The sequence below is a fragment of the Bufo bufo genome, chromosome 2 (assembly GCF_905171765.1).
Source record: "Bufo bufo chromosome 2, aBufBuf1.1, whole genome shotgun sequence".
NCBI classification, from domain to species: domain Eukaryota; kingdom Metazoa; phylum Chordata; class Amphibia; order Anura; family Bufonidae; genus Bufo; species Bufo bufo.
Window position 1 is genome coordinate 4,916,761 of NC_053390.1, and position 144,179 is coordinate 5,060,939.

The window sequence follows — 144,179 nt, forward strand, 5'->3', positions numbered from 1 at the left end:
CGGACTCCCCGGGGGCTTATTATAGGGGTGTTCTGATAACTGTTAGATGGGAGGCAGGCGCACCTTCCCTATACGTTATCCCTCCGGACTCCCCGGGGGCTTATTATAGGGGGGTTCTGATAACTGTTAGATGGGAGGCAGGCGCACCTTCCCTATACGTTATCCCTCCGGACTCCCCGGGGGCTTATTATAGGGGTGTTCTGATAACTGTTAGATGGGAGCAGGCACACCTTCCCTATACGTTATCCCTCCGGACTCCCCGGGGGCTTATTATAGGGGGGTTCTGATAACTGTTAGATGGGAGGCAGGCGCACCTTCACTATACGTTATCCCTCCGGACTCCCCGGGGGCTTATTATAGGGGGGTTCTGATAACTGTTAGATGGGAGGCAGGCGCACCTTCCCTATACGTTATCCCTCCGGACTCCCCGGGGGCTTATTATAGGGGGGTTCTGATAACTGTTAGATGGGAGGCAGGCGCACCTTCCCTATACGTTATCCCTCCGGACTCCCCGGGGGCTTATTATAGGGGGGTTCTGATAACTGTTAGATGGGAGGCAGGCGCACCTTCACTATACGTTATCCCTCCGGACTCCCCGGGGGCTTATTATAGGGGGGTTCTGATAACTGTTAGATGGGAGGCAGGCGCACCTTCCCTATACGTTATCCCTCTGGACTCCCCGGGGGCTTATTATAGGGGGGTTCTGATAACTGTTAGATGGGAGGCAGGCGCACCTTCACTATACGTTATCCCTCCGGACTCCCCGGGGGCTTATTATAGGGGGGTTCTGATAACTGTTAGATGGGAGCAGGCGCACCTTCCCTATACGTTATCCCTCCGGACTCCCCGGGGGCTTATTATAGGGGGGTTCTGATAACTGTTAGATGGGAGCAGGCGCACCTTCCCTATACGTTATCCCTCCGGACTCCCCGGGGGCTTATTATAGGGGGTGTTCTGATAACTGTTAGATGGGAGGCAGGCGCACCTTCACTATACGTTATCCCTCCGGACTCCCCGGGGGCTTATTATAGGGGGGTTCTGATAACTGTTAGATGGGAGCAGGCGCACCTTCCCTATACGTTATCCCTCCGGACTCCCCGGGGGCTTATTATAGGGGGTGTTCTGATAACTGTTAGATGGGAGGCAGGCGCACCTTCCCTATACGTTATCCCTCCGGACTCCCCGGGGGCTTATTATAGGGGGGTTCTGATAACTGTTAGATGGGAGGCAGGCGCACCTTCCCTATACGTTATCCCTATGGACTCCCCGGGGGCTTATTATAGGGGGGTTCTGATAACTGTTAGATGGGAGGCAGGCGCACCTTCACTATACGTTATCCCTCCGGACTCCCCGGGGGCTTATTATAGGGGGTGTTCTGATAACTGTTAGATGGGAGGCAGGCGCACCTTCACTATACGTTATCCCTCCGGACTCCCCGGGGGCTTATTATAGGGGGGTTCTGATAACTGTTAGATGGGAGGCAGGCGCACCTTCCCTATACGTTATCCCTCCGGACTCCCCGGGGGCTTATTATAGGGGGGTTCTGATAACTGTTAGATGGGAGGCAGGCGCACCTTCACTATACGTTATCCCTCCGGACTCCCCGGGGGCTTATTATAGGGGGTGTTCTGATAACTGTTAGATGGGAGCAGGCGCACCTTCCCTATACGTTATCCCTCCGGACTCCCCGGGGGCTTATTATAGGGGGGTTCTGATAACTGTTAGATGGGAGGCAGGCGCACCTTCCCTATACGTTATCCCTCCGGACTCCCCGGGGGCTTATTATAGGGGGTGTTCTGATAACTGTTAGATGGGAGGCAGGCGCACCTTCCCTATACGTTATCCCTCCGGACTCCCCGGGGGCTTATTATAGGGGGTGTTCTGATAACTGTTAGATGGGAGCAGGCGCACCTTCCCTATACGTTATCCCTCCGGACTCCCCGGGGGCTTATTATAGGGGGGTTCTGATAACTGTTAGATGGGAGGCAGGCGCACCTTCCCTATACATTATCCCTCCGGACTCCCCGGGGGCTTATTATAGGGGGGTTCTGATAACTGTTAGATGGGAGGCAGGCGCACCTTCCCTATACGTTATCCCTCTGGACTCCCCGGGGGCTTATTATAGGGGGTGTTCTGATAACTGTTAGATGGGAGGCAGGCGCACCTTCCCTATACGTTATCCCTCCGGACTCCCCGGGGGCTTATTATAGGGGGGTTCTGATAACTGTTAGATGGGAGCAGGCGCACCTTCCCTATACGTTATCCCTCCGGACTCCCCGGGGGCTTATTATAGGGGGGTTCTGATAACTGTTAGATGGGAGGCAGGCGCACCTTCCCTATACGTTATCCCTCCGGACTCCCCGGGGGCTTATTATAGGGGGTGTTCTGATAACTGTTAGATGGGAGCAGGCGCACCTTCCCTATACGTTATCCCTCCGGACTCCCCGGGGGCTTATTATAGGGGGGTTCTGATAACTGTTAGATGGGAGCAGGCGCACCTTCACTATACGTTATCCCTCCGGACTCCCCGGGGGCTTATTATAGGGGGGTTCTGATAACTGTTAGATGGGAGGCAGGCGCACCTTCCCTATACGTTATCCCTCCGGACTCCCCGGGGGCTTATTATAGGGGTGTTCTGATAACTGTTAGATGGGAGCAGGCACACCTTCCCTATACGTTATCACTCTGGACTCCCCGGGGGCTTATTATAGGGGGGTTCTGATAACTGTTAGATGGGAGGCAGGCGCACCTTCCCTATACGTTATCCCTCCGGACTCCCCGGGGGCTTATTATAGGGGGGTTCTGATAACTGTTAGATGGGAGGCAGGCGCACCTTCCCTATACGTTATCCCTCCGGACTCCCCGGGGGCTTATTATAGGGGGGTTCTGATAACTGTTAGATGGGAGGCAGGCGCACCTTCACTATACGTTATCCCTCCGGACTCCCCGGGGGCTTATTATAGGGGGGTTCTGATAACTGTTAGATGGGAGCAGGCGCACCTTCACTATACGTTATCCCTCCGGACTCCCCGGGGGCTTATTATAGGGGGGTTCTGATAACTGTTAGATGGGAGCAGGCGCACCTTCACTATACGTTATCCCTCCGGACTCCCCGGGGGCTTATTATAGGGGGGTTCTGATAACTGTTAGATGGGAGCAGGCGCACCTTCCCTATACGTTATCTCTACGGACTCCCTGGGGGCTTATTATAGGGGGGTTCTGATAACTGTTAGATGGGAGCAGGCGCACCTTCCCTATACGTTATCCCTCCGGACTCCCCGGGGGCTTATTATAGGGGGGTTCTGATAACTGTTAGATGGGAGGCAGGCGCACCTTCCCTATACGTTATCCCTCCGGACTCCCCGGGGGCTTATTATAGGGGGGTTCTGATAACTGTTAGATGGGAGCAGGCGCACCTTCCCTATACGTTATCTCTCCGGACTCCCCGGGGGCTTATTATAGGGGGGTTCTGATAACTGTTAGATGGGAGGCAGGCGCACCTTCCCTATACGTTATCCCTCCGGACTCCCCGGGGGCTTATTATAGGGGGGTTCTGATAACTGTTAGATGGGAGCAGGCGCACCTTCACTATACGTTATCCCTCCGGACTCCCCGGGGGCTTATTATAGGGGGGTTCTGATAACTGTTAGATGGGAGCAGGCGCACCTTCCCTATACGTTATCCCTCCGGACTCCCCGGGGGCTTATTATAGGGGGTGTTCTGATAACTGTTAGATGGGAGCAGGCGCACCTTCCCTATACGTTATCCCTCCGGACTCCCCGGGGGCTTATTATAGGGGGGTTCTGATAACTGTTAGATGGGAGGCAGGCGCACCTTCCCTATACGTTATCCCTCCGGACTCCCCGGGGGCTTATTATAGGGGGGTTCTGATAACTGTTAGATGGGAGGCAGGCGCACCTTCACTATACGTTATCCCTCCGGACTCCCCGGGGGCTTATTATAGGGGGGTTCTGATAACTGTTAGATGGGAGCAGGCGCACCTTCCCTATACGTTATCCCTCCGGACTCCCCGGGGGCTTATTATAGGGGGGTTCTGATAACTGTTAGATGGGAGCAGGCGCACCTTCCCTATACGTTATCCCTCCGGACTCCCCGGGGGCTTATTATAGGGGGGTTCTGATAACTGTTAGATGGGAGGCAGGCGCACCTTCCCTATACGTTATCACTCCGGACTCCCCGGGGGCTTATTATAGGGGGGTTCTGATAACTGTTAGATGGGAGCAGGCGCACCTTCCCTATACGCTATCCCTCCGGACTCCCCGGGGGCTTATTATAGGGGGGTTCTGATAACTGTTAGATGGGAGCAGGCGCACCTTCCCTATACGTTATCCCTCCGGACTCCCCGGGGGCTTATTATAGGGGGTGTTCTGATAACTGTTAGATGGGAGGCAGGCGCACCTTCACTATACGTTATCCCTCCGGACTCCCTGGGGGCTTATTATAGGGGGGTTCTGATAACTGTTAGATGGGAGGCAGGCGCACCTTCCCTATACGTTATCCCTCCGGACTCCCCGGGGGCTTATTATAGGGGTGTTCTGATAACTGTTAGATGGGAGCAGGCGCACCTTCCCTATACGTTATCCCTCCGGACTCCCCGGGGGCTTATTATAGGGGGTGTTCTGATAACTGTTAGATGGGAGCAGGCGCACCTTCACTATACGTTATCCCTCCGGACTCCCCGGGGGCTTATTATAGGGGTGTTCTGATAACTGTTAGATGGGAGCAGGCGCACCTTCACTATACGTTATCCCTCCGGACTCCCCGGGGGCTTATTATAGGGGGGTTCTGATAACTGTTAGATGGGAGGCAGGCGCACCTTCACTATACGTTATCTCTCCGGACTCCCCGGGGGCTTATTATAGGGGGGTTCTGATAACTGTTAGATGGGAGGCAGGCGCACCTTCCCTATACGTTATCCCTCCGGACTCCCCGGGGGCTTATTATAGGGGGGTTCTGATAACTGTTAGATGGGAGGCAGGCGCACCTTCCCTATACGTTATCCCTCCGGACTCCCCGGGGGCTTATTATAGGGGTGTTCTGATAACTGTTAGATGGGAGCAGGCGCACCTTCCCTATACGTTATCCCTCCGGACTCCCCGGGGGCTTATTATAGGGGGGTTCTGATAACTGTTAGATGGGAGGCAGGCGCACCTTCACTATACGTTATCCCTCCGGACTCCCCGGGGGCTTATTATAGGGGGGTTCTGATAACTGTTAGATGGGAGGCAGGCGCACCTTCACTATACGTTATCCCTCCGGACTCCCCGGGGGCTTATTATAGGGGGGTTCTGATAACTGTTAGATGGGAGGCAGGCGCACCTTCACTATACGTTATCCCTCCGGACTCCCCGGGGGCTTATTATAGGGGGGTTCTGATAACTGTTAGATGGGAGCAGGCGCACCTTCCCTATACGTTATCACTCTGGACTCCCCGGGGGCTTATTATAGGGGTGTTCTGATAACTGTTAGATGGGAGGCAGGCGCACCTTCCCTATACGTTATCCCTCCGGACTCCCCGGGGGCTTATTATAGGGGGGTTCTGATAACTGTTAGATGGGAGCAGGCGCACCTTCACTATACGTTATCCCTCCGGACTCCCCGGGGGCTTATTATAGGGGTGTTCTGATAACTGTTAGATGGGAGGCAGGCGCACCTTCACTATACGTTATCTCTCCGGACTCCCCGGGGGCTTATTATAGGGGGGTTCTGATAACTGTTAGATGGGAGGCAGGCGCACCTTCCCTATACGTTATCCCTCCGGACTCCCCGGGGGCTTATTATAGGGGGTGTTCTGATAACTGTTAGATGGGAGGCAGGCGCACCTTCCCTATACGTTATCCCTCCGGACTCCCCGGGGGCTTATTATAGGGGGGTTCTGATAACTGTTAGATGGGAGGCAGGCACACCTTCCCTATACGTTATCACTCTGGACTCCCCGGGGGCTTATTATAGGGGGGTTCTGATAACTGTTAGATGGGAGGCAGGCGCACCTTCCCTATACGTTATCCCTCCGGACTCCCCGGGGGCTTATTATAGGGGTGTTCTGATAACTGTTAGATGGGAGCAGGCACACCTTCCCTATACGTTATCCCTCCGGACTCCCCGGGGGCTTATTATAGGGGGGTTCTGATAACTGTTAGATGGGAGCAGGCGCACCTTCACTATACGTTATCCCTCCGGACTCCCCGGGGGCTTATTATAGGGGGGTTCTGATAACTGTTAGATGGGAGCAGGCGCACCTTCCCTATACGTTATCCCTCCGGACTCCCCGGGGGCTTATTATAGGGGGGGTTCTGATAACTGTTAGATGGGAGCAGGCGCACCTTCCCTATACGTTATCCCTCCGGACTCCCCGGGGGCTTATTATAGGGGTGTTCTGATAACTGTTAGATGGGAGCAGGCGCACCTTCCCTATACGTTATCCCTCCGGACTCCCTGGGGGCTTATTATAGGGGGGGTTCTGATAACTGTTAGATGGGAGGCAGGCGCACCTTCCCTATACGTTATCCCTCCGGACTCCCCGGGGGCTTATTATAGGGGTGTTCTGATAACTGTTAGATGGGAGCAGGCGCACCTTCACTATACGTTATCCCTCCGGACTCCCCGGGGGCTTATTATAGGGGGGTTCTGATAACTGTTAGATGGGAGGCAGGCGCACCTTCCCTATACGTTATCCCTCCGGACTCCCCGGGGGCTTATTATAGGGGGGTTCTGATAACTGTTAGATGGGAGGCAGGCGCACCTTCACTATACGTTATCCCTCCGGACTCCCCGGGGGCTTATTATAGGGGGGTTCTGATAACTGTTAGATGGGAGCAGGCGCACCTTCACTATACGTTATCCCTCTGGACTCCCCGGGGGCTTATTATAGGGGGGTTCTGATAACTGTTAGATGGGAGGCAGGCGCACCTTCCCTATACGTTATCCCTCCGGACTCCCCGGGGGCTTATTATAGGGGGGTTCTGATAACTGTTAGATGGGAGGCAGGCGCACCTTCACTATACGTTATCCCTCCGGACTCCCCGGGGGCTTATTATAGGGGGTGTTCTGATAACTGTTAGATGGGAGGCAGGCGCACCTTCCCTATACGTTATCACTCTGGACTCCCCGGGGGCTTATTATAGGGGTGTTCTGATAACTGTTAGATGGGAGGCAGGCGCACCTTCCCTATACGTTATCCCTCCGGACTCCCCGGGGGCTTATTATAGGGGGGTTCTGATAACTGTTAGATGGGAGGCAGGCGCACCTTCCCTATACGTTATCCCTCCGGACTCCCCGGGGGCTTATTATAGGGGTGTTCTGATAACTGTTAGATGGGAGGCAGGCGCACCTTCCCTATACGTTATCCCTCCGGACTCCCCGGGGGCTTATTATAGGGGGGTTCTGATAACTGTTAGATGGGAGGCAGGCGCACCTTCCCTATACGTTATCCCTCCGGACTCCCCGGGGGCTTATTATAGGGGGGTTCTGATAACTGTTAGATGGGAGGCAGGCGCACCTTCACTATACGTTATCACTCTGGACTCCCCGGGGGCTTATTATAGGGGTGTTCTGATAACTGTTAGATGGGAGGCAGGCGCACCTTCCCTATACGTTATCCCTCCGGACTCCCCGGGGGCTTATTATAGGGGGGTTCTGATAACTGTTAGATGGGAGCAGGCGCACCTTCACTATACGTTATCCCTCCGGACTCCCCGGGGGCTTATTATAGGGGGGTTCTGATAACTGTTAGATGGGAGCAGGCGCACCTTCCCTATACGTTATCTCTCCGGACTCCCCGGGGGCTTATTATAGGGGGTGTTCTGATAACTGTTAGATGGGAGCAGGCGCACCTTCCCTATACGTTATCCCTCCGGACTCCCCGGGGGCTTATTATAGGGGGGTTCTGATAACTGTTAGATGGGAGCAGGCGCACCTTCACTATACGTTATCCCTCCGGACTCCCTGGGGGCTTATTATAGGGGGGTTCTGATAACTGTTAGATGGGAGGCAGGCGCACCTTCCCTATACGTTATCACTCTGGACTCCCCGGGGGCTTATTATAGGGGGTGTTCTGATAACTGTTAGATGGGAGGCAGGCGCACCTTCACTATACGTTATCCCTCTGGACTCCCCAGGGGCTTATTATAGGGGGGTTCTGATAACTGTTAGATGGGAGGCAGGCGCACCTTCCCTATACGTTATCCCTCCGGACTCCCCAGGGGCTTATTATAGGGGGGTTCTGATAACTGTTAGATGGGAGGCAGGCGCACCTTCCCTATACGTTATCTCTCCGGACTCCCCGGGGGCTTATTATAGGGGGGTTCTGATAACTGTTAGATGGGAGGCAGGCGCACCTTCCCTATACGTTATCCCTCTGGACTCCCCGGGGGCTTATTATAGGGGGGTTCTGATAACTGTTAGATGGGAGCAGGCGCACCTTCCCTATACATTATCCCTCCGGACTCCCCGGGGGCTTATTATAGGGGGGTTCTGATAACTGTTAGATGGGAGCAGGCGCACCTTCCCTATACATTATCCCTCCGGACTCCCCGGGGGCTTATTATAGGGGGGTTCTGATAACTGTTAGATGGGAGCAGGCGCACCTTCCCTATACGTTATCCCTCCGGACTCCCCAGGGGCTTATTATAGGGGGGTTCTGATAACTGTTAGATGGGAGGCAGGCGCACCTTCCCTATACGTTATCCCTCCGGACTCCCCGGGGGCTTATTATAGGGGGGTTCTGATAACTGTTAGATGGGAGGCAGGCGCACCTTCCCTATACGTTATCTCTCCGGACTCCCCGGGGGCTTATTATAGGGGGTGTTCTGATAACTGTTAGATGGGAGCAGGCGCACCTTCCCTATACGTTATCCCTCCGGACTCCCCGGGGGCTTATTATAGGGGGTGTTCTGATAACTGTTAGATGGGAGCAGGCGCACCTTCACTATACGTTATCCCTCCGGACTCCCCGGGGGCTTATTATAGGGGGTGTTCTGATAACTGTTAGATGGGAGCAGGCGCACCTTCACTATACGTTATCACTTGCCTATAATAACATGTCTGCCTTCCCTCCGGACTCCCCGGGGGCTTATTATAGGGGTGTTCTGATAACTGTTAGATGGGAGGCAGGCGCACCTTCCCTATACGTTATCACTCTGGACTCCCCGGGGGCTTATTATAGGGGTGTTCTGATAACTGTTAGATGGGAGCAGGCGCACCTTCCCTATACGTTATCACTCTGGACTCCCCGGGGGCTTATTATAGGGGTGTTCTGATAACTGTTAGATGGGAGCAGGCGCACCTTCACTATACGTTATCCCTCCGGACTCCCCGGGGGCTTATTATAGGGGGGTTCTGATAACTGTTAGATGGGAGGCAGGCGCACCTTCCCTATACGTTATCCCTCCGGACTCCCCGGGGGCTTATTATAGGGGGGGTTCTGATAACTGTTAGATGGGAGGCAGGCGCACCTTCACTATACGTTATCCCTCCGGACTCCCCGGGGGCTTATTATAGGGGGGTTCTGATAACTGTTAGATGGGAGCAGGCGCACCTTCACTATACGTTATCCCTCCGGACTCCCCGGGGGCTTATTATAGGGGGTGTTCTGATAACTGTTAGATGGGAGCAGGCGCACCTTCCCTATACGTTATCCCTCCGGACTCCCCGGGGGCTTATTATAGGGGGGTTCTGATAACTGTTAGATGGGAGCAGGCGCACCTTCACTATACGTTATCCCTCCGGACTCCCCGGGGGCTTATTATAGGGGGTGTTCTGATAACTGTTAGATGGGAGCAGGCGCACCTTCCCTATACGTTATCCCTCCGGACTCCCCGGGGGCTTATTATAGGGGGGTTCTGATAACTGTTAGATGGGAGCAGGCGCACCTTCACTATACGTTATCACTCTGGACTCCCCGGGGGCTTATTATAGGGGTGTTCTGATAACTGTTAGATGGGAGCAGGCGCACCTTCCCTATACGTTATCCCTCCGGACTCCCCGGGGGCTTATTATAGGGGGGTTCTGATAACTGTTAGATGGGAGCAGGCGCACCTTCACTATACGTTATCCCTCCGGACTCCCCGGGGGCTTATTATAGGGGGGTTCTGATAACTGTTAGATGGGAGCAGGCGCACCTTCCCTATACGTTATCCCTCCGGACTCCCCGGGGGCTTATTATAGGGGTGTTCTGATAACTGTTAGATGGGAGCAGGCGCACCTTCACTATACGTTATCCCTCCGGACTCCCCGGGGGCTTATTATAGGGGGGTTCTGATAACTGTTAGATGGGAGCAGGCGCACCTTCCCTATACGTTATCCCTCCGGACTCCCCGGGGGCTTATTATAGGGGTGTTCTGATAACTGTTAGATGGGAGCAGGCGCACCTTCCCTATACGTTATCCCTCCGGACTCCCCGGGGGCTTATTATAGGGGGTGTTCTGATAACTGTTAGATGGGAGCAGGCGCACCTTCCCTATACGTTATCACTCCGGACTCCCCGGGGGCTTATTATAGGGGGGTTCTGATAACTGTTAGATGGGAGGCAGGCACACCTTCCCTATACGTTATCCCTCCGGACTCCCCGGGGGCTTATTATAGGGGGGTTCTGATAACTGTTAGATGGGAGCAGGCGCACCTTCCCTATACGTTATCCCTCCGGACTCCCCGGGGGCTTATTATAGGGGTGTTCTGATAACTGTTAGATGGGAGCAGGCGCACCTTCCCTATACGTTATCCCTCCGGACTCCCCGGGGGCTTATTATAGGGGGTGTTCTGATAACTGTTAGATGGGAGCAGGCGCACCTTCCCTATACGTTATCCCTCCGGACTCCCCGGGGGCTTATTATAGGGGGTGTTCTGATAACTGTTAGATGGGAGGCAGGCGCACCTTCCCTATACGTTATCCCTCCGGACTCCCCGGGGGCTTATTATAGGGGGGTTCTGATAACTGTTAGATGGGAGCAGGCGCACCTTCACTATACGTTATCCCTCCGGACTCCCCGGGGGCTTATTATAGGGGGGTTCTGATAACTGTTAGATGGGAGCAGGCGCACCTTCACTATACGTTATCCCTCCGGACTCCCCGGGGGCTTATTATAGGGGGGTTCTGATAACTGTTAGATGGGAGCAGGCGCACCTTCCCTATACGTTATCCCTCTGGACTCCCCGGGGGCTTATTATAGGGGTGTTCTGATAACTGTTAGATGGGAGGCAGGCGCACCTTCACTATACGTTATCCCTCCGGACTCCCCGGGGGCTTATTATAGGGGGGTTCTGATAACTGTTAGATGGGAGCAGGCGCACCTTCCCTATACGTTATCCCTCCGGACTCCCCGGGGGCTTATTATAGGGGGGTTCTGATAACTGTTAGATGGGAGCAGGCGCACCTTCCCTATACGTTATCACTCTGGACTCCCCGGGGGCTTATTATAGGGGTGTTCTGATAACTGTTAGATGGGAGCAGGCGCACCTTCCCTATACGTTATCCCTCCGGACTCCCCGGGGGCTTATTATAGGGGTGTTCTGATAACTGTTAGATGGGAGGCAGGCGCACCTTCCCTATACGTTATCCCTCCGGACTCCCCGGGGGCTTATTATAGGGGGGTTCTGATAACTGTTAGATGGGAGGCAGGCGCACCTTCCCTATACGTTATCCCTCCGGACTCCCCGGGGGCTTATTATAGGGGTGTTCTGATAACTGTTAGATGGGAGGCAGGCGCACCTTCCCTATACGTTATCACTCTGGACTCCCCGGGGGCTTATTATAGGGGGTGTTCTGATAACTGTTAGATGGGAGGCAGGCGCACCTTCCCTATACGTTATCCCTCCGGACTCCCCGGGGGCTTATTATAGGGGGGTTCTGATAACTGTTAGATGGGAGGCAGGCGCACCTTCCCTATACGTTATCCCTCCGGACTCCCCGGGGGCTTATTATAGGGGTGTTCTGATAACTGTTAGATGGGAGGCAGGCGCACCTTCCCTATACGTTATCCCTCCGGACTCCCCGGGGGCTTATTATAGGGGGGTTCTGATAACTGTTAGATGGGAGCAGGCGCACCTTCACTATACGTTATCCCTCCGGACTCCCCGGGGGCTTATTATAGGGGGGTTCTGATAACTGTTAGATGGGAGGCAGGCGCACCTTCCCTATACGTTATCTCTCCGGACTCCCCGGGGGCTTATTATAGGGGGTGTTCTGATAACTGTTAGATGGGAGCAGGCGCACCTTCCCTATACGTTATCCCTCCGGACTCCCCGGGGGCTTATTATAGGGGGGTTCTGATAACTGTTAGATGGGAGGCAGGCGCACCTTCACTATACGTTATCCCTCCGGACTCCCCGGGGGCTTATTATAGGGGTGTTCTGATAACTGTTAGATGGGAGCAGGCACACCTTCACTATACGTTATCCCTCCGGACTCCCCGGGGGCTTATTATAGGGGGGTTCTGATAACTGTTAGATGTGAGCAGGCGCACCTTCCCTATACGTTATCCCTCCGGACTCCCCGGGGGCTTATTATAGGGGGTGTTCTGATAAATGTTAGATGGGAGCAGGCGCACCTTCCCTATACGTTATCCCTCCGGACACCCCGGGGGCTTATTATAGGGGGTGTTCTGATAACTGTTAGATGGGAGGCAGGCGCACCTTCCCTATACGTTATCCCTCCGGACTCCCCGGGGGCTTATTATAGGGGGGTTCTGATAACTGTTAGATGGGAGGCAGGCGCACCTTCCCTATACGTTATCCCTCCGGACTCCCCGGGGGCTTATTATAGGGGGGTTCTGATAACTGTTAGATGGGAGGCAGGCGCACCTTCACTATACGTTATCCCTCCGGACTCCCCGGGGGCTTATTATAGGGGTGTTCTGATAACTGTTAGATGGGAGGCAGGCGCACCTTCACTATACGTTATCCCTCCGGACTCCCCGGGGGCTTATTATAGGGGGGTTCTGATAACTGTTAGATGGGAGGCAGGCGCACCTTCCCTATACATTATCCCTCCGGACTCCCCGGGGGCTTATTATAGGGGTGTTCTGATAACTGTTAGATGGGAGCAGGCGCACCTTCACTATACGTTATCCCTCCGGACTCCCCGGGGGCTTATTATAGGGGGGTTCTGATAACTGTTAGATGGGAGCAGGCGCACCTTCCCTATACGTTATCCCTCCGGACTCCCCGGGGGCTTATTATAGGGGGGTTCTGATAACTGTTAGATGGGAGCAGGCGCACCTTCCCTATACGTTATCCCTCCGGACTCCCCGGGGGCTTATTATAGGGGGGTTCTGATAACTGTTAGATGGGAGGCAGGCGCACCTTCCCTATACGTTATCCCTCCGGACTCCCCGGGGGCTTATTATAGGGGGGTTCTGATAACTGTTAGATGGGAGGCAGGCGCACCTTCCCTATACGTTATCCCTCCGGACTCCCCGGGGGCTTATTATAGGGGGGTTCTGATAACTGTTAGATGGGAGGCAGGCGCACCTTCCCTATACGTTATCTCTCCGGACTCCCCGGGGGCTTATTATAGGGGGTGTTCTGATAACTGTTAGATGGGAGGCAGGCGCACCTTCCCTATACGTTATCCCTCCGGACTCCCCGGGGGCTTATTATAGGGGGGTTCTGATAACTGTTAGATGGGAGGCAGGCGCACCTTCACTATACGTTATCCCTCCGGACTCCCCGGGGGCTTATTATAGGGGGGTTCTGATAACTGTTAGATGGGAGGCAGGCGCACCTTCCCTATACGTTATCTCTCCGGACTCCCCGGGGGCTTATTATAGGGGGTGTTCTGATAACTGTTAGATGGGAGGCAGGCGCACCTTCCCTATACGTTATCCCTCCGGACTCCCCGGGGGCTTATTATAGGGGGGTTCTGATAACTGTTAGATGGGAGCAGGCGCACCTTCCCTATACGTTATCACTCTGGACTCCCCGGGGGCTTATTATAGGGGGTGTTCTGATAACTGTTAGATGGGAGCAGGCGCACCTTCACTATACGTTATCCCTCCGGACTCCCTGGGGGCTTATTATAGGGGGTGTTCTGATAACTGTTAGATGGGAGGCAGGCGCACCTTCCCTATACGTTATCCCTCCGGACTCCCCGGGGGCTTATTATAGGGGGGTTCTGATAACTGTTAGATGGGAGCAGGCGCACCTTCCCTATACGTTATCCCTCCGGACTCCCCGGGGGCTTATTATAGGGGGGTTCTGATAACTGTTAGATGGGAGCAGGCACACCTTCCCTATACGTTATCCCTCCGGACTCCCCGGGGGCTTATTATAGGGGTGTTCTGATAACTGTTAGATGGGAGCAGGCGCACCTTCCCTATACGTTATCCCTCCGGACTCCCCGGGGGCTTATTATAGGGGGTGTTCTGATAACTGTTAGATGGGAGGCAGGCGCACCTTCCCTATACGTTATCCCTCCGGACTCCCCGGGGGCTTATTATAGGGGTGTTCTGATAACTGTTAGATGGGAGCAGGCGCACCTTCCCTATACGTTATCCCTCCGGACTCCCCGGGGGCTTATTATAGGGGGTGTTCTGATAACTGTTAGATGGGAGCAGGCGCACCTTCCCTATACGTTATCTCTCCGGACTCCCCGGGGGCTTATTATAGGGGTGTTCTGATAACTGTTAGATGGGAGGCAGGCGCACCTTCCCTATACGTTATCCCTCCGGACTCCCCGGGGGCTTATTATAGGGGGGTTCTGATAACTGTTAGATGGGAGGCAGGCGCACCTTCCCTATACGTTATCCCTCCGGACTCCCCGGGGGCTTATTATAGGGGTGTTCTGATAACTGTTAGATGGGAGCAGGCGCACCTTCACTATACGTTATCCCTCCGGACTCCCCGGGGGCTTATTATAGGGGGGTTCTGATAACTGTTAGATGGGAGCAGGCGCACCTTCCCTATACGTTATCCCTCCGGACTCCCCGGGGGCTTATTATAGGGGGGTTCTGATAACTGTTAGATGGGAGGCAGGCGCACCTTCCCTATACGTTATCCCTCCGGACTCCCCGGGGGCTTATTATAGGGGGGTTCTGATAACTGTTAGATGGGAGGCAGGCACACCTTCCCTATACGTTATCACTCTGGACTCCCCGGGGGCTTATTATAGGGGGGTTCTGATAACTGTTAGATGGGAGGCAGGCGCACCTTCACTATACGTTATCACTCTGGACTCCCCGGGGGCTTATTATAGGGGGGTTCTGATAACTGTTAGATGGGAGGCAGGCGCACCTTCCCTATACGTTATCTCTCCGGACTCCCCGGGGGCTTATTATAGGGGTGTTCTGATAACTGTTAGATGGGAGCAGGCGCACCTTCCCTATACGTTATCCCTCCGGACTCCCCGGGGGCTTATTATAGGGGGGTTCTGATAACTGTTAGATGGGAGGCAGGCACACTTCACTATACGTTATCCCTCCGGACTCCCCGGGGGCTTATTATAGGGGGGTTCTGATAACTGTTAGATGGGAGGCAGGCGCACCTTCCCTATACGTTATCCCTCCGGACTCCCCGGGGGCTTATTATAGGGGGGTTCTGATAACTGTTAGATGGGAGGCAGGCGCACCTTCCCTATACGTTATCCCTCCGGACTCCCCGGGGGCTTATTATAGGGGTGTTCTGATAACTGTTAGATGGGAGGCAGGCGCACCTTCCCTATACGTTATCCCTCCGGACTCCCCGGGGGCTTATTATAGGGGGGTTCTGATAACTGTTAGATGGGAGGCAGGCGCACCTTCCCTATACGTTATCCCTCCGGACTCCCCGGGGGCTTATTATAGGGGGGTTCTGATAACTGTTAGATGGGAGCAGGCGCACCTTCACTATACGTTATCCCTCCGGACTCCCCGGGGGCTTATTATAGGGGGGTTCTGATAACTGTTAGATGGGAGGCAGGCGCACCTTCACTATACGTTATCCCTCCGGACTCCCCGGGGGCTTATTATAGGGGGTGTTCTGATAACTGTTAGATGGGAGGCAGGCGCACCTTCCCTATACGTTATCCCTCCGGACTCCCCGGGGGCTTATTATAGGGGGTGTTCTGATAACTGTTAGATGGGAGCAGGCGCACCTTCCCTATACGTTATCCCTCCGGACTCCCCGGGGGCTTATTATAGGGGTGTTCTGATAACTGTTAGATGGGAGGCAGGCGCACCTTCCCTATACGTTATCCCTCCGGACTCCCCGGGGGCTTATTATAGGGGGGTTCTGATAACTGTTAGATGGGAGGCAGGCGCACCTTCACTATACGTTATCCCTCCGGACTCCCCGGGGGCTTATTATAGGGGGGTTCTGATAACTGTTAGATGGGAGCAGGCGCACCTTCCCTATACGTTATCCCTCCGGACTCCCCGGGGGCTTATTATAGGGGGGTTCTGATAACTGTTAGATGGGAGGCAGGCGCACCTTCACTATACGTTATCCCTCCGGACTCCCCGGGGGCTTATTATAGGGGGTGTTCTGATAACTGTTAGATGGGAGGCAGGCGCACCTTCCCTATACGTTATCCCTCTGGACTCCCCGGGGGCTTATTATAGGGGTGTTCTGATAACTGTTAGATGGGAGGCAGGCGCACCTTCACTATACGTTATCCCTCCGGACTCCCCGGGGGCTTATTATAGGGGGGTTCTGATAACTGTTAGATGGGAGGCAGGCGCACCTTCACTATACGTTATCCCTCCGGACTCCCCGGGGGCTTATTATAGGGGTGTTCTGATAACTGTTAGATGGGAGGCAGGCGCACCTTCACTATACGTTATCCCTCCGGACTCCCCGGGGGCTTATTATAGGGGGGTTCTGATAACTGTTAGATGGGAGCAGGCGCACCTTCCCTATACGTTATCCCTCCGGACTCCCCGGGGGCTTATTATAGGGGGGTTCTGATAACTGTTAGATGGGAGGCAGGCGCACCTTCCCTATACGTTATCCCTCTGGACTCCCCGGGGGCTTATTATAGGGGGGTTCTGATAACTGTTAGATGGGAGGCAGGCGCACCTTCCCTATACGTTATCCCTCCGGACTCCCCGGGGGCTTATTATAGGGGGTGTTCTGATAACTGTTAGATGGGAGGCAGGCGCACCTTCACTATACGTTATCCCTCCGGACTCCCCGGGGGCTTATTATAGGGGGTGTTCTGATAACTGTTAGATGGGAGGCAGGCGCACCTTCCCTATACGTTATCCCTCCGGACTCCCCGGGGGCTTATTATAGGGGGGTTCTGATAACTGTTAGATGGGAGCAGGCGCAGCTTCCCTATACGTTATCCCTCCGGACTCCCCGGGGGCTTATTATAGGGGGGTTCTGATAACTGTTAGATGGGAGCAGGCGCACCTTCCCTATACGTTATCACTTGCCTATAATAACATGTCTGCCTTCCCTCCGGACTCCCCGGGGGCTTATTATAGGGGGTGTTCTGATAACTGTTAGATGGGAGCAGGCGCACCTTCACTATACGTTATCACTTGCCTATAATAACATGTCTGCCTTCCCTCCGGACTCCCCGGGGGCTTATTATAGGGGGGTTCTGATAACTGTTAGATGGGAGCAGGCGCACCTTCCCTATACGTTATCCCTCCGGACTCCCCGGGGGCTTATTATAGGGGGTGTTCTGATAACTGTTAGATGGGAGGCAGGCGCACCTTCCCTATACGTTATCCCTCCGGACTCCCCGGGGGCTTATTATAGGGGGGTTCTGATAACTGTTAGATGGGAGGCAGGCGCACCTTCCCTATACGTTATCCCTCCGGACTCCCCGGGGGCTTATTATAGGGGGTGTTCTGATAACTGTTAGATGGGAGCAGGCACACCTTCCCTATACGTTATCTCTCCGGACTCCCCGGGGGCTTATTATAGGGGGTGTTCTGATAACTGTTAGATGGGAGCAGGCACACCTTCCCTATACGTTATCTCTCCGGACTCCCCGGGGGCTTATTATAGGGGGTGTTCTGATAACTGTTAGATGGGAGCAGGCGCACCTTCCCTATACGTTATCCCTCCGGACTCCCCGGGGGCTTATTATAGGGGGGTTCTGATAACTGTTAGATGGGAGGCAGGCGCACCTTCACTATACGTTATCACTCTGGACTCCCCGGGGGCTTATTATAGGGGTGTTCTGATAACTGTTAGATGGGAGCAGGCGCACCTTCCCTATACGTTATCACTCTGGACTCCCCGGGGGCTTATTATAGGGGGGTTCTGATAACTGTTAGATGGGAGCAGGCGCACCTTCCCTATACGTTATCACTCTGGACTCCCCGGGGGCTTATTATAGGGGTGTTCTGATAACTGTTAGATGGGAGCAGGCGCACCTTCCCTATACGTTATCCCTCCGGACTCCCCGGGGGCTTATTATAGGGGGGTTCTGATAACTGTTAGATGGGAGCAGGCGCACCTTCACTATACGTTATCACTTGCCTATAATAACATGTCTGCCTTCCCTCCGGACTCCCCGGGGGCTTATTATAGGGGGTGTTCTGATAACTGTTAGATGGGAGCAGGCGCACCTTCCCTATACGTTATCCCTCCGGACTCCCTGGGGGCTTATTATAGGGGGGTTCTGATAACTGTTAGATGGGAGGCAGGCGCACCTTCACTATACGTTATCACTTGCCTATAATAACATGTCTGCCTTCCCTCCAGACTCCCCGGGGGCTTATTATAGGGGGTGTTCTGATAACTGTTAGATGGGAGCAGGCGCACCTTCCCTATACGTTATCCCTCCGGACTCCCCGGGGGCTTATTATAGGGGGGTTCTGATAACTGTTAGATGGGAGGCAGGCGCACCTTCCCTATACGTTATCTCTCCGGACTCCCCGGGGGCTTATTATAGGGGGGTTCTGATAACTGTTAGATGGGAGCAGGCGCACCTTCCCTATACGTTATCCCTCCGGACTCCCCGGGGGCTTATTATAGGGGGTGTTCTGATAACTGTTAGATGGGAGCAGGCGCACCTTCCCTATACGTTATCCCTCCGGACTCCCCGGGGGCTTATTATAGGGGGTGTTCTGATAACTGTTATTTGGGAGCAGGCACACCTTCCCTATACGTTATCTCTCCGGACTCCCCGGGGGCTTATTATAGGGGGGTTCTGATAACTGTTAGATGGGAGCAGGCGCACCTTCCCTATACATTATCACTCTGGACTCCCCGGGGGCTTATTATAGGGGGGTTCTGATAACTGTTAGATGGGAGCAGGCGCACCTTCACTATACGTTATCCCTCCGGACTCCCCGGGGGCTTATTATAGGGGTGTTCTGATAACTGTTAGATGGGAGCAGGCGCACCTTCACTATACGTTATCACTTGCCTATAATAACATGTCTGCCTTCCCTCCGGACTCCCCGGGGGCTTATTATAGGGGGGTTCTGATAACTGTTAGATGGGAGCAGGCGCACCTTCAGTAAAGCTCTCAATAGTAATGGGCTGAGCCATTCGGACTGTGGGTTATAGAAATCAGCAGGGGTCTCAGAGCTTTCTGCCCACCGGGCACCCACGCCCATGTACATCGCCCAGCTAGGCTGTTTACCCAGCCAAGCGTCACCATCTGAAGATCATGTGTGCTGTTGCAAAAGCCTCCATCTCCATATCATCAAAGGAGGCCATGGCGTGCATGGGGAAGGGTATAGGCAAGGGAAATTGCAGATCCGATGTCGGCCAAAAATACATTGATGTGTATGAGCCCTACGCCTACAAGGTGCTCCATACAGCACCTCCGTTCTAGCTGGTGACTACTGAAATGACTAGAATGGAGTTGCTGCAGGGAAGTTCGTGAATTCTATGCAGGTGCCAGTTGCTACAAGTAGGTCCTCCATACAGCAAATCCATTCTAGCTGGTACAGTAGTGAAATGACTAGAACGAAGTTGGTGTGGGGAGGTTTATAATTTCTGGCCATGTGGTAATTGCTACAGGGAGGTCCATCATTTCTGGGCACATGGTAGTTGTTATAGGGAGGTCTTCCTTACAGCACCTCCGTTCTAGCTGGTGACTACTGAACTGACTAGAATGGAGTTGCTGTAGGGAGGTTCTATATTGAGGTGCCATAACAAGTCCCTTCCATACAATTCCTTTGTTAACCATCCACTGAGCAGTTGGGCCACAACTTACTGTAACGGCCACGTCCACACACACAGACAGGGGGGAGGATAGTGACCACTGCGCTCCACCCTCACCCCTGGCCCTGCCTACTTACCTCACGAGTCCTGATGACAGGGGACAACTGGACGGCAGTCCCTAACTTAGGATATGTGCAGGGAAGACAGACAAGACAAAATAACAGATAGTGAACGGACCGGGTCAGAACCAAGAGAGCTACGCAGTACAAAGTGTTAAGCAAAGAATGGTCAGGAGAAGCCGGGGTCATAAATACCAGGAGAGTAGCGAAGTACAAGAGGAGTCCTAAGAGAGTAGTCAGGTGGGAGCCGAGGTCACAATACCAGGAGAGTAGCGAAGTACAAGAGGAGTCCTAAGAGAGTAGTCAGGTGGGAGCCGAGGTCACAATACCAGGAGAGCAGAGAAGTACAAGAGGAGTCCTAAGAGAGTAGTCAGGTGGGAGCCGAGGTCACAATACCAGGAGAGCAGAGAAGTACAAGAGGAGTCCTAAGAGAGTAGTCAGGTGGGAGCCGAGGTCACAATACCAGGAGAGTAGCGAAGTACAAGAGGAGTCCTAAGAGAGTAGTCAGGTGGGAGCCGAGGTCACAATACCAGGAGAGTAGCGAAGTACAAGAGGAGTCCTAAGAGAGTAGTCAGGTGGGAGCCGAGGTCACAATACCAGGAGAGCAGAGAAGTACAAGAGGAGTCCTAAGAGAGTAGTCAGGTGGGAGCCGAGGTCACAATACCAGGAGGGATGCGCAGTACAGGAGGAGCAGGCAGAGGATCGTCAGGGAACGGAATCAGGTGAGTATTCAGTAGTCCAACAAATAGCCAGGAACCTAGAATTAACAGCAGGCTGCCTGTATTTATAGTGGGGAGTGAGGGTCATGTGACGTGGCCAGCGTCACATGACAGACAGACAAGTCGAGCACCGAGTGATCAGCTCGGCGCTCAAGGCAGACCTAGGAGCAGGGAGCCTCCCAGCTAGTAAAGCCGCCCTGGGAACGAGGCCAAACACAGATCCTCGCTCCCGAAGCTAAGCAGCAGGTCTGCGGCTGATGGGAGACCGAGTGCCTTCAGCGCCCCGTGACACTTACCAGGCAGTTATAATCTATTACTTTGTCTTATTTTTAGAAGAGGAGTTTTGTGGGGTGTCCATTGCTTTGCCCATAGCCAGATAATTGCAGTGTAATGTTTTTTGACTTCTATGAATGGCATCTTCGCTCCCGCAGTCTGGTAGGAATTAAACTCTGTCACATACGAGATATCAGTGGGGTAATGCCCCGGGTCTGATGTGTTACCAACAGTAAATATTATTGTCACCCCATTTAATAAATGTTTTCCATATTCATCGGGTTCCCCTCAGCCACATTATAACGTGCCACAATAGTGGTTTTGAAAGAGTTTGTTTGCGTTATCCACAGCACAGGGGATAAATGACTAATCGGTGGAGGTTTGAGTGCTGGGACTCCACTAATCATGAGAAAGGGGACCCCGTTATCCCAATCCACTAGGGATAACTAGCTAATTGGTGGAAGTCTGACTGCTGGGACCACCACTGATTCTAAGAACGGAGGTCCCCTTCTCCCGATCCGATGGGGCAGCAGGTCAACCATTTGCCCTGCCGCTCCGTTCATTCTTCATGGAACCGCCTGAAATTGCCAAGTGTTAAACTCAACTATCTCCGGCTGTCTCATAGAAAATGAATGGATTCATGCCTGACCTGCTGCTCCATCACTCATCTGTCACAAGTGCATGGAAACAGTGTCGTGCCCGGGGAAGCCGGGGGTGGGGGGTCCGCCCAAGGTGCCGGCTCTCACGGGGGTGCCAGCAGGCCCAGAAGCAATGAGCGCTTCCATCAATACAGATGGAAGCGCTCATTGCTAAAGCGTTGACACCCCACATACTGCAGCGGGGCAGGGAGTGGAGCATATAGTTCTCTGCCCTGGCACCGATCACCACCGTAAGCTTCAGGCCTAACTAGGCCTGAAACCTATGCGGTAGTGAAATCCTGGCGCAGGTGCGCGTGATGACGTCATCGCGCTTGCCTGTGCTGGGACTCAGCAGTACAGTGCCAGGACTCTGCGAGCAAGCACAGGTAAGTATTTAGCTTTTAGATGTTTTTTTTAAATATATTTTTAAATTTTTTATTTTATGTGCCAACTTTGGGGGACATGAGGGGTCGGGGTGCACACAGGACAGAGGACGGGGGGGGGAAATATGGTGGGACACTGTGTGGGGGCAAATTTTTATATTTTATGTGCCAACTTTGGGGGACATGAGGGGGTGCACACAGGAGGACATGGGGAGGGGGATATGGTGGGATACTGTGTGGCACAGTGGGGGCAAATTATTATGGGAGGGATTACTATGTGGGGGGAACATTCTTATATGGGCAATGTGGGGGGACACTACTGTGTGGGGGAAGCGTGGGGGACACTACTGTGTGGGGGAAGCGTGGGGGGCACTACTGTGTAGGGGGCAGTGTGAGGGACACTACTGTGTGGGGGCAGTGTGGGGGACACTACTGTGTGGGGGACACTACTGTATGGGGGCAGTGTGGGGGGCACTACTGTGTGGGGGCAGCGTGGGGGAAACTACAATGTGGGGGCAGTGTGGGGGACACTACTATGTGGGGGCAGTGTGGGAGAAAATACTGTGTGGGGGCAGTGTGGGGGGCACTACTGTGTGGGGGCAGCGTGGAGGGCACTACTGTGTGGGGGCAGCGTGGAGGGCAGCGTGGGGGAAACTACTGTGTGGGGGCAGTGTGGGGGACACTACTGTGTGAGGGAAGCGTGGGGGGCACTACTGTGTGGGGGAAGCGTGGGGGACACTACTGTGTGGAGGAAGTGTGGGGGACACTACTGTGTGGGGGAAGCGTGGGGGGAACTACTGTGTGGGGCAGCGTGGGGGACACTACTGTGTGGGGGAAGTGTGGGGGACACTACTGTGTGGGGGCAGTGTGAGGGACACTACTGTGTGGGGGACACTACTGTATGGGGGCAGTGTGGGGGGCACTACTGTGTGGGGGCAGCGTGGGGGACACTACTGTGTGGGGGAAGTGTGGGGGACACTACTGTGTGGGGGACACTACTGTGTGGAGGAAGTGTGGGGGACACTACTGTGTGGGGGGCAGTGTGGGGGACACTACTGTTTGGGGGGCAGTGTGGGGGGCACTACTGTGTGGGGGCAGTGTAGGGGGCACTACTGTGTGGGGGAAGCGTGGAGGACACTACTGTGTGGGGGAAGCGTGGGGGACACTACTGTATGGGGGCAGTGTGGGGGGCATTAATGTGTGAGAGCAGCGTGGGGGAAACTTATGTGTGGGGGGCAGTGTGGGGGACACTACTGTGTGGGGGAAGCGTGGGGGGTACTACTGTGTGGGGGCAGTGTGGGGGAAACTACTGTGTGGGGGAAGCGTGGGGGGAACTACTGTGTGGGGAAGCGTGGGGGACACTACTGTGTGGGGAAAGTGTGGGGGACACTACTGTGTGGGGGACACTACTGTGTGGAGGAAGTGTGGGGGACACTACTGTGTGGGGGGCAGTGTGGGGGACACTACTGTTTGGGGGCAGTGTGGGGGGCACTACTGTGTGGGGGAAGCGTGGGGGACACTACTGTGTGGGGGAAGCGTGGGGGACAATACTGTGTGGGGGACACTACTGTATGGGGGCAGTGTGGGGGGCATTACTGTGTGGGGGCAGCGTGGAGGGCAGCGTGGGGGAAACTTATGTGTGGGGGCAGTGTGGGGGACACTACTGTGTGGGGGAAGCATGGGGGGCACTACTGTGTGGAGGGCATTGTGGGGGAAACTACTGTGTGGGGGACACTACTGTATGGGGGCAGTGTGGGAGACACTACTGTATGGGGGCAGCGTGGGGGGCACTACTGTGTGGGGGCAGCGTGGGGGACACTACTTTGTGGGGGAAGCGTGGGGGACACTACTGTGTGGGGGACACTACTGTATGGGGGCAGTGTGGGGGGCATTACTGTGTGGGGGCAGCGTGGGGGAAACTTATGTGTGGGGGCAGTGTGGGGGACACTACTGTGTGGGGGAAGCATGGGGGGCACTACTGTGTGGGGGGCAGTGTGGGGGAAACTACTGTGTGGGGGAAGCGTGGGGGACACTACTGTGTGGGGGCAGTGTGAGGGACACTACTCTGTGGGGGAAGTGTGGGGGACACTACTGTGTGGGGGACACTACTGTGTGGAGGAAGTGTGGGGGACACTACTGTGTGGGGGGCAGTGTGGGGGACACTACTGTGTGGGGGCAGTGTGGGGGCAGTGTAGGGGGCACTACTGCGTGGGGGAAGCGTGGAGAACAATACTGTGTGGGGGAAGCGTGGGGGACACTACAGTATGGGGGCAGTGTGGGGGGCATTAATGTGTGAGGGCAGCGTGGGGGAAACTTATGTGTGGGGGACAGTGTGGGGGACACTACTGTGTGGGGGAAGCGTGGGGGGTACTACTGTGTGGGGGCAGTGTGGGGGAAACTACTGTGTGGGGGAAGCGTGGGGGGCACTACTGTGTGGGGGGCAGTGTGGGGGACTACTGTGTGGGGGAAGCGTGGGGGGCACTACTGTGTGAGGGACACTACTGTGTGAGGGACACTACTGTGTGGGGGACACTACTGTGTGGGGGCAGCATGGAGGGCAGCGTGGGGGAAACTACTGTGTGGGGGAAGCGTGGGGGACACTACTGTGTGGGGGTAGTGTGAGGGACACTACTGTGTGAGGGACACTACTGTGTGAGGGACACTACTGTGTGGGGGACACTACTGTGTGAGGGACACTACTGTGTGGGGGACACTACTGTATGGGGCAGTGTGGGGGGCACTACTGTGTGGGGGAAGCGTGGGGGACACTACTGTGTGAGGGACACTACTGTGTGAGGGACACTACTGTGTGGGGGACACTACTGTGTGAGGGACACTACTGTGTGGGGGACACTACTGTATGGGGCAGTGTGGGGGGCACTACTGTGTGGGTGAAGCGTGGGGGACACTACTGTGTGGGGGCAGTGTGAGGGACACTACTGTGTGAGGGACACTACTGTGTGGGGGACACTACTGTATGGGGCAGTGTGGGGGGCACTACTGTGTGGGTGAAGCGTGGGGGACACTACTGTGTGGGGGCAGTGTGAGGGACACTACTGTGTGAGGGACACTACTGTGTGGGGGACACTACTGTATGGTGCAGTGTGGGGGGCACTACTGTGTGGGGGCAGCATGGAGGGCAGCGTGCGGGAAACTACTGTGTGGGGGCAGTGTGGAGAACACTACTGTGTAGGGGGAAGCGTGGGGGACACTACTGTGTGGGGGCAGTGTGAGGGACACTACTGTGTGGGGGACACTACTGTATGGTGCAGTGTGGGGGGCACTACTGTGTGGGGGCAGCATGGAGGGCAGCGTGGGGGAAACTGCTGTGTGGGGGCAGTGTGGAGAACACTACTGTGTGGGGGGAAGTGTGGGGGGAATTACTGTGAGGGGGCAGCATGGGGGCCTTGCTATTGGGGAGGCACTGTAGGGGCCATTCTATTATTTCTAGGGACACTATACAGGGATCATTACCTGGAGCACAATATAGGGTGTTATTATTATTACTGGGGGTCTCTAGGGGACATTATAGCTGTGTGGACACTATAGGGACATTTGGGGTAATTTATCAGACTGGTGTACAGTAGAACTGGCTTAGTCGCCCATAGCAGCCAATCAGATTCCACCTTTCATATTTGACAGCTCTTTTGGAAATCCAGTTCTACTTTACACCAGTTTGATAAATGACCCCAATTATGTTTATTAGGGTCACTATTTTTTCAGCAGTATAATACCTGGGGCATTGGGGGGCACAACGGGCACAGTATTGGGGGTGGCAGCAGGATGACACTGTGGGGACACCAGAATGGGGAGTTTGATGGAAAAATTAAGAAATCTAACGTGTCTGTGTTACAAACTGTAGAGACGAGATGCGGCTGAAAGAATTTCTCATGGCGGTCTAACGGAGGAGAAGAGGAAAGAGAAGGTCTACATGACAGGAGATGTCCCTGGATGTAAGAGGTATGTGGTCAAGTATGGGGGGGGGGAAGGGATATGCCAAAGAAATGACCTGCCCCGGGCATATTCCGCAACATATGCCGGTGACCTACACATTTCAAACTACAGGGGGTCCTTAGTGACAGAATGGAAGTACATAATCAACTAAATATATTTAAAGGGGTTGTCTGGTTTCAAGAGGAAGCCAGTTAACTCAGAAGATTGACCTCTGATAAAGACTAGTGGGGTCATTTGTCAAACGGGTGTAAAGTAGAACTGGCTTACGTGCACACAGCAACCAATCAGATTCCACCTTTTATTTTCAAAAGGAGCTGTCAAAAATGAAAGGTGGAATCTGACTGGTTGCTTTGGACAACTAAGTCAGTTCTACTTTACACCCGTTTGATAAATGACCCCATCAAACATTACTAAGGCTACTTTCACACTGGCGTTCGGTGCGGATCCGTCTTGTATCTGCACAGACGGATCCGCACCAATAATGCAAACGCTTGTATCTGTTCATAACGGATCCGTCTTGACTTACATTGAAAGTCAATGGGGGACGGATCAGTTTTCAATTCCACCAGATTGTGTCAGTGAAAACGGATCCGTCCCCATTGACTTACATTGTAAGTCAGGACGGATCGGTCTCGCTCCGCATCATCAGGCGGACATCATAACGCTACAAGCTGCTTTTTAGTGTCCGCCTCAAAAGCGCAACGGAGACCAAACGCAGCCAAATTGATGCATTCTGAACGGATCCTTATTCACTCAGAATGCATTGGGGCCGAACTGATCCGTTTTGGACCGCTTGTGAGAGCCCTGAAACGGATCTCACAAGCAGACCCAGAAACGGCAGTGTGAAAGTAGCCTTACCTGCCAGATCCCTCTCCAGTTTATTAATTATAGTTAATGGGGTTGGCGGGTATTCCGATAGCATCTGGCAGGAAAGAATCAAGAGAACTCCGGCAGGCAGGAAAAGAAACACAAAACATCTAAGAATTGTTGATCTTGATGGCCTCCTCCTCACACCATGAAATGCATCTCTTGATCTTTCGGTGGTGTCAATGGCCGAAGCTCAGCTGCCGACATTCCATCGAGAACACAAGAAAAGAACCAGTATCCAAGAAACATGCATGCTTTTAAAAACGCTTTATTATTCCCTGGTTTCATGAAAAAACTACATAAATAGTGTTGGCCCGGAGCGGGGCCCATTGGGAGGTTCAGCGGCAGGGTGGCGGGAAGTGAACGCTTCCATTGTAGAAGCGCTCATATCCATATTCATCTGTATCACTGTCCTCAGGACATTGCATCGCTGAAAGCGGCATGGAAGTAAGTACTACTGGAAGGAAGTACTAGTGTTTACTCTTCTCATTATTTTTAGAATAGTATGGCGAAGAAGGGGGGAGGGGGGATGAATACTGGCACATAATATGGTGGGGCACTATGGAGAAGTGGGGGGCACTATGGGGGCATCTACTGGAGGCCCTATATACTGGCACATATTATGGGGGGGCACTATGGAGAAGTAAGGGAGGGGGGAAGCACTGTGGGGGCATCTACTGGGGGGAGGGGGCATTACATACTCGCACACATTATGGGGGTACCAAGGAGAAATGGGGGGGTTACTGGCACGCATTATGGGGGGCACTATAGAGAGGGGAGGCATTTTGGGGGCGCCTACCCGGAGGCATTATACAGGGGCATTTAATACTGGCACACATTCTGGGGCCACTATGGGGAAGGGGGGAGAGGAGCATTATAGGGGCATCTAGGTATGGCACTCTATACGGGCGTTTTATACTGGCATATTATGGTGTGCAATATGGTGAATGGGGAGGAACACTATGGGGGCATCTCTTAGGGGCACTATATAGGAGTATTTTATACTGGCACAAATCATAGTGGAGCTATGGGCACATGAGCTCAACTGGGGGCACTAAGTGTGTTTTTTTATTTTATTTTTTATATAGTGGCACACAGTAGAGGTCATTGGCACACATGAGGGCACTCTGGGGACATTGGCTCTACTGGGGGCAATAAAAGGAGGTGTTTTTTTTTTTTTTACTGTCACACAACAGGATATTTTGTTGTACTTGGTGAAAAGAAACAGAAAAAAGTCTGGTACCGTGTTAGCCAATAGAAAACTAGTTCAGTGCTCTCATTAAGAGAAACTAAATTAGAGTATTGCAGGACTGGGATCGACCTGAGAATAAGAAAGCGCTGATGCTGTTTTTGGGGTTTACTAATTACTAAAGAAAATGAATCCTGAATTATTCTACTGTTGTCAAGTCAAGCCTTTGACCGATATGACCAAGAAAGGTGTGGATTTCTCAGTCTGGTCTGAAGAGGCATTACATGCTTTTTCTGCAGTAAAGATATGTTTTGCTTCTGCTCCCATTCTGGTGAAACCCGATGTGTCTCAGCCTTTCATTGTGGAGGTTGACGCGTCAGAAGTGGGAGTCGGAGCAGTTTTGTCACAGGGTCCTTCTCCTGGCAAATGGCGCCCTTGTTTTCAAAAAAACTCTCCTCTGCCGAAAGAAATTATGATGTTGGTAATAGAGAGTTGCTGGCCATTAAAGGGTTAACAAAGTTTGTAAAATCAGTTTTGAATACCTTGAGGGGTGTAGTTTCCAAAATGGGGTCATTTTCTGGAGTTTATACTCTAGGGGTGCATCGGGGGGGCTTCAAATGGGACATGGTGTCAAAAAACCAGTCCAGCAAAAACTGCCTTCCAAAAACCATATGGCATTCCTTTCCTTCTGCGCCCTGCCGTGTGGCCATACAGCAGTTTACGACCACATATGGGGCATTTCTATAAACTAAAGAATCAGGGCAATAAATATTGAGTTTTGTTTGGCTGTTAACCCTTGCTTTGTTATGGGAAAAAATGAATTAAAATGGAAAATTTGCCAAAAAAATAGCTGTTTTTGCACTGTTTTTCTTTTTTATTATTTACAACGTTCATCTGACAGGTTAGATCATGTGCTATTTTTATAGAGCAGGTTCTTACGGACGTGACGATACCTAATATGTATACTTTTTTTATTTATTTAGGTTTTACACAATAATATCGATTTTGACACAAAAAAAAACATGTTTTAGTGTCTCCATAGTCTGAGAGCCATAGTTTTTTCAGTTTTTTGGCGATTGTCTCAGGTTGGGTATCATTTTTGCGGGATGAGATGACGGTTAGATTGGTACTATTTTGGGGTGCACATGACTTTTTGATCGCTTGCTATTACACTTTTTGTGATGTAAGGTAACAAAAAAATAGCTTTTTTGACACCGTTTTTATTTAATTTTTTTTACAGTGTTCACCTGAGGGGTTAGGTCATGTGGTATTTTTATAGATCAGGTTCTTACGGACATGGCAATATCTAATATGTCTACCTTTTTATAATTTATCAGGGTTTTACACAATAATATTTTTGAAACAAAAAAAAATCATGTTTTAGTATCTCCATAGTCTGAGACCCATAGTTTTTTTATTTTTTGGGCCATTGTCTCATGTAAGGGCTCATTTTTTGCGGGATGAGGTGACGGTTTGATTGGTACTTTTTTGGCGTACATGCAACTTTTTTGATCACTTTTATTACCTTTTTTGGGAAGTAAGGTGGGCAAAATTTCAATTTCCTCATAGTTTTTATTTTTTTATTTTTATGGCGTTCACCGTGCGGGGAAAGTAACATGACCATTTTATAGATCAGGTCGTTACGGACGCGGCGATACCTAATATGTGTAGTGTATTTTTATTTATTTTTTTTATTCAGTGATAAATGTGTTTTTTTGAAACTTTACTTTTTCACTTTTTTTAACTTTTTTTTTGACCCAGACCCACTTGGTTCTTGAAGATCCAGTGGGTCTGATGTCTGTATAATACAGTACAGAACAATATATATTGTTCTGTACTGTATTTTACACTTGTCTGAACAGATCTATGCCTTTTAGCACAGATCTGTTCAGCACCATGGACAGCAGGATTCCTGAGAGGCGTCCTGTTGCCATGGGAACCTTCCCCGTCTGCTCAGAACTGGTCAGAACTGCGCAGACGGGGAAGGGTAAGCACAGGGCTGAGGGGGGCTCTCTGGGGGCTCTCTCCCTCTCCCATCGGGGGGCTGCAAAGGCACAGCAGCCCCCCGATGGGAGAGGGAGCTCCCTGCGCTGTTAACCTTTTCCATACAGCGGTCCGTACGGACCGCTGTATGGAAAGGGTTAAACGGCTGACATCGCATCGCAGATGTCAGCTGTTTATACCAGGGTGCCAGCAATGTGCTGGCACCCTGGTATACCCACTGTACACCAACGATCATTAAAGGGGAGGCGGGCGGGGGATCGCGATCCCGCACCTTACCGCACCTCCGCACCGCCTGCGACACCCCCCCTGCACCACCCGCCCACATAACATCATTCATTGATGGTGAAACATCTTTATTTTGGGCATACTAAAGTTTCTGATCCCTGCGGTCAGGGACCTCGGGGATCAGAAACCGCAGAAAGCGCTACAAACCGCAGGTCTGAATTGACCTGCGGTTTGCAGCGATCGCCAACATGGGGGGGTCACAGGACCCCCCTCGGCATTGACCCAAGGTGCCCGGCTGTGTGTGACAGCCGGGATCTCAGCGCTGTCACATGGTGACAGTTTATGCCATGACGTGTATACTCATCATGGCGCGCTAAGTAGCAGTGCGCCATGACGAGTATACTCATCATAGGTCGGGAATATTTTCACACTATCTCCTTCTCTGATCGCTTCCCTGACAGGAATTGGGGCGATCAGAGAAGGAGAAGCACATAGTCCCTCCCTAACCCCCCCTTACCTGCCCCGATGCGCTGCGATTGGTCCCTCTGCAGTAATGGACCAATCACAGCGATCGTGGGCGGGTCAGAGCTCCAATACAGCTCCTGCCGGCTTCTCTGGTTGCCTAGCAACCCCAGCATGCCGGCTTCACTGAAGCTTCAGCGCTTCGCTCCCTGCGCTGACAGTGAAAGCCGATCACATACATGCACGTGGGGATGCGGTGAGGCACCACATTCCCCCACGTACATGTACGTGATGTTGCGTGAAGGGGTTAAATTGGCCTTCGAAGAATGGTGTCATTGGTTAGAAGGAGTGATTCATCCCATTACGGTAATTACTGAATTACTGATCATAAGAATCTGGCTTACCTGCAATCGGCGAAACGTCTGAACCCAAGGCAGGCCAGATGGTCATTGTTTTTTACCAGATTTAATTTTGTGGTCACTTATCGCCCTGGGGTCAAAAACTTCAAGGCTGAAGCTTTGTCGCGTAGCTTTCCGGGGCGGGGGGAGATTCGGAGGATCCTGCTCCAATTTTGTTTGATGGTGTGGTTGTATCCGCCCTTTATACTGAACTTGAGGCGGAGGTGTTGGAAGCTCAAGGAGAGGCACCTGATTCCTGTCCTCCAGGGAGGTTGTTTGTTCCTCCTGAACTTCGGCACAAGGTGTTGAAGGAACATCATGATACTGTCCTTTCGGGACATCCTGGGAGCAGATCCACTGTGGATCCCGGAGATTCTGGTGGCCAGGTTTATGTAAAGGTGTGGAGGGCTATGTGGCAGCCTGTGAGACCTGTGCACTTGCCAAGGTGACTCATACTCGGCCTTCAGGATCTCTTCTTCCTTTGTCCATCCCATCCCATCCCATCCCTAGACGCATTGGTCCATGGACTTTATCACTGATTTGCCTAGTTCCTCTGGGAAGACAGTGATTTTGGTGGTTTTGGACTGCTTCAGTACGATGGCGTACTTTATACCATTATCAGGTTTGCCCAATGCCAAAACTCTCGCTCAAGTGTTTGTTGATAACATTGTGAAATTACACAGCATTCCCTCTGATGTGGTGTCTGATAGGGGGGCACAATTTGTTTCCAGGTTCTGGAGGGCGTTCTGTACTCGTCTGGGAGTTCAGTTGTCCTTCTCTCTGGCTTTCAACCCTCAGTCGAACGGACAAACTGAGCGCACTAACCAGAATCTGGAAACTTATTTAAGGTGTTTTGTCTCTGAGAATCAGGAAGAGTGGTCTTCATTTTTGTCTTTGGCTGAGTTTGCCTTGAATAACCGTAGACAGGAGTCCAATGATAAGTCACCATTTTTTGTGCATATGGGTTTCACCCTCAGTTTGGTAACTTTTCTGGGACCGAGTCCTCTGGTATACCTAAAGAGGAAAGATTCTCTTCTTCATTGTCATCTATCTGGTGGAAGATTCAAATCAATTTGGAAAAAATGGGCGAAAGATACAAACGTATTCCTGACAAGAAACATATGACTGGTCCAGGCCTGTGTGTGGGTAATTTGGTGAGGGTTTTCCACTAAGAACATTAAGTTGAAGGTACTATCTTGGAAGTTGGGCCCAAGATTTATTGGTCCTTACAAGATCTCTGCCATTATTAATCCGGTTGCGTTTCGTCTCGAACTTCCGCAGGCTTGGAAGATCCATAATCTGTTTCACAGGTCTTTGTAGAAAAACTATGTGGAACCTGCTGAAATATCTACCTTGCCACCTCCTCCTGTCATGGTAGATGGTAATCTTGAGTTTCAGATCTCCAGAATAATTAACTCGTGTATTTTTCATGGTTCCCTTCAGTACCTCGTACACTGGAAGGGTTACGGTCTAGAAGAAAGAATGTGGGTTCCGGCAACTGATGTCAGTGCTAGTCGCCTTTTGAAGGCCTTTCACAGGGTACATTGTGATAAGGTCGGTCCTGGGTGCCCGGAGGTCACCCGTAGAAGGGGGGGGGGTACTGTGACTGCCTCCCCTGTGAGATATCTGAGAAGATCGGATAGACTTGCGGCACGTGAGTCTATCTGACAGGTCTTTCTGTGTTTCCTTTCTGTTTGTTGTTGCTGGCAGGATCTCACCTCTCCACAGGTTCTGCTCATTATCTGTGAAGAGGCTCTATTTAAGTCCGCCTCTTACTGCTGACTTTGCGGTTGATATTTTCCTTCTGGACTTCTATGCTGGTTGTTTGTGGATCATCTGCTTCTTTCTCGTCTCAAGCTAAGTTCTCCTGTTTCTCCTTGGTGTGTGTGTTGTTTCTAGGTTTTAGAGAGACGCTGGTCCCTTCACGGTGGAAGGTACTGGCTGTCTCATTCCCCGCTCCCAAAGTTATTTATTTTATTTTTTTCAATTTTACCCCAAAAATGATATATTTTTTTTTTTTTACAAGACATGGTAAATTTAATTGTGGCATTAAAAAAACGCATCTTGTCCCACAAAAAATAAGCCCTCATATGGCTATATGAACGGAACAATAAAAAAGTTATGGCTATTGGAATATGGGGAGGAAAAAATGAAAATGAAAATGAAAAAATGAAAACAGGCCCGGTTTATTTTTGATGATTTTTCACCAAGCAATGTTTGATATTGGTGTGTGTTGATGGGCAGACTTTGGGTTGTTCTGTTGCTGCTCCCTGCTGTGACCACCAGGTGGTGTAGTAGTACACTTTCCTCCTGAGACTGTGCGCATGTCCTTCTAGCGGCTCATCTTTCTCTTCCAGCTACTTGTCTCTCTTTCTTCCAGGGGCTCCTCTCTCTCTTCCGGCAGCTCGTCTCTCTCTCTTCCGGTGTCTCATCTCTCTCTTCCAGTGGCTCGTCTCTGTCTTCCAGCGGCTCGTCTCTGTCTTCCAGTGGCTCGTCTCTGTCTTCCAGCTGATCATCTCTGTCTTCCAGCTGATCATCTCTCTCTTCCAGCAGCTCGTCTCTGTCTTCCGGTGGCTCGTCTCTGTCTTCCAGCGGCTCGTCTCTGTCTTCCGGTGGCTCGTCTCTGTCTTCCGGCGACTCGTCACTGTCTTCCGGCGAATCCTCTCTCTCTCTCTTCTGGCGGCTCATCTCTCTCTCTTCCAGCTGCTCGTCTCTCTCTTCCAGCTGCTCATCTCTCTCTCTTCCAGCTGCTCGTCTCTCTCTTCCAGCTGCTCGTCTCTCTCTTTTCCGGCGGCTCGTCTCTCTCTCTTCCGGCGGCTCGTCCGATTGGGTCATGTGACTTGTTTCTGGACACGGCGGCCTCTACCTGCTCCCATGTGACATATGATGGAAACAGATTGTTGTGATGGGATCCGGGGGGTTGTGTCTAAACTCCATGCACCGTAGGGACCTTGTTATGTCATTCAAAGCCTCAATTTCAGTGGTGACCCTGCGCCTCGCCCTAAACACCGTGATCACGGTATTATTATTTTATATTAGTAATGATTTTTACCACAGCACCTGGGATGTAGATATTACACTTATCTCCTGCCAGGGTTGCTGTGATGTTGTGATAGATCACTGTGACCTTTAGCCTCTTTCTCCTGATGCATGATGGGGGAGGAGGAGCTGTACCAGGAAGTCAGACGGTGTGTAAGGGGAACTGGAAGCAGACACATGAGGCTGAGAAGGGATTACATCTGATAAGGACAGAAGCTGTTTGGAATAAGACTCCTCCATGTAAGAATGCCATAATGTTCTGAGTAATAAACCTTGCTCTGGTTAAGTAGTACATCGTGTGTGTAACTTGCTGAGCAGATACTGGCAGCATTGCCAGCAGTACCTGAGAGACACAGAGTGTCCAGGGGACATAACAGTGGCGACGAGGATTGTGGATTTTAGCACACATGGCCTTCATAGGGTTTATTCAACCATTTGATCCTGCAGCTGAGTCATGGATCTCCTGGGCGGAGAGGCTGGAACAGTATATGGAAGCAAATAATGTGACTGTTGAAAAGAAAGTTGCAGTTTTTCTCACTGCATTGGGTCAAGCTGCATATGGAACCCTCAGAGACCTTGTTTCTCCAGACAAGCCAGCCTCTAAGTCCCTGCCTGAGTTAATTCAGACGCTACATACACACTACAACCCGAAGCCGTTAGAAATCGCAGAGCGGTTTAAATTCTACAGTAGAAGGCAGCAGGCCGGGGAGGATATAAAGACATATATCATTGCTTTACGTAAACTAGCTGCCACTTGTCAGTTTGGAGACTACCTACAGACGGCTCTCCGTGACATGTTCGTCATGGGACTCTGCGACCCAGCCATACAGAAACGTTTACTCACAGAACCCGACTTGACTCTGACGAAAGCCACTGACCTTGCTACGGTCATGGAGTTGGCAACACGGGACGCCACCCTACTGAAGGCACCACTTACAACTCCTGCAAGCCAGGGTGAGGAAATATTCCACACTGCTATCACTCAACGCTCGAGACGCCCGTCCCCTGCCACTCAGCTTAAACCTCGCCACCCTAATTCTTCTGTCTCTGGGACCCCGACTTGCTACCGTTGTGGTAACACTACTCACAGTGCGCCTGCTTGCAAGTTCAAGGATGTCGTTTGTTTTCGCTGTGGAAAGACTGGTCATATTGGGCGCGTTTGCCGCAGCTCTCGCTCCCCGAACGCTACCACAAAAGATAGACGTAAACAGACATTCCGTGTGGATATGGACAATAACGGTTTTAGCTCTGATGAGGAGACATGTGTCCAGCATGTTGGACTGTTTCGAGTAACTGGGAGTACTCCTGCGATTAAAGTGGATGTCACACTCAATGGCTGTCCTGTCTCCATGGATGTTGATACAGGGGCAGCTGTGTCTGTCATTTCATGGACTGATTTAAAAGCATCGGGTCTGTCCCTGCCGCTAAAACATACAAAGCTCACACTACAAACCTACAGCAAGGAACTACTACAGCCCTTGGGTTATGTAAAACCCCTTGTTACATTAGGCAACCGCAGTCAAAGTCTACGCCTTTATGTTGTAAGGAATGGAGGTCCTCCGCTGTATGGAAGGGACTGGATCAAAGCCCTGGGCATGCCTCCTTTTACCATTGCCCAATGTACATTGCTTTCTAAGGTAGACCATTGGGTGGAATCCCTGAAGTCACGTTTTAAAGAGGTTTTTGAGGACTCTTTGGGCACCGTAAAAGGAAAGCTGGCCCACCTCCTCTTGAAGCCTGGTGCTACACCTCGTTTTTGTAAGGCAAGATCAGTACCTTTTGCCTTGCGAAAAAAAGTGGAAGCAGAGCTGGACCACCTATTGGCTGAAAAGATCATAACGAAAGTGGATAGAAGTGAATGGGCATCACCAATTGTGCCTGTCAAGAAAAAGAATGGAGACATTAGGATTTGTGGTGATTTCAGGGTAGCTCTGAACAACCAACTTCTTGTGGATCAATACCCATTGCCTCGACTTGAAGATTTATTTGGCTCACTGGCTGGGGGGCAAAAGTTTACAAAAATAGACTTAAAGCAAGCTTACCTGCAACTGCAAGTACACCCAGATTCACGCCATCTGTTGACCATTAACACTCATAAAGGATTATTCCAGTATAACCGCATGGTTTTTGGCATAGCCCCAGCTCCAGCCATCTGGCAGCGGATCATGGATGAGGTACTGGCAGGAATACCTTTCACCCAATGTCTACTGGATGACATGCTCATCACTGGTCCCACTGATGAAGAACACAGAAAGAATGTTGAAGCTGTGCTAGAGAGACTCCAAAAGTATGGTTTACGTGTCAATCTTTCAAAATACGAATTTCTCAAGTCTCAGCTGGAGTTTTGTGCCCACACGGTGGACCGACATGGGTTACACACTACTGAAGAAAAGGTTAAAGCCCTTACCCATGCCCCTACCCCCCGGAATGTCACCCAGCTCAGGTCTTACCTTGGCCTCCTAAATTACTACCACCGTTTCTTGCCGAACCTAGCACACCAGCTCTACCCATTACATCGCTTACTGGATGCAAGAGCTAAATGGATATGGACAGACAAATGTGAAGAAGCTTTTCGGCTTTCTAAAGAACTCATTCTATCTTCTCGAGTTCTGGTCCACTATGATTTAAAGAAACCCGTCATCCTGGCTTGTGATGCCTCGCCTTATGGACTGGGTGCCGTGCTTTCCCATGTCATGCCGGATGGCACGGAGCGCCCCATTTCTTTTGCCTCCAGGTCTTTAACCTCAGCGGAACAAAACTACTCCCAGATTGACAAGGAAGCTTTGGCCATTGTATGGGCCACAAAAAAATTTCACGCGTACATCTATGGTCGGGAGTTCACACTTATCACTGACGACAAACCTCTGTTGTCAATACTGAACCCTCAGAAAGGAATTTCTACAACAACTGCATCTCGCTTACAAAGGTACGCTTTATTTTTAGGAGCTTATGCTTATTCTATCAGATACCGCTCCCATGATACCCATGGCAATGCAGATGCTTTTTCCAGATTGCCACTAAGAGATGACCACCCACTAAGAGAGGTACGTGTAGTGGAAGTACACAGGCCACAATCTTGCATGTCCACCTCCCTGATTGCCAGACATACAGCCACAGATCCTTTCCTGTCTCAGATATTCTCTTATGTTCAGACTGGATGGCCAGAGAGAGTTTCAGGTGAATTTCGTCCGTACTTTGCCAGAAAATGTGAGCTTGTGACTAATGCTGGTTGCCTACAATGGGGCAATAGAGTGATTGTACCCCAGTACTTGCAATCAACCATGCTAAGGATACTGCATGAAGGCCATCCTGGTGTGGTGCGCATGAAGCAGCGAGCCCGGAGCTATGTTTGGTGGCCACAAATGGATACAGCAATTGAAGATTATGTTGCTCAATGTCCTGGGTGCTGTCAAGCCCAGCGACCCCAAAAGAGAGGAACCCTGCAACCTTGGCCATGGCCAACAGAACCGTGGTCCAGACTCCATCTTGATTTTGCTGGCCCCATCCAGGGTAAAATGTATTTGATCGTGGTAGATGCGCATTCAAAATGGCCGGAGGTTTTTCTAATGCCTTCTATTACCTCAGCTGCTACCATTCTAGTCTTAAGGAAGCTCTTTGCTCAATATGGCTTGCCAACAGCCATAGTCTCCGACAATGGAACTCAATTTACATCGCATGAGTTTCAATCCTTCCTTAGTGGCTTGGGCGTCCAACACTACAAAACAGCTCCTTATCATCCAGCTTCAAATGGGCTGGCAGAACGATTTGTGCAGACATTTAAGAAGCACTTACTGTCCACTCTGGACCAGGTTGGACTGTCAGAAGAGAAGCTGCTGGAATTCTTGATCATGTACCGTAACACGAAACACGCTACTACTGGGCTGTCACCGGCTTTTCTTATGTTTGGCAGGCATCTCCGCACCAAACTTGATTTAGTTCGTCCGCAGGAACAGTCACCAACACCTCCTCCCCCGGGCCGTCTGGGATTCCGTGCCGGTGATCTTGTATGGTCTCGGAATTACAGAGCTTTGCCTCCTTGGCTTCCGGGCGTTATTGATGGAACTCTTGGCAGAAGAATGTACCTTGTCCGCCTGGAGGAAGGCATTTGTGTTCGGCGACACCTTTCACAATTGAGGAAACGCATTTGCCGGCCACTAGTGACAAAACCGACCCCTCTTTCTAACCACCCACCAGAGTCTACTCTGAACTCTGCTGGTGACATATGGCATGGTGTCTGGCATGATCCCACAAGTTTACAACCAAACCCTGAACTGGTTGGTGACCATATTCCTGAGGAGCCCGGACATGTGCCTGGAGTTACAGAGCCTGATTTGTCTGTGGGACGCCCACTGACATCTCCAGAACCCTTGACTGACTCTATCCCTCCCGGTGCTGTGCCTCTGCGTAAGTCTACCCGTCAAAGACGTCAAACGCCTCGCTGGCAAAGTGCTGAAATCTTACGGGACACATTGGAGGTCAGGGAACAGAGACAAAGGGCTCATGAAGTGCTGCGGAAATCACAGAACTGAGTTGGAGATACTACTTGCTGAACTGATCTCGCTTGCCTTGTTATGTTATGTGTTCAACATTTTGTTCTCTTGTTATGTTTTTTTTTTTTTTTTTTTGGGAAGGAAAGGAGGTGTGATGTTGTGATAGATCACTGTGACCTTTAGCCTCTTTCTCCTGATGCATGATGGGGGAGGAGGAACTGTACCAGGAAGTCAGACGGTGTGTGAGGGGAACTGGAAGCAGACACATGAGGCTGAGAAGGGATTACATCTGATAAGGACAGAAGCTGTCGGAATAAGACTCCTCCATGTAAGAATGCCATAATGTTCTGAGTAATAAACCTTGCTCTGGTTAAGTAGTACATCGGCCTGTGTGTGTAACTTGCTGAGCAGATACTGGCAGCATTGCCAGCAGTACCTGAGAGACACAGAGTGTCCAGGGGACATAACAGTTGCCAACCGTCCAGTCCGTAAAAATCTGTGACTTTTTTTCTGATGTGTCTGTGATATTTTTGACGCTGGCGGTTTTTGACTAGATTCTTCTGGGAGTAATTATCATCATTTTACAGCTCTCAGTAAATGTTGTTGAGCTCGGATCAGTACATTAAGCTATAGACATGTGTTAATTATACTGTCACGGCCATGGCCATGACTCCTTTACCGCATGCGGTTGCCTGCGGTCTGGTTTAGTTGTTCAACCACAGGTGAGGGCCGCTAGTGTGTAGCCTCACTTGTGGTTGCCGCGGGCAACAAGTAGTTGGGTATTGTCGCAGTAGAGCAGCCTGAGCTGGTGCTAGGCAGCTTGCGGCAATGTTCATGCGGTTGCACCTAGCAACCTCTCTGTTAGGTGTGTGTGTGTATGTTAGGCACTTTGTATGTCTGGTGTGCACTAGGTTTATGTAGGTGTGCACTGTGACACTTCCCTTCACTGTGGCTGCCCGTGGCAACGTTTGGTATGTGTACATGTGGTGGCGGTGTCTCGGCCTTCTGGCTGACTCCCAGGACATGGTTGCCACCCATGTCGTTGCCTGCGGTAACAGCTACAGTGTGATGTGCATTTGGACACTTCCCCTTTAAGTGGTTTCACTCCCTGTTAGTGTTGGAAGGGTTAATTCCCTCTCCTGTGTGTGTCTGTGTGGTTGTGGTCACTTTGGGCTATAAAGCCTCTTTGGAGATCTGAAGCTGAGGGGTTCTTCAGCCATGCTTTGCTGGAGACACCCTCCTGGTATTTCCATCTGCCAGTGGGGGCCACCCTTGTGGTCATAAACAAATTGTTATGTATTGTTTATACATGATGTTATGAGGATGTGTTTGTGTGTCATGTCTATTCTTTGCAGCGTATGGTCTCCTGGTGTCCTGCGTGGTGTGTGTGCTCTGTCGTTTGTGTTTGTGGACAGCAGCACTGATACTTGGGTCCCAGGCCCTGTGTCTGTGGCAGGTAGGTGTTAGTACTAGTTGCACTTACCTGCCATTGCCATATGCCTGTTTCCGTTTCCCCTGTCTTTATAGTTTGGCCATCTTTAGACTCCTATTTCTCCATGTCCAGGAGGAACAGGTAGTCTACCCAGCTCCTAGCGTAGGGACCGGCGGAGGGCTAGTAGGGACCCGAGGTTCCAGAGCATGAGTCCTCCTACCTTCAAGGTCGGCTCATGTCGCTAGGAGTTAGGGTCAGATTAGGGAGGCAATAGGAGGTGACCTGCTCCCTAGTTCTGTGGTTCTGGCCAAGACGTGACTACCATCCTCTGTCATCGCACGGCTGAGGGTTTTCCCCATCCTCAGCCGTGACATATACATACAAACGCAAAAACACAAATGCAATAGCACTCTGCAACCAGCATTCTGCCCTGCCTCTATGCTGGATGTTGAATGAGGCAATGGTGTACATTTTGGCCAAAGCGTAATAAGCCACTCACCACGTCAAGGTCACCTCTATGGAGTGGTCCCTAAAACTAGTTCCTACCTGTTCATGGGCCATGATAGCCACACAAATTCCAGGGAGCGCAGGTACAGCATGCAAGCCAAGCACACTCTGCTTTTAACCCCGTCCGGTGCCATGACAGCTTTCATCGGATCCAGGGATGCAAGTACCGACATGCATGCTGAGCCCACTATATACTTCTCCTGGAGCCAAATGGATACTGGTAGGTGCTATATAAGCAGACTCAGTTTTATACTGACTTTAAAACCAGCCTCCAGGTCAGACTAACTGGTCAGGTGTGCATGACTGCATGGAGATCGCCAGGCCTCCAATGTATACTACAAAGAAAAAATGTGGGGGATTCAGTCAGCACAACCCTGTATGCAGGTGCACATCGCTATGACGAAATACATATACAAACGAAAAATACAAATGCAATAGCACTCTGCAACCAGCACTCTGCCCTGCCTCTATGCTGGATGTTGAATGAGGCATTGGTGTATATTTTGGCCAAAGCGTAATAAGAGCAGTCTGCCCTGGAGGCTGGTTTTAAAGTCATTATAAAACTGAGTCTACTTTTACAGCGCCTACCAGTAGCCATTTGGCTCCCGGAGAAGTATTTAGTGGGCTCAGCATGCATGTTGGTACTTGCATCCCTGGATCCGATGAAAGCTGTCACGGCACCGGACGGGGTTAAAAGCAGAGTGTGCCTGGCGTGCATGCTGTACCTGCATTCCCTGGACTTTGTGTGGCTGTCATGGCCCATAACAGGTAGGTACTAGTGTTAGGGACCACTCATAGAGGCGACCTTGACGTGGTGAGTGGCTTGTTACGCTTTGGCCAAAATGTACACCAATGCCTCATCCAGCATAGAGGCAGGGCAGAGTGCTGGTTGCAGAGTGCTATTGCATTTGTGTTTTTGTGTTTGTATGTGTATTTCGCCATAGTGATGTCCACCTGCACACAGGGTTGTGCTGACTGAATCCCCCACATGTGTTACTTATAATCTGTATCATTCATTATCGTTTTCCAATTTGTCCGTAAAAAATGTTGGCTGTAAGTGATTTTGGTATAAATTGTCCAGAATTAAGAAAAATTCTGGTTGGCAACCCTTCCTCCTGTGGCTGCTTCAAAGACCTTATGGTGCATGGAGTTTAGACACAACCGGTCCAGGGGAGATGCTCTGATTTGTTTCAGGTGAAGAAATCTGCACCAGCGTCCAGACACAGACTCGCCAGTATGGCGCCAACCCTTGTGAAGAAGGTGGCACCACCCCAGAGTGAAGGGGCTACATGGGTGAGATCTGTGGACACCTTTTCATGCATTGAGCTGATGTTGTAGGTTCATGTGCGGGATTTATGGTTAGTCGCGGTCCTTTTTATTTTTCCAGCAATTAGCAGAACATTAATTATTATTATAAGAAAAGAGAATAACAACGCCAACATGGGGCACGGTGGTCCGCCACCCCCACAACTGACTCATTACTGCATTACAGAATGATACTGTGAACCTTCAGTAATGCAGGATCCATCAACAGCAGTCAGGATAATCCGTGCAGGTTCATTCTTTGTATCACTTGGCGGGTAATCCCACTAGACTATATTGTCCATCTGCCGGCTGCTGAGCTGCTGCCTTCTGGTCCTGGAATGGAAATCCAAGAGTGGAGTACGATGAACCGGGTCCAGATGCCTAAAATGAAATAGTTCACCTTCAGTAGGAAACATCTTCATATCCACAGCTATCTACGTATAACATGTGGCTGTGGCTTCAGTGTAAAGTGACGAGATGTCCTCACGATGCAGGAGAAATGATGGAGATCCAGACCCACAAGGTTCCCCATGGGTATGCATGCGCTGCTGCCCCGTGTCTTATGTACTCACGACCTTCACTTGAAAACTGCCCACATGGAAAAGGTCAGTAAGTGCCCACCGTGTTCACCCACCCTGACAGAGATCTTACCCCCATGTGGACATCAGAAATCTCCTGGTAGACGTGTCCAGATAGTGGACGCTGCCCGGGGTGTCCACTGTCTAGCGGGTGACTGGCTGTGGCGTAGATGGTGATGACGTCACTCCCAGGCTTCATCTTCCAAAAGCAACACAAAAAATAAGAGTGAGATTATGAGAAACAAGGAACTGTAGGAAAGTGCAAGCGGCCATCATTGACAGAAGATATGTGTCACGAGGTTCCACCCAGCCAGCAGTCTCAGGTGGTGTGGATAATCTTCCATCTGACAGTGGAGCTTTGCCAGTCTATGTGTTGGGGCCTAAGGCCTCTTTCACACGGGCGAGATTTCCGCGCGGGTGCAATGCGTGAGGTGAACGCATTGCACCCGCACTGAATCCGGACCCATTCATTTCTATGGGGCTGTTCACATGAGCGGTGATTTTCATGCATCACTTGTGCGTTGCGTGAAAATCGCAGCATGCTCCTCTTTGTGGGTTTTTCACGTAACGCAGGCCCCATAGAAATGAATGGGGTTGCGTGAAAATCGCAAGCATCCGCAATCAAGTGAGGATGCGGTGCGATTTTCACCCACGATTGCTAGGTGACGATCGGGGTGGAGACCAGATCATTATTATTTTCCCTTATAACATGGTTATAAGGGAAAATAATAGCATTCTGAATACAGAATGCATAGTACAATAGCGCTGGAGGGGTTAAAAATAAATAAATAATAATTTAACTCACCTTAATCCACTTGTTGGCGCAGCCGGCATCTCTTCTGTCTTCTTTTGTGAGGAATAGGACCTTTGACGTCACTACGTTCATCACATGGTCCGTCACATGATCCATCACCATGGTAAAAGATCATGTGACGGACCATGTGATGAGCGCTGTGACGTCATCAAAGGTCCTATTCCTCACAAAAGAAGACAGAAGAGAAGCCGGGCTGCGCGAACAAGTGGATTAAGGTGAGTTAAATTATAATTTATTTATTTTTAACCCCTCCAGCCCTATTGTACTAAGCGTTCTGTATTCAGAATGCTATTATTTTCCCTTATAACCATGTTATAAGGGAAAATAATACAGTTTACACAACACCTAACCCAAACCTGAACTTCTGTGAAGAAGTTCGGGTCTGGGTACCACATTCAGGTTTTTATCACGCGCGTGCAAAACGTATTGCACCCGCGCGATAAAAACTGAACAACTGAACGCAATCGCAGTCAAAACTGACAGCAATTGCGTACCTACTCACGCGGGTTTGCCGCAATGCACCGGGACGCATCCGGACACGCTCGTCTGCAAGGGGCCTGAGAGGTTGGGCCGGCATTAAGGCCTGCTATCTTGCTTGGATGAAAGCACGTGGACTTCTGTTTCACCCAAGGACTTATGTGCTGCCTGGTGTGAACAAACACCAGACTCAAGGTGCCTGTTTTTTCATTGAAACTGACTTTTTGTTGTCACTTTCCTTATGTGTGAATAAAACACTGCACTGTTTAAGTTAAAGATGTTGTAGTTGCCTCTGTACTGCCAGAGCAAATCCTCACAGAACACAGAACGAGACTCTGAGGGCAAAGTTATTTCTGCAGGTAAATCCATGGCAAGATCTGCAATAAATCATGAGCCATCATTACATAGATTTCTAGAGGATTTGCCATGGATTTCACCCTACATTTTGCATATGGCCACATTAACATACTGTGGTTTTAAAATGACAATGGGGGGGGGGGGGGGGGGTTACTATCCACTGCAGATTGGTAAAATCTCATCCACTTTGCTGGAACTGTAATGTACTGGAGATTTTCTGCCCACAATTCCACAGCAGGAACCCTACGGGGCCTAGATGGGAAGACCAGAACACAAGGTGGTGGAGGAACACTCCGAGTCAACTGCTGGGCTCCTGTTGCTTCTGTTTACCACTGGACCAGTCAACATTCATGTCACTACTTCAGGCTAATCAATGGCTTCAGTGGTGCAGGAATGGCATGTGACCACAGCTGCACAGGTCACCACTGAGGCCACTAAGTGACCAGCAGTGGTGACATCCATGTTGATGCCACATTAATCCTCCACTCCAGCAGGGACCAGAAGTGGTGATGATCAGATCATAGCGGGGGACCCGAAGCGCTATTAGTTACCTATGAGCCCAAGTGGCATTAACAACCAGTTGAGGTATTTAAAGGGGTTGACTATTCTTATACAGGGAGAGCCCCACTACCCTTTCAGTCATTTCAGAGACACCATGTAATATTACATTTCCTAGCAACTACATGATCTCCCTCCAGGTTCTTGACCTAAGGACGAAGGAACTGATTCTATGCAGCTGGTACATTTTAGTGACCTCCATGTGTATGGTTCTGAGGAACCATATGATAGAGATGCAAGGTGCCTTTTAGATACTTACCTTCACTGTATTCCCATCTTTCCATCTGAATCTCCTCAGACCTGGAATAAGAATGTGAAATATTAGACGTGAAAAGTTATTAAGTTTCTGGTCACATATACACAAAGGAACATGTCTTACATTGGGACCTGTCAGAATATCTCCAGAGAAAAACAGCAACGAGAAGAACCAGGAGCAACAGGAAGATGGATAGCGGAACAAAGATGGCCACCCTGAGGGAGAAGAAGATATGTGATAGTACAATCTCAAATCTACATGTGCCGAACTCTGCTCCACAAAATGTAAAGAATTCATAGAAAGTCTAATTACATACTGTGGAAGCTATTGCAGGTTGTCCTATTAGGACATATAGATGTCACGGTGGTGGTTTACTTGTTAGATGAGGCATAGATGACCCTGCACCTGAATGGCCTCAGTGTAATACTACATTTCCAGAATGCTTTCTAAGGCAAAATAAGCTCTTTGTCAAGGTAGCTCTCACTGGCAGCAGCAGTTTCCACTTCTTATCTCCCCAGCACAGGTTCCCACCCCACACCTCCCTCACTGGCAGCAGAGCAGTGTGTTGGACATATGTGTACTTAAGTACTGATTGCTTCTTCCCTTCTGATTATTAGATTACCTTCTATATTCCTTGTAATATTGTGAGTTAGGGATGGGTAGGTAACATACACAAACCCCCTATTGTGCTGTGAAGGCCACATTCAAGAGTTGTTAAGTCGTGGGACATGCAAACTCCACACTTGACATGTTTAGGAGGAGGGGCTGAGAGGTATAAACCTTTGTGCACAAAGACAAAGAATAGAGCTCTGCTAAGAACATCATCCAGGTAGGATGTTGTAGATCACTGTCTCTCTCTTGTATTACTGTATGGCGTCTGCCATGTGCTACGTGGGTAGCGTGGTGACAGGAGCTCCTCCCATTGTATTGCAGGCCAGGTGATCGACTATTCCGTATGTAATTTTACTGTTTAACCTGATTACAACAAGCAGCAGTTTCCACTTTTTTTCCCTATTAACATCAGAAAGTTTGAAGGGGGTATGTAATACCCCAGAACTGCGGTACTACTATGGTATCTGCAATTATTGTGTTTTATATGCAATGTGAATGTAATGGTATGTAATACACCTTGTTCACCAGATGGCAATGTTTAGTAACAGGATTGGATCTTACCATTTCATTCCTCCTCTCTTGGTATGACTAGGGTGGTCCCACTTCCCACCAAGGGTTGGACTGACCTAAAAAGTCAGTCTTGGAATCTAGAGAGGAGATTGATGAGTGAGGGAGAATGTGATCCATTTCCCACTCCTCGATGCCAGGTGGACCACAATGGAGGTGCCCCTAGGAGGACGTACAGTCAGGTCCATAAATATTGGGACATGGACACAATTCTAAAATTTTTGGCTCTATACACCACCACAATGGATTTGAAATGAAACGAACAAGATGTGCTTTACCTGCAGACTGTCAGCTTTTATTTAAGGGTATTTACACCCAAATCAGGTGAACGGTGTAGGAATTACAGCAGTTTGCATATGTGTCTCCCACTTGTTAAGGGGCCAAAAGTAATGGGACAGAATAATAATCATAAATCAAACTTTCACTTTTTAATACTTGGTTGCAAATCCTTTGCAGTCAATTACAGCCTGAAGTCTGGAACGCATAGACATCACCAGACGCTGGGTTTCATCCCTGGTGATGCTCTGCCAGGCCTCTACTGCAACTGTCTTCAGTTCCTGCTTGTTCGTGGCGCATTTTCCCTTCAGTTTTGTCTTCAGCAAGTGAAATGCATGCTCAATCGGATTCAGGTCCGGTGAGTTAAAAAACTCTTTGGTTTCTTTTGCAGTATGCTTTGGGCCATTGTCCATCTGCACTGTGAAGCGCCATCCAATGAGTTCGGAAGAATTTGGCTGAATATAAGCAGATAACATTGCCCGAAACACTTCAGAATTCATCCTGCTGCTTTTGTCAGCAGTCACATCATCAATAACTACAAGAGAAGCAGTTCCATTGGCAGCCATACATGCCCACGCCATGACACTACCACCACCATGCTTCACTGATGAGGTGGCATGCTTAGGATCATGAGCAGTTCCTTTCCTTCTCCATACTCTTCTCTTCACATCACTCTGGTACAAGTTGATCTTGGTCTCATCTGTCCATAGGATGTTGTTCCAGAACTGTGAAGGCTTTTTTAGATGTCGTTTGGCAAACTCTAATCTGGCCTTCCTGTTTTTGAGGCTCACCAATGGTTTCCATCTTGTGGTGAACCCTCTGTATTCACTCTGGTGAAGTCTTCTCCTGATTGTTGACTTTGACACACATACACCTACCTCCTGGAGAGTGTTCTTGATCTGGCCAACTGTTGTGAAGGGTGTTTTCTTCACCAGGGAAAGAATTCTTCGCTCATCCACCACAGTTGTTTTTCGTGGTCTCCTAGTCTTTTGGTGTTGCTGAGCTCACCGGTGCGTTCCTTCTTTTTAAGAATGTTCCAAACAGTTGTTTTGGCCAGGCCTAATGTTTTTGCTATCTCTCTGATGGGTTTGTTGTGTTTTTCAGCCTAATGATGGCTTCACTGATAGTGACAGCTCTTTGGATCTCATCTTGAGAGTTGACAGCAACAGATTCCAAATGCAAATAGCAGACTGGAAATGACCTCTGACCTTTTATCTGCTCATTGTAATTGGGATAATGAGGGGATAACACACACCTGGCCATGGAACAGCCGAGAAGACAATTGTCCCATTACTTTTGGTCCCTTAACAAGTGGGAGGCACATATGGAAACTGCTGTAATTCCTGCACCGTTCACCTGATTTGGATGTAAATGCCCTCAAATTAAAGCTGACAGTCTGCAGGTAAAGCACATCTTTGTTTCATTTCAAATCCATTGTGGTGGTGTATAGAGCCAAAAATGTTAGAATTGTGTCCATGTCCCAATATTTATGGACCTGACTGTAGTTTCCCCAGGTAGCCCACAGAGGCAGCTCACCTAGGAGGACATAATTGCCCCAAGGAGATTGCAGGGTCCCAGGCCATAGAGGAACTGCAGGCTATGGTGTGTTATGTGACAACTATCATAGCCTTGCTGCTTACCTAGAAACTTTGTCTTTCTGGGTTATATTTTACCTTTGAGGGACATATGATTCATAATGTTGTGACTGGTATTAATATTAGCTTTGTTTCCTCGGTTAGCCCTAGAAGTTCTATTGTGTCGTTATTAGTGACATATACGGCAGTACCTATACTATTAATTGACAATAATATAGTCCCTGATGACCTCAGGAGTTGAATATTTCTGGTGGAGATGCGTTGGGTTGTGCTTCCCATGTACATTCCCTGCATAGTTTGTGTTTCATATCAGTAGCAGGTACAAGCTGTTGTGTGGGAGTTGTCTTGGAATATACTGTATATGGAGCATTCTAGTCATCTGTAATATTATCGGCATTGTATATCGCAGGTAGCGGTAGGTTTTACTCAGTCCTAGGTTAGTAAGCCCCAATGATCCGTTTCCTGGCCTCCCTAGGTAGGTTAGGGTATTCAGGGCCAGATCCAAAGACAGTGGGGTGGCTCTTATCAGGGCGCCTGTTCCGCTTGGGGTAAGGACAGAATGGGGCTAGATCCCCTGTCTATTGGACTGAGTGAACCAGTGGATTGATATACCACCATAGGCCCCAGGAATGTCCTTTACTTTTTACCTTTGATGTGGTTTGTTTTGGGTTTGATCTAATAAAGGTTATGTTTTTAGGGGAGGTTATTTTTGCTGTGATTTTTTATTGATTACCTATCCTACATGTATCTGGCCTAGCTGGTGGCGGACTAACCAGTTCCGATCAAACGACCAAGCTATCAAAGCTCTGCTGCAAAGTGGTGGGTAACACGTTCAGACACGTTCAGAGAGTTCAGGTCAGGCATAGCTAGAAGCCTGAGTCATTCAGTGGACACCTACAGTCACAGGTGCCAAAGTAAAGCCGTAGGGAAGGGAATCAGGACAGAGATATCATCAGCGAGCAAGTTTATGAGTGTCACCTTTGCCGCATTGCCAGCCACCATACCCTATCATCCGGGGGGGGGGGGGAGGGGAGAAAATGCACTTTGTACAAACTGCTGATGAATGTGCTGATATCCGTTTTTGCACTCAGTAAAGGAAGACATTATTTATCTACTATCTCTGCCTGGTTCCTTTCATCATCACCTTTTTCAGTGCATTAAACCCCAGGGAGGATTTGCCTGAGGCAGGACACGTGGCACAACATCTCACCAGGGCCACTACCACTCCTGTCCTCTACACTGGCTCCCACAGGGGCTCGCTGCAGCACTCAGCTCAGCTCTGAAGCGTCTTCCTCGGCCTGTGACATCACGTCCATTGGTCACATGGCCTATGTGCATCTTAGTTTTATTCAGGTGAACATGACAGAACTGCAATACCACTGAGAGCCACTGTACAATGTACGGCGCTGTGGTTGGCATTCGTCCGAGTGCCACAGCTTCTTCAAACAACTGATTGGCAGGGGTGCCAGAGTTGGACCACCAATCAGATATTGATGAGCTGTGGAGCTTATAGCTCGCAGGAGCTGATGTTAACCCCCAGTGATGTAACATAGCATATGTGACTTTTACACACCAGGCGTTTCAGAACTCGGTGGCCTGTCTTGGTCCATCACGTCATGGGTGAGCTGCTGCTGCTACTAGATGCTTCCACCTCATATTTATAGCACTTACAGGATACAGGGGCAGGTCGATCAGACAATTCTTGAGCTGACTAGTGGCACAGGTGGCGTCCTACGAAAGTTGTACATCAACAAAAACCGATTTAAGGGTAATAATGAGCAGAATCGGCTGCACACCTCTATTTCCTCTGAAGTATCTGGAACTCTGGCCACCACCGGCCAGCACTCAGTAAAGTTATTCAGATCTCAACCAGGAAATACTGACATAGGAGTAACCCTTTACATCTCACAGAACTGTATCTCAGACATCATATCCCTCGCCCCCCAGATGACAGGTAATACATAACCACATACATGTTAATTCCACCTGGGTTTCCTGTTGGAGAACTACTTGGGGTTCTTGTTGGGTTTCCTGTTGAGGTACTGCTTGGGGCTCCTGTTGGAGTACTGCTTGGGGTTCTTGTTGGTGCTCCTGTTGAGGTACTGCTTGGGGCTCCTGTTGAGGTTACTGTTGGAGAACTGCTTGGGGTTCTTGTTGGTGCTCCTGTTGAGGTACTTCTTGGGGTTCTTGTTGAGGTTGACATTTTACTACAGAGGAAAAAATAGGCAGGCTGCACTCATCATGTACTAAGCCTCTCGTCAGTATGTTCCGCTGCCTCATCTTCCCAGCTGTCAATCATATAGAGCGCAACCTGTGTCAGTAACAATCATGTCTATATGTCTGGGTACCGGAGGTCGTCCTGAGCAGCACAGATGACCAACCTCTCATCTAGACAAGAAGAAGCACGATGGCGCCTGTCGTCAGCTACAGACAAATAATTTTAAAAGTAATCTGCAGGTAGTTGACATAACTGTATGAATCTGAGGCACCTATAGTCACTGTGTAACTTATCACTGTGTCATGTATTAGAGGGAATCCACTATAGCATTACATGAATCTGTGGTCAAGAGCTGAGTAGGGTATACGTATGTACAGTACAGACCAAAAGTTTGGACACACCTTCTCATTCAAAGAGTTTTCTTTATTTTCATGACTATGACAATTGTAGATTCACACTGAAGGCATCAAAACTGGAATTATATACATAACAAACAAGTGTAAAACAACTGAAAATATGTCATATTCTAGGTTTTTCAAAGTAGCCACCTTTTGCTTTGATTACTGCTTTGCACACTCTTGGCATTCTCTTGATGAGCTTCAAGAGGTAGTCCCCTGAAATGGTCTTCACTTCACAGGTGTTCCCTGTCAGGTTTAATAAGTGGGATTTCTTGCCTTATAAATGGGGTTGGGACCATCAGTGGCGTTGAGGAGAAGTCAGGTGGATACACAGCTGATAGTCCTACTGAATAGACTGTTAGAATTTGTATTATGGCAAGAAAAAAGCAGCTAAGTAAAGAAAAACGAGTGGCCATCATTACTTTAAGAAATGAAGGTCAGTCAGTCAGCCGAAAAATTGGGAAAACTTTGAAAGTAAGGGCTATTTGACCATGAAGGAGAGTGATGGGGTGCTGCGCCAGATGACCTGGCCTCCACAGTCACCGGACCTGAACCCAATCGAGATGGTTTGGGGTGAGCTGGACCGCAGAGTGAAGGCAAAAGGGCCAACAAGTGCTAAGCATCTCTGGGAACTCCTTCAAGACTGTTGGAAGACCATTTCAGGGGACTACCTCTTGAAGCTCATCAAGAGAATGCCAAGAGTGTGCAAAGCAGTAATCAAAGCAAAAGGTGGCTACTTTGAAGAACCTAGAATATGACATATTTTCAGTTGTTTCACACTTGTTTGTTATGTATATAATTCCACATGTGTTAATTCATAGTTTTGATGCCTTCAGTGTGAATCTACAATTTTCATAGTCATGAAAATAAAGAAAACTCTTTGAATGAGAAGTTGTGTCCAAACTTTTGGTCTGTACTGTATGTCAAGAGCCTGTGTGACATATAGCAGTGTATGAGCCAGTGTCACATATTACAAATAATTAGTTTATGTCACATATAGAGGTGTATGAACCGGTGTCACATATAGCAGTGTATGAGCCGGTGTCACATATAGCAGTGTATGAGCCGGTGTCACATATAGCAGTGTATGAGCCGGTGTCACATATAGCAGTGTATGAGCCGGTGTCACATATTGCAGAGAATGAGCCGGTGTCACATATAGCAGTGTATGAGCCGGTGTCACATATAGAGGTGTATGAGCCGGTGTCACATATAGCAGTGTATGAGCCGGTGTCACATATAGCAGTGTATGAGCCGGTGTCACATATAGCAGTGTATGAGCCGGTGTCACATATAGCAGTGTATGAGCCGGTGTCACATATAGCGGTGTATGAGCCGGTGTCACATATAGCGGTGTATGAGCCGGTGTCACATATAGCGGTGTATGAGCCGGTGTCACATATAGCGGTGTATGAGCCGGTGTCACATATAGCAGTGTATGAGCCGGTGTCACATATAGCAGTGTATGAGCCGGTGTCACATATAGCAGTGTATGAGCCGGTGTCACATATAGAGGTGTATGAGCCTGTGTCACATATAGCAGAGTATGAGCCGATGTCACATATAGAAGTGTATGAGCCGGTGTCACATATAGAAGTGTATGAGCCGGTGTCACATATAGCAGTGTATGAGCCGGTGTCACATATAGCAGTGTATGAGCCGGTGTCACATATAGAAGTGTATGAGCCGGTGTCACATATAGAAGTGTATGAGCCGGTGTCACATATAGCAGTGTATGAGCCGGTGTCACATATAGCAGTGTATGAGCCGGTGTCACATATAGCAGTGTATGAGCCGGTGTCACATATAGCAGTGTATGAGCCGGTGTCACATATAGCAGTGTATGAGCCGGTGTCAAATATAGCAGTGTATGAGCCGGTGTCACATATAGCAGAGTATGAGCCGGTGTCACATATAGAGGTGTATGAGCCGGTGTCACATATAGCAGTGTATGAGCCGGTGTCACATATAGCAGTGTATGAGCCGGTGTCACATATAGCAGAGTATGAGCCGGTGTCACATATAGCAGTGTATGAGCCGGTGTCACATATAGCAGAGTATGAGCCGGTGTCACATATAGAGGTGTATGAGCCGGTATCACATATAGCAGTGTATGAGCCGGTGTCACATATAGCAGTGTATGAGCCGGTGTCACATATAGCAGTGTATGAGCCGGTGTCACATATAGCAGTGTATGAGCCGGTGTCACATATAGCAGTGTATGAGCCGGTGTCACATATAGCAGTGTATGAGCCGGTGTCACATGTAGCGGTGTATGAGCCGGTGTCACATGTAGCGGTGTATGAGCCGATGTCACATATAGAGGTGTATGAGCCGGTGTCACATATAGAGGTGTATGAGCCGGTGTCACATATAGAGGTGTATGAGCCGGTGTCACATATAGAGGTGTATGAGCCGGTGTCACATATAGCAGAGTATGAGCCGGTGTCACATATAGCAGTGTATGAGCCGGTGTCACATATAGCGGTGTATGGGCCGGTGTCACATATAGCAGTGTATGAGCCGGTGTCACATATAGCAGTGTATGAGCCGGTGTCACATATAGCAGTGTATGAGCCGGTGTCACATATAGCAGTGTATGAGCCGGTGTCACATATAGCAGTGTATGAGCCGGTGTCACATATAGAGGTGTATGAGCCGGTGTCACATATAGCAGTGTATGAGCCGGTATCACATATAGCAGTGTATGAGCCGGTGTCACATATAGCAGTGTATGAGCCGGTGTCACATATAGCAGTGTATGAGCCGGTGTCACATATAGAGGTGTATGAGCCGGTGTCACATATAGCGGTGTATGAGCCGGTGTCACATATAGCAGTGTATGAGCCGGTGTCACATATAGCAGTGTATGAGCCGGTGTCACATATAGAAGTGTATGAGCCGGTGTCACATATAGCAGTGTATGAGCCGGTGTCACATACAGCAGTGTATGAGCCGGTGTCACACATAGCAGTGTATGAGCCGGTGTCACACATAGCAGTGTATGAGCCGGTGTCACATATAGCAGTGTATGAGCCGGTGTCACATATAGCAGTGTATGAGCCGGTGTCACATATAGCAGTGTATGAGCCGGTGTCACATACAGCAGTGTATGAGCCGGTGTCACATATAGCAGTGTATGAGCCGGTGTCACATATAGAGGTGTATGAGCCGGTGTCACATATAGCAGTGTATGAGCCGGTGTCACATATAGCAGTGTATGAGCCGGTGTCACATATAGCAGTGTATGAGCCGGTGTCACATATAGCAGTGTATGAGCCGGTGTCACATATAGCAGTGTATGAGCCGGTGTCACATATAGCGGTGTATGAGCCGGTGTCACATATAGCGGTGTATGAGCCGGTGTCACATATAGCTGTGTATGAGCCGGTGTCACATATAGCAGTGTATGAGCCGGTGTCACATATAGCAGTGTATGAGCCGGTGTCACATATAGCAGTGTATGAGCCGGTGTCACATATAGCAGTGTATGAGCCGGTGTCACATATAGCAGTGTATGAGCCGGTGTCACATATAGCAGTGTATGAGCCGGTGTCACATATAGAGGTGTATGAGCAGGTGTCACATATAGCAGTGTATGAGCAGGTGTCACATATAGCGGTGTATGAGCCGGTGTCACATATAGCGGTGTATGAGCCGGTATCACATATAGCAGTGTATGAGCCGGTGTCACATATAGCAGTGTATGAGCCGGTGTCACATATAGCAGTGTATGAGCCGGTGTCACATATAGCAGTGTATGAGCCGGTGTCACATATAGCAGTGTATGAGCCGGTGTCACATATAGCAGTGTATGAGCCGGTGTCACATATAGCAGTGTATGAGCCGGTGTCACATACAGCAGTGTATGAGCCGGTGTCACATATAGAAGTGTATGAGCCGGTGTCACATATAGCAGTGTATGAGCCGGTGTCACATATAGCAGTGTATGAGCCGGTGTCACATATAGCAGTGTATGAGCCGGTGTCACATATAGCAGTGTATGAGCCGGTGTCACATATAGCAGTGTATGAGCCGGTGTCACATATAGCGGTGTATGAGCCGGTGTCACATATAGCGGTGTATGAGCCGGTGTCACATATAGCTGTGTATGAGCCGGTGTCACATATAGCAGTGTATGAGCCGGTGTCACATATAGCAGTGTATGAGCCGGTGTCACATATAGCAGTGTATGAGCCGGTGTCACATATAGCAGTGTATGAGCCGGTGTCACATATAGCAGTGTATGAGCCGGTGTCACATATAGCAGTGTATGAGCCGGTGTCACATATAGAGGTGTATGAGCAGGTGTCACATATAGCAGTGTATGAGCAGGTGTCACATATAGCGGTGTATGAGCCGGTGTCACATATAGCGGTGTATGAGCCGGTATCACATATAGCAGTGTATGAGCCGGTGTCACATATAGCAGTGTATGAGCCGGTGTCACATATAGCAGTGTATGAGCCGGTGTCACATATAGCAGTGTATGAGCCGGTGTCACATATAGCAGTGTATGAGCCGGTGTCACATATAGCAGTGTATGAGCCGGTGTCACATATAGCAGTGTATGAGCCGGTGTCACATACAGCAGTGTATGAGCCGGTGTCACATATAGCAGTGTATGAGCCGGTGTCACATACAGAAGGGGGAGCTCGTTAGTGGAGGACCCGCCTATATTTTCCTTGCTGACAGAAGGATATTTTTGGGTTCATGTCTCTGATTGGCTGTAATAATTCTCATTATATAGATAGCGGGGGAGATTGTGAGCTGCGGATTACTGGACTGGTTCCAGTGTAGAGGAAGGTTCTGCTCCTCGTCCACCACGTCCAAAGCTGTGTTGGTTGAATGAACTTATCCCCCCCCATTCATGTCATACGTCCGGGATCGAGGCGCAGCATGAGGAACAGGAAAGCTTCCAGGAAGCAGTGGACCTACCTTGTGTCGGGCGGCTCCTTACCACCGTTTCTCTCTTCTCCAATATCACAATGTTTGTTGTTTTTTTTATTCTTTTTGGGTTTTTCGTTGGGCTTCTCTTTCTCTTTTTTACATTTTTTTCCTGTTTGTTTGTTTTCTGTGCAATATTTGTCACAATCAGATCCCAGGTCGAGAGTGGAAAAAGAAACACACAGAACACGGGTATGAGACATGAAAAAGCCTGGCTACAAAAACAGCCCTACAAAAATAATCCTACAAGAACAGCCCTACAAAAATAACCCTACAAGAACAGGCCGACAAAAATATTCCTACAAGAACAGCCCTACAAAAATATTCCTATAAAAAACAGGCCGACAAAAATATCCCTACAAGAACAGGCCGACAAAAATAATCTTACAAGAACAGCCCTACAAAAATAATCCTACAAGAACAGGCCGACAAAAATAACCCTACAAGAACAGCCCTACAAAAATAACCCTACAAGAACAGGCCGACAAAAATAACCCTACAAGAACAGCCCTACAAAAATATTCCTACAAGAACAGCCCTACAAAAATAACCCTACAAGAACAGGCCGACAAAAATAACCCTACAAGAACAGCCCTACAAAAATATTCCTACAAGAACAGGCCGACAAAAATAACCCTACAAGAACAGGCCAACAAAAATAACCCTACAAGAACAGACCGACAAAAATAACCCTACAAGAACAGCCCTACAAAAATATTCCTACAAGAACAGGCCGACAAAAATAACCCTACAAGAACAGCCCTACAAAAATATTCCTACAAGAACAGTCCGACAAAAATAATCCTACAAGAACAGGCCGACAAAAATAACCCTACAAGAACAGCCCTACAAAAATATTCCTACAAGAACAGGCTGACAAAAATAACCCTACAAGAACAGGCCGACAAAAATATTCCTACAAGAACAGCCCTACAAAAATAACCCTACAAGAACAGCCCTACAAAAATAATCCTACAAGAACAGGCCGACAAAAATATTCCTACAAGAACAGGCTGACAAAAATAGACCTACAAGAACAGGCCGACAAAAATATTCCTACAAGAACAGCCCTACAAAAATATTTCTACAAGAACAGGCTGACAAAAATAACCCTACAAGAACAGCCCTACAAAAATATTTCTACAAGAACAGGCTGACAAAAATAACCCTACAAGAACAGCCCTACAAAAATATTTCTACAAGAACAGGCTGACAAAAATAACCCTACAAGAACAGCCCTACAAAAATAATCCTACAAGAACAGGCCGACAAAAATAACCCTACAAGAACAGCCCTACAAAAATATTTCTACAAGAACAGGCTGACAAAAATAACCCTACAAGAACAGCCCTACAAAAATAACCCTACAAGAATATTCCTACAAGAACAGACCGACAAAAATAACCCTACAAGAACAGCCCTACAAAAATAGTCCTACAAGAACAGGCTGACAAAAATAACCCTACAAGAACAGCACTACAAAAATAATCCTACAAGAACGGGCCGACAAAAATATTCCCAACAAGAACAGCCCTACAAAAATATTCCTACAAGAACAGGCCGACAAAAATAACCCTACAAGAACAGCCCTACAAAAATGACAGTGCTGCTGACCATATTCCTACAAGAACAGCCCTACAAAATTATTCCTACAAGAACAGCCCTACAAAAATATCCCTACAAGAACAGCCCTACAAAAATAATCCTACAAGAACAGCCCTACAAAAATAACCCTACAAGAACAGGCCGACAAAGAATCGCTACAAACACATCTCTACAGCAGCGCGGGGCCTCGGCCTTCAGAAAGTACTTGTGTGTCTAGTGAAATCCTGCAACTTGCTTCAGAGAAATCTCATCCAGTGTGAAGCCTCAGTCACACGTCAGTGTTCGGTCAGTGATTTCCATCAGTGATTTTGAGCCATAACCAGGTGCGGCTCTAAGCACAGAACAGGAGCAGATCTCTCCCTATGGGTCCATTCACACGTCCGTAAGCGTTTTGCGGATCACGGACACCGGCAATGTGCATTCCGCAATTTGCGGACTGCACGTCGCCTTCACCATAATAAAAAATGCCTAATCTTGTCCGGACAACGGAAGCATGGATGCGGAAGTGCGGATCCGCAAATGCGGATGCAGACAGCACATTCCGGCCCCATTGAAAACGAATGGGTCTGCACCCGTTCCGCAAAATTGCGGGACGATGCAGACCCATTTTGCGGATGTGTGAATGGACCCTTATACCTGAACTCTGTGGAGGCTCCAATCCTGGTTTTGGCTCAAAATCACTGATGGAAATCACTGACCAAAACACTGATGTGTGACTGAGGCTTTACTCAGTGAGAAGGGTTTGTCATCATCATCTTTGTTCTGTGTTACCCTCATCACCATGATCATCATTATCATCATCATCATCATCATCACTACTGTTACCATCATTACCATGATCATCATCATCATCACTACTATTACCATCATTACCATGATCATCATCATCATCACTACTATTACCATCATCAGCATGATCAGCATCATCACTACTATTACCATCATCACCATGATCAGCATCATCATCATCATCATCACTACTATTACCATCATCAACACAATCATCATTATCACTAATACTATCATCATCACCACGATCACCATCATCATCATCACTACTATTACCATGATCACCATCATCATTATCGTCATCACCACTATTATCACCATCGTTATTATCATCATCACCACTACTATCACCATCATTACCACTATAACCATAATTATTTTTATCATCACTACTACTATCATTATTATCATAACCATCACAACTACTATTATCATCGTCATTGTAATCACCTGTGTTTTCATTACCAGTGTCCTCGTCGTCACCGTTGGGGTCCTCTTCCTCTTCCTCATCATCACTGTCAGGCTGTTCATCTTCTCTGCTGGAGCCCAGTGTGCAGGTCCCTGCAGGTAAGTGACTGGGTGTAAGTGCTCATCCACAGACCGCTTCTCCCTGTCACCAGAGATCTCTACGTACATAACATTATAGTGTTAGATCCCTCCAGGCTCGCTGGATCGGGGTCTGGGCGGTATTGAGCCAGTCACAGCTTATGAGCGGCCTTACACCGGACCTTTCTGGGTTTCTTTCAGTGTTTCCTCCTCACACATCTCGTCTATGGTATAAATTGTGGAGGACAATGGAAGAGTCTGCGCTGAGGTCTCCTTGGCCCGCTCATGGTTCCCACCTCATGCCCTGACTGTGACTACCAACCACTACTAACACCACCAACACAACTGTGCATTTCATATATCATCCCCTCCATAACTGTCCAACACTGAGGGTTCTCATATAACTTCTCACACGCTCTTGAATATCTTCATTAACAGCCGGGTTCTGTCTCGTAGAAGAAAAAAGGCTGCCCACTAGGCGCGTCTTGTGAAGACACAGAAAAGGGTTACTTTTATTAGGACACCGGGAGGAGGTACCACTCGGAGCAAACCCGAGTTCGGAACCAAAGTTTTTTTACAGTAATAATTATTTTCCAAAGTTATTACACGAAGTCTCGCGCAACTTCGGCTCATCGGAGCCAATACATTCTAATACTGTACGGAGAGGGATCTCCTTAAAGTATTAGATTTAAGTTTTTAGTGAATCGACTTCAGAGGTACCATTCGAAGTCGATTCGCTCATTCCTAATAATAATCAATTTCTGGTGGCAAAGGACACCTGCAGCCTACTACTACTGGCCAGACAGTGCTGCTGACCATGCTGCTGCTGACCATGCTGCTGACAGTACTGCTGCTGACAATTCTGCTGACAGTGCTGCTGCTGACCATGCTGCTGCTGACCATGTTGCTGACAGTGCTGCTGCTGACCATGCTGCTGACAGTGCTGCTGCTGACCATGCTGCTGACAGTGCTGCTGCTGACCATGCTGCTGACAGTGCTGCTGCTGACCATGCTGCTGACAGTACTGCTGCTGACCATGCTGCTGACAGTGCTGCTGCTGACAATTCTGCTGACAGTGCTGCTGCTGACAATTCTGCTGACAGTGCTGCTGCTGACAATTCTGCTGACAGTGCTGCTGCTGACAATTCTGCTGACAATTCTGCTGACCATGCTGCTGCTGATCAGGCTGCTGAGACCATGCTGCTGACTAGTGGTGAGCGGGAGGTGCCATATTCTATTTCGCGATATTTCGCGAATATTCGATTGAATATTCGTGTTATATTCGTTGAAATCGAATATTCGTAATTATTCCATTTATCGCGAATAATATGCGATTTAATTTATCGCGTATTGCGATTTTTCTTTTGACAGTATAAGGCAACGTTCCTATGACTAATTGATTATGGCTAGGCTAATATGTGTATTTTACGAATATTCGTAATATTGCTCTAACTTCGTCTTTTAGAATATTCGTAATATTCTAAAAGACGAAGTTAGAGCAATATTACGAATATTCTAAAAGACGAAGTTAGAGCAATAATATTCCACTTTGGCATACTGCTCCCCGACAAGCGTCCCCGTCACCATGGGAACGCCTGTGGGTCAGAATATACCATCGGATCTGAGGTTTTACGATCTCAGGGAAAACTCAGATCCGATAGTATTTTCTAACCCACAGGCGTTCCCATGGTGACGGGGACGCTTGTCGGGGTGTTGTATGCTGAAGTTGATTAAATAACGATTTTGTCATGCGCTCGGGCACACGTATTAAACCATTACGATTTTTCTGTTGTAATATTCGTGAACTCGAATATTATAACCGAGATTATTGGTTTCGATTAGAATAGGACGAATATTCTAAAATTGAATATACAGCAATATTCTTTATTTCGAATATTCCGGTCCTTCTGAAAACGTGATTCCTTCCAGCTTCAATTCAGTTGCTTGTGGGCCAATGGCTCATTGACCCACAAGCAAGAAGCAGGGAGGAATCATATATTTTCAGATGAAAAAAAAAACAAAAAAAAACACGAATATTCGATTTCGCGAATATATGGAACTATATTCGAAATATTCGCGAAATCTCGAAGTTGCGATATTCGAATATTCGCGCTCAACACTACTGCTGACAATGCTGCTGGTGCTGCTGATCAGGCTGCTGCTGCTGACAGTGCTGTCGCTTCTGCTGACCATGCTGCTAACAGTGCTGCTAACAGTGCTGCTGACCATACTGCTGACAGTGCTGCTGACCATACTGCTGACAGTGCTGCTGACCATACTGCTGACAGTGCTGCTGACCATACTGCTGACAGTGCTGCTGACCATACTGCTGACAGTGCTGCTGACCATACTGCTGACAGTGCTGCTGACCATACTGCTGACAGTGCTGCTGACCATACTGCTGACAGTGCTGCTGACCATACTGCTGACAGTGCTGCTGACCATGCTGCTGACAGTGCTGCTGACCATGCTGCTGACAGTGCTGCTGACCATACTGCTGACAGTGCTGCTGACCATACTGCTGACAGTGCTGCTGACCATACTGCTAACAGTGCTGCTGACCATACTGCTAACAGTGCTGCTGACCATACTGCTGACAGTGCTGCTGACCATACTGCTGACAGTGCTGCTGACCATACTGCTGACCATACTGCTGACAGTGCTGCTGACCATACTGCTAACAGTGCTGCTGACCATACTGCTGACAGTGCTGCTGACCATACTGCTGACAGTGCTGCTGACCATACTGCTGACAGTGCTGCTGACCATACTGCTGACAGTGCTGCTGACCATACTGCTGACAGTGCTGCTGACCATACTGCTGACAGTGCTGCTGACCATACTGCTGACAGTGCTGCTGACCATGCTGCTGACCATACTGCTAACAGTGCTGCTAACAGTGCTGCTGACCATGCTGCTGACCATACTGCTGACAGTGCTGCTAACAGTGCTGCTGACCATACTGCTAACAGTGCTGCTGACCATACTGCTAACAGTGCTGCTGACCATACTGCTGACAGTGCTGCTGACCATACTGCTGACAGTGCTGCTGACAGTGCTGCTGACCATACTGCTGACAGTGCTGCTGACCATGCTGCTGACACTGACAGTGCTGCTGACCATACTGCTGACAGTGCTGCTGACCATACTGCTGACAGTGCTGCTGACCATACTGCTGACAGTGCTGCTGACCATGCTGCTGACCATACTGCTAACAGTGCTGCTAACAGTGCTGCTGACCATGCTGCTGACCATACTGCTGACAGTGCTGCTAACAGTGCTGCTGACCATACTGCTAACAGTGCTGCTGACCATACTGCTAACAGTGCTGCTGACCATACTGCTGACAGTGCTGCTGACCATACTGCTGACAGTGCTGCTGACAGTGCTGCTGACCATACTGCTGACAGTGCTGCTGACCATACTGCTGACAGTGCTGCTGACCATACTGCTAACAGTGCTGCTGACCATACTGCTGACAGTGCTGCTGACCATACTGCTGACAGTGCTGCTGACCATACTGCTGACAGTGCTGCTGACCATACTGCTGACAGTGCTGCTGACCATACTGCTGACAGTGCTGCTGACCATACTGCTGACAGTGCTGCTGACCATACTGCTGACAGTGCTGCTGACCATACTGCTGACAGTGCTGCTGACCATACTGCTGACAGTGCTGCTGACCATACTGCTGACAGTGCTGCTGACCATATTCCTACAAGAACAGCCCTACAAAATTATTCCTACAAGAACAGGCCGACAAAGAATCGCTACAAACACATCTCTACAGCATACTGCTGACAGTGCTGCTGACCATACTGCTGACAGTGCTGCTGACCATACTGCTGACAGTGCTGCTGACCATACTGCTGACAGTGCTGCTGACCATACTGCTGACAGTGCTGCTGACCATGCTGCTGACAGTGCTGCTGACCATGCTGCTGACAGTGCTGCTGACCATACTGCTGACAGTGCTGCTGACCATACTGCTGACAGTGCTGCTGACCATGCTGCTGACAGTGCTGCTGACCATGCTGCTGACAGTGCTGCTTCTGATCGCACTACAGCTGATGGCAGGAAACAGAAGTTTCATCTTACTTTGACCCCTGTCTATTGCAATTCTTTCTTATACCAGACATTTTTTTTTCAAGCCTATTTAGGCCAAAAAAACAGAAGTCACACAGCCTATCCCCTACAAGTGCAGCGTATTGTATGATTGCTGTATAACTGACACAGGACAATATGTCTCTGAACAGCAGAATTACATAGGTACATCTGATTAGTGTGGCTTCCTGGGGGAACAGCCTGAATGAGTTACAAAATATGACACACTGACTTCCGGTTCCGGCGCACGCATGAGAGGGTGAAAGCAGACGGAGCTTCGGCACCCAGAGCCCGCAAATAGGGACAAACTCACTGTAAGAGACGCCATTCCCTGTCTCATGTTTCCCTAAATACTAAGAGGGAAGCTAGATGGATACGTTTCTGCTCAAAGACAGCGCTTCCAGTACAGCAGCGCGACAAGTGCAGAGTGACGAGCGCCAACCACTAGGCAAGATGGCGACGGCAGAAAAATCTCAGAGACTTACGAGGTCGGCAACGCAGCCTTCTGCAAAACAACAGGAAGCGGCGAACATGGAAATGGAGGTAAATTTAGCTCCTGACCAAGACCTCACTATATCATGCCACACTATGGCCATTGAAGTGGCTAAGCTTTAAGCACCGGACATAAAATCTACTCTGGAGGCGACAGTATCTGCAGCGCTTCAGCAGATTCAGAAAGATGTCTCTCAACACTCCATCCAGCTTGTAGAATTGGAGCAAAGAGTAAATATGGTAGAAGAGGAGTTGGAGAAGACACACACACAGATAAGAGAAGTCCTCAGTACCAACCGGACTCTCAAAGATAAACTAGAGGATCTGGAGAACCGCTCCATTCGGAGTGACCTGCGTATAGTGGGGTTACCAGAGAACATTTCTCCGAAACAGTTCATGCAAATATGTGCAGTGGGAATTCCACAAGTCCCGGGATTACAGGGAACATTTACGGTTGAAAGGGCGCACAGGCTGGGACCAGCTAGAACTCCTGATTCAGATATGGGTCAGCCCAGACCGAGACCAGCAATAGCAAAATATCTCAATTACGCGGCTAAGGAAGCAATATTAAGCAAATATAAAAGATTTCAGCATCCACTAGTGATACGGGACTCCAAAGTGCTAATATTCGGTGACTACTCGGTAGAAGTCACCAAACGCAGGAGATCTTTCTCGCAGATATGTTCCACACTGGTCAAAAGAAAGATAAAATTCGCCCTATTGTATCCAACGACGTTGAGGGTGTTTCGCTCTAATGGCTGTATAGACACTTACATCACACCAAAAGAAGCTTTGGAGGCTCTGGACACGGAGCTTGATTTTCCCTCAATTCATGAGGAAGGAAGGATCAGAATATCGACGCAGGAACGAGAAAACTCCGGGGAGAAGGCATTCCCAGAGATCACCGAATGTCATCGAAGCCACAGATAATTCACAAGATTAAACATGGTGACTGATATAAGTAGAATATCCGCTGGTATTGACTGAGTGTCATGTGAGCTATGTGGAGTATTACTTTAAATGCCTGTTATAAGCTTACATCTACCCTGGGTAGGGACTTTTAGTTATGACAGTTGATAATTTGATGCTAGTATGGCATGATTATCATGAGGGGATTTGGGGTTCACAAATGTAGGGGACTGTTACGGTGTAGTGTCAATCGAGGCTCACCTGAGTCTGAGGACACCCGAGCTGGAAGTATGGAGTCCAGTGGCAGAGGCCCACAGCAGGAGGAGGCAGGTAGCGCGGTCGATCAGTCCGGGTCGGCAGCAGAGATGGCAGCGAGGTAACAGCAGGAGTAGACGGAGGCGTGGTCGGTGGTAAGCAGTAAGTCAATGCAGGCGGCAATTCAGCGAGGTCAAAAACGGTCCGGGTTGGCAACGATGGTAAATCAGCAATAGCGGTGGAGGAGCAGAGAGGAAGCTTGCTACAGGCTTGGAGGCACAATAACCAGCAAAGGGCTGTGTTCAAGGGCTGGGTTTTATAGGGAAGTAGCAGGTGCAAGAGATTGGAATAATCAGCAGGTCAAGGCAAGGACAAGAGAGGTAGTTAGAAGTTAGCTAGAGAACAGTCCAGGGAGAGACGGTAGCCTAGTGGGTAGAGCTACCGCCTGGGACATGACTGGCCACAGGTTCGAGTCCTGACAGTACTCCCCCCCTTCCAAGGTGACCTCCGGGCACCGCAGGGGAAGGCTTATCTGGGTGACTTAGATAAAACTCACTGACAAGTCTGGGGGCATGAATGTTCTCCTCCGGTTCCCAGGAGTTGTCCTCTGGAGGATAACCTTTCCAGGAAATCAAGTATTGGATTTTTCCCCGGTGGAGTCTGGAGTCAAGGATCTTTGAGACAATGTACTCCTCTTCGCCTTGTACCCTTACTGGTGGTGGGGGGGGAGGATGGCGGCCAGGGAAGGTGTTCTCTACAAACGGCTTGAGAAGGGAGCAATGGAAGACTGGGTGCACCCTGATGGAATGTGGGAGGTCTAGCCGGAAGGTGACTTCATTAATCCGGCCAGAGATCCGGAAAGGCCCCAAGTATTTTTGGCCCAATTTCTGAGCAGGTACCTTCAGTCTTAGGTTTCTTGTGGAGAGCCACACTTGATCTCCTATCTGAAAGTCCGGAGCGGGTCTACGACGTTTGTCTGTCGCCCGCTTAAAGCGTCTCTGAGCCTCAAGGAGATTATTGGAAATGTTCTCTTGTGCCTCTTGTAAATTTGCCAGGCGTTCGGCCACAGCTGGAAGCGTGGAGGTGATGGGCAGGCGTGGGATGAAAGCTGGATGCAGGCCAGTGTTGGCGTAGAAAGGACTGTAATGGGTGGAACTGTGTTCCGCATTATTGTAGGAAAACTCGGCCGTAGGAAGGTGGTCCAACCAGTCATCCTGCAAATGAGTGATGAAACAACGTAGATACTGCTCGAGGGTCTGGTTTGTTCTCTCTGTCTGCCCATTAGACTGGGGATGGAAAGCGGAGGACAGGTTTACCGTGATCCCAAGGGCCAGGCAGAAGTCTTTCCAGAATTTAGAGGTGAATTGCACTCCTCGGTCAGAGACCACATCATCTGGAACCCCGTGTAACCTAAAGATTTCACGGAATACTAGGTCAGGCGTCTGTTTGGCGGTGGGTAGGCCCTTGCAGGGGATGAAATGGGCCATCTTGGTAAGGCGGTCCACGACGACCAGGATGGTGTTCATCCCTTTTGAAGGGGGTAGGTCAACCACAAAGTCCATAGAAATTGAACCCCAAGGGCGGGAGGGGATGGGGAGTGGTCGCAGCAGCCCCACGGGTGAAGAGCGGGGAGTCTTGTTGCGGGCACAGACCGTGCATGAGGAGACAAACCTTTTAGTATCTTTCTTATATGTCGGCCACCAGAAGGAGCGGGACAGGAGTTCCTGGGTCTTTCTTGTACCTGGATGGCCAGCCAACTTGGTATCGTGGTTATATTTTAGTACATCGAGCCGTGCCATTTCTGGTACGTACAGTTGTCGACCCAGGTATACCCAGAAGCCACCCTTGAGGGTGAGGTTGACGTCTTCTGCTGGGTGGGTGAGGAAGGGGTCCTTTTCATAAGCCTTCTTGATTGACCCCAGGAGTTCCTTTGGGTAAGTAGCTCCTAAGACATTTTTCTCGGGTAGAATGCTGGCTTGGCCCTTGTTGTCCTGTGAAGGTTCAGAGAACATCCTGGAAAGGGCATCTGCTTTGCCATTCTTCGACCCAGGGCGATATGTGATAATGAAATTGAATCGAGAAAAAAAAAAACTCCATCTGGCTTGTCTGGCGGAAAGCCTCTTGGCAGAACGGATGAATTCGAGGTTTCAGTGGTCAGTGAACACAGTTATGGGATTGATGGCCCCCTCCAATAGATGTCTCCACTCCGAGAAGGCATCTTTGATTGCCAGTAACTCCTTATTCCCGATGTCATAGTTCCTCTCTGCGGGGGACATTTGGCGAGAGAAGAAGGCGCAAGGGTGTAAAAGCATCTTTTCTCCCGTACGTTGTGATAGGACAGCGCCTACTGCGGTGTCGGAAGCGTCCACTTCGATTGTGAATGGCAGTTCGGGATTAGGATGGATCAGAATTGGAGCAGACGTGAAGAGGGATTTAAGCTTGGTGAAGGCTTCCTGTGCTTCGGGTGTCCAGGAAAAGGGCACAGTCTTTTTGGTTAAGTGGGTAATTGGAGAAATGATTTTTGAGAAGTTCCGAATGAATTTTCGGTAAAAGTTGGCGAAGCCGACAAACCTCTGTATTTCTTTTTCGTTCTTAGGGGGAGGCCAATCTATTACAGCCTGAATTTTCCGAGGATCCATACTAAGCCCTTCCGGGGAGATGATGTAACCGAGAAACTGGGTGGTGGTCTGTTCGAACTCGCATTTCTCGAGCTTGATGTAAAGGGACTGCTCGCGAAGTCTTTGTAACACCCTGCGGACATGTTCGCGATGTTGATCGAGATTTTCCGAGAAAATTAAAATATCGTCCAGGTATACCACTACGAACAGATCCAGCATGTCCCTAAGGACGTCATTAATGAAATGTTGGAAAGTGGCTGGGGCATTGCAAAGTCCGAAGGGCATAACTAAATATTCAAAATGTCCATATCGTGTGCGAAAGGCGGTCTTCCATTCATCTCCGGGGCGAATGCGAACCAGATTATAGGCCCCTCGAAGATCGAGTTTCGTAAAGACTTTCGCCGCCCGGAGTCTCTCGAGAAGTTCCGAAATCAAGGGGAGAGGGTAACGGTTTTTTACCGTAACATCATTCAGCTTGCGATAGTCAATGCAAGGGCGTAGAGAGGAGTCTTTTTTCTCCACGAAGAAGAAGGGTGCTCCCGCGGGGGAGGTGGAGGGTCGAATGAAGCCCTTCTTTAGGTCCTCGTCCAAGTAGTCCTTCAGGGCCTTGAGTTCAGGCTCAGAGAGGGAGTAGATGCTGCCGAAGGGTATTTCAGCCCCAGGTAATAATTCAATTGGGCAGTCGTATGGTCGATGCGGGGGCAGCTTGTCTGCGTTCTTTTTTTCACAGACATCCTGAAACTCACTATATTGTGGAGGCAACAGCTCCTTGACCGTTGGTTCCGAGATGATAGATACTTTGGGTGTTGGGGAAGCAGGTTCATGCAGACAGTTCGAAGAGCAGAACTCGGATGTGAACCGTAGACAGCGGGTTTCCCAGTCCACCGAAGGGTTGTGAGTGGCTAACCACGGGATGCCCAAGATCACCGGAAACTTGGGGGAGGAAATCAAAGAGAAGTGGATCGTCTCGTGGTGGTCGGTTTTAATGTGGAGCTGTAAATCTGTGGTCTGATGTGTAACGGGTCCCGAGGAGAGTGGGGACCCATCCACTGTTTCCAGATCGATGGGGGCTGTCTTGGTTACAAGCGGAATGTTGTTCTCGTGAGCAAAAGTTTGATCCATAAAATTGTCGCCAGCCCCGGAGTCGAGCATTGCAGAACAGAGAAGTTGTCGATCCCCGATGGTAATGACAATTGGAATGGTGAAGTGGGACCCGGTGGCTGCTAACTCAGTTGTCTCTGCCGTCACCGGTGGGATTGCGGCCTGCCGCTGCTCTCGCAGTTTAGTGACGGCAATGGTTCTGCGGGATTTGTTGGGGCATTTGATGGCAATGTGCCCTGGCTCCCCACAGTAGAGGCAGAGGCCTTCGGCCAGTCGTCGTTCTTTTTCTGCTACGGACAGAGTTTTGCGCACTGCGTCAACCATCATCGGCTCGATGGGAGGTTGGGCGACCTGCTGGGTAGTAGAGTAAGTGGGTCTGTCGCCTTGGAACCAGAGCCTTTCTTTCCTTCTCTCGGTGAGCCTCTGATCAATACGGACACACACCTGAATGAAGTCGTCCAAATCGTCCGGGGCTTCAAGTCTGGCAAGTTTATCTTTGATCGCCTCCGATAGACCTCGCCGAAATTGGCTCCTTTGAGCAGCTGGGTTCCAGTTGGTGTCTGAGACCCAGCGGCGGAACTCGGCGGCGTACTCGGTGACAGAGCGTCTTCCCTGTCGAAGACTGTGTAGTCTTGCCTCAGCTGTCGCACAGCGATTGGGGTCATCAAAGACCTGGCTCATAGCTGTGATGAAAACATCCAGATCGTGCAGCAGACGGCTATTGGTTTCCACGTATGGAGACGCCCATGCCAGGGCCTCATCCGTCAGGAGGTTAACAATGAACAATACTTTCTTCTCGTCAGTGGAAAAGGGGGCCGGATGCATCCGGAAGTAGATACGGCACTGATTGAGAAAGCCCCGGTACTGGCGACGATCTCCATTGAATTTCGAGGGTAGTGGCATGCGGGTGTCTGCAGCCGCGCCGCGTATGTCCAGGAGTTGCCGTTGGAGCTCAATGATCTCCCCCTGTTGACTCTGTACCAGGCCTTGGATTTGCGAAAATTTCTCCTGGTAGGTGGTGCCGAACTCTTGCAGCTCAGACACCTGCTTGCGCAGGGTGGCGACTGCGGACTCCATTTTTTTTGGGCTGGTTATTCTGTTACGGTGTAGTGTCAATCGAGGCTCACCTGAGTCTGAGGACACCCGAGCTGGAAGTATGGAGGCCCACAGCAGGAGGAGGCAGGTAGCGCGGTCGATCAGTCCGGGTCGGCAGCAGAGATGGCAGCGAGGTAACAGCAGGAGTAGACGGAGGCGTGGTCGGTGGTAAGCAGTAAGTCAATGCAGGCGGCAATTCAGCGAGGTCAAAAACGGTCCGGGTTGGCAACGATGGTAAATCAGCAATAGCGGTGGAGGAGCAGAGAGGAAGCTTGCTACAGGCTTGGAGGCACAATAACCAGCAAAGGGCTGTGTTCAAGGGCTGGGTTTTATAGGGAAGTAGCAGGTGCAAGAGATTGGAATAATCAGCAGGTCAAGGCAAGGACAAGAGAGGTAGTTAGAAGTTAGCTAGAGAACAGTCCAGGGAGAGACGGTAGCCTAGTGGGTAGAGCTACCGCCTGGGACATGACTGGCCACAGGTTCGAGTCCTGACAGGGACAAATGAAAGCCTAAAAACAAAAACAAAATACAAAATAATAATAATAATAATAAGAGGAATGGTTGTTGAGGGGTGAGGCCTGGTGAATATATTCTCGCATAGGGCTATGGGAGAAAGGAGATCATTTTATGAGAAAGGATCGTAAGATATACTAAGAGGGCAAGGAGTTACGATAGCTCCGGAAAAGGCGTGAAAGAAGAGAAGTCAAAACTAGGGTTGACCGAACCCGAACTGTAAAGTTCGGGTTCGTACCGAACTTTAGGATTTTTGGACCCCAGATCCGAACCCGAACATTTCCGGAAAAATTTGGGTTCGGGTTCAGTGTTCGGCGTTTTTTGAAAGGCTGCACAGCAGCCAATCAACAAGCGCCATACTACTTGCCCCAAGAGGCCATCACAGCCATGCCTACTAATGGCATGGCTGTGATTGGCCAGTGCAGCATGTGACCCAGCCTCTATATAAGCTGTAGTCACGTAGCGCTGCACGTCACTCTGCTGATACAAGTGTAGGGAGAGGTTGCAGCTGGACTGGTGATTTCAGGGAGAGAATAGGAGAGAATCTAACTCAGCAATCTACCTAGAAACAGTTGTGTGGGTGCAGGGCACAATCGTTCCACTATGCCCTGAGCTCATTGACCAAAAAAAAAATTTCTTTTATAATTCTGTTAGTTAGGCGGGTGGCGGCGGCGGCGATTTTATGCATGCTCAGTGCACCAGCACTGCATCTAAACTTTTGGGACATTCCAATTACCATTTTTTTGGGGCAAACTACAACATCTGGATTAGTCAGTGTGCAATTTAAGCTAGAAATACACCCATCATTTTCTGGGGTTTGAAAAACACACTTTTTTTTCAAAAAACAGTATTTTCCAGATCAGCAAGTGTTAAATTCAAGTTTAATATATACAGCTTTCTTATTCTAGAAACATAGAATGTGTCGGCAGATAAGAACCATTTGGCCCATCTAGTCTGCCCAATATACTGAATACTATGAATAGCACTTGGCCCTATCTTATATGAAGGATAGCCTTATGCCTATCCCATGCATGCTTAAACTCCTTCACTGTATTTGCAGCTACCACTTCTGCAGGAAGGCTATTCCATGCATCCACTACTCTCTCAGTAAAGTAATACTTCCTTATATTACTTTTAAACCTTTGCCCCTCTAATTTAAAACTGTGTCCTCTTGTGGTAGTTTTTCTTCTTATAAATATGCTCTCCTCCTTTACCGAGCTGATTCCCTTTATGTATTTAAAAGTTTCTATCATATCCCCTCTGTCTCGTCTTTCTTCCAAGCTCTACATGTTAAGGTCCTTTAACCTTTCCTGGTAAGTTTTATCCTGCAATCCATGTACTAGTTTAGTAGCTCTTCTCTGAACTCTCTCTAGAGTATCTATATCCTTCTGGAGATATGGCCTCCAGTACTGCGCACAATACTCCAAGTGAGGTCTCACCAGTGTTCTGTACAGCGGCATAAGCACTTCACTCTTTCTACTGCTTATACCTCTCCCTATACATCCAAGCATTCTGCTGGCATTTCGTGCTGCTCTATTACATTGTCTTCCCACCTTTAAGTCTTCTGAAATAATTACTCCTAAATCCCTTTCCTCAGATACTGAGGTCAGGACTGTGTCAAATATTCTATATTCTGCCCTTGGGTTTTTACGCCCCAGGTGCATTATCTTGCACTTATCCACATTAAATTTCAGTTGCCAGAGTTCTGACCATTCTTCTAGTTTTCCTAAATCCTTTTCCATTTGGTGTTTCCCTCCAGGAACATCAACCCTGCTACCTATCTTTGTGTCATCAGCAAAAAGACAAACCTTACCATCGAGGCCTTTTGCAATATCACTAATGAAGATATTAAACAAAATTGGTCCCAGTACAGATCCCTGTGGAACCCCACTGGTAACATGACCTTGTTTTGAATGTTCTCCATTGACTACCACCCTCTGTTGTCTGTCACTCAGCCACTGCCTAATCCACTCAACAATATGGGAGTCCATGCTCAATGACTGCAGTTTATTGATAAGTCTTCTATGTGGGACAGTGTCAAAAGCCTTACTAAAATCTAGATATGCGATGTCTACTGCACCTCCACCGTCTATTATTTTAGTCACCCAGTCAAAAAAATCTATAAGATTTGTTTGACATGATCTCCCTGAAGTAAACCCATGTTGTTTTTCATCTTGCAATCCATGGGATTTTAGATGTTCCACAATCCTATCCTTTAATAGGGTTTCCATTAATTTGCCTACTATTGATGTCAGACTCACTGGTCTATAGTTGCTCGATTCCTCCCTACTACCTTTCTTGTGAATGGGCACGACATTTGCCAATTTCCAATCTTCCGGGACCACTCCTGTTACTAATGATTGGTTAAATAAATCTGTTAGCGGTTTTGCCAGCTCACCACTAAGCTCTTTTAATAATTTTGGGTGTATCTCATCAGGCCCCTGTGACTTATTTGTCTTCACCTTAGACAGCAAACTTAGAACATCTTCCTCTGTAAAGATACATGCATCAAACGATTTATTAGTCATCCTTTCTAGTGGAGGTCCTTCTCCTTTTTCTTTTGTAAAAACTGAACAGAAGTATTCATTAAGGCAGTCGGCTAGCCCTTTATTCTCTTCTACATACCTTCCGTCCTTTGTTTTTAATTTAGTTATTCCTTGTTTTAATTTCCTTTTTTCATTTATATATCTGAAGAATGTCTTATCCCCTTTTTTCATAGACTGAGCTAGTTTTTCTTCTGCCTGCGCTTTAGAAGTTCTTATAACTTGCTTGGCCTCTCTCTGCCTAATCTTGTAGATTTCCTTATCTTCATTGCTCTGGGGTTTTTTATAATTACAAAATGCTAGCTTTTTATTTTTAATGATTTGGGCCACTTCTGCTGAGTACCACAGTGGTCTCTTCCTTTTTTTGCTTTTACTGACAAGTCTAATGCAATTTTCTGTTGCCTTCAATAATGCACCTTTTAAGTAGTCCCATTTCTCCTGGACTCCATGTAATCCGTTCCAGTCTGATAAGGACTCATTTATGTCTAATTTCATTTTTGAAAAGTCTGTTTTTCTAAAATCTAAAACTTTTGTTTTTGTGTGGTGGGACTCTTTCACAGTTCTTATATTAAACCACACTGACTGGTGATCACTAGATCCCAAGGTTTCGCCTACAATGACATCATATACCGAATCCCCATTTGTGAATACCAAATCCAAAATGGCCTCCCTCCGAGTTGGCTCCTCAACCACTTGTTGTAGAGATAACCCCAGTAGGGAATTTAGAATATCTGTACTCCTGGTAGAACTTGCTATTTTGGTTTTCCAGTTTATATCTGGAAGATTGAAATCTCCCATAATGATAACTTCTCCTTTCATTGTCATTTTAGCTATTTCTTCAACTAGTAGATCATCTAGTTCTTTAACTTGACCAGGTGGTCTATATATCACACCTACACGAGTTACTGCATGGTTAGCAAACTGCAACGTTACAAAAAAAAAACACTTTTTTGGCAATCTACAACATTTGGATTAGTCAGTGTGCAATTTAAGCTAGAAATGCACCCATCATTTTCTGGGGTTTGAAAAACACACTTTTTTGACAAAAAAAACACTCTTTTCAGGCCTTGCAGCATCAGCACGTGTGAAATTACAGGCTTATATACTGCTGTCAAATTCAGTTGTTAAACAAACACTTGTTTGTGCACAAAAATTTTAGTTGGCAGCCTTTGATGCAGATGTCATTGTAAGATACACTTGGGTTACATTCAGAGATTTTAAATACCGCCATTTGGTGCACCAATATTGAATTCAGGCCTACAGAGGTTCAGGCCCTGTGAGATACCCCCTCTACATACAGGGGTTTGATTCAGGCATTTAAAATACAGCCATTTTGGGCAAAGAAATATTGAATTCAGGCCTACACTGGTTCAGACCGTGTGAGATACCCCCCTACATACAGGGGTTTGATTCAGGCATTTGAAATACAGCCATTTTGTGCAAAGATATATTTACTTCAGGCCTACACAGGTTCAGGCCGTGTGAGAAACCCCCCTACATACAGGGGTTTGATTCAGGGATTTCAAATACAGCCATTTTGGTCAAAGAAATATTGAATTCAGGCCTACACTGGTTCAGGCCGTGTGAGATTGTCACGACCATGGTTATGGTCGTGACTTCTGGATCCACATGCAGTTGCCTGCGGTTTGGTTTTATTGTCAACCACATGGTGAGGCCTGCTGTTATGTTGCCTCACATGTGGTTGCCGCTGGCAATATGTTTGTACTTGGCAGTATAGCAGCCTGAGCTGTTGCTAGGCAGCTTGCTGTCAAGTGCATGCGGTTACACCTGGTTCGGTGTGTGTGTGTGTATGTCTGCACTTTCCATGTTTGGTGTGCACAGGGTTGTTTGTGTGTTCACTTCCCCTTTAAGTTGCTGTCTTCCCTTCCCTGGTGTGAGAAGGGTTAATTCCCTTCCTAGACTGTGAGCACTGGGTGTGTCTGTGTCGGTGTGGCTACTTGGGCCTTTATAGCCTCTGCTGAGAGCAGTAGTCAGAGGGGTACTTCCGCCATGGTCTGCTGGAGTCACCCTCCTACCTTATACCATCTGCCAGTGAGGGCCACCCTTGTGGTCATAGCAAATGTTTATATGTGATGTTAAGTTGATGTGGCTTTCCTTTCATGTTTAATGCAGCTATGGATCTGGGTTCCTGTGTGTGTATGTGTGTTTGCTGTGTCCGTTTATGTATGGTCTGGACATCAGCTGTGAGCACGGGATCCAGTCAGCAAGGCTGTGGCAGGTAGGTTTGAACTAGAGTTGTTCTCCTGCCATATCCATAGGTCTGTTTATGTACCCCATCTCCTTGCAGCTTGGCCACTTTAGACTCCTGTTTCTCCGCGTCCAGGAGGAACAGGTGGTCTACCCAGCTCCTAGCTCAGGGATCTGCGGAGGGTTAGTGGGGATCCGAGGTTCCGGAGCATGAGCCCTCCTACCATCAAGGTCGGCTCATGCAGCTAGGAGTCAGGGTCAGAATAGGGATGCGATTGGAGGTGACCTGCTCCCTAATTCTGTGCTCCTGGCTAAGTAGCGACCTATCATCTCCTGGCATCGCACGGCTGAGGGTTTCCCCCATCCTCAGCCGTGGAAGAGATACTCCCTTTACATACAGGGGTTTGATTCAGGGATTTTAAATACAGCCATTTTGGGCAAATATATATTTACTTCAGGCCTACACTGGTTCAGGCCCTGTGAGATATTCCCTCTACATACAGGGGTTTGATTCAGGGATTTGAAATTGTCACGGATGGTGTACAGGAAACAAGACAATACCATATAACAATGTCTCTCTGGATCCACAACTAAGGAACAAAGGGAGACCCCTGCAATAGACCTGCCGCTCTCCCTCACTGCTCAGCCTATGCGAACACCCCAAAGGTGGATGGCCGCATATCCACGTTCCTCGGCTATCTATTACCTGAAGACCCTACAATAGTGAGGGGACACGACCACCGGCTCCCTACACTGACACGGAGGGAGTCAGGGTCACCTGGATCCAGAAAAGAGAAAATCATAAATACATAAACAGCACTTAATTTGCAGACGACTGGGAACTGGGAACTGGGAACTGGGAACTGGGAACAGCATGCATGCACACACACACTCCAGGAAGTTGTATCAGCCGCACACTACTGCATTATGGGGAGGAATTTAAAGGGAAGCAATCAGTCCGACTGCATGACAGCTGAGATAGACTAACGAGATGAGAAACTAAACCAAAACAAAGAAATTCAAGGAGGAGGATCTGAAAAGCTCCTGTGAGCGCTTCTCAACTGTCTGGCTGTGACAGAAATACAGTCATTTTAAATACAGCCATTTTGGGCAAAGATATATTTACTGCAGGCCTACCCTGTGAGATAATACCTTTACATACAGGGGTTTGAATTAGGCATTTGAAATACAGCCATTTTCTGCAAAGATATATTTACTTCAGGCCTACACTGGTTCAGGCCCTCTGAGATACACCCTCTACATACAGGGGTTTGATTCAGGCATTTGAAATACAGCCATTTTGTGCAAATAAATATTTAATTTAGGCCTACACTGGTTCAGACCGTGTTAGATACTACCTCTACATACAGAGATTGACTCAGGCATTTAAAATACAGCCATTTAAAATACAGCCATTTTGGGCAAAGAAATATTTACTTCAGGCCTACACTGGTTCAGGCCCTGTGAGATACTCCCTCTACATACAGGGGTTTGATTCAGGGATTTGAAATACAGCCATTTTAAATACAGCCAAATTGTGCAAAGAAATATTTACTTCAGGCCTACACTGGTTCAGACCGTGTAAGATACCCCCTCTACATACAGGGGTTTGAATCAGGGATTTGAAATAGATCCATTTGAAATACAGCCATTTTGTGCAAAGATATATTTACTTCAGGCCTACACTGGTTCAGACAGTGTGAGATACTCCCTCTACATACAGGGGTTTGATTCAGGCATTTAAAATACAGCCATTTTGTGCAAAGAAATATTTAATTTAAGCCTACACTGGTTCAGGCCCTCTGAGATACACCCTCTACATACAGGGGTTTGATTCAGGCATTTGAAATACAGCCATTTTGTGCAAAGAAATATTTAATTTAAGCCTACACTGGTTCAGGCCCTGTGAGATACCCCCTCTACATACAGGGGTTTGATTCAGGCATTTAAAATACAGCCATTTAAAATACAGCCATTTTGGGCAAATAATTATTTACTTCAGGCCTACACTGGCTCAGACCATGTGAGATACTCCCTCTACATACAGGGGTTTGATTCAGGGATTTGAAATACAGCCATTTTAAATACAGCCATTTTGGGCAAAGAAATATTTAATTTAGGCCTACACTGGTTCAGGCCCTGTGAGATACACCCTTTACATACTGTCGTTTTATTCTACTATTAATTTAACACCCATTTAAGGTAAGATCCTAAATTTGAAAAATATGAGGAAATCGTCAAATATGATCGTGCTGCTGCTGGTGGAGCTCCTGTTGCAGGGAGAGGACGTGGTCGATCTGTGCCAGCTACACGCACAAGTGAAATCCCTTCCTCAGGTGCGAGTAGGCGACAGAACCTGCAGCGGTATTTGGTCGGGCCTAATGCGGCTCTACGAATGGTGAGGCCTGAACAAGTACAGGCGATAGTAGATTGGGTAGCTGACAGTGGATCCAGTTCCTTCACATTGTCTCCCACCCAGTCTCCTGCTGAAAGACCACAGTTGGCACCTGCAGCCGATGTCCATCAGTCTTTCACCTCACCCCCTTGCAAATCAGCCAAGCAGTCTGAGCCCCAAGTCATGCAGCAGTCTCTTCTGCTTTTTGATGACTCTGTTAGCAGGGTTTCCCAGGGCCATCCACCTAGCCCTGCCCCAGAAGTGGAAGAGATTGAGTGCACCGATGCCCAACCACTTATTTTTTTAAGATGAGTACATGGGAGGACCATCGCATCACATCTCGGATGATGACGAAACACAGGTGCCAACTGCTGGGGCTTTCGAAAGTGTGCAGACCGACAAGGAGGGCAGGGGTGAAGACTGGGTAGAAGATGATGTGGAGGACAATGAGGTCCTCGACCCCACATGGAATCAAGGTCATGCGAGTGACCTATCTAGTTCGGAGGAAGAGGCGGTGGTCGCACAGAGCCACCAGCACAGCAGAAGAGGGAGCAGGGTGCAAAAGTGGAGCGGCCGTCCTCTAGACAGTACGCCTGCTACTGCCCACCGCAGCAAGGGACCGAGCACACCAAAGCCAGCTCCAAGGAGTTCCCTGGCGTGGCAGTTCTTCAGACAATGTGCTGACGACAAGACACGAGTGGTTTGCACGCTGTGCAATCAGAGCCTGAACGAGGCATAAACGTTCTCAACCTGAGCACAACCTGCATGACCAGGCATTTAAGTGCAAAGCACGAGCTGCAGTGGAGAAGACCCCTCAAAAACCAAGAAAGGTCTCTGCCTCCTCCTGCTTCCTCTTCTGCTGCAGTCGTGGCCTCTTCATCCAACTCTGGAGTGACAGTGCCACCTGGCACCCCACAAACAGAGGATCTGCCAGCAACACCAACACCTGGGTCACCAAGCATCTTCACAATGTCCCACGCAAGCGTTTAGCTCTCCATATCCCAAACACTGGAGAGGAAGAGGAAGTACCCCCCTACCCACCCGCCATCCCTGGCCCTGAATGCCAGCATTTCTAAATTACTGGCCTTTGAAATGCTTTCATTCCGTCTGGTGGAGACGGATAGTTTTAAAGGCCTTATGGCGGTGGCTGTCCCACAGTACGTCGTGCCCAGCCGCCACTACTTTTCCAGGAGAGCCATCCCTTCCCTGCACAACCAAGTGGGGGACAAAATCAGGTGCGCACTGCGCAACGCCATCTGTGGCAAGGTGCACCTGACTACGGATACGTGGACCAGTAAGCACGGTCAGGGCCGCTATATATCTCCATAACAGCACACTGGGTAAATGCAGTGGCGGCTGGGCCTGAGGCGGATAGCAGTTTGGCGCATGTCCTTCCACCACCGAGGATTGCAGGGCGCTTCAGTTTGCCTCCTGTTGCTTCCTCCTCCTACTCTGCTTCCTCATCCTCTACTGGCTCCTCATCCGGTCAGCGTAACACCTTCACCACCAACTTCAGCACAGCCAGGGGGAAACGACAGCAGGCAGTGTTATAACGTATCTGTTTGGGGGACAAACCCCACACCGCGCAGGAGCTGTGCACGGGCCTTGAACAACAGACCGATGAGTGGTTGGTGCCAGTCAGCCTCAAGCCCGGCCTGGTGGTGTGAGATAATGGGCGAAATCTCGTAGCAGCTCTGGGACTAGCCGGTTTGACGCACATCCCTTGCCTGGCGCATGTGCTGAATTTGGTGGTGCAGAGGTTCCTTAAAAATTACCCCGATATGTCAGAGCTGCTGCATAAAGTGCGAGCCGTCTGTGCGCGCTATCGGCGTTCTCACCCTGCTGCTGCTCGCCTGTCAGCGCTGCAGCGTAACTTCGGCCTTCCCGCTCACCGCCTCATATGCGACGTGCCCACCAGGTGGAACTCCACCTTGCACATGCTGGACAGACTGTGCGAGCAGCAGCAGGCCATAGTGGAGTTTCATCTGCAGCACGCACGGGTGAGTCGCTCTGCGGAACAGCTCCACTTCACCACCAATGACTGGGCCTCCATGCGAGACCTGTGTGCCCTGTTGTGCTGTTTAGAGTACTCCACCAACATGGCCAGTGCCGATAACGCCGTTCTCAGCTTTACTATCCCACTTCTATGCCTCCTGGCAAACTGCTGTAATTCCTGCAGCGTTCACCTGATCTGGATGTAAATACCCTCAAATTACAGCTGACAGTCTGCAGGTAAAGCACATCTTGTTCGTTTCATTTCAAATCCATTGTGGTGGTGTATAGAGCCAGAAATGTTATAATTGTGTCGATGTCCCAATATTTATGGACCTGACTGTATTACCCTGCTTCACTCTGATGTTACCTGCCCTCCACAGATTACCCTGTTCCTGACTCTGATGTCACCAACCCTGCCCAGATTACCCTGCTTCTCCACTCTGATGTCACCAGCCCTTGCCAAATCACCCTTCTTCCTCATTCTGATGTCACCAGCCCTGCCCAGATTACCCTGCTCCTTCACTCTGATGTCACAAGCCCTGCACATATTACCCTGCTCCTGTCTCTGATGTCACCAGCCCTGCACATATTACCCTGCTCCTGTCTCTGATATCACCAGCCCTGCACATATTACCCTGCTCCTGTCTCTGATATCACCAGCTCTGCCTAGATTACCCTGCTCCTGTCTCTGATATCACCAGTTCTGCCTAGATTACCCTGCTCCTTCACTCTGATGTCACCAGCCCTGCACGTATTACCCTCCTTCTTCACTTCGGCTCAGTTTGCTATCACTGTACTGTGCTACCCAGCCTCTAGTGTACTGTCAGAGATGGTACCAGCCCTCCCCAGATTACCCTGCTTCCTCACTCTGATGTCACTAGCCCTCCCCAGATTACCCTGCTTCCTCACTATGATGTCACTAGCGCTCCCCAGATTACCCTGCTTCCTCACTATGATGTCACCAGCCCTGCCCAGATTACCCTACTTCTTCATTCTGATGTCAACTGCCCTGCCAAGATTACCCCGCTCCTGACTCTGATGTCACCTGCCCTCCCCAGATTACCCTGCTTCCTCACTCTGATGTCACTAGCTCTTGCCAAGATTACCCTGTTTCTTCACTCTGATGTCACCTGCCCTGTCCAGATGACCCTTCTTTTTCACTCTGATGTCACCAGCCCTGCCCAGATTACCCTGCTTCTTCATTCTGATGTCAACTGCCCTGCCAAGATTACCCTGCTCCTGACTCTGATGTCACCTGCCCTCCCTAGATTACCCTGCTTCCTCACTCTGATGTCACTAGCCCTTGCCTAGATTACCCTGTTTCTTCACTCTAATGTCACCTGCCCTGTCCAGATGACCCTTCTTTTTCACTCTGACGTCACCAGCCCTGCCCAGATTATCCTGCTTCTTCCCTGCATCAGAGTGAATAAGCAGGGTAATGTGGGCAGGGCAGGTGACATCAGAGTCAGGAGCAGGGTAATCTGGGCAGGGCTAGTGACATCAGAGTGAGGAACCAGGGTAATCTGTGGAGGGCTGGAGGTGAGGTGTGCGCGTCTGCGTCACACCATCCCGGGCCGTACCAGCAGCTAGTTTAGATTATTACTGGGGGCACTCTAGGTGGCATTTAAAATTGCTGTAGACACTATAGGGACATTATTTCTACTGGGGTCACTATTTTCTTAGCAGTATAGCACCTGGGGCATTGGGGAGCACCACGGGCACAGTATTGGGGGTGGAAGCAGGATGACATTGCTGGGACACCAGGATGGGGGGTTGATGGAAATATAAAAAAATCTAACGTGTCTGTAACAAACTCTGTAGAGATGAGATGCGGCTTAAAGAATTTGTCATGGAGGTCTTGGTCAAATGGAGAAGAGGAAAGAGAAGGTCTACATGACAGAAGATGTCAGTGGATGTAATAGGTATGTGGTGCTGTATTCTCCTATATGTAGTGCTGGCTCATTACTGTGACCTGCGTCTCATCTTCTCCAATAGTGTTGATTGAGCAACAAAGTGCTCGTGTGCTCGCATAGAACACGAGGGTGTCTCACACGAGGGGAGGGTGTCCGGACTCTAGTTCGGCTTAGGAGTCCCTGCTCTGACTTCATATATAGCTATGTCCATATATGAGGTCAGTGCTTTGGGACACCCAGTGTATTTAAATCAAATTTAGCCTCTATTTCTGAAAAGTTTCTGGCGGGATTTGAACTCACAAGCTTCTACATTACAGCCAAGAAGCTTAACCACCACATATAGAGCTGCACAGCCAGTTACTTTAAAAAAATAAAAATATGAGACTTCTGCTGTATAGTAAGTATTCCTGTACAGCGGAAGTCTCATTTTTATTTATTTTTTAGTAACTGGCCATGCAGCTCTATAGTGTAGTGGTTAAATGGGTATTCCCATCACAATCATCATAGTTTAATTTGTTACTGATGTGCCCGTGATAATTTTTGCAAATATGATGTATTAGCAAATTCCCACCTTTCTTGTTAAAATTACATCCATCCTACCCCAACGTTACACTTTGGTTCCCCCTAGTTATGGCCACCGCTTCTCGGGCGATTCCATGGGCCGCGCTTGCACAATCAGATCTCTGATTGGTTGGGCAACATCACACTGCAGGCTGATGACTCATACTACGGTAACTACATGAACGAGCAGGAATGGGGGTGATGTCATAAGGAGGCGTCACAGCCCATCAATCAAACTGCCTAAGCCTGCCCAGCCTCAGAAGCAGATAACCAGGAAGTGAACAGAAGATCAGGCTGCAGGAGAGGATGAATCTGCAAGATGGTAAAACCCCTTGGCTGTAATGTAGAAGGTTGTGAGTTCAAATTCCACCAGAAACTTTTCAGAAATAGAGGCTAAATTAGATTTAGATACACTGACTTGAGCACACGCGATGTGCCGAGCATAGCGATGCTCGAGCCAAATGTTCGGCCGAGCATGCTCGCTCAACACTATTCTCGGAGTCTTTAGTTTTTTTAATTATAATTATATATATTTTCAATTTGGCGATTAAAATTTTTATTTGGCTCCTAAATGTTTCAGTTTAGGAGACAATGGCTCCTGATTATTTCTTTTAGTCTGGAGCACTGTGTATACAGAGTGTCCTGGTAATACAACAATTTTGCCTACCTTTCAATATGAAACATTCTGCCATTTTGCTTTGTCTAAATGCATGGCTATCCAGTAACCATCACTTTGCTTGATGCTAATGATTTTCCTATCAGAATGTAAGCAACCAAGTGGGCAGCTTGCCATGCTCACTAGTGTGATTGAGGACTCTGTGGACTTTCAGGTTCCTCCCCCCATTGCGATGGTTGGTCATGGCCACTGTCGTCATTGTCATCAGCATGTCTGTCATAACAAATGCCAGCCTCTTCCCCTAACTGTACCGGGAAAAGTCCATATTCCTTGCACCACCAACTGCTCCCCAAGTTGTAGCTCCTCATCTTTATCGCCCTTCACTTCCTCCTCCGTGAGTCTTCATTCCTGTGGGTCCCCAACAACTATAAGGCAACGTGCCAGATGTGGAAGCTGTTCAAGTTCAATTTTTCCACCAATCTTGTGATGCCACTTCATATACTGCGACACAGCTCTGGTACCTTTGTTATTTTCATCCTGCAGATCTTGCACATGGCTGTGTTTTTTGTCTGCAGGTACTGTGAAGGAAAAGTGGCATATGGGACATACCCTAAAAGAGCTACAAGTAGCCAAGCTGTATTTGGATGGATGTATTTCTCTGCAAGTTCTCTAGAAACCTGTTTCCAGTGCAGCATTGTCTCCTGCACTTAGGCTTCTAGTATGCGGTGAGCTGACCAACAAGGTTTCTTTTGGATTTGATCCAAGCTGGCCCTGCCATTTATTTGGATGTTTTTGCCATACTCTGGCTCTGCTCTTTATTGCCTTCATAATAATCTGGCAGCTACTAGAAGTGAGGGAGAACTGTGGCCTGCTACTACTACTTGCCAGACAGCTGGTGCCAACTGTGCTACCACATTCTCACTTGTGGATGACGTGGCACTGGTCTTTCATTTTACTCTGTCTGTTGCCACTCTTGTCCTTTACTATTAATGTTTTTTATAAAGCCTATTTAAACAATGAGGAAGTCACAGGTTTGGTACAATGATTAATAAATGAGGAAGCTTTGCAAAAGGTTTATGAAAAAAAAGCCACAATTGCACAACCCCCTGCAACATGACTGTTAAAGGGTTTCTATCACTTCATATGACATAATTAGCTGGCAGACACTAGCGATCTGCTAGTGTCTGCTCTGGCCAACCATCCTACTATAATCACTTGTGGGGCAGCGGTTTTGCTAAAAAACTAACTTTTATAAATATGCTAATGAGCCTCTAGGTGCTATGTGGGCGTCATTAGCACCTAGAGGCTCCGTCTACCTTCATACACAGCGGCCGCCCAGCACGTCCCTCCAGCTCGCCCATGTCCTTCTCCGTGTGACGCAGCGGCCGAATTCTCGCGCATGCGCCGTGCGCGGCTGTATTCGGCGCATTAGAGATGTCTGAGCTCGGAGCGGTCAGACATTCAATGCGCATGCGCGGCTGTATTCGGCGCATTAGAGATGTCTGAGCTCGGAGCGGTCAGACATTCAATGCGCATGCGCGGCTGTATTCGGCGCATGCGCATTGAATGTCTGACCGCTCCGAGCTCAGACATCTCTAATGCGCCGAATACAGCCGCGCACGGCGCATGCGCGAGAATTCGGCCGCTGCGTCACACGGAGAAGGACATGGGCGGGCTGGAGGGACGTGCTGGGCGGCCGCTGTGTATGAAGGTAGACGGAGCCTCTAGGTGCTAATGACGCCCACATAGCACCTAGAGGCTCATTAGCATATTTATAAAAGTTAGTTTTTTAGCAAAACCGCTGCCCCACAAGTGATTATAGTAGGATGCTTGGCCAGAGCAGACACTAGCAGATCGCTAGTGTCTGCCAGCTAATTATGTCATATGAAGTGATAGAAACCCTTTAACTCATCACAAAAATGCACACTTATAAACCGTAGAAGACAAGGTGCACTGTCTGCAGCACAAATACACTGTATGTCTGTATACATGTGAACAGCTCCCACTCTGCGTGTAACTGTGAGATGGGGAAACAGCTCTCATTGTCTGAACACTGTTTGTATTGATTTAATTAAATATTCAGGACTGACATTCTGCTGTTTGGCCACAAGATGCCGCTGTTTCCAAAACACAGCTAACAGACTGCATATATTTTTATATTCATGAGAGGTGGGATTTCAGAGCCTGGAGAAGAAAAGGGAGCAGCCATCTTAGAGGAAGCTGAGACTGAGGAACTGTGAGAGCAGAGAATCCGATGGCATCCAGGTGTGGGAGCATCCCTCAGTGACCAGAGCTGCAGCTAAGTGAAGCTGATCGTGTTCAAGGCCCTGATCCTGTCCAAAGGAATGCGGATTTCTTCCAAGAACGCTGATGAGAGCTGAGGAGCAAAGCTACAGTACCGCATGCTTGTTGGAGAGGCATCTGTTCTGTTCAGAGTTACCAGCGGATGCAGAGCAGACCCGGCTCGGTAAGATTGTGCATGCACCTCATTACAGTGTTGGCGCCTAGAGACTGAGACCAGGCCTGTAGTTAGTTAGTTAGGGTCTCTGTTTGTGTCAGGCCACAAGTGTTACTACTGTTCATTGCAAGGACTCCATAACTTAAAAGTGACATTTCACATTGGAGAGCTGATAAAATTCCCACAAACTCAAGCCAGGCTGGTGTTTTACTCAGAAGGAATACTCAGGCACGTACTACAGGACCAGTTATGGGAGGGGGAATACTGTAGAGCTTTGTAAGATTGTAAGCTGTTATGCTGCACCGCAGGCTAGCCCGAACCACACACTCATACAGTGGTTCTTGTTTTGTTTTAGGGTAATAACAGGTAAGGTGTGGCAGTTTAGTTGTGCCCACCAGTAGGTCAATTACTGCACTTTTCTCCTGCATCCATCGGATGGCGTCGTGCTGTGCAGCACATGGGTCTCATCCTTCGGGCTGGGTGTATTTAAATTTATTGTATGTGCCCAGCATTTGTGGTTGTTTATTGCCACATTTAAGTAAAATTCTGTTTTGGCAAAAGCTGATGTTGGGATTGCTTTCCTCGTTCGTGACTTCACTGTATCCTGGGGAGCCCACCCCGGTACATGGCTTACATTTTGGCATAGTCAGCAGGATACAGCGACCGTTATGGGCGGGAACGCGGCAGGCAAATTGCACCGGTCCAGGACCCAGCTCAGGGTGCTCTAGTGCAAGGCCAACTTGCCCCAACACCACTGATACACCATGCCCCCGCCATGCCCGCACCAGTAGGGTACATCCCCATGGGGGCACTGTTGCATCATGTGCCAAAATTTGACATTAAAACATGACGTTGCATGACTGGACTGAAAGGGTGCGAAGTGCGGTTAGAATGTGACCCCTGACCCCCAAGTTGCGGGCAGAGGTTTCATTGGGAGCTCTAGAGGGTGACATTAGACGGACAGTGATGGTAAGGCCCGAATCCTAGAGAAAATATTCTCCCTGCTGGAGAAAGCCCGGGGGGCATGCTAAAGTAGCGCAGTTGTGGAGCCACTTCTTTAACCGACCACAGCGAGAGGGTGAGACCCTAACCCTCATGCAGTACTCCAATGCCCTACAGGGGACGCTAAATGAAATACAGCAGCGAGACCCAGAGGTCATGGGAGCCTTCCAGGAGGTGGGCCGGCTACTACGAGACCAGAGGGGCTCTCTAACAAGTTCTTACAGGACAAATTGCAAGAGATGACCCAGATGACATCCGACATGACATTCTACAGCATCTACCTAGCCGCCATGGAGAGAGAGGAAGAGCACATGCCTATGGCGGCAAGAGTAGTGAGTAGCACCCATGCTACAGGGACCAGTCGGGGTCTGAAGACTCAGAGTCCGAAAAGGATGTGGTCCATGCCTTGCGGAGAGAATTAAGAGAACTTGAGAGTCCGAGTCGACGTTAAACTTCCGACCGCCGCAGTAGCTGGGTGTCCTGCGGCGGTACACCTGAAGCTAAGCCCTATGCGTGAGGAACACAACCTGTATGCCAGCAGCCCCATTATGGAAGCCGAATTGGAAGGCCAGAAGGTACGCTGCCTAGTTGATATAGGGTAGGAGTTCACCATTATGCCTCTGGAGTTCTTCGAAAGATACTTTGGACATATGATGGAGCCAGAAGACGGGAGCGTCATCAGGCTGACAGCTGCCATTAACAGAGACATGGACATCCAAGGCATAGTCTGGATGCGGGTCTGACTGTTTGGGCAAGACATCGTCAAGAAGGGGGTCGTGCTGGTGGACCATTCGTCCTGGAGAGGAATGGATGTGACACTAGATATGAATGTACTGAGAGACCTAGACCATCAACTCTGTGCCAAAGAAGGGCCGAAGTATTGGTAACGGGCCACCACACACTGGGCAACCCATAAGGTTCTATAGCAGATGGTGAGGAGCTGTAGTCTGCGAAAGAGCAACATGTCTGGTCGGCCCATTGGACACGTGAAGGTGCTGCGGAGGACCTCGGTGAAGATCCCACCTCGACAAGAACAAATATTGATGCTGCTGGTGGGGGCTGGATGACAGCTGAATGCACTGGAGGTCCTGATCGAGCCCACTTACCAAGAAGAAACGCAGACTTGCCGACTGGTAGCCCGGGCCCTCGCTATTGTGAAGGATGTGTGCCTGTATGCTGCCTCAATGTTGAAGACTGTGAGTTAACCGTTCCTGGGAATACATTGCTGGCCAAAGTGTATATGTCCAAAGGGGACATCCCTTGACGAAGGGGCTTCACACTACAGCCAGATAGGATATCAGCCTGGACCTATGCTGTAGAGGTCCATCAAAGGGAGACCCCAACAGCAGAGTGGAACAGTCGAGTGATCATGGCCCAGATGGGGGTGTACTGCAAGACCCTTACTCCAGGACAACAGAAGTTGCTAGAATTTCAGGAGGCGTTCTCGAGACATTATGAGGACTTTAGATATGCGTCTGCCATCGAGCATGAAATCCCCACTGGTGATGCTGCACCGATCAGGGAATGTTACCGGCAAATCTAGCCTAAAATGTACCAGGAGGTGAAGGATATGATAGCCAGCATGTTGGAAAACCAGGTGATCCAGGAGAGTCAAAGTCCTTGGGCTGCTCCAGTAGTCTTGGTGCGGAAGAAAGATGGGAGTCTCCGGTTGTGCGTGGATTAACAGAAGCAGAATGCCCAGACCATCCGAGATGCCTACCCTCTTCCGTGGATTGAGGAGTCGTTGTCCACCCTGAGTCATGCGAAGTTCTTTTCGACTCTTGACCTGGCCAGTGGGTATTGGCAAATACTGGTGGCCAAGAAGGACAAAGCGAAGAAGACCTTCATCCTACCCATGGGACTTTATGAGTTGAACCGGATGCCATTTGGCTTTCCAATGCCCCAGGAACATTTCAGCGGTTGATGTTGCACTGTCTAAGGGATCACAACATCGAGTCGGTATTGATATACCTGGACGACATAGTAGTGTATGGGGCCTCCTTTGAGGATCACCTCCAGAAGCTAGGACGGCTGCGAGACCATGGGCTCAAGATCAAGCCCAAGAAGTGCCAACTGTTTCTACAGCAGATAGAGTATTTGGGACATTTGGTCACCCAGGAGGGGGTAAAGCCGGCTCCCAGCAAGGTGGAGGTCATCCAGAAGTGGCCCCAGCCAATGAGGCTACTACAGGAGGTTTATACCCAAATTTGCTCATTTGGTGGGCCTGTTAAACGAGTTATCAAGCGGCACTGCGGGGGGGCTCGAAGAATCGGGCCATCGAGTGGGGACCCTGGCAACAAAAGGCCTTTGAAGCAGTGAAGGAGGCGCTGACCAGTGCCCCGATTCTGGCTTATTATTTACAATTAGTCACTAGGACTACTAGTTTGCCTTATCTTGACATATACCCTTTAAATTCCCATAAAAATAACTTTTATTTGTACTTATTATTCTTCCTACTAACTATAGTGAACTACATTTAAAATATTTAGTGGCTCAGCTTCCTATTAGTACAGGGAGTGCAGAATTATTAGGCAAGTTGTATTTTTGAGGATTAATTTTATTATTGAACAACAACCATGTTCTCAATGAACCCAAAAAACTCATTAATCTCAAAGCTGAATATTTTTGGAAGTAGTTTTTAGTTTGTTTTTAGTTTTAGCTATTTTAGGGGGAGATCTGTGTGTGCAGGTGACTATTACTGTGCATAATTATTAGGCAACTTAACAAAAAACAAATATATACCCATTTCAATTATTTATTTTTACCAGTGAAACCAATATAACATCTCAACATTCACAAATATACATTTCTGACATTCAAAAACAAAACAAAAACAAATCAGTGACCAATATAGCCACCTTTCTTTGCAAGGACACTCAAAAGCCTGCCATCCATGGATTCTGTCAGTGTTTTGATCTGTTCACCATCAACATTGCGTGCAGCAGCAACCACAGCCTCCCAGACACTGTTCAGAGAGGTGTACTGTTTTCCCTCCTTGTAAATCTCACATTTGATGATGGACCACAGGTTCTCAATGGGGTTCAGATCAGGTGAACAAGGAGGCCATGTCATTAGATTTTTTTTCTTTTATACCCTTTCTTGCCAGCCACGCTGTGGAGTACTTGGACGCGTGTGATGGAGCATTGTCCTGCATGAAAATCATGTTTTTCTTGAAGGATGCAGACTTCTTCCTGTACCACTGCTTGAAGAAGGTGTCTTCCAGAAACTGGCAGTAGGACTGGGAGTTGAGCTTGACTCCATCCTCAACCCGAAAAGGCCCCACAAGCTCATCTTTGATGATACCAGCCCAAACCAGTACTCCACCTCCACCTTGCTGGCGTCTGAGTCGGACTGGACCTCTCTGCCCTTTACCAATCCAGCCACGGGCCCATCCATCTGGCCCATCAAGACTCACTCTCATTTCATCAGTCCATAAAACCTTAGAAAAATCAGTCTTGAGATATTTCTTGGCCCAGTCTTGACGTTTCAGCTTGTGTGTCTTGTTCAGTGGTGGTCGTCTTTCAGCCTTTCTTACCTTGGCCATGTCTCTGAGTATTGCACACCTTGTGCTTTTGGGCACTCTAGTGATGTTGCAGCTCTGAAATATGGCCAAACTGGTGGCAAGTGGCATCTTGGCAGCTGCACGCTTGACTTTTCTCAGTTCATGGGCAGTTATTTTGCGCCTTGGTTTTTCCACACGCTTCTTGCGACCCTGTTGACTATTTTGAATGAAACGCTTGATTGTTCGATGATCACGCTTCAGAAGCTTTGCAATTTTAAGAGTGCTGCATCCCTCTGAAAGATATCTCACTATTTTTGACTTTTCTGAGCTTGTCAAGTCCTTCTTTTGACCCATTTTGCCAAAGGAAAGGAAGTTGGCTAATAATTATGCACACCTGATATAGGGTGTTGATGTCATTAGACCACACCCCTTCTCATTACAGAGATGCACATCACCTAATATGCTTAATTGGTAGTAGGCTTTCGAGCCTATACAGCTTGGAGTAAGACAACATGCATAAAGAGGATGATGTGGTCAAAATACTCATTTGCCTAATAATTCTGTACAGGGTGTATATTGTTACATACATACCCAGCTCCTCTATTGGGATACTACTGATATAATCAAAGGCTGGCAGCCATGCGCTGGCTCCAAACCTATGAATAGTAAGCCTTGTATTCTTGTGATAACTCTAATAGCAATCGCTGTTCCACTGTACTAAAATTGATCCCTCAAACACTGCCCCCCAACATGTTTCGCCAGTAACTCTGGCATCTTCAGGGGTCGGGCAGTATGTGTTTTGTGGGCATGGCTGGGTCTTTTAATTCCTCCTAATGTGACATCATTTTTATTACCAGATTGTATTTCCAAAAAACGGTCTTGTCCATTGGTGCAATGAACTTGTTCTCTTTCATACTCACCTCCTATATCCATGTCTCGCTTTTATCTGTAATCTAGCGTTACTTCTAATATTCTCACGCATGTCAGGGAATTTAAAGGGTATATGTCAAGATACGGCAAACTAATAGTCCTAGTGACTAATTGTAAATAATGTTCAATGTGCCTTTACATATACACTGCCTGTCCAAGAAAAAAGTCGCCACCTGGATTTAACTAAGCAAATAGTTATGAGCCCACTATTGGATAATTACTGCCTGGGCGATTATCTTTCAGCTGGCAACAAGTTATTTAGCCCCAACTGGTGCAATGAGTTGCTTCTCATTTCTTAAACAACCATGTCGAAAGAAACATCTTGTGGTCGTGGAAAAGATGTTAGTCTGTTTGAGAAGGGTCAAATTATTGGCATGCATCAAGCAGAGAAAACATCTAAGGAGATTGAAGAAAATACTAAAATTGGGTTAAGAACTGTCCAACTCATTATTAAAAACGGGAAGGATAGTGGGGACCCATCGTATTCGAGGAAGAAATGTGGCGGGAAAAAAATCCTAAATGATCGTGATCGGCGATCACTTAAACGTTTGGTGAAATCAAATCAAAGAAAAACAACAGTAGAACTCAGGGCTATGTTTAATAGTGAAAGTAAGAGCATTTCCACACACACAATGCGAAGGGAATTTAAGGGATTGGGACTGAACAGCTGTGTAGCCGTAGGAAAACCACTTATTAGTGAGGCAAACCAGAAAAAATGGTTTGAATTTGCTAGGGAGCATAAATATTGGACTCTAGACCAATGGAAGAAGGTGATGTGGTCTGATGAGTCCAGATTTACCCTGCTCCAGAGTTATGGGCCCATCAGGGTAAGAAGAGAGGCAGGTGAAGTTATGCACCCATCATGCCTAGTGCCTACTGTACAAGCCTGTGGGGGCCGTGCTATGATCTGGGGTTGCTGCAGTTGGTCAGGTCTAGGTTCAGCTACAGTATGTGCTCCAAGAATGAGGTCAGCCGACTACCTGAACATACTGAATGACCAGGTTATTCCATCAATGGATTTGTTCTTGCCTGATGGCACGGGCATATTCCAAGATGACAATGCCAGGATTCATCGGGCTCAAATTGTGAAAGAGTGGTTCAGGGAGCAGGAAACATCATTGTCACACATGGATTGGCCCCCACAGAGTCCAGACCTTAACCCCATTGAGAATCTCTGGGATGTGCTGGAGAAGGCTTTGCGCAGCGGTCAGACCCCACCATCATCAATGAAAGATCTTGGTGAAAAATTACTGCAACACTGGATGGAAATAAATCTTGTGACATTACAGAAGCTTATCGAAACAATGCCACAGCGAATGCGTGCCATAATCAAAGCTAAAGGTGGTCCAATGAAATATTAGAGTGTGTGACCTTTCTTTTTTGGTGGCGCCTTTTTTTTTGGACAGGCAGTGTACCTGGGTCAGTGCATTTGTGTATAGTTTAAGAATAAAAGGGGAAAATCCTGCTAAATGACCCGCAATCCAAAGTTGCTGCATAATAATTATTACTAAATAGTGGAGGTCCCCTATATTATGGCTGGATTTCTATCAAACCAACCGTCCACTCCGTTTTTTGGGGCCGAAGTGAACAAAGTCTTTTCCACAGAGAGTCTACCAGTAAACGTGATAGATATCAATCAAGCATTTAAAGAATTGAATAAAACATATCAACGTTATATTAGGTCCATATGGGAGATTACCAGCGTAGAAACATATTTACAGCAAAACATTGTGTACAGGGGGATGCGAATTAATACTACACCGAAATCGCATCAAGAGGATGTGAAATTTATTAAATGATGGGAAGCATTGCTAATTGAAAATTCCCTCTGTATGCAATCATATTTATTAGATTATGAAGAAAGAATACTTGTAAAAATTTTGGGAAAAAGAAAAAAGTTGGAAAAAGAAATAAGTGAAATATAAATATTCAAAACTCATTCAGAGTTTAAACTCTTGGAGAATAGACTTCAGAAAAATATTGAGAGTCTGCAAAGTGAGATTAAAGAGAAACATCTGAATCTGAAGTGTCTGGATATAACTCAAAGACAGGAACAAAACGTAAAGCAAGAAATAAACCAGGCCCACCAATAAGAAGGTAGAATTTAAATACCTCCTCAAAATGCGAATCAAACCAACACCTAACCAAGGGCGCACAAAATGTACAGACTGGAGAGGGTATGTCAATACCCTCATCCTCATCTTCTGGTGGTGTGCTGTCGCAACAAATACCTCTGTCAGCAACAGCTTTAACACCGGCTGCTTCTTTTTTTAATGTCAGGAATACAGTTGAGTGACCGGGACAAGTGGGCCTATCAAAAAACATAGGCATCCAACAACAAGCGATGGGAATTCAGATCATTAACCTATCTAAGACCGTCTTACGTTCTGAACATATGAATTTGATTCAAAAGGGGTTATCATTTACCCCAGTGCCTAGTGTTTTACATGGGTTAAGGACATTAATTTATTCGCAAGAAAACTGGCCCTACACAAAGACTTTAAAAATAAAGAGACCCACAAGAAATCCATAAAGAAGAAAGAGCAATAAACATTTTGAAAGAGTTACAGAAAGAACAGATAGGTGAATTTACCGTCCCGTCAGCACATTTTTCCACATTGACTCCCCAATCAACATTTAAGCCACCTTTTACTAAATATGGTAATATACAAATATTTGTGGACCTAGTGACTGCTGATCTACAACAAATTAAAACACCAAAATCAAGTATAAATAATAATTTAACCCGAAAAGAGAAAAATGCATTGTATGATCTCATGGCAAATCAAGATTTAGAAATAAAACCTTCAGATAAGGGAGGCAATGTGGTAGTGATGGATAAGACTGAATATAAAAGAATGGAAAGATGAAAACACAAAATCTCAGATAATCCCACGATGAGATATACACAAGAACTAAAAGAGATATTACAAACTGCGCAACTAGAAGGCCTAATAACTAAAGAAGAGTGCAAAGTTCTATTTAAACAAAAACCAGTAATAGCTACTTTCTACACAATTCCAAAAGTACATAAAAAACGTGATCCTATTCCCGATAGGCCTATCGTGTCGGGGAATAAAAGCCTCTGTGAGGGCATCAGTAAATGCGTGAATGAAATAATATCCCCACTTGTCCCTAGTTTGACATCCTATTTAAAAGATACTAAAGATGTACTATCTAAGTTACAAGATATTCAAGTCGGAAGAAATACACTAATAGCTAGCCTTGATGTGGAGGCCTTATACACAAGCATTCAACATCACCTAGGATTGGAAGCTATCAATTATTATTTGAGCACGAAGGGTACACACTTCAAGAAAAACAATCAATTTGTTCTCACCTTATTACAATTCTTACTAACGCACAATTATTTTATTTTTGATGGTAAATATTATTTATAGGTCACGGGGACCGCTATGGGCACAATTTGTGTGCGTAATTTCGCTAATTTATTTTTAGGGTGGTGGGAAGAAAGGTTTGTATTCACAGAGGAGCACATTCATTTCACAAAAATTCATCACATTTTGGGGTCGTTATATAGATGACATTTACATTTTTTGGAAAAGGCAGAGCAGATGTTTTTCAACAATTTGTAAGGTGATTGAATAATGATGTAATAGGTATCAAACTTACAGCAGAAATAGATGAAAGCAGACTTAATTTTTTGGACTTGACTTTGACCCTACAAACTGATGATTTTGATAGAGGTGTTAAGGAAACCTACAGCCACAAATACCTTTTGCACTGGCAAAGTTATCACCCACAAGCTCTTAAGAGTGGAATTCATAAGGGCCAGTATTTACGGGCAAAAAGGAACTGTTCAACAGAAGAAGCGTTTGAACGTGAAAGTGAGACCTTACAGTAGGTTTATTGAATGAGGATATCCAAAAAAGGTGTTACACAAAGCGTATAAACGAGCTAAAATTACAGAGGAGAACACTTCTAGGGACAGAGAAAAGACCCAATAAAAATACTGTGGTACGATGTATAGGCACATATGATGTGTAGTACCACAAAGTAAGAGAAATACTGATAAAATACTGGCAAATTTTAAGAGCAGATGAAGATCTGAGAAGTATAATTTCAGAGTATCCAGTTGTGACCTACAGGAGAGGTACAAACCTCAAAGAACAACTAGTTCACAGCCATTTTTAATGGAATCGGAAAAAAGAACAAAGGACAACATGGCTTACAGTTAACGGTTCATACCCATGTGGTGGTTGTAGTTTTTGTAATATGGTGTCGACTCAAAAAGAGTTTGATAATCCAATAGATGGCAAAAAATACCAAATAAAACAGTTTATTAAATTGCAAAACCACCCAAGTAGTGTATGCCATCAAATGTGGATGTCCAAAGATGTATATAGGGAAAACCACACAAGAATTAAGAAGGCGGATCTATAAACATCTAAGTGACATAAACATAGGGGCAGATACGTCCCTTTCCAGACCTATGAAAGATATACACAAGGGGGAAATTAAGAGCCTAAAATTCTGGGGTATTACGAAAATCATGTTAGGCCCCAGACACGGAGACCTTGTTAAAAGGCTACAACAGGAAGAAGCCAGATGGATCTATCGATTAAAAAGTCTAGCCCCCTATGGACTTAATGAGGGATTCACCTATGTATCGTTTCTTTAATGCAGTATAGAGAGAATTATAACAATCAAAATATAGCATAGTAATAACAAGACCATAGGTGCCAATATATGATGATGAAATAAGTTGGAATCGGTCTACATACGGGAAAGAAACTCGCCATGGTGATTACTATTGACTTTGCTCTTTTTTTAATAAGTTGGTGCGCTGTATGAGCAAAGCAATAAGTAACAAGAAAATAAACTGTCATGATTGATGCTATAATGATTATGTGAATACATGATTGGTTATTGATAAATAATACAATAATATGATTAAACCAATAACAATAAAAAATAAAAACAAAAAATAATAGATAAATCAAATAATTTGATAAACATATATAAAAAATAAAAAATAATTAAAAAAATAATAATTTAATAATGATCACATGATTATGCATGAATTAATGTTTAGATGTGGTCAAGTTAGTATCAGAAATATGATCAATTATGTCAAAATTAAGCATGAAAACAAATACTAATGTATAGTTTAGTGTGACTAATTATGTATCCTGATAATGTATCAAATCATGTTAAACTGAGTTATTAAAACATATATTATAAATATAAGCTAGATAACATCAGCCTTAAATTCTAGATATGAATAGTGACATCTAAGCTGCTGCTCAGAATCTAAGTCTATGAGCAGGCGCAGTGGAATGAACATAGATACTAAAAATACTAAGTCAGCGAGCGTGCACACTTAAAATGGAATTGCTCCTCGAAACTCAAGTCTCTGAGCAGGCGCAGTAGCACAAATATCACAGTTTAAATATGAAGTTTGGGAGCATGCGCAGATGGCGTATCATGGGGGGAGGGCTAGAAGTTCCCTGACATGCGCGAGAATATGAGAAGTAACGCAAGATTATGGATAAAAGCGAGACATGGATATAGGAGGTGAGTATGAAAGAGAACAAGTTCATTGTACCAATGGACGAGACAGTTTTTGGAAATACAATCTGGTAATAGCCATATCGCGGGATGCGATAGGCTAACACAAATTACGTCACATTAGGAGGAATTAAAAGACCCAGCCACGCCCACAAAACACATACTGCCGATCCCCTAAAGACGCCAGAGTCACTGGCGAAACATGTCGGGGGGCAGTGAGGGATCAATTTTAGTACAGCGGAATAGCGATTGCTATTAGAGTTATCACAACAATACAAGGCTTACTATTCATGGGTTTGGAGCCAGCGCGCGGCTGCCAGCCTTTGATTATATCAGTAGTATCCCAATAGAGGAGCTGATTACATAGGCAACAATATACTAATAGGAAGCTGAACCACTGAATATTTTAAATGTAGTTCACTATAGTTAGTAGTAAGAATAATAAGTACAAATAAAAAGTTTTATGGGAATTTAAAGAGTATATGTCAAGATAAGGCAAACTAGTAGTCCTAGTGACTAATTGTAAATAATGTTCAATGTGCCTTTACATCTACCTGGGTCAGTGCATTTGTGTATAGTTTGCTATTCTGGCTTATGCGCGGTTCGACACCCCATTCCTGCTGTACACTGATGGAAGTCTACATGGTCTGGGGGCCGTGTTATCCCAAGTCCAGGATGGATGTAAAAGAGTCATTGCCTATGGCAGCCGGTCTCTGAGGGAGTCAGAGCTCAACCCTGTCAACTATTGCTCCTTTAAATTGGAACTACTGGCACTGGTGTGGGCCATGACCGAAAGGTTCACGGAGTACCTGACAGGTGCAGAGGTGACCGGGATGACGGACAACAACCCGTTAGCACATCTGGAGAATGCCAAGCTCGGTGCGCTTGAGCAGAGGTGGTTGGCTTGCCTTTCTAAGTACCAATACAGCATCAAGTTCCGGTCAGGTAGGGAGAATGGCAACGCCGACGCACTCTCCCGAGTCCCTGTAGGGTTCTCGGCTGAGAGTGCCGATGAGGAGCTAGAGGACACTGAAACTCTGAAACTCCTGACCTTGGAAGATTACTCATGTTCCAGGACGTGGCACATTCAAGTGGGGTGGCTTCCGGGATGCCAATGGTGCTGGGAAAGATGTTGGCTGATTGGGAGAGGGTCCAGAATGGCTGCCCAGACCTGTGGAAAGTGAAAGAATAGGTCCGGACCAATATCTGGCCTCAGCCAGAAGAGCGGACCCGTCTGACTCCAGAGGGCCAAAAGTTGTTGAGGCAGTGGGATAAGATGACTTAGCCAGGGCCTCCTGTGTCGGACCATATACTTGCAATCAGAGTTGCAGTACCGGCGACAGATTGTCATCCCCATTTCATTGGGACCAGAGGAAAGCCCATGAGAGGGGTGCCCATTTTGGGAGCGATAAAACATTCAAGTGGCTCCAACAGCTGGTATACTGTCCAGTTTTGGCAGACATGGAGGCCAAAGTGTCGGTCCTGCGGGCTGAGTAAGAGTACTGAACAGCGGGCTCCTGTCCAGGCCATCTGGACCCTAGAGCTCCTTGATTGATTATAATGTATATGAGAATACATTCAGACCAAGGGGCATGTTTTCAGGGTACTCCAATGAATGAGCTGCACCAACTATATGGGATCGAACGTTCCTGCACCACCCCTTATCACCCCCTTGGAAATGGGGTGTGCGAGCGGTTCTGCAGATGCTGCAGATTCTGGAGGACGGCCAAAAGGCTTGGTGGCCCGAGTATCTACCTAAACTGATGTGGGCCTATAACAACAGAGTACACAGTACCACCGGATACTCCCCACATAGGCTCATGTTTGGGAGAGCCGGACGGAAGATTAAAGATCTCCACATGCCCTATCCGATGGAGCTACCATTGAGAAATACCACCATATGGGTGCAAGATCACCGCCGCCGGCTGAGAGCGATCTACAAGGTTGTGGTGGAGCGCCTAGGACAAGTGGTACACCCTAACCCAACACCAGCGCATAGGGATGGGTATGCCCCAGGTGAACGAGTGATGGTCAAAGCCAAGCGGCTGTCTGGAAAGTTGGATGGGTGGTGGGAGGCGGTCCCATACACAGTAAAGAGGAGGGTAGACTGCCATCCCGGTCTATGAGGTAGAGCCAATAGGGACTGGGGGGCCCTCACGAAACTTGCACCGTAACATGTTGAGGCATTGTAATTTTGATGAACCAGTGTGATTGGAGGAGATGCCTCCTCCTGCTCAGAGTACAGAGGAAATCCCCTTAGAGGAGGAGGAATGGTGGGTTGTCCCTGCCCCGGTACCCTCAGAGTCTCCAGCTGTGGCAGGTTTTCCACCCAGGGAACGCGTTGAGCGGTCAGCAGCTCCATTAGATGTGCCTGAGGTCCCCAGCGCTTCTGAGCCTATCACTGTGTAAAGGTGGGGTTTCAGAGCCTAGAGAAAAAAAGGAGCAGAGAATCTGACGGCATCCAAGTGTGAGAGCATCCCTCAGTGACCAGAGCTGCAGCTGAGTGAAGCTGATCGTGTTCAAGACCCTGATACTGTCCAGAGGAACGAGGATTGCTTCCAGAAACCCTGATAAGAGCTGAGGAGCAAAGCTACCTACACTGCGGTACCGCATGCATCATGCATGCACCTCATTACAGTGTTGGCGCCTAGAGACTGAGACCAGGCCTGTAGTTAGTTAGGGTCTCTGTTTGTGTCAGGCCGCAAGTGTTACTACTGTTCATTACAAGGACTCCATAACTTAAAGTGACATTTCACATTGGAGAGCTGATAAAATTCCCACAAACTCAAGCCAGGCTGGCGTTTTGATCAGAAGGAATTCTCAGGCATGTGCTACAGGACCAGCTATGGGAGGGGGAATACTGTAGAGCCTTGTAAGATTGTAAGACGTTGTGCTGCACCACAGGCTAGCCCGTACCACACACCTATACAGTGGTTCTTGTTTTTTAGGGTAATAACAGGTGTGGCAGTTTAGTTCTGCCTGTCAGTAGGTAAATTACTGCACTTTCCTCCTGCATCCATCGGAGAGCTCTGTGCTGTGCAGCACAAGGGTCTCAGCCTTCGGGCTGGGTATATGTAAATTTATTGTATGTGCCCAACATTTGTGGTTGTGTTTATTGCCACATTTGAGTAAAATTCTGTTTTGCCAAAAACTGGTGTTGGGGTTCCTTTCCTCGTTCGTGACTTCACTGTATCCTTGGGAGCCCACACCGGCACACGGTTTACATAACAGACACACTGTACACTAACTGATCCTATCCTGTCCTGTATGATAAAACCTAACTCTCTACCTAGTAATTCAATCTACCTAACTAATCTATCTTCTTTATAATCCCTACACTGCCAAACCCTAAAACTTCTTAAGGGTCTAATTGCGGTGTCCATGACAAACATGTCCAATCACATTAGTTGCTGAGATCATAATGGGTTCTCTGCTTGGGACCTTACATAGTGCCTAATCGTCCAGCCAATATCCTACCTCCTCCACAATGTAAGGCATTATGGGTAAATCCGCCGGGTCCCTCCCATGGTCCTGTGATCCGATGTGTTCATCTTCCCTGCCCTGTTTCCCTCACTATAGTACTATTTTGAAATGTAAAAAGGCAGGTGCCATTGTGTGACTTGTCCAAATCGAATGGCCAAAATTTCAGATTTGCTTGGGAAATTGATAATGAATATTATTAATTTAGAATTAATTTGCTTACCTCTAGTAGGGACGGAGAGATTTTTTAAATTTTTCATCTCCATTTTTTATAAGTCATAACTTACTATTCTGTCGACAGCCTTTTGAGGGCTTGTTTTTTAAAAGATTAGTTGTGTTTTTAGTTCTGGGGTTCATCTAATATCTTGTATAGTGTTGAGCGAATAGTAGTTGATGAACTGAAATTCGATCAGAATTTCAGGAAAAATTTGATTCGTCACGAATCCGAATTTCCTAGCGCTTTTCTTTAAATAGCTGCTGCACATGTTACAAAGTGAAAGTAAGAAGCCCGGGAGCAGCGACAGGTCAGAGCTGCCAGTGTCATCCAGCAGTGGTGTCTTGACCAGCAACCCAGCTGTCCTTGACTGGTCGACTCAGTTTTCAACATCAACTGATATCAGACACCCCCAGCCAGGAGTCGGTGGGTTCCTCTGACACCACGCTTAGTTGGCATGGCCCAGAAACAAGCTCTGTGTTCCCACCTGTCCTGAACCTGCATCTTTCTTTTTCTGTTCCTTCTGCTCGGGAAGTATTGTATGCTGCCGGCTCTGCTCCACTTTTCAGCGAGGATGAGCTCTTATTGAGGACAGTCAGCAGCTAATGCCCAGCTAAGATTTGGAGTAAAGATCTGTAGGCTGGCAAGTAGCAATGATGAGAGTCAAATGGGGGCAGGTGTTCCGAGCAGTCAGGCACGAGGTAATGAGACTGGTGAGGGTGACATCAGTGACGTGCAGACAGTAGTGGATGAAGATGTAGCCGATCGTACATGGGTGAAGAGCTGGGTGAAGAGGGGGCTTCATCATCAACATCAGGGGATGAGGATGGCAGCTTGCGCGAGATAGCGGCTGAGCCAACAGGGTGGTAGTGCCAATGTCCTCCTCTGCCTCCTCATCCTCAACCTTTTCCTCAGCCTCCACTGTAGACACAATTTGTATGCAGAGCACAGTGGTGTCATGCTGTTCTGCCCCTGGTTTGCCTGGATGAACAGAGTAACACATGGGAGGAACTGCTCCACATCCTTCAAGAGTAAATCGAATCCTGGCTATCTCCTCACCAACTGAAGATCGGAACCATGGTCACCGATAATAGGAAGAAGATTGTGTAGGCGCTGCATCAAGGAGGGCTGACCTATGCACCCTGCATGGTGCACGTTTTTAATCTGGTTGTAAAACAGTTCCTGAAGTCTTCTTCCTTCCTGCAAGACATCTTTAAAAAATAGCCAGGAAACTGTGCATGCACTTCAGCCACTGTTACACTGCAAAACATGCCCTCCTAGAGCTGCAAAGGCAGAATGGCATTCCCCAACATCGCCTCATATGCAACGTTTACACCCATTGGAACTCCACCCTCCACATATTGGACCGACTATATGAGCAGAGGAAGGCCACAAACGATTCATTGATGATGCAGGCGGACAGGAGCACTCCCCTGTATAACTTCAACGTTAGCCAGTGCAGCTCATGTGTTAAAACTGCCGTTTGCTCAGGCCCTTTGAGGAGGCCACTTTATTTGTCAGTCGCCAGGACTGACCGATGAATGATGTCATTCCACTTTTTTACATCCTGGAGGAGATGCTGATAAATCTGGCTGGACAGGAGACGTGGAGTGTACATCTCATGGCCACCTGAGCCCTGTGGGGGCTGTACTAGCAGAGGAGGAGGAGGAGGACATTCACGCACAAGCAATGTATACGGAAATGGGTGATTTATCTGCACAAGTGACAGGAGAGGAGCAGGAGGAACAGCAGGCAGATGACCCTCACACACCGTGAAAGTATGCAGTGGAGATGGAGGCAGGGAGTCCCTCCGTATCCCTTGCGCAAATGTCCAGATGCACTCTGAGTTGTTGCCACCCTCGCTACTCTGTGACTGGGCCACTATGTTGACTCCTCATGCTGTTTCAACCCTCACCATTCTGTGACTGGGCCACTGTGTTGACTCCTCATGCTGTTGCCATCCTCCCCACTCTGTGACAGGGCCACTATGTGGACTCCTCATGTGGTTGCCACCTTCCGCATTCTGTGACTGGGCCACTATGTTGACTTCTAATGTGGTTTCCACTAGGGTTGTCCCGATACCGATACTAGTATCGGTATCGGGACCGATTCCGAGTTTTCTCGGCGGTACTCAGCCGCCGATACCCCGCCCCGATACATAAATAGAATACTATGGGCGTAACTATGGGCGGGGCCCGGTGCAGTCACTGTACTCTTACACCGGGCCCCGCCGCTCACCGAAGTATTTATAAACGTGAATCCTTATCCTGTTGTTAAGTTGAACTAACGCTGCCCTCTCCCATGTTCCCCTGTATCCCCACAGCACTTACTTAAGCTTCCATAGCAGGCAGAGCAGACGGCAGCAGTAACGTCACTCACTGACGTAGAGCGCCTGCTCCGCCCACTTTATGAGTGAAGCAGGCGGAGCAGGCGCGCGACGTCAGTGAGTGACGTTACTGGTGCCGTCCGCTCTGCCTGCTATGGAAGCTTAAGTAAGTGCTGTGGGGATACAGGGGAACATGGGAACATGGGAGAGGGCAGCGTTAGTTCAACTTAACAACAGGATAAGGATTCACGTTTATAAATACTTCGGTGAGCGGCGGGGCCCGGTGTATTGGGGGACACTGTTTTAAGGGGGATCTGTGGATGACATATAGCAGTGTCATCCACAGATCCTCCCCATAACAGTTCCATCCACAGATCCCCTATAACAGCACCATCCACAGATCCCCCACCAAATAACAATGCCATCCTCAGATCCCCCCACCCCATAACAATGCCATCCACAGATATCCCACCCCATAGCAGTACCATCCACAGATCCCCATAACAGTGCCATCCACAGATCCCCCATAACAGTGCCATCCACAGATCCCCCATAACAGTGCCATCCACAGATCCCCCATAACAGTGCCATCCACAGATCCCCATAACAGTGCCATCCACAGATCCCCCATAACAGCACCATCCACAGATCCCCATAACAGTGCCATCCACAGATCCCCCATAACAGTGCCATCCACAGATCCCCCATAACAGTGCCATCCACAGATCCCCCATAACAGTGCCATCCACAGATCCCCCATAACAGTGCCATCCACAGATCCCCCATAACAGTGCCATCCACAGATCCCCATAACAGTGCCATCCACAGATCCCCCATAACAGTGCCATCCGCAGGTCCCCCATAACAGTGCCATCCACAGATCCCCCACATGACAGTGCGTCATCCACAGATCCACAGATCCCCCAAAACGGTCACATGACATTTAAAAAAAGTATCGGTATTCGGTATCGGTGACTACTTGAAAAAAAGTATCGGTACTTGTACTCGGTCCTAAAAAAGTGGTATCGGGACAACCCTAGTTTCCACCCTCATCACTCTGTGACTTGGCAACTATGTCGACTCCTCTCGCTGTTGCCACCCTCCCCACTCGGTGACTGGGCCACTATGTTGACTCCTAATACTGTTGCCACCCTCACCACTCTGTGATGGGGCCACTAGTGTCCCTGTTTGGCCTTGTTGACATCACCATTTATTTTACCCTTCTTCTGACCTGTCAAAAGAACTGAAAAATGAAAAACACAATGGATTCTGTTTTTGGAGTATCCATAAGCCCTCTACCACATGGTCAGTATTTTGCATCGGGATTTGACCGAGATTTGGAAGCCAAAAGCAGGAGTGGGTACAAAACACAGATGACATGCAAATACTTGATTTACATGTCATCTCTGTTTTGGACCCACTCCTGTCTTTTTTGGCCTTGCCAATACTGATAAATTACAGACCAAATACTGACCATGTGAAGGTGGATGCACAAAAGACAGGATCCATTTTATTCAGGGTTGTTCTTATGATGGATCAGAGGAAGGGAAAAATAAACAGTGACATGAACACAAACTTACTCCTGACACCCTCTCCACTATGTCAGAGGGACATTACTTGCCTCCGGGTGTAACAAAACAGGTTCTGTAGAAATCTATGTGGAATCAGCTGACGACAGTGTAAAAGGAGTGCACTCTTTCATTCTATAGTACATTCTTGGGCCACTGCATGGTTCTTTATACCTGATGCAAACATTGACCTGTAAGACTGAGTTCACACAGTCATTTAATCAGTTTTTGACCCGTAACCAACCAAATAAGTGAAGTGCTGCATGGCCATGTTTTGGGTGGCCCCAACGCTACGCTGAGTCCCCTGGACACCGTCATGGTGTCACTCCAATGGGAAATAAGTCCAGAGAGTCAGGGTTTTCAGTTAACCAGTGTGCTTATTTACTGGAGGTATTCAGGTGCACAACAAAACAGGTGAGGCATTGGTCTGTCTTCTCCAGTCTCCTCCCTGGCAGAAGAAGGGTTTGATGCTGAGTAAAGACCTAAGCTATCTGTCCCTCTCTCAGAAGGCTGGTACCCTGGTCAAAGGCCCGCGGTCTGTAGCTCAGTAGTCCAGGTGGCTCCTTGTTCACAGGGATATATTAGTGACCCATGGTCTGTGGCTCAGCAGCCCCATCTCAGTTTCTTCTTCTGGTCACTCATGCAAACTGGCAGAGTCCCCCCTCCAGCTCTGTTCCCTAACTGCAGAACACTAGGGGCTCTGACTGCTCTCCTTATATACAGTTTCTAGCTAGATTGGACCCTTCTAGAGGGAGGGGTGGAGTGGAGAAGCTCAGCACAAACAGATACTGTACATTGTAACACTTTATGTCTCTCATAGACTTACATTAGAGCTTCAGTGATACTCAATGGCAATGACACAGCAGTTTTTCCAGACATAACAACAGAGCTTAACCAGACATTCACAAGGTCAGTCTGTCTGGTTTTGGGGGTAAACAAGTCTAGCTTTTATCCTCCAAAACATGGTATTCTTTAAACTCTATGGCAGCTGTGGAAAATTACCAGCATCTCATTCAAAGTCCCAAAAGTCTCTCAGTGTTCATGAACCCTTTCCACAGAACCTTGCAAATACAGTGCAAATAAACAGGATATATATCACAGCAGACATATAAAATGCAGCTACACTGTAATAAACAGTATAAGTTAATCCTTTCAAGTGAGATAAAGTAAGACGTTTAAAACTTTACATAGGGGAAATAGGCAAATGTCCAGACTTTAGAGTACCCCTGCTCCAGGGCACTACAGTGTGGACTGATTCTAAGAGTGACGCCTGTCATCTGCCTATCATACTGACGCACAGTAACTGTTGCACTACCACAGTGGACTAGCTATGCATGTTTGGGAAAAATTTGTCGAACCGTCCAAATCAAGTTTTCAAAAACTTTGCTTGTGGATCAACCTGCAGTGCTGAAGCTTCCTTCTTTTTGTGCAAGATATATACACTGCCTGTTCAAAGATAAGTTGCCACCTGGATTTAACTAAGCAAATAGTTAGGAGCCTCCTATTGGTTTATCTTTCAGCTGGCAACAAGTTATTTAACCCCAACTGCTGCAATGAGTTGCTTCTCATTTCTTAAACAACCATGTCGAAAGACACATCTTATGGTCGTGGAAAAGATGTTAGTCTGTTTGAGAAGGGTCAAATCATTTGCATGCATCAAGCAGAGAAAACATCTAAGGAGATTGCAGAAACTACTAAATTTGGGTTAAGAACGGTCCAACGCATTATTAAAAATTGGAAGGATAGTGGGGACCCATCATATTCGAGGAAGAAATGTGGCCGGAAACAAATCCTGAATGATCGTGATCAACTATCACTTAAACTTTTGGTGAAATCAAATCGAAGAAAAACAACAGTAAAACTCAGGGCTATGTTTAATAGTGAAAGTAAGAGTATTTCCACACGCACAATGCGAAGGGAACTCAAGGGATTGGGACTGAACAGCTGTGTAGCCATAAGAAAACCACTAATCAGTGAGGAAACCAGAAAAAAAGGTTTGGATTTGCTAGGGAGCATAAAGGTTGGACTCTGGAGCAATGGAAGAAAGTGATGTGGTCTGATGAGTCCAGATTTACCCTGTTCCAGAGTGATGGGCCCATCAGGGTAAGAAGAGAGGCAGGTGAAGTGATGCCCCCATCAGGCCTATTGCCTACTGTACAAGCCTGTGGGGGCACAGTGCAATGATCTGGGGTTGCCGCAGTTGGTCAGGTCTAGGTTTAGCAACAGTATGTGCTCCAAGAATGAGGTCAGCGGACTACCTGAACATACTAAATGACCAGGTTATTCCAGCAATGGATTTGTTCTTCCCTGATGGCACGGGCATATTCCAAGATGACAATGCCAGGACTCATCGGGCTCAAATTGTGAAAGAGTGGTTCAGGGAGCATGAGACATCATTGTCACACATGGATTGGCCACCACAGAGTCCAGACCTTAACCCCATTGAGAATCTCTGGGATGTGCTGGAGAAGGCTTTGTGCAGCGGTCAGACTCCACCATCATCAATGCAAGATCTTGGTGAAAAATTACTGCAACACTGGATGGAAATAAATCTTGTGACATTGCAGAAGCTTATCGAAACAACGCCACAGCGAATGCGTGCCGTAATAAAAGCTAAAGGCGGTCAAACAAAATATTTTTGGTGGCGACTTTTTTTTTGGACGGGCAGTGTATATATATATATATATATATATATATATATATTTATATATATATATATATATATATATATATTTATTTTACACATATAAAGGAGCTTTTTATTTTTGGGGCTTTTTGCTTGCTGTTAATTTTTTTTACTTTTTTTCAAAATACTTGGACAATTCCAATTTATTTGGAGGAGGGGGATCATGCTGATGGGGACACCACTTGTAGGGGCCTTAGCAGTGACCTAGCAGGGACAGTAGTATAGGTCCACCATAGATAGCAGGTTCTGGTTAGGTATAGTATAGCGTTAAACTCAAAAGCTTTTCTTCCAGGAGGTTCATGCGCCTCCCATCAGGTCACCCCGCCAGTAGAGGGCACACCACAAGAGACAAACTTCTCTTGAACATTCACTGGGCCTGTCTGTCACTCTCTCAGCTGACTCTGGCCTGTGGCACATCCATGACGGATCCGCTTCACACATTAAGCCACATAGCAGAGCTGAAGAACGACCTGGTTTTGGTGGGAGAAAGCTCTTTAACAGTTACTAGTAACACAACACCTCCCAGCGCTGTCGTCACTATAGAATCAAACCATTAAGAGCCCCCCGCACACGGGTCAATGACTGCACATAACCACACATGCAATCCACCATCCTGTGTCAGCATGACAAAAACAATATAGTGCACATCTGATTCATCATGACCAGACATTTACCACTCATTGTATACACTGCTTGGTGGGGTTCAGCTGCTAGGACCCCCACATTATACACACTGATTGGTGGGGTTCAGATGCTAGGACCCCCACATTATACACACTGACTGGTGGAGTTAAGCTGCTAGGACCCCCACCTGATACACACTGATTGGTGAGTTTCAGGTCCTAGGACCCCCACATTATACACACTGATTGGTGAGTTTCAGGTCCTAGGACCCCCACATTATACACACTGATTGGTGAGTTTCAGGTCCTAGGACCCCCACATTATACACACTGATTGGTGAGTTTCAGGTCCTAGGACCCCCACATTATACACACTGATTGGTGGGGTTGAACTACTCAGATGCCACTAATACTGAATAGAAGATGGTGGAGAGACGGATAGGCAGGTCATTTAGTAAGTCTCCCTGGAAATTAATGGAAGGCACAATAAGGGCACCTGGGAGAGTGACCACAAATGACAGACTTACCCAAAAGCAAGATAAAAAGAAGCGGGAGGTAGAATCTCCTCATCTTGTCAGCGTTGTCTTTACGGCTCCCACCCTTACAGCATTCAGTCTTCTGATGTTACAGACTCAGGAAGTTGTTCAGGAAGCAGAAATGTCAAAACTCTCAAATAATGCATTAAAAATCCACTGAGTGTCAATCGATTCTTAGAAGGGGGCAGGCTTATAACGTCAAAACACCCTCACTGCCCCTTATAAGATCCTACATTTCTAGGATTATCTTAATACCCTGTGGATGACGTGGGCCCCCATTCCCTGACACGGAGCAGGGGTGCCATATTTTCACCCTTACCCCTTCCCTCCAGCCCTACTGTTAAAGACATAGTTGGAAAACATAACATACAGAGCTATAAAACATACAGGAAAATACAGGTCTACATACCGCTTACATCCAGTCACGTCTCCTCTGATGTAGACGTTCTCTGATCTCATCTTCTCCTCTCAGACCAGACCGCCATGATGATTTCTTTCAGCTATTTCTTCTCGCTGCAGAGCATGACAAACAGACATCTTAGTTTCCTACTTTTCCATCATCCTCCCACCTTCTAAACATCCCATCCTGCCACCCCTAATACTGTGCCCACTGTGCTCCCCAATACTATACTGCAAAAAACAGATAAACCCCTGAAAATACTAGTACCACACAGATAGTGCCCCTTCAATAATTATTGGCACACAGAGCATTAAAGAAATAACTGCACCCAGTCCCTGACACTAATAGTGTAAACATAACGTCCTCCAAAAATAATTGTACTAAGCTGATACTGCTTCAGTGTGCTTTTTGATGTAATAGTGCTCCCAAAATTCCTGTCAATAGAAATAATTATGTGCCAGAGCGCATAGTGTTAACAGTGCCCCTAATAGTAATAATGCCCCTATTGTGCCCATACTAGTAATCATGTTCTCCATAGTCCCTCAGTAGTAATATTATTATTATGTGTGCCAGTAAAAAAGAAATACTCCCTTAAAATGTGCGCCAGTGGTAAGCAAGCGGTTGTGGACCCTCTGTGCCACTGACCGACTATACCCAGGAGGGGTGTGACTAAGTAACTACCTGGTCTTCACTAGAGCCTCTGATGGTGACCATAGGCTTGGGCCGTTAGGGTTGTCACCAGGCACCACTCCAGAGCAGTCCCCGAGTCAGTGGCAGCTGACCTGGAAGTCAGAGACAAAGGTGCAAAGCACCGAGGGGAAAGAAGTAGTCAGCAAGTCCAGAGTCAGGGCAGGCAGCGAGCAAGCAAAGTCCATTAAATCAAGAAGCAGGGTCCGGTACACAGAAAAGCAGAACTTAAAAACACCTTCACACTAGGAACTAGCGAAACTAGTGACCAAGATTGCTCAGGGGCCTACCTGGAGGAGGAAGCACCTTTAAATAATTCCTGCAATCCAGCCATAGGATGGAGAGATAGAGGGCGTATGTGACAAAACCCCTGTTTTAGGAATGCCCAGTCTTTTGTATTTTGTCTGCTGTTCGTGTAGTTATACCTATTTCGCCCTTTAAATGTACACAAACCGCCCTGTCTGCCTGTGACGCAGTTAGCGAACACAATGGGCATTGCCTGTGACACAATTGACAAACACAATGGGCATTGCCTGTAATACGTTTAGCAAACACAATGGGCTTGGTCGTCGACTGCATGGAACTATGTCAGGCCCCTTTATCCAATTATCTCCCGGATAGAGAGGAGAGATGTTACTGCTCATGTGGGAGTGTGTTATATCTTACTGTATATTGATTGGTCACTGTATTTTGTGTGTCTGTCCTCCACAAGGTCCCCGTAGGAGTAACCCATCAATAAAATAGATCATTTTACATCTTCCTGAAGTCTTGGCTCCTGTTTGGGGGTGATTGGGAGCTATATATTCACAACACCTTCGGATTTACTTGGATTTCGGGAGACACTGTACGAATTTACTCAGCTGGAGTGTAAGATATCCGTAACAATGGCCGTCACCCACGGGGTTTAATAGATGCGGCCAAAGAAACCTGGGAGACCGAGGCTACTTCCTATAAAAGTGTTAGCGAACATGTGGTTCAAATGCAAGACAGGATAGCGACAGTGATGCCCATAGTTAAAGAGCATTTGCAAAGAGCTCAGATCTGCCATGGTAAGGGGCTGTAATCCCGGGGACAGTGTCCTGATCTTAATTCCCACCATAGAGAGTAAGTTTCTGGCAAAGTGGCAGGGTCCCTAGGAGATCGTGGAAAAGGTGGGCGAGGTGAACTATAAGGTGCACCAACCCGGAAGGAGAAAACCCTTCCAGATTTACCATGTAAATCTGATCAAGCCGTGGAAAGATCGGGAAACCTTGGTGGCCACACAGACCATGACTAAGGAGGTGTCGCAACCAATTCCCCCAGTAAAAATTTGTGAGGCATTGTCAGGGCACCAGAAACAAGAAGAAAAGGAGTTTCTGCAGAAAAAAAGAAAGAGGTTTTCTGACCAACCAGGCCGTAAACACCTGATAAAACATTACGTGAGGACTGAGCCCCACAGCAGGGCCGGTTCTAGATGAAATGGGGCCCTGGGGGCGAAAAACAATAAGGGCCCTCCCCCATGACACTTGCTGACTTTAACGTCCCGTATTGACTCTGATTATTTAATTTGTGGACGTTCATACAGAAGAAACTGTATATTGTGTGGCACAGTGTAGGCTATATGTGTATAACAAACATTTCACATGAACACTTACAGTTACTTGGCTTGGCCCTTGGGGATCTCGGACGTCACTTCAACACTTTGGCCGGGGGCTCGGTGGAGCTGATGTTGTGTTTTATCCTAATGAGAAAGATTTCATAATAAGGATTTGGAGAAGGGGCAGAGGGATAGCAGAGCAGGGAGAGGCTGGTGCTGCTACTAGGGGGTCATACCATGGGGGAGTAATAAAGCCCACCATAATGCCCCCCCCATTTTAATTTTTTAATACTGTTGAGGGGGCCCTGATAAAAACTTTTAGTCCTCCTCCTCCTGGATTGGCCCCCTTCTGGGTCAGGGCCTCAAAGCACCCGCTTCCCCTATAGCTATGCCCCTGGTGCCACCCAATAATGTGCTAGTAATAAGTGCCCCCGTAGATGTCCCCCAATCATCTGCCAGTAATAAGAGCTCCCCCACCATCATGTGCCAGTAACAAGAGCCCCCCATATCATGTGCCAGTAGCCAGAGGCCCCCCTATCATGTGCCAGTAGCCAGAGACCCCCCATCATATGCCAGTAGCCAGAGAATCCCCATCATGTGCCAATAGCCAGAGGCCCCCCCCCCCCATATCATGTGCCAGTAGCCAGAGCCCCCCCATATAATGTGCCAGTAGCCAGAGCCCTACCATATCATATGCCAGTAGCCAGAGCCCCCCCCCCCATATCATGTGCCAGTAGCCAGAGCCCCCCCATATCATGTGCCAGTAGCCAGAGCCCCCCATATAATGTGCCAGTAGCCAGAGCCCTACCATATCATATGCCAGTAGCCAGAGCCCCCCCCATATCATGTGCCAGTAGCCAGAGCCCCCCCCATATCATGTGCCAGTAGCCAGAGCCCCCTCATATCATGTGCCAGTAGCCAGAGCCCCATGTGCCAGTAGTCAGGGGCCCACCCATCATGTGCCAGTAGCCAGAGGCCCCCCTATCATGTGCCAGTAGCCAGAGACCCCCCATCATGTGCCAGTAGCCAGAGACCCCCCATCATGTGCCAGTAGCCAGAGCCCCCCTCATATCATGTGCCAGTAGCTAGAACCCCCCATATCATGTGTCAGTAGCCAGAGTCCCCCCATATCATGTGCCAGTAGCCAGAGCCCCCCTCATATCATGTGCCAGTAGCCAGAGCCACCCTATCATGTGCCAGTAGCCACCAGTATTGTACACATATAAAAAAAAAAAAAAACACTTATACTTACCTCAATCACACAGCGATGCGATGCAGGCCTCTTCCGGCGTGTGTCCGCGCTGTACGGCTCAGGCAGCGTGATGGAACAGGGAAGGGACACAACTCTCCCTCCCCTGCCCCACAGCACAGCCATCTGTATCGCTGTCCTGAAAACGGCGATACAGATGACAATGGAGATGAGCACTTCCACAATGGAAGCGCTCATCTCCCTGTGTGACTGTCCTGCCGCCGCTGCCCCCACTTGCCGCCACGGGGCCCACGAAAATATAGTTAGTTGCAGGATAGCGGGGGCCCCTAATGACTTGGGGGCCCGGGGGCAATTGCCCCCCTTGCCTATATGGAAGCGCCGGCCCTGCCCCACAGTAAGGTGAATCTAAAGCCCTACAGGATACCAGAAGCGAGCAGAAAAGCGGTATCCTTGGAGGTCAAGCGCATGCTTGAATTAGGGGTCATTGAGGAATCTACCAGTGAGTGGTCAAGTCCTATGGTATTAATCCAGAAGCCTAATGTGACTTGGAGGTTCTGTAATGATTTTCGGAAGCAAAATGAGGTGTCAAAACTCGGCGTGTACCCCATGCCCACAGTAGATGAACTAATTAAGAGGCTTGGGAAAGCTAGGTACATCACGACCCTTGACCTTACAAAGGGTTATTGGCAGATACCATTGTCAGATGGGGCTAAGGAAAAGATGACATTCTCCATTCCAGTGGGGCTGTTCCAGTACACAGTGATGCCGTTCGGGTTACATGGAGCCCCTACCACTTTTCAGGGGTTGATGGACTTAATCTTGAGGCCACATCGTGACTACGCTGCCACTTACCTTGATGATGTGGTCATTTTTTCACCTGATTGGAAAAGTCACCTTTGGAAAGTGCAGGCCGTGATAGACTCCATTAGTGATGCTGGCCTAACCATAAACCCTGAGAAGTGTGCAGTAGTGCTAAAGGAAGCAAAATACCTGGGCCACATTATCGGTAAAGGGCTGGTTATACCCCAGGTCGATAAAGTAGAGGCAATACAAAACTGGCCTTAGCCCTTTAAAAAAGAAGTCAGGGCCTTCCTTCGCATAACGGGGTACTACCGATGGTTCGTACCAAATTTTGCCTCGATGGCAACACCATTGACTGACTTAAAGGGAATCTGTCACCTGGTTTGAGCATATTAAGGTGTTACCACTGCCATGTACAATAAAATACCTTATTTCTTGCTGTAGCCTTCATTTTCTGTTTCATTGTTTCATTAGCGATAAAATCCACATTTTATGTTATGCAAATGAGTGTCCAAGGTGCCCGGGGGGCGTTATTATCCTTCTCTGGAGCCCAGTAACTCCCCCGTACAGTGCCCAGCCCGCCTTCCTTTAGAGCCCAAGCACGCCTCTTCCAGCATAAGTAACTGCCCACACTCAAACTCTTTGACACCGCCCCCCTCTGCTATGTGAAATCTCTTGCAGGTGCAGTACCGCGGACTGCCTGCGCCTGCGCAATGTAGAATCTCCTTAAATTTGTCACTGGGCTCGGCGCATGCCCAGTGACACATTTGAAGCTGTTGCCCTCAGGAGCTTCTACATCACACAGGCAGTCCACGATACTGCACCTGCGTGAGATTTCACAGGGGGACGGCGGCAAAGAGTTCGGGTGTGGGCAGTTACTTATGCTGGAAGAGGCGTGCTTGGGTTCTAAAGGAAGGCGGGCTGGGCACTGTACGGGGGAGTTACTGGGCTCCAGAGAAGGATAATAACGCCCCTCTGGGCACTTTGGACACTCATTTGCATAACATAAAAAGATTTTATCTCTAATGAAACCATGAAACAAAAAATGAAGACTACAGCAAGAAATAAGGTATTTTATTGTACATGGCAGTAGTAACACCGTAATATGCTCAAACCAGGTGACAGATTCCCTTTAACGAAATGCCCTAAGTCAGTAATGGTGAAGTGGACCCCAGAGGCAGAAAGGGCTTTTCAGAGCCTAAAGTCAACAACCAGGGCTCATTTCCTCGAATTTTGGGAAGGAGTTTCTGGTCCAGACTGATGCATCTGAGACAGGCTTGGGAGCGGTCCTGTCACAGGTGATACATGGGGAAGAGCACCCAGTGATGTACCTAAGCAGGAAGTTGGCCCCGGCAGAGAAAGATTATGCTATAGTGGAACAAGAATGTCTGGCCATTAAATGGGCTCTGGAGTCACTTGCTGGGTAGAACATTTCTGTTGGTGACAGATCATGCTCCTTTAACCTGGATGAAAGAAAACAAGGAGAAAAATGCAAGAGTGACCAGGTGGTTTCTCTCGCTGCAAAATTTTAATTTCAAGGTTGAGCATAGGCCGGGGAAATGCAGATGCATTGTCCAGGATACACTGTATGGTTGCTGAAAGTGCCCAGATCTCTGGTCTGGAGAAGAGGGGGGGATATTTGGTAAAGTGTATGGAAAAGTCTTTGAAGGGGTGTATATCTCACCCAGGTTCCTCAACTGGGTAAGGTAAGTAAAGTCCAGAAAAGCTAAAGTGGTTTCAGCAAGTTCAAGGGCTGGACGGGGAAGGTAGGTTTGGTAGTGGGACCCCCCGAGTCCACACCCATTCCAGGGCAGGTTTTCACCTAGCCTGAGGGATCCCCAGGTGTAGCCAGCTGGGATCATTAGGGGGAAATAAAAACACATCCCAGGCTGTCAGTCAGAGAGAGTTATGCCTGGAAGAAGTCTCGTTAGCTGGCTAGAGATGCCGGAGTCTCTGCGTGTGACCTGTGCTCAATAGGTGAGCTAGAAACTAATCTGTAATAGTTAGAGCTTAGATGGGCAGGAGTTTGTTTTGTTTGGCTTTTGTTTTGTGGTGCTGGAACTTCACTGTACCTTGTGCATTATAACTGGGTTTGCTTGTAAATTGCCAGAGTGTCATAAAATAAAGCATCAATTTAGACTTTAAACCTGTTGTCTGCAAACAAATCTGTCACCGCTGCCCTGCTTGAGGGCAACCCCTTACAATATCTACCACAGAGGACAGTATACTGTATATATACTACAGAGGACAGTATACTGTGTATATATATATATATACACACACTACAGAAGACAGTATACTGTATATATACAACAGAGGACAGTATACTGTGTATATATATATATACACACACTACAGAAGACAGTATACTGTATATGTTCTGCCCAGCAGGGTTAGAAAGTGATTCGATTTCATTCTGCCAGAGTCTTGGTATTTCTCAAGTGGTTAGTGTGGTTATAGCACCATCTAGCGCTGTTAAGTGTATTACACTTTGTTTTTCCTGTTACAATACTACTGCATTGTGGGAATGCAAAGCATCCAGGGAAAGAGAAGTCTCCAGGACAATCAGCAGAGCTATCCTGTATGTATATACTACAGAGGATAATATACTGTATATATACTACAGAGGACAGTATACTGTATATATACTACAGAGGACAGTATACTGTATATACACTACAGAGGACAGTATACTGTATATATATACTACAGAGGATAATATACTGTATATATACTACAGAGGACAGTATACTGTATATATACTACAGAGGACAGTATACTGTATATACACTACAGAGGACAGTATACTGTATATATATACTACAGAGGATAATATACTGTATATATACTACAGAGGACAGTATACTGTATATATACTACAGAGGACAGTATACTGTATATATATACTACAGAGGATAATATACTGTATATATACTACAGAGGACAGTATACTATATATATACTACAGAGGATAATATACTGTATATATACTACAGAGGACAGAATACTGTATATATACTACAGAGGACAGTATACTGTATATACACTACAGAGTACAGTATACTATATATACACTACAGAGGACAGTATACTGTATATACACTACAGAGGACAGAATACTGTATATATACTACAGAGGACAGTATACTGTATATATACACACACACTACAGCTACAGAGGACAGAATACTGTATATATACACACACTACAGAAGACAGTATACTGTATATATACAACAGAGGACAGTATACTGTGTATATATATATATACACACACTACAGAAGACAGTATACTGTATATGTTCTGCCCAGCAGGGTTAGAAAGTGATTCGATTTCATTCTGCCAGAGTCTTGGTATTTCTCAAGTGGTTAGTGTGGTTATAGCACCATCTAGCGCTGTTAAGGTGTTAAGTGTATTACACTTTGTTTTTCCTGTTACAATACTACTGCATTGTGGGAATGCAAAGCATCCAGGGAAAGAGAAGTCTCCAGGACAATCAGCAGAGCTATCCTGTATGTATATACTACAGAGGATAATATACTGTATATATACTACAGAGGACAGTATACTGTATATATACTACAGAGGACAGTATACTGTATATACACTACAGAGGATAATATACTGTATATATACTACAGAGGACAGTATACTGTATATATACTACAGAGGACAGTATACTGTATATACACTACAGAGGATAATATACTGTATATATACTACAGAGGACAGTATACTGTATATATACTACAGAGGACAGTATACTGTATATACACTACAGAGGACAGTATACTGTATATATATACTACAGAGGATAATATACTGTATATATACTACAGAGGACAGTATACTGTATATATACTACAGAGGACAGTATACTGTATATATATACTACAGAGGATAATATACTGTATATATACTACAGAGGACAGTATACTATATATATACTACAGAGGATAATATACTGTATATATACTACAGAGGACAGAATACTGTATATATACTACAGAGGACAGTATACTGTATATACACTACAGAGTACAGTATACTATATATACACTACAGAGGACAGTATACTGTATATACACTACAGAGGACAGAATACTGTATATATACTACAGAGGACAGTATACTGTATATATACTACAGAGGACAGTATACTGTATATACACTACAGAGGACAGTATACTGTATATATATACTACAGAGGATAATATACTGTATATATACTACAGAGGACAGTATACTGTATATATACTACAGAGGACAGTATACTGTATATACACTACAGAGGACAGTATACTGTATATATATACTACAGAGGATAATATACTGTATATATACTACAGAGGACAGTATACTATATATATACTACAGAGGATAATATACTGTATATATACTACAGAGGACAGAATACTGTATATATACTACAGAGGACAGTATACTGTATATACACTACAGAGTACAGTATACTATATATACACTACAGAGGACAGTATACTGTATATACACTACAGAGGACAGAATACTGTATATATACACTACAGAGGATAATATACTGTATATATACTACAGAGGACAGTATACTATATATATACTACAGAGGATAATATACTGTATATATACTACAGAGGACAGAATACTGTATATATACTACAGAGGACAGTATACTGTATATATACACACACACTACAGCTACAGAGGACAGAATACTGTATATATACACACACACTACAGCTACAGAGGGCAGTATGATAATTATTTATATACACTACAGAGGACAGTATACTGTATATACTACAGAGAACAGTATATTGGATATAAAAAGTCTACACGCCCCTGTTAAAATATCAGGTTTCTGTGGTGTAAAAAAATGAGATAACGATAAATCATTTAAGAACTTTTTCCACCTTTAACTCAATTGAAAAACAAACTGAAATATTTTAGGTGGAAGGAAGAATATAAAATATAAAAATAAAATAATATGGTTGCATAAGTGTGCACACCCTTAAACTAATACTTTGTTGAAGCCCCTTTTGATTTTATTCCAGCACTCAGTCTTTTTGGGTATGAGTCTATCAGCATGGCACATTTTGACTTGGCAAGATTTCCCACTCTTCTTTGCAAAAACCCTCCAAATCTGTCTGATTGCGAGGGCATCTCCTGGGCACAGCCCTCTTCAGATCACCCCACAGATTGTCAATCGGATTCAGGTCTGGGCTCTGGCTGGGCCATTCCAAAACTGTAATCTTCTTCTGGTGAAGCCATTCCTTGGTGATTTGGATGGATGCTTTGGGTCGTTGTCATGCTGAAAGATGAAGTTCCTCTTCATGTTCAGCTTTCTAGCAGAAGCCTGAAGGTTTTGGGCCAATATTGACTGGTATTTGGAACTGTTCAGAATTCCCTCTAGCTTAACTAAGGCCCCAGTTCCAGCTGAAGAAGAACAGCCCCTTGGCATGATGCTGCCACCACCATGCTTCACTGTGGGGATGGGGTTCTTTTGGTGAAGGGCAGTGTTGTTTTTGGGCCAAACATGTCTTTTGGAATTATGGCTAAAAAGTTCAACCTTGGTTTCATCAGACCATAACACCTTTTCCCACATGCTTTTGAGAGACTTCAGATGTGTTTTTGCAGAATGTCGCCTGGCTTGGATGTTTTTCTTGGAAAGAAAAGGCTTTCGTCTTGCCCCTCTACCCCAAAGCCCAGACATATGAAGAAAACGGGAGATTGTTGTCACATGGACCACACAGCCAGGACTTGCCAGATATTCCTGCAGCTCCTTTAATGTTGCTGTAGGCCTCTTGGTCGCCTCCCAGACCAGTTTTCTTCTGGTCTTTTCATCAATTTTGGAGGGACGTCCAGTTCTTGGTGATGTCACTGTTGTGCCATATTTCCTCCACTTGATGGTGACGGTCTCCACTGTGTTCCATGGTAGATCTAATGCCTTGGAAATTCTTTTGTCCCCTTCTCCTGACTGATACCTTCTAACAATGAGATCCCTCTGATGCTTTGGACGCTCTCTGTGGACCATGGCTTCTGCTGTGGGATGTGACTAAGAACATTTCAGGAAAGACCAACTAGAGCAGCTGCACTTTATTTGGGGTTAATCAGAGGCCCTTTACATGATGGCCGGTGTATGCTGACTCCGATCTAACAGGATTCTGAATGTGATTGCTTCATTCTAAACACAGCTACATGCCCAGTTATAAGAGGGTGTGCACACTTATGCAACCACATCATTTTAGGTTTTTTTCTTTTTCTTCCCTCCACCTAAAATATTTCAGTTTGTTTTCCAATTGAGTTGTACAGTTTATAGGTCACATTAAAGGTGGAAAAAGTTCTGAAATGATTTATCTTTGTCTCATTTTTTTACAGCACAGAAACCTGACATTTTAACAGGGGCGTGTAGACTTTTTATATCCACTGTATATACTACAATGGACAGGATACTGTATATATACTACAGAGGACAATATATTGCAGGGATGGCCAACCTGAGGCTCTCCAGCTGTTGCAAAACTACAACTCCCAGCATAACCCAGACTACCTACAGCCATTAGTCTACAGCAGGGCATGGTGTGAGTTGTTGTCACGAGGGTATCGAGAACCATGCCTGACTCCGTTATACCCGGGGTCAGGAAGTCGCAGTGGTTGGCTGCACGCTCTATTTAAGATAGGGCTGTTTTCCTTATGGTAGCTTTCTGGGTTTGCTTTGCAAACCCTTTTGGCTCACTCAGGGATCCGTAGCTCCTTCCCCTCAGCTGTTCCTTGTCCAGCACTCCCAGACCTCCTTATATTCCTCTCTCACACTTCTCTGGTTGCCAGAGATAGAGCTTCCTGCCTGGACTTCTATACTGACCCTCTGGAGCTGTGTTGCTGCGTTCTCTGGTAGTCTGTCCAGAACGCTTCCCTCCGGATCCCTGTTGGACCTTTGTGGTCGCCCACCTGGGTGTATGTGTTTGTCTGTTTTGTCTGTCCTCTCCCTGGTGTTTCCCTCTTAGTGACAGTGGTGCGGACTAGCGATCCCACCGGCCCGTTCACTACATAGGGCTCATTTTAGGGAAAGCCAGGGTTTAGGCACGTGATCGCCGCACGGGTGAGGAACCAGTCTAGGGACGTCAGGGCAGTCAGGTGCCAGCCGCAAGGTGAGTTAGGGGTCACCACCTTTCCCTCTCCCTTGGGCAGGGCTTTCCCTTTTCCCTCCCTGTGCGTGACGCCGGTCATTACAGTTGTAGTTTTACAACAGCTAGGGAGACACAGGTTGGCCAAGCCTGGTATACTGTATATACACTACAGAGGGCACACCCCGCTCACCTATAGAAACCCCCGGAGACGGCCCCTCCTCCTTTCAGCTCCCGCCAGCTTCACCTACTGAAGGGAGCTGTATCTCTCCGGCAGCGTGCACAAACCAACCAACAGCAGAGCTCCTTGCTGTGAGGAGCTTTGCTATTGGTTACTTTAGGCACAGGCAGCATCACTGAGCTACCCGTGCCGTTCACAGCGCGCCCTGCACTGATGAAAGGCAGGGAGAAGTCTAAGGCATATTGATAGCCTGAGACTTTTTCCAGGGAGTAAAATGGCCTGAATGACCCTTGTACAGATGTTATTGCGACCTCTGTCTGGAGGGTAATAATATTACAAGCTATAGCTACTAGAGAGGGGTCATTGATCCAGGGAGTTATTCTGAAGCCTGATTGGAGTCGGGAAGGAATTTTTTTCCCCCTTAAAATGAGTAAAATTGGCTTCTACCTCACAAGGGTTTTTTGCCTTCTTCTGGATCAACTTGCAGGATAACAGGTTGAAGTGGATGGAGGGAGGGCTTTCTTCAGCCTTATAGACTATTTTAATAGTTTTTTTTAAATGGAAAACCACTTTACAACTTGTTTGCGAACTCTGATTCCGTTCCGACTGGTACCTCAGAACCAAAGCAAAGTTCGGATCCAAGTTTTAAAGCGGTTTTCCACTATAAATCAAATACCGAAGTTATTCAATGAAGTCTCAACAAGACTACGGGAATATCATTAGAGGCCGTACATTTTAATGCTGTGCAGAGACGGATCTCTGTACAGCAGTAATCCGAGGTTTTGAGCAAATCGACTTCAAATCTAGGATCCGAAGCTTGCTTCGCTCATCACTAATTTTCATCAGTGATTGAGCCAAAACCAGATGCAGCTCTAAACTCAGAACAGATGCAAATCTTTCTATTATACCTTATTTCTTACAAACATTCTTTACGGTAAGAGCAGTGAGACTATGGACTCTTTACTGTAAGAGCAGTGAGACTATGGACTCTTTACTGTAAGAGCAGTGAGACTATGGACTCTATACTGTAAGAGCAGTGAGACTATGGACTCTATACTGTAAGAGCAGTGAGACTATGGACTCTTTACTGTAAGAGCAGTGAGACTATGGACTCTTTACTGTAAGAGCAGTGAGACTATGGACTCTTTACTGTAAGAGCAGTGAGACTATGGACTCTATACTGTAAGAGCAGTGAGACTATGGACTCTTTACTGTAAGAGCAGTGAGACTATGGACTCTTTACTGTAAGAGCAGTGAGACTATGGACTCTTTACTGTAAGAGCAGTGAGACTATGGACTCTTTACTGTAAGAGCAGTGAGACTACGGACTCTATACTGTAAGAGCGGTGAGACTATGGACTCTATACTGTAAGAGCGGTGAGACTATGGACTCTATACTGTAAGAGCAGTGAGACTATGGACTCTTTACTGTAAAAGCAGTGAGACTATGGACTCTTTACTGTAAGAGCAGTGAGACTATGGACTCTTTACTGTAAGAGCAGAGAGACTATGGACTCTTTACTGTAAGAGCAGTGAGACTATGGACTCTTTACTGTAAGAGCAGTGAGACTACGGACTCTGTACTGTAAGAGCAGTGAGACTATGGACTCTTTACTGTAAGAGCAGTGAGACTATGGACTCTTTACTGTAAGAGCAGTGAGACCATGGACTCTATACTGTAAGAGCAGTGAGACTATGGATTCTTTACTGTAAGAGCAGTGAGACTATGGACTCTATACTGTAAGAACAGTGAGACTATGGACTCTTTACTGTAAGAGCAGTGAGACTATGGACTCTATACTGTAAGAGCGGTGAGACTATGGACTCTTTACTGTAAGAGCAGTGAGACTATGGACTCTATACTGTAAGAGCAGTGAGACTATGGACTCTTTACTGTAAGAGCAGTGAGACTATGGACTCTATACTGTAAGAGCAGAGAGACTATGGACTCTTTACTGTAAGAGCAGTGAGACTATGAACTCTTTACTGTAAGAGCAGTGAGACTATGGACTCTTTACTGTAAGAGCAGTGAGACTATGGACTCTTTACTGTAAGAGCAGTGAGACTATGGACTCTTTACTGTAAGAGCAGTGAGACTATGGACTCTTTACTGTAAGAGCAGTGAGACTATGGACTCTATACTGTAAGAGCAATGAGACCATGGACTCTATACTGTAAGAGCAGTGAGACTATGGACTCTTTACTGTAAGAGCAGTGAGACTATGGACTCTTTACTGTAAGAGCAGTGAGACTATGGACTCTATACTGTAAGAGCAGTGAGACTATGGACTCTTTACTGTAAGAGCAGTGAGACTATGGACTCTTTACGGTAAGAGCAGTGAGACTATGGACTCTTTACTGTAAGAGCAGTGAGACTATGGACTCTTTACTGTAAGAGCAGTGAGACTATGGACTCTTTACTGTAAGAGCGGTGAGACTGTGGACTCTTTACTGTAAGAGCAGTGAGACTATGGACTCTATACTGTAAGAGCAGTGAGACTATGGACTCTATACTGTAAGAGCAGTGAGACTATGGACTCTCTACTGTAGGAGCAGTGAGACTATGGACTCTTTACGGTAAGAGCAGTGAGACTATGGACTCTTTACTGTAAGAGCAGTGAGACTATGGACTCTATACTGTAAGAGCAGTGAGACTATGGACTCTTTACTGTAAGAGCACTGAGACTATGGACTCTTTACTGTAAGAGCAGTGAGACTATGGACTCTTTACTGTAAGAGCGGTGAGACTGTGGACTCTTTACTGTAAGAGCAGTGAGACTATGGACTCTATACTGTAAGAGCAGTGAGACTATGGACTCTCTACTGTAAGAGCAGTGAGACTATGGACTCTTTACTGTAAGAGCAGTGAGACTATGGACTCTTTACTGTAAGAGCAGTGAGACTATGGACTCTATACTGTAAGAGCAGTGAGACTATGGACTCTATACTGTAAGAGCAGTGAGATTATGGAATCTTTACTGTAAGAGCAGTGAGACTATGGACTCTTTACTGTAAGAGCAGTGAGACTATGGACTCTTTACTGTAAGAGCAGTGAGACTATGGACTCTATACTGTAAGAGCAGTGAGACTATGTGCTCTTTACTGTAAGAGCAGTGAGACTATGGACTCTATACTGTAAGAGCAGTGAGACTATGGACTCTATACTGTAAGAGCAGTGAGACTATGGACTCTTTACGGTAAAAGCAGTGAGACTATGGACTCTTTACTGTAAGAGCAGTGAGACTATGGACTCTCTACTGTAAGAGCAGTGAGACTATGGACTCTTTACTGTAAGAGAAGTGAGACTATGGACTCTTTACTGTAAGAGCAGTGAGACTATGGACTCTTTACTGTAAGAGCAGTGAGACTATGGACTCTTTACTGTAAGAGCGGTGAGACTGTGGACTCTTTACTGTAAGAGCAGCGAGACTATGGACTCTATACTGTAAGAGCAGTGAGACTATGGACTCTATACTGTAAGAGCAGTGAGACTATGGACTCTCTACTGTAAGAGCAGTGAGACTATGGACTCTTTACTGTAAGAGCAGTGAGACTATGGACTCTATACTGTAAGAGAAGTGAGACTGTGGCCTCTTTACTGTAAGAGCAGTGAGACTATGGACTCTTTACTGTAAGAGCAGTGAGACTATGGAGTCTTTACTGTAAGAGCAGTGAGACTATGGACTCTTTACTGTAAGAGCAGTGAGACTACGGACTCTTTACTGTAAGAGCAGTGAGACTACGGACTCTTTACTGTAAGAGCAGTGAGACTACGGACTCTGTACTGTAAGAGCAGTGAGACTATGGACTCTTTACTGTAAGAGCAGTGAGACTATGGACTCTTTACTGTAAGAGCAGTGAGACTATGGACTCTACTGTAAGAGCAGTGAGACTATGGACTCTTTACTGTAAGAGCAGTGAGACTATGGACTCTTTACTGTAAGAGCAGTGAGACTATGGACTCTTTACTGTAAGAGCAGTGAGACTATGGACTCTTTACTGTAAGAGCAGTGAGACTATGGACTCTTTACTGTAAGAGCAGTGAGACTATGGACTCTTTACTGTAAGAGCAGTGAGACTATGGACTCTTTACTGTAAGAGCAGTGAGACTATGGGCTCTTTACGGTAAGAGCAGTGAGACTATGGACTCTTTACTGTAAGAGCAGTGAGACTATGGGCTCTTTACGGTAAGAGCAGTGAGACTATGGACTCTTTACTGTAAGAGCAGTGAGACTATGGACTCCATACTGTAAGAGCAGTGAGACTATGGACTCTTTACGGTAAGAGCAGTGAGACTATGGACTCTTTACGGTAAGAGCAGGGAGACTATGGAACTCTCTGCCTGAGGAGGTGGTGATGGTGAGTTCACTAAAAGAGTTCAGGAGGGGCCTGGATGTATTTCTGGAGTGTAATAATATTACAGGCTATAGCTACTAGAGAGGGGTCGTTGATCCAGGGAGTTATTCTGATTGCCTGATTGGAGTCGGGAAGGAATTTTTTTCCCCTTAAAGGGATTCTGTCATCAGAATTTAGGCCTATAACCTAAACATATGGCGAGGTCCCTACTAATACACAGAATCCTAAAGTGACCTTATCAAATGCGCCTGTGGCTCTATAATCATATAAAACAGGTTTATATAACCTGTCACTCACGTCAAAATGTGTCCAAGGGGACGTTTCACGATGCAGGGTGCCCGGCTGCAGCCATCTCCTTTCGGTGCCCAGCGCCGCCTTCTTAATTGAAATCTCCGCCCTCCCTTCCATTAGAGCCGCCTACCTCAGTTCATCGTTCACTCCTGGCAGCGGCCTCGTTATGCGAAGTGCGCATGCGCCGGCCGGCGCACTTCGCTAGAACCTGCCTTGGCCCCCCAATATCCTCATTTCCAACCAGGAAGCTTATAGGGCTTTGCTGGTATGCCATACATCCTGCAGGCCATCCAAGCAATATGGTTCAACCCATCTTCTCACCCCCCACCAAGAGCATTATAGGGCTTTGTTGGAGTGCTATGCTTATTGTTGACCCTTAAACTACAAATTGACAACCAGACATAGCCACAGAACTAGTTCACCCTGCCTGCATTGCCACCAAAGTAGACCACCACCAAGACATGGCGGCACCTCAGGCACAGCTGGTCACATAGACATCCATTCAGAGCCAAGAACAGTCATCCAGACCCTGCTGCATGAGCGGTCAGGAAGACACGGCAACAGAAGACATCAGACATGCAGACACGGCGGCAGAAACCGTCAGTAGTGTTGATTGAGCACCTAAGTGCTCGTGAGCTCGAGTAGAACATGTTGTAATGCTCGGGTGCTCTACCGAGCATCACCCGAAGTCCCATCGACAATGGAAGTCAATGGGAGGGTGTCGGGACTTTAGTTTGGCTTAGGAGTCCCTGCTCAGACTCCATATATAGCTATGTCCATATATGGAGTCAGTGCTTGGGGACACCCTGTGTATTTAAATCTAATTTAGCCTACATTTCAGAAAAGATTCTGTCGGGATTTGAACTCAGGACCTTCTGTATTAGAGGCAAGGCACTTAACCACTTAGCTATAAAAGCTGCATAGCCAGTTACAAAAAAAAATAAAAAATAAAATATATATATATATATATATATATACACACACACACACACACACACACACACACACACACACACACACACACACACACACTGCTCAAAAAAATAAAGGGAACACTTAAACAACACAATGTAACTCCAAGTCAATCACACTTTTGCTAGAGGTAGTTGTGCATTGTGTGTATATGTATATACACTCACCTAAAGAATTATTAGGAACACCTGTTCTATTTCTCATTAATGCAATTATCTAGTCAACCAATCACATGGCAGTTGCTTCAATGCATTTAGGGGGGTGGTCCTGGTCAAGACAATCTCCTGAACTCCAAACTGAATGTCAGAATGGGAAAGAAAGGTGATTTAAGCAATTTTGAGCGTGGCATGGTTGTTGGTGCCAGACGGGCCGGTCTGAGTATTTCACAATCTGCTCAGTTACTGGGATTTTCACGCACAACCATTTCTAGGGTTTACAAAGAATGGTGTGAAAAGGGAAAAACATCCAGTATGCGGCCGTCCTGTGGGCGAAAATGCCTTGTGGATGCTGGAGGTCAGAGGAGAATGGGCCGACTGATTCAAGCTGATAGAAGAGCAACGTTGGCTGAAATAACCACTCGTTACAACCGAGGTCTGCAGCAAAGCATTTGTGAAGCCACAACACGCACAACCTTGAGGCGGATGGGCTACAACAGCAGAAGACCTCACCGGGTACCACTCATCTCCACTACAAATAGGAAAAAGAGGCTACAATTTGCAAGAGCTCACCAAAATTGGACTGTTGAAGACTGGAAAAATGTTGCCTGGTCTGATGAGTCTCGATTTCTGTTGAGACATTCAAATGGTAGAGTCCGAATTTGGCGTAAACAGAATGAGAACATGTGTCCATCCTCTGATGGCTACTTCTAGCAGGATAATGCACCATGTCACAAAGCTCCAATCATTTCACATTGGTTTCTTGGACATGACAATGAGTTCACTGGACTAAAATGGCCCCACAGTCACCAGATCTCAACCCAATAGAGCATCTTTGGGATGTGGTGGAACGGGAGCTTCGTGCCCTGGATGTACATCCCTCAAATCTCCATCAACTGCAAGATGCTATCCTATCAATATGGGCCAACATTTCTAAAGAATGCTATCAGCACCTTGTGGGATCAATGCCACGTAGAAGTAAGGCAGTTCTGAAGGCAAAAGGGGGTCCAACACCGTATTAGTATGGGGGCACTAATAATTCTTTAGGTGAGTATATATATACACTGCTCAAAAAAATAAAGGGAACACTTAAACAACACAATGTAACTCCAAGTCAATCACACTTCTGTGAAATCAAACTGTCCACTTAGGAAGCAACACTGAGTGACAATCAATTTCACATGCTGTTGTGGAAATGGGATAGACAACAGGTGGAAATTATAGGCAATTAGCAAGACACCCCTAATAAAGGAGTGGTTCTGCAGGTAGTGACCACAGACCTCTTCTCAGTTCCTATGCTTCCTGGCTGATGTTTTGGTCACTTTTGAATGCTGGCGGTGCTTTCACTCTAGTGGGAGCATGAGACAGAGTCTACAACCCACACAAGTGGCTCAGGTAGTGCAGCTTATCCAGGATGGCACATCAATGCGAGCTGTGGCAAGAAGGTTTGCTGTGTCTGTCAGCGTAGAGGTATCTCAAAGAAGAGGCAGCACTCCAGGGTAAAGTGAAAACGACCCGCTTTATTTCCCATGTGCAACGTTTCAACTGCTCATTGCAGTCTTTCTCAAGCATGAGCTCATCAAGAGAATGCCAAGAGTGTGCAAAGCAGTAATCAAAGCAAAAGGTGTCTACTTTGAAGAACCTACAATATGACATATTTTCAGTTCTTTCACACTTGTTTGTTATGTATATAATTCCACATGTGTTAATTCATAGTTTTGATGCCTTCAGTGTGAATCTACAATTTTCATAGTTATGAAAAATAAATAAAACTCTTTGAATGAGAAGGTGTGTCCAAACTTTTGGTCTGTACTGTATATATAAATAAGATGAGCAGCACAGCTGTATATGGAGTACGGACGGAGTGCCAGTGGCTGTGAAGGCGATCCCCCTTCAAATAAGTAAAGAAGAAATTCCACGGCACTTCTAAGACGTAAAATAAATTCAGGGGTGTCTGGTGAATAAAGCCTGAATTTATTTTACGTCTTGGAAGTGCCGTGGAATTTCTTCTTGATATATATATATATATATATATATCAGAAAAAAAACACTGGCAGCACCACCCAAAAAAAGAATATGACGGAAAAGAGCGGGTGCAATGTCCAAGTATGGTAACAGGTGCTTACCCACTTTTATAGAGCAAAAATCGGACTGCACTCCAGACGGTTCTTCAGTAAAACAGTGTGTTTTTATTCACCCATTGGCAAAGAGCGACGTTTCGGCTCATACATGAGCCTTTCTCAAACATTGGTATAATAGAATAATATATATATATATATGCACACACACACAGGTGAAACTAAAAAAAAATTGAATATCATGCAAAAGTCCATTTATTTCAGTAATGCATTTTTTAATTAATTGCATTAATGCAGCTTAAAATTAGAATTTTGTGAAAAGGTTTAATATTCTAGGCTCAAAGTGTCACACTCTAGTCAGCTAATTAATCCATACCCCCTAAGCAAAGGGGACCTCAAAATTGTAAACCATAATCATCCAAATTATAACAAATAAAGGCTTGATATACCTCGCTTTGCATGTAATGAGTCTCATATATTAGTTTCACCTTTTAAGTTGCATTACTGAAATAAATGAACTTTTTCGAGTTTCACCTGTATATATATGAGACTTCTACTGAGACCTATACAGTAGAAGTCTTATATTTTTATTTTTTTTAGTGACTGGCTATGCAGCTATATAGTGTAGTGGTTGAAGTTCTGGGCTGTGATGCAGAAGCTGTGACTTCAAATCCTATCACAAACTTTTTCAGAAATAGAGGCTAAATTAGATTTATATATTTTATATTTCTTTTAGCAATTGTAAAAAATGTATGGCCTTGCCTCTAATACAGAAGGTCATGAGTTCGAATCCTGGCAGAAACGTTTCTGAAATATAGGCTAAATTAGATTTAAATACACTGGGTGTCCCCAAGCACTGATTCCATATATGGACATAGCTATATATGGAGTCAGAACAAGGACTCCTAAGCCGCGGACTCACACTGAGGGATTCCCTCACTGTACAGCGATCTTCTGCATAGAAATAGAGGCTAAATTAGATTTAAATACACTGACTTGAGCATCGCACTCGAACACATGCAGTGTTCGGCCAAACTCTGCGATGGGCCAAGCATAGCGATGCTCAAGCCGAAATGCAGACACGGCAGCAGAAGCAGTCAGCCATACAGACACGGCGGCAGAAGTCGTCAGCCATGCAGACACGGTGGCAGAAGCCGTCAGCCATGCAGACACGGCGGCAGAATCCGTCAGCCATGCAGACACGGCGGCAGAAGCCGTCAGCCATGCAGAAACTGCTGTAGAAGCTGCCAGCTGATCAACACAACTGCACTAGAAAAACCCAGCAGCAGACACAGACAGTTTATAATGCGAGGCTGCAGGAGCAGTCATCCCAGCAAGCATAAACACAGAAGCAATCAGCTCCATAGGCCCATGAGGCCATCCAAGCATATACTAAAATGCATTTAGCGAGGAAAGTCAGCCAGCCAGGCAAAGACTCAAAAGGCAGCCAGCCAGGCACAGACTCAAAAGGCAGCCAGCCAGGCACAGACTCAAAAAGCAGGCAGCCAGCCAGGCACAGACTCAAGAAGCAGGCAGCCAGCCAGGCACAGACTCAAAAAGCAGGCAGCCAGCCAGGCACAGACTCAAAAAGCAGGCAGCCAGCCAGGCACAGACTCAAAAAGCAGGCAGTCAGCCAGGCACAGACTCAAAAAGCAGGCAGCCAGCCAGGCACAGACTCAAAAAGCAGGCAGCCAGCCAGGCACAGACTCAAAAAGCAGGCAGCCAGCCAGGCACAGACTCAAAAAGCAGGCAGCCAGCCAGGCACAGGCTCAAAAGGCAGCCAGACAGACAGGTACAGACTCAAAGGCGTTCAGCCGACCAGGCATATATTCTACAGGCCAAGAGGCAGCCAGCCAGGCCTTGAAGCCAAGTAGAAGCCAGCCAGGCCCTGAAGCCAAGAAGCAGCCAGCCACGCCCTGAAGCCCAGAGGCAGCCAACCAGGCCCTGAAGCCCTGAGGCAGCCAACCAGGTCCTGAAGCCCTGAGGAAACCAACCAGGCCCTGAAGCCCTGAAGGAAGCAAACCGGGACTGAAGCCATGAGGCAGCCAACCAGGCTAGGGCTGCAGTAAACAATTATTTTAGAAATTGAGTATTCTACCGATTATTTTTACGATTAATAGAGTACCTGTGCAATCAGCCCAAGTGCATCAGTTCCCCCCCAGCTCTCCCCTTTCCCAGTGCCATCAGCTTCAGTCCCCCAGTGCCTTCAGCTCTCCCCCACCCAGTGCCTTCAGCTCTCCCGATGTCATCAGTTGCTCCCCCTCCCAGTGCCATCAGCTTCTCCCCCAATGCCACCAGTTCCCCCCACTGCCATCAGTTCCCACACTCCCCCTCCTAGCCATCAGTGCCTAGCCGCAGCACCAGTGAACTAAGATGTCCTGACGATGTGTGTACATCAGGATCCAGTGCAGCGTTGTGCGAGCAGGTGGGTGACCACGGAGCGTAAGTAATAGCGATTAATTTGAGTAATCGTTTCAGCCCTGAAGCCATGAGGCAGCCAACCAGGCCCTGAAGCCATGAGTTAACTCATAAAGGGCAGTACTATTCATAAAACTTAACTTTTACTATAAATCCAATAAAAATGGGAGAAGTCATGGTACATTCCCCTCTTCGTACCGGCCCCACACAAACAGATGCCTATTATTCTAAACCCCAGTCAGATATCAATATCTCTTACCATTGAAGAAACAGCAAAGTGTACACATGACTTGAAGTGGGATGAGGCAATCAATCAGATATTTCTACGATCTTTATTCTGGCAGGTTCTCTCTCACCCCCCAGTATAAAAAGATGGGGTAATGGAGTAGCTCACCTGTTGCGGTAACACACATTGCCCTAATCGTAGAGTCAGTGTGTATTTTTTGGGTAGAGATTCAGATAAAAGAACAAAGGGTAATAGAACCCAATCACTAGAGATAGTAAAGAGTGCACAAAAAACTATAAAGATGTGCTTAAAAAAGGATTTATGTGTCCCAACGCATTTCATCCATTTATAAATAGCCCCAGATTCATCAGGGTGGACACGGGGCTAGTGTTTCTTATAATCAGGAGAACGGTTGGTCCCAGAAGAAAACATTCAGATGGAGTGTATGGTCGCACTTCCAAGTAGGACGGCACCCTAAGGTGAGGGTATCTGTCCACCTAATACATGTGGCGTCCTTAGGCTAAGGACGCCACATGTATTAGAAACATCTGATTGATTGCCTCATCCCACTACAAGTCATGTGTACACTTTGCTGTTTCTTCAATGGTAAGAGATATTGATATCTGACTGGGGTTTAGAATAATAGGCGTCTGTTTGTGTGGGGCCGGTAGGAAGAGGGGAATGTACCATGACTTCTCTCATTTTTATTGGATTTATAGTAAAAGTTAGGTTTTATGAATACTACTGCCCTTTATGAGTTAAAGGGCTTCTGTCACCCCCAAAACACATTTTTCATTTTTGGGCTTGTTAAAATCCTTATTGAACGACTATTCCCTATATAGGGCTCTTACCTTCGTCTCTGGCTTCGTTTCATTAAAAATCGATCTTTTAAAATATGCAAATTACTTCACTACCAGCAAGTAGGGCGTCTACTTGCTGGTAGCCGCTGCATCCACAGTATCTGGCTCTCTATCTCCTCAGTATCTGTCACTCTCTATTTATCCACAGTATCTGGTTCTCTATCTCCTCAGTATCTGGCACTCTCTATTTATCCACAGTATCTGGTTCTCTATCTCCTCAGTTTCTGGCTCTCTATCTCCTCAGTATCTGTCACTCTCTATTTATCCACAGTATCTGGCTCTCTATCTCCTCAGTATCTGGCACTCTCTATTTATCCACAGTATCTGGTTCTCTATCTCCTCAGTATCTGGCACTCTCTATTTATCCACAGTATCTGGCTCTCTATCTCCTCAGTATCTGGCACTCTCTATTTATCCACAGTATCTGGTTCTCTATCTCCTCAGTATCTGTCACTCTCTATTTATCCACAGTATCTGGTTCTCTATCTCCCCTCAGTATTGCAGACCGCACAAATGTCCCTCTTTTGGAGGGAAAGTCCTTATTTTGGACCCAAGTCCCTCTATTCTCCTCTATGTCCCTCTTTTTGATCTGAGGTACAGATTTGCATTGTTACATTTGTAATATTGATCCAGGAAGTGTTTGTCTGGTTCTGTATATTACAGCAAGTTTTGTATATTATTTTATTTGATGCAATTTGGATTTGAATATCATTATACGATAATCGGTCGATCCCTTGTACAAAGTACTACGGTTTAGAGAAACCTGCACAAATATGGTTAGGGATGAACGAATCGACTTCGGATAAAACATCAGAAGTCGATTCGCATAAAACTTTGTTCTAATACTGTACGGAGCAGAAGCTCAGTACAGTATTAGAATGTATTGGCTCCGATGAGCCGAAGTTATTCCTTCGCAAAGTCTCGTGAAACTTCGCATAATAACTTCAGAAATTAATTTGTACTGTAAAAAAACATTTCCCGAACTCGGGTTTGGTTCCAAGTGGCTCTCTATCTCCTCAGTATCTGTCACTCTCTATTTATCCACAGTATCTGCCTCTCTATCTCCTCAGTATCTGTCACTCTCTATTTATCCACAGTATCTGGCTCTCTATCTCCTCAGTATCTGTCACTCTCTATTTATCCACAGTATCTGCCTCTCTATCTCCTCAGTATCTGTCACTCTCTATTTATCCACAGTATCTGGCTCTCTATCTCCTCAGTATCTGTCACTCTCTATTTATCCACAGTATCTGCCTCTCTATCTCCTCAGTATCTGGCACTCTCTATTTATCCACAGTATCTGCCTCTCTATCTCCTCAGTATCTGTCACTCTCTATTTATCTACAGTATCTGGCTCTCTATCTCCTCAGTATCTGTCACTCTCTATTTATCCACAGTATCTGGTTCTCTATCTCCTCAGTATCTGTCACTCTCTATTTATCCACAGTATCTGGTTCTCTATTTCCCCTCAGTATCTGTCACTCTCTATTTATCCACAGTATCTGGCTCTCTATCTCCTCAGTATCTGTCACTCTCTATTTATCCACAGTATCTGCCTCTCTATCTCCTCAGTATCTGTCACTCTCTATTTATCCTCAGTATCTGCCTCTCTATCTCCTCAGTATCTGTCACTCTCTATTTATCCACAGTATCTGTCACTCTCTATTTATCCACAGTATCTGGCTCTCTATCTCCTCAGTATCTGGTTCTCTATTTCCCCTCAGTATCTGTCACTCTCTATTTATCCACAGTATCTGCCTCTCTATCTCCTCAGTATCTGTCACTCTCTATTTATCCTCAGTATCTGTCACTCTCTATTTATCCACAGTATCTGGCTCTCTATCTCCTCAGTATCTGGTTCTCTATTTCCCCTCAGTATCTGTCACTCTCTATTTATCCACAGTATCTGGCTCTCTATCTCCTCAGTATCTGGTTCTCTATCTCCTCAGTATCTGTCACTCTCTATTTATCCACAGTATCTGGTTCTCTATCTCCTCAGTATCTGGTTCTCTATCTCCTCAGTATCTGTCACTCTCTATTTATCCACAGTATCTGGTTCTCTATCTCCTCAGTATCTGTCACTCTCTATTTATCCACAGTATCTGGTTCTCTATCTCCTCAGTATCTGGTTCTCTATCTCCTCAGTATCTGTCACTCTCTATTTATCCACAGTATCTGGTTCTCTATCTCCTCAGTATCTGGCACTCTCTATTTATCCACAGTATCTGGTTCTCTATCTCCTCAGTATCTGTCACTCTCTATTTATCCACAGTTTCTGGCTCTCTATCTCCTCAGTATCTGTCACTCTCTATTTATCCACAGTATCTGGTTCTCTATCTCCCCTCAGTATTGCAGACCTCACAAATGTCCCTCTTTTGGAGGGAAAGTCCTTATTTTGGACCCAAGTCCCTCTATTCTCCTCTATGTCCCTCTTTTTGATCTGAGGTACAGATTTGCATTGTTACATTTGTAATATTGATCCAGGAAGTGTTTGTCTGGTTCTGTATATTACAGCAAGTCTTGTATATTATTTTATTTGATGCAATTTGGATTTTAGTAACTTCTATATTCAGATTATTATTATTGAGCTATTGTGCGCTTTCTCTCTCTCTTCTCCGTATCACTCTCTCCCTCTCTTCCGTATCCCTCTCCTCCTATATTCAGATTATTTTCGAGCTCTTGTGCGCTCTCTCTCTCCTCAGTATCTCGCTCTCTCTCTCCCCCTTTCCTCAGTATTGCTCTCTCTCCTCAGTATTGCTCCCTCTCCTCAGTATCCCGCTCTCTCCATCTCCTCAGTATCTGGCCCTCCCTCTCCTCAGTATCTGGCCCTCCCTCTCCTCAGTATCTCGCTCTCCCTCTCCTCAGTATCTCGCTCTCCCTCTCCTCAGTATCTCGCTCTCCCTCTCCTCAGTATCTCGCTCTCTCTCTCCTCAGTATCTGGCCCTCCCTCTCCTCAGTATCTCGCTCTCCCTCTCCTCAGTATCTCGCTCTCCCTCTCCTCAGTATCTCGCTCTCCCTCTCCTCAGTATCTCGCTCTCCCTCTCCTCAGTATCTCGCTCTCTCTCTCCTCAGTATCTCGCTCTCTCTCTCCTCAGTATCTCGCTCTCTCTCTCCTCAGTATCTCGCTCTCTCTCTCTCCTCAGTATCTCTTTCTCCTCAGTATCTCTCTCTCTCTCCTCTGTATCTCTCTCTCCCCTCAGTATCTCTCTCTTTCTCCTTAGTATCAGCTCTCTCTCTCCTCAGTATCTCTCTCCCCTCAGTATCTCTCTCTCTCCTCAGTATCTCTTTCTCCTCAGTATCTCTCTCTCTCCTCGGTATCTCTCTCTCCCCTCAGTATCTCTCTCTCTCTCTCCTCAGTATCTCTCTCTCCCTCAGTATCTCGCTCTCTCTCTCCTCAGTATCCCGCTCTCTCTCTCCTCAGTATCTCTCTCCCCTCAGTATCCTGCTCTCTCTCTCCCCTCAGTATCTCTCTCTCCTCAGTATCTCTCTCCCCTCAGTATCTCTCTCCCCTCAGTATCTCTCTCCCCTCAGTATCTCTCTCCCCTCAGTATCTCTCTCTCCTCAGTATCTCTCTCTCCTCAGTATCTCTCTCTCCTCAGTATCCCGCTCTCTCTCTCCTAAGTATCTCTCTCTCCTCAGTATCCCGCTCTCTCTCTCCCCTCAGTATCTCTCTCCCCTCAGTATCCCGCTCTCTCTTTCCCCTCAGTATCTCTCTCTCTTTCTCCTCAGTATCTCTCTCCCCTCAGTATCCCGCTCTCTCTCTCTCCTCAGTATCTCTCTTTCTCCTCAGTATCTCTCTTTCTCCTCAGTATCTCTCTCTCTCTCCTCAGTATCTCTCTCTCTCTCCTCAGTATCTCTCTCTCTCTCCTCAGTATCTCTCTCTCTCCTCAGTATCTCTCTCCTCAGTATCTCTCTCCTCAGTATCTCTCTCCTCAGTATCTCTCTCCCCTCAGTATCTCGCTCTCTCTCCCTCCTCAGTATCTCGCTCTCTCTCCCTCCTCAGTATCTTGCTCTCTCTCCCTCCTCAGTATCTCGCTCTCTCTCCCTCCTCAGTATCTCGCTCTCTCTCCCTCCTCAGTATCTCGCTCTCTCTCCCTCCTCAGTATCTCGCTCTCTCTCCCTCCTCAGTATCTCGCTCTCTCTCCCTCCTCAGTATCTCGCTCTCTCTCCCTCCTCAGTATCTCGCTCTCTCTCCCTCCTCAGTATCTCGCTCTCCCTCCCTCCTCAGTATCTCGCTCTCCCTCTCCTCAGTATCTCTCTCTCCCTCTCCTCAGTATCTCTCTCTCCCTCTCCTCAGTATCTCTCTCCCCTCAGTATCCCGCTCTCTCTCAGTATCCCGCTCTCTCTCTCTCCTCAGTATCCCGCTCTCTCTCCTCAGTATCTCTCTCCCCTCAGTATCTCTCTCCCCTCAGTATCTCTCTCTCCTCAGTATCTCTCTCCCCTCAGTATCTCTCTCTCCTCAGTATCTCTCTCCCCTCAGTATCTCTCTCTTCTTAGTATCTCTCTCTCCTCAGTATCTCTTTCTCCTCAGTATCTCTCTCTCCTCACTATCTCTCTCTCCTCACTATCTCTCTCCCCTCAGTATCCCGCTCCCTCTCTCCCCTCAGTATCTCTCTCCTCAGTATCTCTCTCCCCTCAGTATCTCTCTCTTCTTAGTATCTCTCTCCCCTCAGTATCTCTCTCTCCTCAGTATCTCTCTCTCCTCAGTATCTCTCTCTCATCAGTATCTCTCTCTCCTCAGTATCTCTCTCTCTCCTCAGTATCTCTTTCTCCTCAGTATCTCTCTCTCTCTCCTCAGTATCTCTCTCCCCTCAGTATCCCTCTCTCTCCCCTCAGTATCTCTCTCCCCTCAGTATCCCGCTCTCTCTCTCCCCTCAGTATCCCGCTCTCTCTCCTCAGTATCTCTCTTTCTCCTCAGTATCTCTCTCTCTCCTCAGTATCTCTCTCTCCCCTCAGTATCTCTCTCTCCCCTCAGTATCTCTCTCTCCTCAGTATCTCTCTCTCCTCAGTATCTCTCTCTCTCTCTCCTCAGTATCTCTCTCTCTCTCTTCAGTATCTCTCTCTCTCTCCCCTCAGTATCCCGCTCTCTCTCCTCAGTATCTCTCTCTCTCTCCTCAGTATCTCGCTCTCTCTCTCCTCAGTATCTCTTTCTCCTCAGTATCTCTCTCCCCTCAGTATCCCGCTCTCTTTCTCCTCAGTATCCCGCTCTCCCCTCAGTATCCCGCTCTCTCTCTCCTCAGTATCTCTTTCTCCTCAGTATCAGCTCTCTCCTCAGTATCTCTTTCTCCTCAGTATCTCTCTCTCCTCAGTAACGCTCTCTTTCTCCTCAGTATCTCTCTCCCCCCTCAGTATCTCGCTCTCTTTCTCCTCAGTATCTCTCTCTCCCCTCAGTATCTCTCTCTCCTCAGTATCCCGCTCTCTCTCTCTCTCCTCAGTATCTCTCTCTCTCCTCAGTATCTCTTTCTCCTCAGTATCAGCTCTCTCCTCAGTATCTCTTTCTCCTCAGTATCTCTCTCCCCCCTCAGTATCTCGCTCTCTTTCTCCTCAGTATCTCTTTCTCCTCAGTATCAGCTCTCTCCTCAGTATCTCTCTCCTCAGTAACGCTCTCTTTCTCCTCAGTATCTCTCTCTCCCCCCTCAGTATCTCGCTCTCTTTCTCCTCAGTATCTCGCTCTCTTTCTCCTCAGTATCTCTCTCTCTCCTCAGTATCTCTCTCTCTCCTCAGTATCTCTCTCTCTCCTCAGTATCTCTTTCTCCTCAGTATCTCTTTCTCCTCAGTATCTCTTTCTCCTCAGTATCTCTTTCTCCTCAGTATCCCGCTCTCTCTCTCTCCTCAGTAGCTCTCTTTCTCCTCAGTATCTCTCTCTCTCCTCAGTATCTCTCTCTCCCCTCAGTATCTCTCTCTCCCCTCAGTATCTCTCTCTCTCCTCAGTATCTCTCTCTCTCCTCAGTATCTCTCTCTCTCCTCAGTATCTCTCTTTCTCCTCAGTATCTCTCTCTCCTCAGTATCTCTCTTTCTCCTCAGTATCTCTCTCTCTCTCCTCAGTATCTCTCTCTCTTTCTCATCAGTATCTCTCTCTCTCTCCCCTCAGTATCCCTCTCTCTCTCCCCTCAGTATCCCGCTCTCTCTCCTCAGTATCTCTCTCTCTCTCCTCAGTATCTCGCTCTCTCTCTCCTCAGTATCTCGCTCTCTCTCTCCTCAGTATCTCGCTCTCTCTCTCCTCAGTATCTCTCTCCCCTCAGTATCCCGCTCTCTCTCCTCAGTATCTCTCTCTCTCCCCTCAGTATCCCGTTCTTTCTCTCCTCAGTATCCCGCTCTCTTTCTCCTCAGTATCTCTCTCCCCTCAGTATCCCGTTCTTTCTCTCCTCAGTATCTCGCTCTCTCTCTCCTCAGTATCTCTCTCTCCCCTCAGTATCTCTCTCTCTCCTCAGTATCTCTCTCTCTCCTCAGTATCTCTCTTTCTCCTCAGTATCTCTCTCTCCTCAGTATCTCTCTTTCTCCTCAGTATCTCTCTCTCTCTCCTCAGTATCTCTCTCTCTTTCTCATCAGTATCTCTCTCTCTCTCCCCTCAGTATCCCTCTCTCTCTCCCCTCAGTATCCCGCTCTCTCTCCTCAGTATCTCTCTCTCTCTCCTCAGTATCTCGCTCTCTCTCTCCTCAGTATCTCGCTCTCTCTCTCCTCAGTATCTCTCTCCCCTCAGTATCCCGCTCTCTCTCCTCAGTATCTCTCTCTCTCTCCCCTCAGTATCCCGTTCTTTCTCTCCTCAGTATCCCGCTCTCTTTCTCCTCAGTATCTCTCTCCCCTCAGTATCCCGTTCTTTCTCTCCTCAGTATCTCGCTCTCTCTCTCCTCAGTATCTCTCTCTCTCCCCTCAGTATCCCGTTCTTTCTCTCCTCAGTATCCCGCTCTCTTTCTCCTCAGTATCTCTCTCTCCCCTCAGTATCCCGTTCTTTCTCTCCTCAGTATCCCGCTCTCTTTCTCCTCAGTATCTCTCTCCCCTCAGTATCCCGTTCTTTCTCTCCTCAGTATCTCGCTCTCTCTCTCCTCAGTATCTCTCTCTCTCCCCTCAGTATCCCGTTCTTTCTCTCCTCAGTATCCCGCTCTCTTTCTCCTCAGTATCTCTCTCTCCCCTCAGTATCCCGTTCTTTCTCTCCTCAGTATCTCGCTCTCTCTCTCCTCAGTATCTCTCTCTCTCTCCCCTCAGTATCCCGTTCTTTCTCTCCTCAGTATCTCGCTCTCTCTCTCCTCAGTATCTCTCTCCCCTCAGTATCCCGCTCTCTTTCTCCTCAGTATCCCGTTCTTTCTCTCCTCAGTATCCCGCTCTCTCCCCTCAGTATCCCTCTCTCTCTCCCCTCAGTATCCCGCTCTCTTTCTCCTCAGTATCTCGCTCTCTTTCTCCTCAGTATCTCTCTCTCCCCTCAGTATCCCGTTCTTTCTCTCCTCAGTATCTCGCTCTCTCTCTCCTCAGTATCTCTCTCTCTCTCCCCTCAGTATCCCGTTCTTTCTCTCCTCAGTATCCCGCTCTCTTTCTCCTCAGTATCTCTCTCTCCCCTCAGTATCCCGTTCTTTCTCCCCTCAGTATCTCGCTCTCTCTCTCCTCAGTATCTCTCTCCCCTCAGTATCCCGCTCTCTCTCCTCAGTATCTCTCTCTCTCCCCTCAGTATCCCGTTCTTTCTCTCCTCAGTATCCCGCTCTCTTTCTCCTCAGTATCTCTCTCCCCTCAGTATCCCGTTCTTTCTCTCCTCAGTATCTCGCTCTCTCTCTCCTCAGTATCTCTCTCTCCCCTCAGTATCTCTCTCTCTCCTCAGTATCTCTCTCTCTCCTCAGTATCTCTCTTTCTCCTCAGTATCTCTCTCTCCTCAGTATCTCTCTTTCTCCTCAGTATCTCTCTCTCTCTCCTCAGTATCTCTCTCTCTTTCTCATCAGTATCTCTCTCTCTCTCCCCTCAGTATCCCTCTCTCTCTCCCCTCAGTATCCCGCTCTCTCTCCTCAGTATCTCTCTCTCTCTCCTCAGTATCTCGCTCTCTCTCTCCTCAGTATCTCGCTCTCTCTCTCCTCAGTATCTCTCTCCCCTCAGTATCCCGCTCTCTCTCCTCAGTATCTCTCTCTCTCTCCCCTCAGTATCCCGTTCTTTCTCTCCTCAGTATCCCGCTCTCTTTCTCCTCAGTATCTCTCTCCCCTCAGTATCCCGTTCTTTCTCTCCTCAGTATCTCGCTCTCTCTCTCCTCAGTATCTCTCTCTCTCCCCTCAGTATCCCGTTCTTTCTCTCCTCAGTATCCCGCTCTCTTTCTCCTCAGTATCTCTCTCTCCCCTCAGTATCCCGTTCTTTCTCTCCTCAGTATCCCGCTCTCTTTCTCCTCAGTATCTCTCTCTCCCCTCAGTATCCCGTTCTTTCTCTCCTCAGTATCTCGCTCTCTCTCTCCTCAGTATCTCTCTCTCTCTCCCCTCAGTATCCCGTTCTTTCTCTCCTCAGTATCTCGCTCTCTCTCTCCTCAGTATCTCTCTCCCCTCAGTATCCCGCTCTCTTTCTCCTCAGTATCCCGTTCTTTCTCTCCTCAGTATCCCGCTCTCTCCCCTCAGTATCCCTCTCTCTCTCCCCTCAGTATCCCGCTCTCTTTCTCCTCAGTATCTCGCTCTCTCTCTCCTCAGTATCTCTCTCTCCCCTCAGTATCCCGTTCTTTCTCTCCTCAGTATCTCGCTCTCTCTCTCCTCAGTATCTCTCTCTCTCTCCCCTCAGTATCCCGTTCTTTCTCTCCTCAGTATCCCGCTCTCTTTCTCCTCAGTATCTCTCTCTCCCCTCAGTATCCCGTTCTTTCTCCCCTCAGTATCTCGCTCTCTCTCTCCTCAGTATCTCTCTCCCCTCAGTATCCCGCTCTCTTTCTCCTCAGTATCCCGTTCTTTCTCTCCTCAGTATCCCGCTCTCTCCCCTCAGTATCCCTCTCTCTCTCCCCTCAGTATCCCGCTCTTTCTCCTCAGTATCTCTCTCTCCTCAGTATCCCGCTCTTTCTCCTCAGTATCTCTCTCTCCCCTCAGTAACTCTCTTTCCCCTCAGTCTCTCTCTCTCTCCCCTCAGTATCCCGCTCTTTCTCCTCAGTATCTCTCTCTCACTTTCTCCTCAGTAACGCTCTCTTTCCCCTCAGTCTCTCTCTCTCTCTTTCTCTCTCTCTCTCTCTATCTCTCTCCCCTCAGTAACGCTCTCTTTCTCCGTCTTTCCCTCTCCCCTGTATTATCTCAGTTCTCCGACTAGTTCCCGCGCTTCTTCCGGTCTGACGTTGGGGGAGGAGACTTCTGGCAGCACAGCCCCTCCCACACGTCCCCGCCCCCGCCTCGGCCTCCCGTGCTGCTCACCGCTCAGTGTCCGGAGGCCTCGCTCGGATGTCGGTGTCGCGGGATCAGCGGACAGGACACGGCCCCGCTCCCGGGAAACGAGAGCCTCTGACTGATAAGCGGCAGCGATCACCGGGGATGTCATCAGGAGGAGCTAGGCTGTGCGGGTGACAGCTGGTCAGGTGGGTGTAATGCTGGTGATCTGTGACAGGCGGGCGATATGAGCCCAGGAGGGGGTGATCGGGGCGATATGAGCCCAGGAGGGGGTTATCGGGGCGATATGTGCCCAGGAGGGGGTGATGGGGGCGATATGAGCCCAGGAGGGGGTTATCGGGGCGATATGTGCCCAGGAGGGGGTTATCGGGGCGATATGAGCCCAGGAGGGGGTGATCGGGGCGATATGAGCCCAGGAGGGGGTGATCGGGGCGATATGAGCCCAGGAGGGGGTGATCGGGGCGACATGTGCCCAGGAGTGGGTGATCGGGGCGATATGAGCCCAGGAGGGGGTGATCGGGGCGATATGAGCCCAGGAGGGGGTGATCGGGGCGATATGAGCCCAGGAGGGGGTGATCGGGGCGATATGAGCCCAGGAGGGGGTGATCGGGGCGATATGAGCCCAGGAGGGGGTGATCGGGGCGATATGAGCCCAGGAGGGGGTGATCGGGGCGATATGAGCCCAGGAGGGGGTGAAAGGGGCGATATGAGCCCAGGAGGGGGTGATCGGGGCGATATGAGCCCAGGAGGGGGTGATCGGGGCGACATGTGCCCAGGAGTGGGTTATCGGGGCGATATGAGCCCAGGAGGGGGTGATCGGGCGATATGAGCCCAGGAGGGGGTGATCGGGGTGATATGAGCCCAGGAGGGGGTGATCGGGGCGATATGAGCCCAGGAGGGGGTGATCGGGGCGATATCAGCCCAGGAGGGGGTGATCGGGGCGACATGTGCCCAGGAGTGGGTTATCGGGGCGACATGAGCCCAGGAGGGGGTGATCGGGGCGACATGAGCCCAGGAGGGGGTGATCGGGGCGACATGAGCCCAGGAGGGGGTGATCGGGGCGACATGAGCCCAGGAGGGGGTGATCGGGGCGACATGAGCCCAGGAGGGGGTGATCGGGGCGACATGAGCCCAGGAGGGGGTGATCGGGGCGACATGAGCCCAGGAGGGGGTGATCGGGGCGACATGAGCCCAGGAGGGGGTGATCGGGGCGATATGAGCCCAGGAGGGGGTGATCGGGGCGATATGAGCCCAGGAGGGGGTGATCGGGGCGATATGACCGCAGGAGGGGGTGATCGGGGCGATATCAGCCCAGGAGGGGGTGATCGGGGCGATATCAGCCCAGGAGGGGGTGATCGGGGCGATATCAGCCCAGGAGGGGGTGATCGGGGCGATATGTGCCCAGGAGGGGGTGATCGGGGCGATATCAGCCCAGGAGGGGGTTATCGGGGGCGATATGTGCCTAGGAGGGGGTGATCGGGGCGATATCAGCCCAGGAGGGGGTTATCGGGGCGATATGAGCCCAGGAGGGGGTTATCGGGGCGATATGAGCCCAGATATATGTGCCCTGGGCGATATATGTGCGCAGGAGGGGGTTAATGGGGAGGTCAGTATTGTTTTTGTGGTGGTTAGGAGTTTTTTTGGGGGGCGATCTGTGATCAGGAGGGGGTTATCGGGATGATACGTGATCAGGAGGGGGTTATCGGGATGATACGCGGTCAGGAGGGGGTTATCGGGATGATACGCGGTCAGGAGGGGGTTATCGGGATGATACGCGGTCAGGAGGGGGTTATCGGGATGATACGCGGTCAGGAGGGGGTTATCGGGATGATACGCGGTCAGGAGGGGGTTATCGGGATGATACGCGGTCAGGAGGGGGTTATCGGGATGATACGCGGTCAGGAGGGGGTTACCGGGATGATACGCGGTCAGGAGGGGGTTATCGGGATGATACGCGGTCAGGAGGGGGTTATCGGGATGATACGCGGTCAGGAGGGGGTTATCGGGATGATACGCGGTCAGGAGGGGGTTATCGGGATGATACGCGGTCAGGAGGGGGTTATCGGGATGATACGCGGTCAGGAGGGGGTTATCGGGATGATACGCGGTCAGGAGGGGGTTATCGGGATGATACGCGGTCAGGAGGGGGTTATCGGGATGATACGCGGTCAGGAGGGGGTTATCGGGATGATACGCGGTCAGGAGGGGGTTATCGGGATGATACGCGGTCAGGAGGGGGTTATCGGGATGATACGCGGTTATCGGGATGATACGCGGTCAGGAGGGGGTTATCGGGATGATACGCGGTCAGGAGGGGGTTACCGGGATGATACGCGGTCAGGAGGGGGTTATCGGGATGATACGCGGTTATCGGGATGATACGCGGTCAGGAGGGGGTTATCGGGATGATACGCGGTCAGGAGGGGGTTACCGGGATGATACGCGGTCAGGAGGGGGTTACCGGGATGATACGCGGTCAGGAGGGGGTTATCGGGATGATACGCGGTTATCGGGATGATACGCGGTCAGGAGGGGGTTATCGGGATGATACGCGGTCAGGAGGGGGTTATCGGGATGATACGCGGTCAGGAGGGGGTTATCGGGATGATACGCGGTCAGGAGGGGGTTATCGGGATGATACGCGGTCAGGAGGGGGTTATCGGGATGATACGCGGTCAGGAGGGGGTTATCGGGATGATACGCGGTCAGGAGGGGGTTATCGGGATGATACGCGGTCAGGAGGGGGTTATCGGGATGATACGCGGTCAGGAGGGGGTTATCGGGATGATACGCGGTCAGGAGGGGGTTATCGGGATGATACGCGGTCAGGAGGGGGTTATCGGGATGATACGCGGTCAGGAGGGGGTTATCGGGATGATACGCGGTCAGGAGGGGGTTATCGGGATGATACGCGGTCAGGAGGGGATTATCGGGATGATACGCGGTCAGGAGGGGGTTATCGGGATGATACGCGGTCAGGAGGGGGTTATCGGGATGATACGCGGTCAGGAGGGGGTTACCGGGATGATACGCGGTCAGGAGGGGGTTACCGGGATGATACGCGGTCAGGAGGGGGTTACCGGGATGATACGCGGTCAGGAGGGGGTTACCGGGATGATACGCGGTTATCGGGATGATACGCGGTCAGGAGGGGGTTATCGGGATGATACGCGGTCAGGAGGGGGTTATCGGGATGATACGCGGTCAGGAGGGGGTTATCGGGATGATACGCGGTCAGGAGGGGGTTATCGGGATGGTCTGAGTTATTGAGGTGGTCACGATTGGTAGTCGGGAGTGTTTTATCGGGTTGGTCAGGAGGGGGTTATTAGGGTGGTTGGTGGTCAGGAGGGTGTTATTGGCCTGACAGTAGTTGGGATTAGATAGTTCCAAGTGACTTTTAACTCAAGGCGTCCATGTTTTTCCCTGTTTCCTAGAGTGAATCCATCTTGGATTATATATACTGGAAGGCGTCCATCTTGGATTCTATTGGCCGGAGGCGTCCATCTTGGATTCTATTGGCCGGAGGCGTCCATCTTGGATTATATATACTGGAAGGCGTCCATCTCGGATTCTATTGACCAGAGGCGTCCATCTCGGATTCTATTGACCGGAGGCGTCCATCTTGGATTCTATTGACCGGAGGCGTCCATCTCGGATTCTATTGGCCGGAGGCGTCCATCTCGGATTCTATTGACCGGAGGCGTCCATCTCGGATTCTATTGACCAGAGGCGTCCATCTCGGATTCTATTGACCGGAGGCGTCCATCTCGGATTCTATTGACCGGAGGCGTCCATCTCGGATTCTATTGACCGGAGGCGTCCATCTCGGATTCTATTGACCGGAGGCGTCCATCTCGGATTCTATTGACCGGAGGCGTCCATCTCGGATTCTATTGACCGGAGGCGTCCATCTCGGATTCTATTGACCGGAGGCGTCCATCTCGGATTCTATTGACCGGAGGCGTCCATCTCGGATTCTATTGACCGGAGGCGTCCATCTCGGATTCTATTGACCGGAGGCGTCCATCTCGGATTCTATTGACCGGAGGCGTCCATCTCGGATTCTATTGACCGGAGGCGTCCATCTCGGATTCTATTGACCGGAGGCGTCCATCTCGGATTCTATTGACCGGAGGCGTCCATCTCGGATTCTATTGACCGGAGGCGTCCATCTCGGATTCTATTGACCGGAGGCGTCCATCTCGGATTCTATTGACCGGAGGCGTCCATCTCGGATTCTATTGACCAGAGGCGTCCATCTCGGATTCTATTGACCGGAGGCGTCCATCTCGGATTCTATTGACCGGAGGCGTCCATCTCGGATTCTATTGACCGGAGGCGTCCATCTCGGATTCTATTGACCGGAGGCGTCCATCTTGTATTTTGTTGACTGCAGGTGTCCATCTTGGATTCTGCTAACTCGAGGCTTCCATATTGGCTGGAGTCGTCCATCTTAAATTCTGATGACTGTAGGCGTCCATCTGGGATTCTGATGACTGGCGTGCGTCCATCTTGGATTTCGCTTCACCATAAGTGGTCCATCTTGTAGCCCCGTTGATTGGGGCTAGCCTCTCTTGGATTAGACCTGCAGTCACACATGGGGTGACCCCTTTGGATTTAGTGGCTATATCTTGTCTCATCTCCCAAGCAATGAGCTGCTGTGGACTGTGGCCCCTGGTGTGTGTTGGGG

The 144,179-nt window shown here is 48.0% G+C and overlaps 1 protein-coding gene and 1 long non-coding RNA gene across 7 annotated transcripts; one reads left to right on the forward strand and one right to left on the reverse strand.

Annotated features, from left to right (window-relative positions):
• Window positions 1–42,122: 42,122 nt before the first annotated feature.
• LOC120991961 lies at window positions 42,123–106,940 on the reverse strand. 6 transcript variants are annotated; one of them, XM_040420721.1, is made up of 9 exons: window positions 106,828–106,940; window positions 58,581–58,676; window positions 55,713–55,848; window positions 50,286–50,365; window positions 50,132–50,154; window positions 45,232–45,323; window positions 45,112–45,152; window positions 42,720–42,845; window positions 42,123–42,449 (listed from the first exon to the last, which is right to left on the reverse strand). In XM_040420721.1, the coding sequence occupies exons 2-9, from the start codon at window positions 58,644–58,646 to the stop codon at window positions 42,333–42,335; spliced, it is 681 nt and encodes a 226-aa protein (XP_040276655.1). In that variant the 5' UTR covers window positions 58,647–58,676; window positions 106,828–106,940; the 3' UTR covers window positions 42,123–42,332. The 6 variants fall into 6 exon arrangements, with proteins under 6 accessions (XP_040276655.1, XP_040276653.1, XP_040276652.1 ...); XM_040420719.1 differs by having other exon boundaries at window positions 50,132–50,200; window positions 50,297–50,365; window positions 58,566–58,676; XM_040420718.1 differs by having other exon boundaries at window positions 50,132–50,260; window positions 50,297–50,365; window positions 58,566–58,676.
• LOC120991962 lies at window positions 84,176–97,952 on the forward strand. The gene is made up of 3 exons (XR_005776887.1): window positions 84,176–84,215; window positions 93,347–93,350; window positions 97,844–97,952. It is a non-coding gene; the product is annotated as an uncharacterized LOC120991962 (long non-coding RNA).
• Window positions 106,941–144,179: the final 37,239 nt, after the last annotated feature.

Bases quoted from the DNA above. Each gene is read 5' to 3' on its own strand.
- LOC120991961 (XM_040420716.1), bottom strand. From the start codon at position 106,870: ATGAGGAGATTCTACCTCCCGCTTCTTTTTATCTTGCTTTTGG. The intron at 45,324-50,131 runs GTATGTGGTTAT...CTTCTCCCTCAG, and splicing joins AACCCAGGTGGAATTAACAT to GGTGGCCATCTTTGTTCCGC. The intron at 42,846-45,111 runs GTAAGTATCTAA...TGCTTTTGGAAG, and splicing joins AAGATGGGAATACAGTGAAG to ATGAAGCCTGGGAGTGACGT.